The 144,179-nt window shown below is 40.3% G+C and overlaps 1 protein-coding gene across 1 annotated transcript; it reads left to right on the top strand.

Moving 5' to 3' along the window:
* Positions 1 to 757: 757 nt before the first annotated feature.
* On the top strand, positions 758 to 95,787 carry FAT4 (FAT atypical cadherin 4). Its single transcript, XM_086611973.1, has 17 exons — positions 758 to 1,030; positions 25,849 to 25,980; positions 30,662 to 30,923; positions 33,186 to 33,536; positions 37,837 to 38,759; positions 39,672 to 39,846; positions 56,905 to 57,085; positions 61,383 to 61,633; positions 64,420 to 68,769; positions 74,809 to 74,913; positions 76,602 to 76,909; positions 80,674 to 80,759; positions 82,181 to 82,360; positions 83,247 to 83,371; positions 84,517 to 84,734; positions 89,456 to 89,717; positions 93,911 to 95,787. Exons 1-17 carry the CDS (start codon positions 758 to 760, stop codon positions 95,785 to 95,787), a joined length of 10,059 nt encoding a protein of 3,352 aa, XP_086468099.1.
* The last annotated feature ends 48,392 nt before the right edge of the window (positions 95,788 to 144,179 follow it).

A 144,179-nucleotide genomic window follows, 5' to 3' on the forward strand; every position in this document is an offset into this window, starting at 1 on the left:
GTAAAGTATTAATTTGGGAGATTTGTATTTTAGTGAATATTTTATCATGGATGTAACTGAAGCTTGAAATCCTAATGTCCTTTACAAGTGGTATGCTAAAATAGGTGAACACTGTTCTCTGAACTTTACAAATGATAATCTGTCTGCCAGGGACAGATTTCATTAGGAAGGTGATGGAGGTAATTAGAATGAAAGACAGACTTACAGAAATGGGAGACGTTTGTTACTAAGAGCCCTATAAAAATATTTCCTTCTGTAAACACAGCTGCTGTATGAAATGTTATTTTAAAATATATTGTAAGTGTCATATAAATGTCTAATTGACAGCTGAGATATTGCAGAATGTAATCTGTGTGTATAGGTCAGGAAAAGAAAGTGATAATTCAATGACGAGATGGTTTTTGACACAGTATTCACAAATTCAGACTTTATGTATGCTTCTCGTTTACAGATTTAGATAATATGTACCTTTTTGTTTTTATGAGACTTAAATCTTCCAGGACATTCCTCCTCCCTATAGCACTGATTTCAGCTTCATCAAAAGCCTATTTAAAAACCTGTGTTAGTTGTTTATGGAGGGGAGTGGAACAATGTATTTCCCTGGCATAAAAGCCTTCAGTTGACCATGTGTAGGTGGCAGCATTTACCTACTGTCCTTGCTTCTTAAATGACTTCAGGTGATGGCAATGATTAGTGCTCAGAGCTGGAATAAACAGTCTTTAAAAAAACTATAAGGATAAAAACTAATTTTGTCCCAATGACCGAAATAAATGAGGTGAACGAGTGGGTGAGACGCGCGTATGCACCGCTGACGGCCAGAATGGCAGCAGTCTCGCCACGGCGATGGAGTTTTGCTACAGGGAAAAAGTTAAAAGTACTGTCTGCCTTTGAGGGTTTGCCTGTTTGGGCTCAAAAAGGGCAATGCAGAGTGCTGGTGGGTCCTGAAGAGAAGCTCTGCCTTGGGACCGTGCCTCTTGGCTGTCATGCCTGTGGCGGCGGCTTACCTTTGCCAGAAACAGCAGTGTTGTTGGTTCGGGTCTCGGCTGTGTCTCTGTGGGTTTTCACTGTGGAAAATCTATATGGGTGCTCTCCCAACTGTTTTCACCTATTTGAGGTTTGACTTTTTTATTAAATGGCTTATTTGAGTAATGTGAGTAATATAGAAATTCTTAGACACATCTCTGTAGGATTTTTGTTACTCATTTAAAAGCTGTTTAAGTAATTGTGTGCAGAAGGATTAGACTCCCCCCCAAAAAATCTTGCCATGAAGTCCAGCTTTTGGACAAGTTAGTTACACTTTTTGGAAAAGTAACCACCATGTGGCACAGAATTGCAAGCACCACACAAGGCAGCCCTCTTCATTTTGCGATGCTGGGAAGACTTTTAAAGGAAAAGTTTTTTTTCAAATTTTGTTGCTGTTTGCTTTTGTCTTAGTTTATCCCTCATCTCTGTAATGTGCTTTATAATCTGTTAAACTACTCTTACTATTCCTCCCATCACCTTGCACTGAGCAATCTGTTGCAGGTAGCTCTCGGGCAGCAGCTCGTGTGCTTCTGAACAGGCTACTAGCTGGTATGTGCGTGATGCTGCCATGGTTGTAGGGACATAGTTTATTCCAGTGCACTGTAGGCTCAGCCTTAGCCTAGAATAATGCTTAGGTCAAATGAGGAAGCAACATTCAGTGTGTGCTAGCGAGGATCACAATTCAGTATTCCACCTTCTTCTGTAAACCCCAATGAGGAACATGCAGTACAGGCTGCCTCTGCCGCAAGGAGTTTGCAGTATAAATAAAATCATCAGAGGAGAGTGCACTGGGGAAGGCAAAAAGGAAATACCTAAGATCGAAGAAAAAAAGAAAAACGCTTTAAATTATTATTGTTGACTCATATTTCTGGCTATTATATAAAATACAAAATGAGATTAGAACTGAAACAATACCTGGAAATGCCACGGTGTCCAAAAGAAGGAGAAATCTCACTGTACAAGGTTTTAGTATTATAAGATTTTTGTAAGAGTCCATGACTTTGCAAGTTCTGTTGCCATAAGGATTGGCAGTGAAGCATAGTACAGTAATAAAAGGGCAAGGCATGGAGCCAAATACTTCTGTTTGTAATTGTGGTGGTGATGTGCAAAGCAGCAGGAAGAGCAAATCAAATGCAGATGTTTTTTGTACGAAGTCTTGATTTCTGTTGGTGATAGTGCTCAAGGTGGTGTTGACACCGAAATACCCCTGAATAAAGGCTTGTGTTACACAGTCTTTAGAAAAGATGTAGAGAAGTATCCTGCATGTCATGGATGGTGCCGTGCTGCAGCCTGAAGCTTCGTTTTGGTCACTCTCTCAGTTTTCTCACTGAGGTCTCTACCAGGTTGGTATTGTCAGCTTCTGGTAGTAACTGTTCAATCATTTCCTGAGCCGTTCCAGTATCATAGGAGAGAGGGTTGGGAGGAACCCAGGTGTTTTCCAGTGCAGCGAGGCAGGACCTGGTGTGCCTTCGTTGTTCTGGGCAGAGGCTTCTCCTGCTCCTTCCTAGACTCTCCTCCCTTCCAGCACTGCAGCGTTTCCTCCTGTTGCTGACCTCAGTTGCTTTTATTACTGTTTAAGTCCACTGTTTTTTAGACATGCAAGACAACTCATTCTCATTCTCTTCATGTTCTAAGGCTAGTTGCATATAATTTCTCCCAGTCTTCTGGGAAATTACATTTCCCTCTTTTTAAAAAAATAAAATAAAATAAAAAAACCAAAACCTGTATCCTGTAAGTGCAAGAGTGTTTTCCAACAGAGTCATCTGAGAGGATTGCTTGTTCTAAAGCACTGCCCTTTGAATCCATTGGATTCTAAGGCTGTATCTGGTAGCAAATGCTTTTTTGCTTGTGCATCAGCCCTGTGAAAGTTCTCTTGGTCACTGGAGTGTCTGGCGCTTGGCAAGTGTCACCTGGCCCCGTGCCAAGTGAGACACCCAACTTCTGTTGCTCTGGTGCATAAGTTGTACAGAGAAGATGATTTTTATGCCTGCAGGAAAAAAACACATCAATTGAAATTTAGTCACGTTTTAGAGAAACAAGATGGTATCATAACCATTGTACATAGTCACACAATTCAGAGGGACATGTGGTAAGAGTAAAATAAAGCTTTTCAGTTGGCCTTATTTTGTTACATGGTTGCTGTTTTCTGCTTTGTAGCAGCAGATGACTAACATAATGGACCCTTTCTGGCACAGTTATTGAAGTCAATAGGATTTACACCAGTGGGAATTTCAATGTAATTTAATTATGATTTCAATACCAGGAAATAGGCTCAAGTTTGGAAAAAAAAAAAAAGGTGCTGCTCTGTTTCTGTGTAGTCTGATGGTATTATTTGTCAAACTGATTATTGAATTTTTGATGTTGGAGTTACTCTTCATAAGATGCACATGTAGATGTAGCAAAAAATCAGAGGAGCTGAGTTGTCTTTGTACATAAATTGCAAATTTGATAAGCTACTATGATATAAAGTGTGTTACAGAAAACTTCATTAGGAATACCAGTGAGGTCAATGACTGTACAGTATAAAAATTAGTGCAGAATTTGATATGTTTTCTGTGGTGATTTTATTAGTTCAGCAGTGTATTTGTAATGTTGTAGCTGTGTGTTAAATTAGAGAGTTACAAATACTGGAAATCATGGTTTGCAGCACGCTTTCAAAATCTGCAAAGTATGAAGGTATTAAAAGAACACTATATCTGAGCCTAAGAACTAGAAGATTAGAGTTCATCAAGCTCTTACTGAAACATAGTAGATAAATATAATTCTGAAGCTACTTGCATATTCTTAATGATCTTTTATGCAAACTAAGTTACGATAATATGCTTCATAAGCTGCTTTCTAACGCTATTCTGATGTTTGTGATGTTTTACTAGGGACTGCTAGAAATGTAGGAAAATACTGTTGTCTAACATTAATGGAAAAAGAACGTCTTCATATGTGTCAAACTACTTTAGATAATTATCTGTCAGTAGAAAATTGACTTTAGGATTCCTATTTGCATTTCTACTGTTCATAAAGTACATATTCATCAGCCTGAACAATAAGAAATAAGGAGTTGTGGCAGCAGGTATGAATTTAGCAGAGGCACCAACAGGACTTTCACGCCCTGGGTGTGAGGTTCGTATCTCCTGGGTGTTGGGATGACCAGGCTGCCTGGGACCCTGAAACACTGCCCAAAGGGATGTCGGAGCAGTTGGGTTCCTCTGGCAAGTTCAGTGGTCGCATCTGCTTGGTCACGCTCCACCGTGAGCCCCGGCATGCTGTGCCGTGCCGTAGGCTCACAGAGTCCCGTTGGGAAGCGTGTTCTGCTTCGGAAGGCTTTTCTTTGCAGGATTTCTTTGTTGGTTTGTTTTTCTCTGAGGGCTAAGATGGGAAAAGTTTTAAAACTGCCATAGGGTGTAATTATCGTAGGCCTCAATTGTGGCTTTGCTGCTGCTCTACATGAAAGGTATCGCTGTCTGAATGCGGCAGATCATGGGGAAATGAAAGGGGTTTTCTTTGCCTGGTTGCCTCCATCTCTGGGTCAGACCTACTTTGCAGCTGGGCTTTGGTGGGCAGGATGGAGTCGGGAGGGGAAAAGCAGCCCTGCGGCTCAGCCACCGGCACCAGGAGGCAGTTTGGAGCTGCCCTCCCATCCAAGTGTAGTGTCGGTATCAAGCCCAGAGAAATAACGCTTTTGTGACTCCCTGCACCAGGATGAGGTTCAAGGCCAGGCTGGATGAGGCTTTGAGCAACCTGATCTAGGGAAAGGTGTCCCTGCCCATGGCAGGGGGGCTGGAACTAGATGATCTTTAAAGTCCTTTCCAACCCAACCCAAACCATTCTATGATGACAGAGCGGATCTGCAACACAGTCTTCTGCCATACGCTGCCCAGGGTAGTCACAGAGGTGCGGTGGCATCACTTCAGTACATAGAGAAAAGCTTTTTGGAAACCTCCTGCCTGCTGTGATCTGAAATGATTGCACAAAATCAGCAAGACAAATGTCACTACTAGTTATAAAGAAGGGCAGGAGAAATAACATTGGCTAAAAGTAACTGGACAAAATTCATACTGAAAAAAATCTTAAACCTGCTTTACACCCATCTTTAACAATGTTCAAAGAGACAATTTTAGACAGGAAGAAAGTTAATTTCATTAGATGTTCAACTAAATACAGACAGTCATTGTTTATTGAGAATTCGTACAAGCTATTATAATCATTAGTAATCGTAAGGCTTGGCAAAGCACATACTCCCCCTTATTTTACAACACCTGCTGAAACACATGAGTAGACAGTAAATTGCTTAAAGTATAACTCGTTAAAGAAAAGCACATTGCAAGTATTTGTTGGTTTTAATTCACCTCGTGAAAGCAAACTGTTTTTAAACATTGTTTTCTTGTTTGCCTTTATATAATGTCATATTCCATATGGCTCTACTAGTTTCAGTTGCCATGTACTCTTTGCTGTCTGTAAGTGTGACCATTTCGGTGATGACTAGCTAGGAAGGTAGATTTTTTTTTTTCTCCTCCACTTTTCCACATTTATCCAGCGGTTATTTAACAGACTTTGAGACTTACTACAAATAGGTAAATGCAAATTGTTTAGTTGCATTGTTTGCAATGTTTGCAATATTGTTTGCACAAAATCGGGTTCTTTGGGGGAGGTTTTTTTTGGGTTTTTTTCCCCAGTTGCATCATAGGCATATGCTGTTTTCCAGGTTTTGGTCATCTTTAGAGAAATGCAAGGCAAATTTTCCTTGAAATTGAGAGAGTGGAAAAGGCAGTGTTTAGCCCTACTCTGCATAGTGTTTATTACCTTATTTAACTGACTATGACCAGATATGTTCCTACATGATTTGATTTCCAAGTTCTGCATTTATTCTTCTTTCAAAGTTAGCTACAGCAGCTAAATTCTTTTTTCTAATAATGTTAGATGCAAGTGTGCCAGTTAGAGGGGTATTATGCAGCTTTTTTTTTTTTCCCAAAAATATTTTGTTCTCGGGGAGTTGTCTTTACAAAGTGGAGGAGAAAGTTAGTTTCCTTCTCTGGGAAACAAATGCAAAAATATCTGTATTTCTCAACTTATGAACCGTACAAGATTGTCTATTTACTAAAGAGCTCTTGAGGATGAAGGTGTTCTGTAAGGCTCCAGTCCAGATTGAACTTGCTGCCTAACACTTATTTTCTTCTGAAGAGCATTTTTTTTAATAGGCAGGGAAGTGGTCCTCCAAGGCTAAGAAGGGTTTTCTCAGATCAAAGACCTTGATGAAACATAGGACTTCCCCCCTGGCGTTTAGTGTTCTACTTGTCTGATTCCAGCCCTGAGTCTCCAGGGGCCCATGGGCTCTGGAATGACAGCTGTTAAATCAGGAGCTGAGCAAGGCAGGCAGCTGAGGAGCACAGACTCAAACGAGGGAGGTTGGCTATGCTGACCACAGGGTGCAGGAAGCTGGCACATCCTATCAAATATAAACTTACCCTGCATGTTGAAGCTGAGGAGAGAGCTGTCCTTGGAGATGGGAGAGGTGGTAAAACATTTCCCTTTTGCTGATAATGTAAAAAGAGGATAATTGGAATCATAGAATGGTTTGGGTTAGAAGGGACCTTAAATATCATCTTGTTCCAACTCCCCTTCCATGGGCAGGGACACCTTCCCCTAGATCACGTTGCTCAAAGCCTCATCCAGTCCGGCCTTGAACGCCTCCAGGGAGGGGGCATGCGTACCTTCTCTGGGCAACAAATTAATTATTTAAATTTTTAATTAACTAATTAATAGGCCAGATTTAATTCCCAGGGGCTGTAACAGAGCTGAGCTTTATAGGAAACAAAGTTGTGTGACTTAACTGTAACTTTTCAAGTTAGCACATTCTTTCCTTACTGTGAGAACTTTTTTCCACGGATTCATTGTTTTGAAATGAATATCCATGACTGTTTTCTAGTAAATAGGAAGTTTTTGCTGAATAAAGTTATTCAACTTTTCAGCCCCCTCTTGACTCTTCTGAACATGAGCACCAAGTTGTGTGCTTGCTTGCCTGTCGCAGCCCAGACCTCGATTTGGATGTTCTTTATTTTTCTGTGCATGTTTCTGTGGGGTGTTATTAACAAGTTTGGAGTTTTACTGTGGCCTAAAGAACGTGAGTTAGCAAACATGATTAAAATGGTGGTGGATTCATTTGCTCAGTGAAGTCCTCTCTGTTGCATTAAAGGGGTAACGGACTCTAAAATACAAATACCACAGCTAGAAGGAAGGCATAGATTTTCTGTAGTGTTTATTAACATGAGGCAGACTGTAGGTTCTGGCGGTCTAGACGGGAGAACTGTAATGTTTCTTCTGGCCTTTCTCATTAATTTTGTCAGATTTGAAGGGTTTGCATTTCTGCACAAAGAGGTTTCAATTAACCTTTTTAACTTTCCTATACCATAGGCTCATTTTAATTCATTCAGCCATGTTTACCAAGTACATCAGTCTGTGCAACACTTGCAAAGAACAGCATTAACCTTGCTGTAGTCTCTCAGGATTTATTTTGGGGTAACTGAAAACAGAATGTGAATCCAGTCTTCAATTAGCATTGCTACAAATATTTCCCCTTCATTTATTTTTACTGTTGTTGTTTTAACCTGAATTACTGTAATCATAACATGTAACTTTCTCCCTGAAGCATAGAGCAAATACTTGCAGCATTCGGCATACCATCTCATGTTGGGGAATTACCATGGCCTGGCTGGAGAGTGTATGTCAATTACTGGGCTTCAAGAAGTAAGAAAGCTGCTGTGTGTTGTTTGGTGATGCCTATGTAAGAAATATGTTTCAAAAAATGCACAGGTAATAGTTATCAGGAAGATGTTTTGAATATACCAGCAATCTATAATTCATCATTTTAAGAAATATCTTCTTTTGAGACAAAATATCAGATGTCAGCAAATGGCACACAGCAGGGTGTGTGTCAGTGATTCATAAAGCATAAAGGAAAGGTAAAGATGCCTGTAAAAAGGCATTTAAATACTGTATTGAAAACTCAATGAATAAGCAGATGGAAACCACAAAGCAAGAAAATGTATCTGAAGAAATTTATAAATAAATAATGTATCTGAGAAATTTATATTATCCGTAATATTTGTAAGTCAGGATGGTAACATAAATCCATTTTTAATGTTAAATGCACCATACTTGGCAGGTACTCGAAGACAACCTGAAGTATTTGTTTCTGTTGCTAAAAATAATTGCCTGGCTATTTTTAATTACTGAATCATAAAGTCTTATTTTAATGGGTTTCTGGTCATTTGCACAGTTAGCCCGTCCGATAGCTAATGAAGAGAGGCAGAGGACCAGGCTACATATCATACGGTTTGGGTTGTAAGGGACCTTAAAGATCATCTCGTTCCAACCCCCCTGCCATGAGCAGGGACACCTTCCACTAGATCAGGTTACTCAAAGCCTCATCCAAGCTGGCCTTGAACACTTCCAGGGATGGGGCATCCACAGCTTCTCTGGAAAACCTGTTCCAGTGCCTCACCACCCTCAGAGGGAAGAATTTCTTTCTTAGATCTAACCTAAATCTCCCCTCTTTCAGTTTAAAGCCATTGCCCCTTGTTGTATCACCACACACCCTTGTAAGAAGTCCCTCTCCAGCTTTCTTGTAGCCCCTTTAGGTACTGGAAGGCTGCCAGAAGGTCTCCCTGGAGCCTTCTGTTCTCTGGGCTGAATAACCCCAACTCTCTAAGCCTGTCTTCATAGGAGAAGTGTTCCAGCCCTCAGATCATCTTCGTGGCCCCCCTCTGGTCCTGCTCCAACAGCTCCATGTCCTTCTTATGTTGGGAGCACCAGAGCTGAACGCAGCACTGCAGGGGGTTCTCATGAGAGCAGAGCAGAGGGGCAGAATCCCCTCCCTCAATCTGCTGGCCACACTGCTTTGGATGCAGCCCAGGATACGGTTGGTTTTCTGGCCTGCCAGCGCACATTGCTGGTTCATGTCGAACCTCTAATCAACTAACACCTCCAAGTCCTTCTCCTTTTATAGTATGTAGTATTAGCACATTATGAAATAATTGCTAGATACATCTGGATTTATTCCACCATAGCTTGACATAAAAATGAAACGTATTTTAATTTGATGCCATGTTGAACATGGTATTGTCCTTTAGGCTTTGAATTTGATGGAAATTTATCTGTGAAGGAGGCAAATTCAACACTGGCTATATAACCCTTAGAATTTCATATGGCATTTTGCTAGATAGTAGTCTTTTTACTTCTAGTCTACTGTTTTCAAGGCTCTTAGTATTATTGTTGTCTCTAATTCAGGATTTATGATTTTAAAGGCCAGTTAAATATCCAAGAATAAATGAAAGGCAACAGATGTGCTACTTTCTTTACTCTTTGAGGAGTTTAATAATTTCATTCTAATATTTCAGGCTTTAATTCATCTAGTTTTGACAGCTGGGCTTGCAATATAGGTCATGTTAGAGAGTGGTGATGGTAAGTCACTAAACACTGAATTTACAAGGATTTTTCAAAAATGCTGATGATCTCCCACATTTCTTTTTTGTTCCATAACACAGTGGTAACACGTAGCAGTAATGATGTCTATGTTTAATCGTTGCCACAAAGCAGATTGATTCAGATCATTCAGAGCCAGATGGAGGTACAGGTTTAAGCTATTGTGATATCAGTTAAGGTGCTGGATATTGTTCAGAAAAGCACGAGTAAGTTTGCTAGTGCATTAACTGAGGCAGTTCTGTGAGTTCTCCCTTTGACTTGCTTCTTCAAAAGGCTCTTGTCCACACAAAAACTGAGTAAATTGTGAAAAAATGCTGCAAAACATTTAGTATATTCTGAACTTGTGCATGCCTGTATGATATGTATTTACTTAATAAATGGCATAAAAGTGTAATAGTGTACGTAAACTGAGATTTTTTTTTTTCTATAAATAGAAAAGCTTTGCAAACTTCCATCTGCACAATTTTTTATATATTTGGGGAATGAGGAGAAGTGCAGCTAAATTATTTCACTGTTATGGTCATCACTGTAGCAATAGACAGTGAATAAACTTTGACTGTGTGCTAGTACCTTTCCATGGTAATTTTACAAATCTAAAGTTACTGTATGATTAATTTCTCGTCTTTCTGCTGCTTGCAAACTGTGGACTTTGAAATTGCGGTATGTCTTTTTTGGACGATGTACCTTAGGATTCCAAAATAAGAATACTGTTTATCTTACCATCCCTTGCTGTATTTTCTATATTAATATATCTTCTGCTTCTCTGTACTGACGTTTGGTCACAGAAATCATCGAAGGAATGAGTGCATTATACACAGGCTTTTGGGTCCTTTTTGGGGTCTGAGAGAGAGACAGAGATTTCTTGCAAGAGGTTTCCTTCCTCTCTTTGTTGTTAGTGTCTGCACAGCTTTTGGATAATGTCACATTCTGATTGTGAAAATGAGGAATGATGAGGGCTTACACCAGCAGCCAGATCTACTGTGAACTGCACTTTACCAATTGTATCACCTTATTTCTCTGGCCCTTATTTTTTTTTCCACCTGCAAGACAAATACAGCAATCGCTTTACTACTGCAAAGATGCCTTTAATCGTGTTCGAGAAGTCTGCTGAAAGTTTGTAGTAGGCAGCTATTGATAAATGAAAAAAAAAAAGATTATATTAATTTCTCACAAATGCTAGTAGTGCTTTTCAAACAGTATTTTTCTAGTTAGGTATTTGTATTTTCAGCTATAGAATATTTTTAAACAGAGCATCCACATCTCTACTTCCTAGGCAATTACTTGTAGTAAAAGGAAGAAATCCCTATAAAACACACTTTGGTGTCTTTGAGGCATAGTGCTTTCCCAGTTGCCCTATCACCAGCTGTTCATTATGAAGTTACAGTGGTAATTATTTTGTTGTCACCATTAACACTGTGAGCGAGCAAAGGCTTTTGAGTTGTTGCCATTGTTTTAATTATTCAGAACTCTGGCTGCCTTGTCTTCTTTCTTTCCACTGCTTGATTACTTTCTGAGAAGCTTTAAGGATTACTACATTTGTACCTAGAAAATAATTTCTTATGTAAAAGTTTTGCTCTGGCAATCTTCTGCGTTATGTTGAGGAAAAAAATAAACTGTGTCGTACTCTGTGGAAGGATAATACCAGGCTGAGATTTAGAATTTTAGGTGGCAATGGTTGAAACAGTACAAAAAGGGAGAGAAAACGCAGCATTGTTTTCTAGACCTCTCCATGATGCCCAGGTTTGTTGCTGTAATTTTCTTATTAAGAGTCAATATATGACTTTATTTGGTTTAATATATGAATTTTTGCCTGTCCTCTGTTTTGTTCTCCTGTCCTTTAATATAATATCATTTCACTGCAAACCATTCCAGTTTTTGTCCTCAAAATACTTTTTTTCTTGATTGTTTGTAAAACTATTGAAATGCTTCAATTGTGAACATATGATGAATGATCATCCTCTAATCTGTTCCACATGGATAGTAGACCAGTTTGTACATCCAATGCATGAACCTCTTGATTCAGTTAAAACCAGCAAGACTAATGCTGTTGCAGTTTAACCTACAAGATCACTTAGAAAAATGATATGTTTCTTAAAAAAATCACATACCACACCATAAAGACATGACGTATATTATCACGTAGGAATGGAGAATCAAAACAAAGGATAAACGCAAAGAAATTGAGCTTAGGTTCAATCTTCCAAAGAAAGAATTATATCTTTTAGTTATATATTTAAGGATGCTTGAACTCTGTGACGAATTTCTGAATCTTTTATGGTTACATTCTGGGTTTTTTTGTGTTTGTTTTATGTTGTCTCCCCCCCCCCCTCCCCCCCAAGTATGTTCCTCAAAAGGGAACTGGTGATTCTCAGCAATGCTAAAATTCTTCCCATACATTTTTAAAAATGCAGAGGCTTGTAATAATGACCAGTCGTGGTGAACCTTCTAAAGATCAAAGATTTGGCATGATCAGGATAAGAACTGAAAAACCCAAGTGCTCTAATGCAATGGATAGTTGAGTCACTTTAGTCAGGACATCAGACGGCGACCTGAGCAAGAAAAGGCTCTTTGGTTTCACTGTGCTGGAAATACCATGAGAACTGTTCTCTTGTGGTATTTCTGCTTCCTGCCACACTAAAATTAAAATATGTAGAAATGCCAGTATATTTCTTTCTTCTTTTTTTTTCCTCCCTTTAAAGTTTCACTAAGATTATCAAAACTCAAAGTTAGTTTTGACTTGATTGAAGAGAGGCTTTGGTTTGGTCATTCTTGGTCTGGAGTAGTCCAACTGTCCTTTCTAACAGCTGTGTCTGTAGTATAATTGTCAACTGCTGGTGATATTTCTGACCCAGTAATCAGGGCTTGCTTAGGACTATCTGCAATAAAACCACGTTCTTATGTCCTTTGGCAGCAGGTGGCTGTGAAGTGTCTCCAGGTCAGTCATGGAGTGTCCCATAGGAGGGCTGCAGGACAGTGTGTACCATCAGGTGTTAACCTCTGTCCTCTCCTCCCAGGCAGCCTAGAAGTGTACTACCCTAAAGCTAGAAAAAAATAAAAGCGTATCAGTCAACCCTTTGAGAAAGGAATCAACCACAGAAACTGTTGAATAAGTTCACTCTTCTCATCTGTCTATGGTCTCTCTTTGCTCTTCCCTTAAGGTGTCATCTTTGAACATGTTAGTCAATGAGAGATTGACTGTGGTGCAAAGTCATTGGTATTGAGAGAGAGAGCTGTAACATAGCACTTGGACATTGATATGGGGGGTTCTAGTTATTGACTGTAGTGGCCAGAGAGTGTAACTTCATAGGTTGATGTAGGTTCTACATATGAGGAAAGATGTAGCAGATCTTTAGGAGCCAGTAAAAGTCACATTTCTGAATTTATGCTCAAATAAAACACTTCATATAGGGAAGACAACTGTAAGAATCCCACGTAAGCACACTGTTCCAGGTATTCCAGCTATTTCTGTGAGTGCCTGTTGTCCTTCACTGTATTTTTCTTCAGTGCACAAGGTCATATATATATTTACAGAAGTGATGAAACGATAAGTTTGAGAGATACCTTTTAATTATTCTTTAATACTTGATTTTCTAAATTCTTATGTGTCAATATAAAGTTCAACAACTGAGTAATAAAATTAAAAAAAAAAAAGTGTGGGAAACTAAAATTGTTGTTGGCTGATGACATGAAAAATTTTGTAAGCAGAGTTTCAGCCCCCTTCCACATTCCTAGGCCAAAAAAAAAATGTGTTATTCAGCTATTAAGAACACTTCTGGAGATAAAAGTTTCTAGTTACATGTAAATTTGAATCTATGCAGTTTGATAAAGATCCAATATAGTTGTCTTTATTCAGCTTCAAGAAGAGTCGTACTGCAAAATCTCGTTGCTAGAAGCAGCAGTTTTTTAAGGAAAGATAATGTAGACCAGTTGAATGTTGTTGGGCAGAAAAATGAAGTTTGGAAGCATGTGGGACTTTCTTCTTTGTCCAAGTGTATGAGTTGGTCTAATACTCGCTGTGGCAGTCTACTTTTAGCAAGAAGGACTTTAATTGATGATTGAAATCTCACCTGACCTATGTTTGTTTGACCAGACTTGCGATGGCTTTTGCAGCCATGCAGAAGAGAGGAAGGGCAGGGGAGCATGAATCTGCAGCGTATAGCCAGGTGGTGTGGGTTCACTGACACTAAGCAACCTCATCTTGACAAACCTCTTCCTGATCCTCTGAGTACCCAGAAACTTGTCCTGCTGGCAGAGGAGACCACACCACCATAGCTTTGATGGTCAACTGGGTCTGCTGAGGGCAGCCACAATGAGAAGGTCCATCTGTGGCCACATAAAAAAGTCTTTCTGGCCGCAAGTGGCCCATGGCCATGGAGGAGGACCCCATCCTTCCTGACACTGCAGGAGCAGATGTGAAGCTGCTGCAGAAGACTGCACTCTGCAAATAAGCAGTACAGTGAGAAAAGCATTTCCCTGAAATCTGTAGGAGGATGCGAAAATATTTGGAGTTTCTAGCCCTGCAGGTCCCTGCTAGCAGCCTGTTGATGCTGTGGGGGAAAAGCTTTTAGGCATTTCTAGAAAATGACCCTGTTCTTCTAAATGTGAAACTGGAAAGTAACGCTTTGGCCTTGTGAGTTTTATTTGCTAAAACCCATTTAGACTCTATATATAGAGTTTCTTCTTGGAAAGGTGCTGTTCTAAAACCCTCTTAACACTGCAAAACATCAGTCGGCATTCAGTCCTGTATCTTCAATTCCCTTCCACTCACAGAAAAAAAAAACAAAACCACAAAACCTGTGGGTTTCTTCAGTGACTATAGCAATGTTTTTCTACCACAGCTCTGGGTAAAGTGCTTTTCTGCTGTTTGGGCAGCCTTCAGTGATGGAGTGCATTTATCCTATTGTCCTGATGATTGACTGTGTCTTAAATGTCACACCTGTAAGTTTAATTAGGTGATTTATTTAATTTAGAGGTGTGACATTCCCATCCTTGAACTGCTAGTGCTTACTTGTTCTGTCTTTTTCCTTCTTTTTTTTTTCTGGCACGGGCAGAAATGTTCTTACCAATTTAATGAATTTCTTATTACATGGCAGTAGACCTCATTTAATTAAATGCAAAGTTATAAACTAAATGGTTCCCAAATGTATAATGTTTTGAGTATTTCACAAAAAAAACCCAAAACACCAAAACTCAAACCAAAAGGAAAAACCTCACTAGCAAGTGTTTGCCAAGTGTTTGTGTTGATTTGACAGGTATTTGGAATAGGTTTTGTAACTAGAGGTACTGCTAGATACAGAAGAATTAATGTCTTTATGAGAAAAACACCCCTTTTATCTGGGGAAATGACATAGGACCACATGTGTGTGCATGTCCCAGCATCCATGGGCAGGCAGCGAAAGGACAGGTGGAGGAGTTTTTCTGGTCCCTGCAGTGGCCAAGCAGTGCTGCTGGCCCAGCGCTCAAGGGAGGAATGGAGCCCCACTGCTCCCCCTGTCCTCCTCGCCACGCACAGTGACCCGACAGCAGTGCAAGAAGCAATTGCACCTCTTGATGTGTGCTGTAGTAAACTGGTCTTTCTGTTACATGTAGCGGTCACTGAGGTGCACACCCTCATGGTGTTCCCTGGGTCAGCGCATTTTCACGTTGAGATTACAAGTTGGGCCATGTCTGCACTCAAGGTCTCCTGGACTAGCTGAATGTATTGCTGCCTGGGCTATAACTTGTCCTGCAAACCTCCCTGAGATGTTCCAGAGCAGACTGGAGTATTGATGCTCTCCAGTTGTGGAAAGAGTTGCAGTTCATGTCAGCTTCTCCAGGGAAGGTGTACCCGTACTCATCTTCCCCATTTGCCTAGACTGCACCATCGGGACCGGCTTGGTGGGAGAGGAGACATAAAACAGCTTTGCCATGTCCCTCTCCCTGTGCCTGCTCTGAGCAGGTAGGCTGGGATGACAACCTGGCCTTCGTTATATCCATATATACATACACGTGTGCCATATGCCTTTAGAGTAGCTCATGGTCCTTAACACCAGCCCAACTGCACATTTGTCCCACTGAGTTGAACTGGGAGAGGTCTTAGTATGTTAGTTGGTCCTATTGAAATGGAGTTCAACATAACTTATTTGAATGATCAATCTCTTGTTTTAAACTGTTTGAGTATTGACTGAGCTACACATGCTACTCATTTACCAGTGCTGACAAAATAACCTGTATTTCATTATGGTTTTGGTGGTGAAGGGGGGGGAAAAAACATGACTGCTTGTGGCATTTCTTATCATTTTTATTCCTTGTACCACTTCGATGTTTACCTCTCATTTATTATGAAGAGGGATTATTTCAGGCTTCCATGTATATGATTACACATTTTGATGTGTGTTTTAAAATCAGCGTGCTGTTGCTTTCTTAAATTAGCCAAGGTTTGAGTCGTGCATTCCTTAACTCAGTCTTAATTCCCTCTGTTGAATGTGAGACCGTGCCTCTTTTTAGAGAGCAGTAAATGATGTCACACTTTAACAATTGCTTAAAAATACTGATTTCAGGAGGAGCAGGAATGGCGACATGGCTTGCTTTGCCTTTAAAAACTCATTTGCGTGTTTTTTTTTTTTTTTCTCTGTTTTTTCAAACATTGGAGTCAGCCCCCAAAGCCCAGCTTGTCGTTATTGCACCCCATCCGCAGCAGGCCTTTGCGGCTGTTATGGGACCAGTAGTGGAGGTACCAGTGTCCTGTCCTGGCTGGTCGCCTTCTTGCTGGGTCAGTGAAAGTAGTTGCCTTTGCCAGAGGAATGCTGTCAGTCCGTGTAATGCATCTGAGCAATAAATAATTGGTAATTGAAACATCACTTGACTTGTTTGCTTTACTTGCATGTGAATATCCGACCCTTCCTTTCCCTGTGCCCCAGAGCGCGTAACGCAACATCGTGACAAATCTTTGCTTGGAGTGACCTCACAGGATATCTGAACATGTGAATGACTTGGGTGAAGTGGAAGAGGTCGGTCTGGGGAGCACAGAGAGCATCTTTACTTCTGGCTTTGGACCAGCACCCAGGTCCCGTGTGTATTTAATTACTGGCTGTGTCAGGATACGGCTTGCATCCCCTTCTGTGATGTATGGCATGCATGCGAGGAGTAAGTGCTGCAAGGAGCAGTTCCTGAAGTTAATTTCTATACAGTGCTCTGGTGTTTATTCTTCTGTTTCCATGGGCATGTTGAGAGTCACAATTTATTAGCCATGTGTGTTTACTCACGGGCTGATAACGCCATTTCCCATGTCGCTGGTTTTAATGAATGTTCTGCCCAGGTACTGATGGAGCTCTAGCACGAATGAATAAATCATACTGCATGTCTGCTGAAAGTGGTATTTGCAGCTCTCACATTAACGAGCCATTTCTTTTCAGTGGCGGTATCATCTGGACTTTACCGAAAAGTTAGATATAACCACAGTAAGGTAACGCGTTTCCAGACAATGCCTTACTGTCTGCACAGGCTGGACACAGAGACCTTGCATACCTACTTAGAATCAAGATTAAATTACCAACCTTTTTGGCATTTTTATGTAAAATGATCTTTATTATGGTCTTGTCATAGCTAAAGCATGAGTCACTTGCAAGCCATAATAGATTTTGGCTATGCTGCATGATGAAGTGTTCTGGATGCAGTGAGACATTTAATCAAGACTCCAGGCAGTGCAACTCCCAGTGGTCACCTTAACAAAAAACAAAACAAACAAACAAACAAAAAAACCCCAAAAAAACAACTGACCAAAAAAAAGGGGAGAGAAAGAAGAAATAAACTATGGCACCTTTTCTTTGCAGCACTAACATGAGTGTTAGAAACGACACAAGAAAGTGGCATCTTTTTAATTTTAAATAATGATGAAAGCAGATTTGCACCTGATTTAGACTAGACATAAGGAAGAAATTTTTTACAATGAGGATGTGGCAGATGCCCCGTCTCTGGAAACATTCAAGGTCAGGTTGACGGGGCTCTGAGCAACCTGATCCTGTTGAACATGTCCCTGCTCATTGCAGGGTGTTGGACTAGATGACCTTTAAAGTTCCCTTCCAACTCAAATCATTCTATGATTCTATGATTTTTCTGATAGTGTCAGTTAAATCACTGAGTTTTTGAAAACATTCTGATCTCCCAGTATTTTTTAGAAAATATCGCTACTTTATAAAAGCAAGTTGGTTGCAAAACACCGAATCAGTGTACTAAACTGTACTTTACAATAATGATTTTAACTCCAGAAAAGTTACGTGGTGTTAAAATACTGGAATTAGAACCCAAAGATTAAAATTACCTGGGAAATTCCGGCATTACATATAAGTCTTATTAATCATGTTTTCATGCATGTTTATTTCATGGAGAAAAAAAAACACGTTGACAAAATGCTTTGAGCCTTAAGTTTCCAAACAATTTCAAGGCTGGTAATCAGTAGTTATTCCTGGTTTTGTGAGGGGAAAAAGGAATATTGCTATAATCCCTATTCCAGAGGGGCTTGAACTGTTGTCTTTTGGTGGGTTGATATTTGGTCTACATTAGGGTGATTGGAGTGGACAGTCGTGTTGCCCAAGACAGCTTTGACATCCTCTCATTAAGTTACTCTTGAGCTCAGAAATCGAAATTAAGTCTGGTGCCCTGGTCTGCTCCCATGGAGAGATCCTAAGTGTCTAAGGTCTAAGTGTATGGCTGACGCAACCATTGCCTAAGCACTTGTCACTGTCACCTAAAGTGATGGACTTTGCCTGAAATATGCTAGAAGGAGCTTAGATTACATTCACTGCACTGATTCATTTCAAATGTATTACTCTGAAACTCAAAGGTCAAGTGACTGCTGCTGTCCCTGGACATTCAAACTTGTCTTCTTTTTTCCAAACAGTGCTTTTTTAGTATGTTTTTGGTTTGTGGGTTTTTTTTTTTCACATTTTTTCCCCAGCTGCAATCTTCCCACTGTTAATAGTGGGATTCTTAACAACTTTGTATTTCTGTTTAACAGGTTTGCTGGCCTGCAGCACAATAGACTAATGCGATTTTTATTGTACTAGCATGCACTGGGATTGTTTGCCTCCTGGAAAATGGGATATTCAGATGCCTCATTCAGCCTCTGTCTAAGCAAAAGCAATTGCCTTGTCCCAAGACATTTGCTTTATAAATGGGCTTTCCATCTTGTTGTGGAAATTGTAAATATGCATGGTCTGTAGTTTGGGTTTTCCACCTTCCTCAGCTCTGCTGTTATTGGTTATTCAAGTAATTTTAAAGCCTAAGTGTTTATTTTTCACCCCCACACTCACTGTTTCCCAGTATTTTAGTTAGAACAAGATGGAAAACTGGTTCAGGATAGCCTATGGGTTTTTATCATTATTAGAAACATTATTTTAGAGATTTTTCTAGGCATATCAGGATATATATATATTTTTTAAAAAAGTATTTTTCATCTTTTCTTTTTGGAAATGCATTTTTCCTTGCTTGTACTCTGATACTTAACCTTCCTATTCCCTTGGCTTCTCAGTTTGGAGGAAGCATGCACGCACTGGTCCTGCAAATACTTAGTGTAACCATAACTTCACTGATGTGAGTAGCCAATATGATTACTCACATCAATAAAAAAGGAATCTACACTTACAGGTGTGTTTTTCAAGATTAGCGAAGCATTGTTTGCTGGATGAACAAAAAGGTGAAAGCGATGGAGGCAGGAGAAAAATGACTAGTGTTGGCCAGGTTCTTGAGTTAGTTACAGGGATGTGATAAATTAATAGTTGAATTTTTCTCTTTTATCATCATGAATAATATTATTTAGAATATTTGCTAAAGGATGGGGAATAGAATTTTTTCACTTTTATTCTTTTCAAATTGATAATGCACTGCCTCAGACTCCAGCAAAGAGTAGCTCCTTAATTTTTTTTAATATGAAGGATCATATAATGGCTTAAGCATAAACAAAAGTCTTCAGGGCCACGTGTGCTAATGCTGCCTGTAGATTATTAGATGGTATCTCTTGGGAGAGGCAGTGAACATCACGGCAGCAAGCAAAGGGAAGAAAAATGACTCAACAACGTATAAATTGAAAGAAAAGCTGTTGCCTTTCCACTCTGTTTGATCTTTAATCAAATAACCGTAGTGTTTGAAGAAGTATCGAACACGTGAGACATCTGGAAGTTCCTTTCTTCTTAGATCGCGTTCTGTCTATAGATCTCTGATCGAGCGCGTGACATGGCTAGGGTGGCTGCAAGCAAGAATTACTGCGTGCGTTTTGGGACTCCCAGTGCAACTTGCTGCTGCCACATGAGCTCATTTGGGTTTCCTGTGGCATCTTTTTTTCCCCTCATTTTTGTTCGATAGATGGAAGAACTTTAGAAAAGTATTCTGTCCATAAACCCTCCTCACCTTGAAATAAAAGAAAAATAAATGTTAATAAGTGTAATAAAACAGAGGGATAGGTTCTGGCCAAATGAGCCCATTGGTTTATAGAAGGTGTTACGATGGGATAGAATTTGGCACTGTGCCTTCCAGTGCAATGTTTCATTTTACATACCTTTGTAGCTCATAAACCCAGTAAGTTTGGTCACTAAAATAATTTCTTGTTCCAGAATAAAACTCTTATGTTAAGCTTTTGATGTTGAGCATGGAATTTGTCTAGCCTGTTCAGTAATAATTGTCTGGGGTGCTAGTATTTTTGAAGTGGATTGGTTCTTTTGCTCTAAGAAATGAAATTTCATCTTTTAGTAACTGTTTCTAAATTCAACAAAGTGTTTTGAATAAGTATCAGAATAGATTATTAAAATGTAAACTCATATTCGTTTTAGTTAACCAAAAAATAATCTTTTTTTTTCTTGGTGTCCATAATAGAGTTTGTTCTTGCCCCCTAGAATAAATTGTTTTCAGAACCGTGCACTAAGAATGAAACTATTGAAGAGTTTATACTGCAGCATCACTCTTCGTAAAGTCTCTTTCACATAGACTCCTCATAAATGCCAGCAGTTAATTCAAAGAGGGCATTTTCTGCCTTCTTCAAAGTAAAGACAACATTTTGAAGCGACAGCGAATTTCCAGTGCCTTTTTGTGTTCAAGTTTATGGCCTAAATGCTTAAATAGATACTGTATGCTTTATGAAGTGAGATCCTGGTATGATTCGTCATACCTGTTAAGACCTGAGATTTGTCTGAATGGAGAAAAGAACTTTTATTTTTCTTACAGCTACTTTTAATGTAAATCGAGGCAAAACTGCCACAATCTGTTCTGAATTTGTTTATAGAGAAAAAAACCACAAGAGACTAATGTGAGCAGCAAATAAGAATCTTAATAAGATCAAGGTAATGAATATGACCTCTGCTTTGAAAATGTCCACAACAGCAGGCTGCAGCAATCAAATTGCCGCAGATGAGGATGGGTTGACCAGCCGTAACGGTGGCAGGGGCATGGTGTTATGGTGAGAACGTTACTAAGCCTGCAGAATGAGAAATTTAATTTGGACACAGGGAAATTGGTGGTATTGCTTGACTCACTACTTTTGCTGATCTCTGTGGTTTGTTGTATGTCTGTATTTTTTGCATCTTAGTTTAATATAGGTTGAATTATCATAAAACATACACACAAATAAACAAAAACCCACCCAAAGATAGTTGGCATAGAAATTGATATGTAAAATTATTGTGTTTATTTTACAAAGCATAATAAATCATCAGCATGTATTTTTCTGCAGAATAAACTGTGAGGGAAAGCTTTAATTTTCTGTCTTTTTTCTAGATGCATTAAATGTGTGAGGGAAAAGTGTTATACTCAATTTTGTACAAAAGTAGAGTAACTTTGTGGAGATTTACATGCACACACACCTGGACAGAACAAAGTTTTCTGATTTTTTTCGTTTTCCCTTGAACAAATTAAGCAAGGCAACATTTTTAATCTATTTATCAGTTTTTCATCACAGTCTTAACAGATTTAGAAGTGTCTGTGACTATTTATGTTCCTATGGCTTATGCAGAAATTCAAGGCTGTTTTTGATCAGAGACTGGCCATAGTGCAGTACTTTGAGAGGTCCAAGGAACACTCTCTGGTGCCTGGTTTGTGTGTCTGGCTTGCATCCTAGAGTAATGTTGACCGATGGATTTGAGACCAGGCAAGAATATTGCCCATGTTGGATAGATTTGGAGAAAGGGGATGGTGGTTATCACTTTCCATGTAGCCTGAGCGTGTTGCTTCCTACAGTCATACAGATGTTGTCACCTAATGGTTCCTTCCTGTTCCATGGACCAAGATTTGGACAAATCCCTTAAGCTCCTTTTTTTTCTTCCTGTGACCTATTTCAGGTTTTGAGGCCTTTGGTTTCCTAGATATGTGTTCTTGTACTTGCTGTTGTCGCTGGTGGGTGTTTTGCCGTCGGTGCAAGCTGAGAGCACAGCACGTTCTGTAGACCCTTCTGAAGATGGTGCCCATGGTAAGGCATCTGGTAATACTGCCATGACCACCTTTTCTTGCCTTCGTGAAGCCTGAGACAGAATCGCACATAATTATTAATTGGTAACGTATGATGTTAATCAAACCGTGTATTTCAAGAATCCAAGTGACACACGTTGATATCTTTATGCAAATGTAATGTAGGATTAGAAAGATAGAGGTGATTGGTTGGGGAGAGATTTAGCTTAAATGTTTGATTAAAGCTTTGTGGATTTTTTTTTCATCTTTTTTCCCCAGTAAAGATATGATGAGACATTGATGTCTTCCAGTGCCCCATGGCAATGAAAGACATTCTGGTTGTCCTGTGAGCGTCTGCTTGGGGTCGGAACTTCTGAAATAATTTCAAAGTGAAATTAGTTTTTGAACTCCTGAATAGGAGACTGGACATTCAATTTACACCTGAACTCATTCATGCTTTCTTAAATGAGGCCTTTGGCATAAAACTTAATGGACTCTTGTTTTGGGGAAAATGTGAAGATGTTTCTGAAGTCCTTCTCAGAGATGTATTATTTGAGTGAAATTTCTGCAAACGAACACATCCCAGGATCTTATTCCTTAGGTTTGCAATACTGTCTGTGACCTGAAGTAGTAAGTTATAGCGGAAGTAAAAAATTAGCTTTACACAGGGATGCTGCCTTGAGTAACCTGGTCTAGTGGAAGATGTCCCTGCCCGTGGCAGTGGGGGTGGAACTAGGTGACCTTTAAGGTCCCTTCCAACCCGAACTATTCTATGCATATGATTCTATGCTAATTAGACTTAGCCAACAGTGACTTATGAAGCAATACACATTATCTAAGCCCTATGGATAAATAGTAAATCATTGTGTAAATGCTCTTTTAAAATGTTGTGGTTTCTTTCTAAAAATTTCTCTTCCTTATTTGAGAATTTCTTATTTTTCCACTATCTAAAGCACGTCTTCAGTAGAGAATACAGTGTCTTTGTTTACTCGTGAGCTAATTTTTCAGGATAAAATTACTTCCCCTGTTGTTCTTTTTTTTGGTTCTCCAGAATCTGACTTTATAATTAATTTATTTTGTCTCACAACTCTTAGTCATCTGTACTCTTGAATTCTGACTATTTTACATTATGCTAGCTGTAGGCAATGCGCAGCTTCTAACCCAAACCCCCAGAAGTTGTCATATATTTTTCATATGATTTATACAAAGGGCAGTCTCTCATCATGAATATGGGTTCTGGTGGTGAAATGTCACCTGCAGCTGAAACATTAGCTGTGCATGACATATGTGGTATGAATAAATAAATTGCAGAGCTGTGCAGCTGCTTTACCTTGAAACTGTATCTGAGGAAATGCTGTACTTTGAGCAGAAGAGCGTATGTAATTTGCTGTGCCAGTTGATGGAGCAGGACCCGTTTGGCAAGGATAGCTGGCAAAATCCTTCGTCTGTCATTTCTACTGGAGCTCTCCTGTTTCTGTGATTAAATGTCACCTAGATGCAGCAGTCATCATGAAAGCCAACATGAGCTGTTTTATTCTCTAAAAGTTTGGGTCTGGTTAATTAGTTGTCGAATTGTTGCTTGTGGTGCTCCGGTCCGCATTTGTTGTGCTTCTGTTGTCAGGGATTTAAATTTAATAATAAAACTTTCTGGATTAATCTGTCTCAGGTCATGAAGTGAATGGCCAAAAGAATTAAATAAATAATGGCCTTCTGTAAAAGCCCGTGTAAGGCCTGTAGGACCAATGTTTTGTCTTCACAGCAGATATATCTGTAATATTAATGCAATATTTCCTCTGTTTTTGAAGACACTTCAACTCTCTTTAATGCTGTGGAAAAGTTCTGGCAGGCTGACAGTAACAGTAACCTACTGTGGGCATAAATACTAAATACAAACTGAAAAAAAAAAAAACCCAACGAAAAGGAATAATTAAAAGAAAAAACCTCACTTACTTGACATGACAGAGGATGGCTTAGATCCCCAGGTGGAAGGTGTTTCCGTGTGTGGTGGCATATATACAGACCAGAGACCAACATAGCCATAATGTGTTCACAGTGGTCTAGATCTTTCCACTCGCTGAAGAAATCTTGTTGGAGGAGAAATGCTTGTTAGGGAAACAGCTAAGCCCCTTCTCTGCATTAGAAACATCCTCTGAGGCAGAAGAGATGGGTGTGTTAGGATCAAATAGACTCTCAGAGTATTTACATGTCTGCAGCAATTTATATTTTCTGGGTCTTTGATGAAGGACAGTAGCACAACACACCAAATCTGTTCCATCATGAAGTCTAGCGCCAGTGGACATGTTAGGCTTTCTAAAACACTTGCCTTTGGGAGCATCTTTCAGGGTGTGGTCTCAGGAGATCCACAGAGGACCGATGACCCTAGGGTGAAGCCACTGCGAGGTCGGGGAAAGATGCAGCGAGCCCAGGTGATGCAGTTCTGTGGAGACAGCCAAGCCTCTGTCACTAAAACACTTATCTTTGGGATCCTCCTGGTGATCGAGTGAGAATGGCTTGGCAGTTGCTGATCTGTATGAAAACAGAACGAGAAAAGAAAATATTATGACAGGTGACTAGAAATAGCAGAAATCGTAGACTTCAGATCACCAGATACATCTGCGGTCATTGTATCCAGAGCAGCCTAACCCCTATGTTTTCAACTAACTGCAGGGAGATCCCTTGTGGATAATGGCATGGCAGGTACTGTACTATAAATAATATTTTGTCTGTCAATCTAAGTATCTTAGAATAGAATCGTAGAATAGTTTGAGTTGGAAGGGACCTTAAAGATCATGTAGTTCCAACCCTCTTGCCATGGGCAGGGACACCTTCCACTAGACCAGGTGGCCCAAAGCCTCATTCAACCTGGCCTTGAACACTTCCAGGGATGAGGCATCCACAACTACTCTGGGCAACCTGTTCCAGTGCTTCTTTTTTGTCCATACCTTCACCTCCCTTCCTGTTCATCAACCCTATCTACCTTTCTTTATTCCTTGATGAGCAATAAGGACAAACTTCCTTCAGCTACACAGTTGTCTCGATAGTGGGTCTTCAGAGTTTGGTGGCCATTTAATATTTTGGGTGCAAAATAAGTCTTTTTTTTTTTTCCATGATAAATTTTAAACAACTCTGTTTCTTTGTCTCTTTCTTTCTTTTTTTTGAATATTACATGCTATACCCGGTGACAAGGGAAAACTGAAGCTCTGCAGCTTTTTGAATTAGTATCAGCAGGGCAGCAATCTTGCCTATGAAAAACTAGAAATAAAGAGCACACAGCAGCCTTTGAGGAACTATTACTACTTGGAAAAGTATACAAATATCACACATGAAAAGAACATTTGTTTAGGTGTGCATAGGCAAGAAGAGTAGATGCTAGTGGGTGCTTCTAAAGTAATGTTCATATTTGTAATTAAAGGAGAGCTTTGAGAGAGAGAAAAACAGATTATTTTAAAAAAAAAATATAAAGTGCAAGGGTGTTTTTTCCTCCCTCAGAACGGAGAGTTGCCAATATATAAACATTTCAGAGAGAATTTTACACCACCTCATCTTTATGTCAGGCAGCATTTAATGGTTGAACGATCTCCTGCCCTGGGACTTGGCAGCTATCCTCCAGGGGCCGACTTTGAGGATTACAGTGACAGTCTATCAGTGGATCTTTTCCAATATAAACTAGACTAGGACCATTTAAAATCAGTTGCTATCAACAAGTCAAATTAACTTTATTTATGTTAGAGGCTTTCCTATGAGTATTTTATAACAATGTGGAATTTTAATATCCGGAGGGGCTTTTCCTGTTGTTGGTGTGATTTGAGAATGTTCTAATTCATGTGATTAAGAACAATTTACCTGATTTCTTTCAAAGTTATGTGATTTGTAATATTCAGGTCCAATCAGCGTCTAACTCACAGTGCTCACACAACTTTTCCCAATTCCTGCTTTTTACAGGTGGAAATAACACTTCAGGATATCAATGACAACCCACCGGTATTCCCCACAGATATGCTTGATCTGACCGTAGAAGAGAATATAGGAGATGGATCTAAAATATTGCAGCTGACAGCCATGGATGCTGATGAGGTAGGAGCATGGTTTTGTATTTGAATATATGTACTAAAAATGTTCTGGAAATACGTGGTTTTTACCTGTTTTCTTCATAAGAGCTTGGCCTCGGGACTCATTGCGGGCATGCTTTAAACTGCGTTTGGCCCATTCACAAAGCTGTGTTCAGTATCATGGAGTCACCCAGAAGCAAACACACGCAAGCGAGTGAGACAAAGAAGGTTGCTCATTGGTTTGTATGTAATGGGTTAATATTTTCCTAACATGTCTTAATGAGCAGTTCCACTAATGGCAAAAAATACACCACGTTTTGTTTTTAGATGGTCTTGTTGTTATCAGTCTCATCATACACCATACCTGATGACTTGGTGAAGGTGCTGGACTGCCCAGCTTGCGAACCAGATGTATTGACATTCAGTTTAAGACCACAGCGTGAGATCTAAGCGAACTTTGAAGCAGGGATGTTGTAGCTGAGCCCAATTTCAAGGTGTGCGATAAAATTCATGTGAGACGAGCCTTGGAGAACCAGAAAACTTTTGATAATGCCTGCTCACCCTTTGACTAGCACTACTTAATATTATCCTTTCCTAAAGGTTTTGTTTCACCAAAGGAGGGAAAAAGAAATAATGCTAAAATATGTGGTTTGTACATAAAATAGTTTGCAAAATCATTTTGCCCACTTAGATTCATTACTGTGAGGATGCTGCAACTAAAGAGTTATTAAGAAACTAGCAAAAGCCTTCAAGCAACAGTTGGCCAGTCTGACTTAGTGAGAGATATTACAGTGTTGTTGTATGTGTCAGGCAAATATATCCACATATAATTTGATGTATTCATTTCTTTTGGCAAATAAGTTATGAGAATGTTAATCATGTTGTTTCATTCACTTGAACAGATTCTTTCCACTAGGGAAAGGCCTAAAATGTCAATATGAGCATGTAAAGAAGTTTGTGTTGTCATTAAAATATACAGTTACACTTGACAACAATGAGCAATTCTTGCATTCAAATAATAAGGTAATTCAACTCCCTCGAGAGAATTTTATTTCTGGCTTTTTTAGGTTAGCTTAGTTAGTTGTCCTGTGATTGTTAATTGATGTACTTAATCTTACTACTACATGAGGAACCACTGGGATACCCTCAGGAGGGATATGAATGTGATTATGAAGTTTTTGCTCTTGATTTTCTGGTAGCAACCTGACATATGGACGAAAAATAGGATTTTGGAAAGGTGCATATCTGTAAAAAGAAATCATAGCTGTTTGTCTTTAATTTAGGAAAAAATGAATTTTGAACCACCACACTCTGCTGTGATACAGCAAACAGATATCTGAGACTAGCAATGTATTGTGCTTCAGCCTCCTTTTGACCATTCCTAAACTGCATCTAATACGTTATCTGTTCTGAAGCCCTCCATCCAGTGGAAACTGATTTGTTACTTTAGACAGAAATTAGACAATCTTTTTATGAAATGGGATGATTTCAGTTTCCCTGAAACTCAAACCGTTTACGAAGAGTCCAACGTTTTTTTTAGTAATGTGCAGTTTGGGGTCAACATACTTGCCTTTCCTTTCCCCTCCTCATCCCTCTTTGAAGTTGAGGGGGCAGTGAAAGATCCTAATTTTTCATATATTATTCCTGTGACTTTATGCTCTTCTGACTTCTTTCTTTGCACATGCAACCCATATATGCAGCTGAGTAAAATGGTGTGCTGCCTTTCCTACATGCACCGGTGCTTTTAGAATTGAAGTTGTAGCTTCAAAGCATGACAGAACCCTTAAAACTCGTGACTGAGTTGTGTACAAGAACCCCTTTTACAAATATTTTAAAATAGTGGTATAAAGGCAGCAAATTTCAAACCCTTCTTTGTTATAATAAGGACATTGCAGAGACCTGAGAAAAGATGTGAAGACATTCTCTAGGTGGTAAGTGGTACCAAAGCCTTTAACAATTACAACTTCTAGCACTTTGCAACTTTTTAAAGTCAGTTGTCGATGGGAAATTTCTGTACAGTTTTTTAATAGGTTTTACATACTTGTATTTTATCTTGCTTCTCACCTAACTCATATAAAGTTTCTAATTTGATTAAACCAGTATCACACGTGGCTGTGGTTTTAGCTGTGCTCTATTAGGACTTGGAGTGCTGGTTGATGAGAAGCTCAGCATGAGCCGGCAATGTGCGCTGGCAGCTCAGAAACCCAACCATATCCTGGGCTGCATACAAAGCAGTGTGGCCAGCAGGTCGAGGGAGGGGATTCTGCCCCTCTTCTTTGCTCTTGTGAGACCCCACCTGAAGTACTACATTCAGCTCTGGGGTCCCCAACATAAGAAGGACATGGAGCTGCTGGAGTGGATCCAGAGGAGGCCATAAAGATGAGCCGAGGGCTGGAGCACCTCTGCTATGAAGACAGGCTGAGAGAGTTGGGGCTGTTCAGCCTGGAGAAGAGAAGGCTCTGGGGTGATCTTATAGCAGCCTTCCAGTACTTAAAGGGGGCCTACAGGAAAGCTGGAGAGGGACTTTTTACAAGGGCGTGTAGTGATAGGACAAGGAGAAATTAAACTGAAAGAGAGGAGATTTCGATTCGATGTAAGGAAGAAGTTTTTTACAATGAGGGCAGTGAGGCACTGGAACAGGTTTCCCACAGAAGTTGTGGCTGCCCCATACCTGGAGGTGTTCAAGGCCAGGTTGGATGAGGTTTTGAGCAACCTGGTGTAGTGGAGGGGTGTCTCTGCCCATGGCAGGGGGGTTGGAACTAGATGATCTTTGAGATCCCTTCCAACCATACCATTCCATGATTCTATTAGGACACCGACTAGTCAAACAAGTGGTGAAGGATGTGATCACCTCTGAAATCTTCAGTTCTCATCAGATGTTTTTGCTGATCTGCGCAATCGCGGGAAGGTGCGTTATGCCCCCCAGGTACACCTGAGCGCACAGGCGCTGTGTACACGGGAGCACTGCAGGCTGCTCTTCAGGGCTGGCTGCCTGTAGAAGCTTGTTTTCTTTCTAAATGTCATTTTATCAGTTAGGTCAGTCCAACTCTTTGAAACAGCAGTCCAGAGAAAAAGTTTGGCACGAGGCGCTCTCATACGGTCAGGTAACAAACGCTCGTGTCTCATCTCGCAAATACGAGCGGGGGTTTGTCTGTTAATTCGCTTTTTTAGGCAAGAGTGTTTGAAGCAGCTGCGGAATTTCTTTCTCCCTGACCTCTTTGACCTGTTGCTCACTGCAGAAGTGCCACCTGTGTGCTAGCGGCAGGCTTTAGCTGTGAAACCCAAGCTCTGGCCTGGCACCAAGGGAGGGCACGGAAAATATCTGCGCACCCACTGGAACGCATTGCCGGGCAGAGCATGTGGAGTATGGGTATGTGTCTGCCATGTTGGAGGTTACTCAACCTTCAACGCTCTTAAACCTGCTTTGGAAAAAGAAAGATGCGGCCTCAGGATCTTAAGTCTCGTTCTATTTTCCCTTAAAGACCAATGTCAGTCTGCTAAGAAGCAAAATTAATAACTGAGTACTGGCTTTTGAGGGGACACATCACCCAAGCTGGTACTGGGCGCTCCAGCCAGCTGCTTATAGCCCTTGGACCATCCTCTGGCTGCAGCCTCACACCACACAACGCATCCCCAGGAGCTGGATGAAAAGAAAGCTCAGGCAGCATCCCTTTTTCTAGGAAACCTCAATAGTCATGAGAGCTAAGATCTGTAAGGCGGATTGATTTTCTTGCTGATAATCAGTGATACAGACTGGAGGCAGGGGACTTCTCTCAGTGCTTGTGATAGGACAGGGCTGAGGCAAAATGCACTGTGTCAATGGTTTTTGAATGGAATTTTCCATATGTTTTCCTAAGTTTTAATTTCAACCTTCCGGGGGTGGGAGGAGGGGGGCGGGAGGGGACGGTGGTAATTTTTCTATGTAAAATTATTTTCCTTTATTTTCCTTTTAACAAAAATGCTCAAAGTTCATATGAATCCTTTTTTCCAAGGACAAATGAGATACTTTGACCCAAAAGCAAATGCTTTTGACTTTCAGCACAACCCAAGAGATCAAAACTGTGATTTTAATGACACATGATTTGTCATTTTGGGGCTGTTTACTACAGGGATAAATGTATTTCCATGCAGAAACTGGCCTTGGAGGGGCTGCTGCAGGCACAGCTCCTGTGAGTTTCTCCTGACGGGGAGCTGCAGCTCTTGCTGTGCTGGTGGACCCATCCCTGGTCCTCCCTTCTTGCATCCCTCCCTCTCCTCCTCCCTCCATCCCACCTCCAGAGAGCAAGAAAGGCAGAGCTGATCCCACTGGCAGGGATTTAATTTAACCTTTGAACATAAAGCAAGAAGAATAAACACGGATCCCTGTTAAGAGGGAAAATGTTACACTGCTCAGTGATGCTGGCTTGAAATTAAAACAGGTATCAGAGCTTTATGGTATTGACTGGATGCAATCCTTTTATGAAAAGCAGAGGAAAAAGTATCTGGGTAATCTCATCATTGCACATCTCATAAATAAAAACTGTGTGCGTATGCGTCTTTACGGGGGGACTGAAGCAGGGACTGGGCAGGAAGGCTGTTTATTAAAGGAAACCATTCTGAAAAATACTCGCCAAGTGCAGTTACTGGAACGATTCTTGTCTTACTGAAAATTATGATGTGGTTTTCCTGGCAAATAACTTGATTTGACCACTTCTGTTTTTACTTAGGGAGCCAATGCCCTCGTCACATACACTATTATCAGCGGTGCGGATGATAGCTTCCACATTGACCCCGAGTCAGGAGACCTGATAGCCACCAAGCGCCTGGACCGGGAACGCCGCTCCAAGTACTCCTTGCTGGTTCGGGCTGATGACGGCCTGCAGTCCTCAGATATGAGAATCAACATCACTGTTAGCGATGTGAATGACCATATCCCCAAATTCTCCAAGCCAGTGTATTCCTTCGACATCCCAGAAGATGCCACGCCAGGTAAAGAGGAAATGGCCCTAAAGTAGACTGAATTTTTTCATTTTGTCAACCCAAAGGGACTCGAGGGAGGAGGAGGTAGCAAACCCATCTGACTTGGCTAGGAGACAGAAGATGCTGAAGGCATCTGTTGGATGGGGTGGAGAGATGGAGGGAATCGCATCATGCTGGAAGTCTGCTTGCTAGGAAATCTCTATCGCTAGTGGGATCAAAGTTCTTTTCAAGGGGAACTAGAGAAATAGTCGCCACTCAAATAAATCCTAGGTGCAGAATAGGAATTATGCCTGTATCCCAATGGGAGCCTCTGAGTGCAACTACTTAAACCATAGCGAACAGGAAAGGAGGAGGAGGAACAACTTACAAGATACAAACAGTATAACCTAACATGAAAAATACGTCATAACGGTGCCAGTATTGAGTTAGTGAGCCATCCTCAGTGAATATGACTCACAGTACTTAATTCACAAAATGGGTGACCATTGAGCAGCTGGCAATACACTGATTCCTTAATAATATTTCCTACTGCGCTCAGTTGCTAACCCTAACATCATATTTCCTTGGTGTTATCTTTCACTCCTGTTTTTGACAAGGTTTATGTAGAAAATCTGATCTTTAGATAATTAATTCTGGTTTCTAAATATAATCACCAACCTCTTAAGTTGTCGTCTTCTTTTAAAGCTTGCTTCAAATGCGAGAGCGTTTTGATGTTTCAAACTTAGGTCATAAGCTAGAAACTATTTAGACAAAAAAAAAAAAGTTTTAAAAAGCTGTGCTGTATTATATGTCTCCAGATGAGAATTAATATTTCTTGCAATAAATAGTTTCTAGTATTTTATACAGAGTGGTAGTATAAAAGCAGTATCTGCTGGTATTGGTGACTGAAGCATCTTAGAGGCTTATTCTAAAACATGAATAAACAAAGGAGATGTAAATGACATGGTGATAGCTTTCAAGCTTTTACTAGTGGCTTTGACTTAAAAGCGTAGGAGGCTCAGCTTGGGATGACCAAGACTACCTGCATGCCTCCAACTTTTGCACTCTGTCCCACAGCCACAGTCCCAAAATTCAATGGTGTTTTACATTAAAGGACTATAGTGCAATCAACTGCACCTCAGGAATCTGATCTGGAAGTAATTGAGACATCTGCATAGCACGAGGTGGCTTGGTTGCCGATCCTCAGCTATGCTCTTCTCTCTTGTCACTCAGAGTGCCGAGGCTCGATCTGTTTTAGCAGGAATAAGCTGGGAAACCGAACGTAATTCTCTCTACCTTAAGATGAAATTTCTCTCTTTAATCATTGATGGGGTTTACATTTGTGCCTTTATACCCGGCTCAGCAGCGATGATGTCCTATCCAGCCTTGGGACAGCCCTCCTCACCAGTAAACATACAATCACTGACATTAAAGCATGAGGTAGTCTAACGAATGTAAAAGATGCCAGCGTATTCAACTGGGTTAAAGGCAGCTGTAGCTCTGTTCTTCGTTCTGATGATGAGCAGGTTTATTGCTGCTCAAAAATAGTTAGTGGTGCTGGAACACGTGTGATTCATCTGATTCCATGGAAAAGAAATTAAATTATTTACTTTCTTGGAAATGAGCTGATCTTAATTATAATTAGTGTTTGAAATACTAAAAAGCGACACTTAATTTCCAAAGTTTAGCAAGATAGGTCAGTTGTGCGAATGCAGCTATGCAGAAATGAAAACAATGGCACAAATTCACAAGGAGTTGAATTTCAGAAAACAGTGAAGAACAGACCCCTATAAGGTTTCTCATTTTCTAACCGCAATTACCCTGCAAAGGCACTTTTTCAAAAAGCAGAGCTGGGATATTTGGTATGTACTGACATTTCAGTTTCTGCATTTAGAAAGAAATATCTAGAAGGTTTCAGAACTCGTGTTTGTCTGTGGGGAGGAGAAGGTCCTTTGGGTCGTAGAAAGAAAATACCTAGCAGGAGAAAAGGTATTTTTGCCCCAGTTGATATCGAATCTGGACATGTTCCCATTTACAGATAAAAACAAATATTCCTGGCCATTTCTTGGGGTTTTTTTTAGTAACCCTTTAAAATAAACATCATACCGAGTACCTTTCCTTTCAGCTTTGAAAAACCTTTCGTAGTAGTTAGTCATACAGTATTGAGGCTTGAGTTTCTACTGGTGAATACCTCTTATTCTGTAGAGCTGCTTGATGCTGAGCTGGCTCTGACCGCGCCGGTGAGCTGCCTTTCGCGAGTGACTGATTGTGCTGCCCCATTGTGCTGTGCAGGTTCCTTAGTGGCAGCCATTCTAGCCACTGATGACGACTCCGGTATCAACGGAGAAATCACCTACACCGTAAGTGAAGATGACGAAGAGAGTATCTTCTTCCTGAACCCCGTTACCGGAGTCTTCAACCTGACTCGCGCCCTGGACTACGAAGCGCAGCAGTACTACATTCTCACCGTCCGGGCGGAAGATGGAGGAGGTCAATTTACTGCCATCAGAGTGTACTTCAATATACTGGACATCAACGACAACCCACCAGTGTTCAGCACGACCTCATACAGCACATCTTTGATGGAGAACGTGTCTCCAGGATCTGCTATTCTGAACTTCAGCGTCACTGACGCGGATGATGGTAGGCATTTCCTCATATTTTGTATCTCTGATGATAAATACCTATTTCACCTTAGCAATGTATTAGAAGACTTAGTAGAAAGGGCAAATTAGGGCTATCCTTAGGATGCCATCATATGCTTAAATTCACTGCATGCCATGTAAATAGAAGTTATTTTTCTCATACTTCACATTATATTTAAGCGGGTGGTTTCTTCCTTATTTTGGTTTGCCACCCGGACCTCCCCCCCCCACTTCAAACCATAACAATTAGAAATACTGCTTTTAACTACTGTTGTGGAAATGAGTTGCAGAGCTGTATTTTACCTAGAGCATGTTACAGCAGTTGAACACCGTGATTTCTCCTCTGCTGCTTAGGCTGCATATTCAAATTAGACCTGAGAGTTCTTTCAGATTATTTTTTTTTTCTTAAAATTTATAATATATTCTAAATAAGGTTCTGGCAATATGAGATGTCATCTACAATCCTCTTAAATGTACTGTAGCTTTTAAGTGTATCATGAAGAGAATTGATGTGGTCTACAGGGTATTGATAGCGGAGGTTAAAAATTGATTAAAAGAGATCATGGGAAAATTTCTCATTAAAATAAGCTTTAATCTTGGGATTGTTAATGGCATCTAGAATGTGTTAAAGTGTAAAAGATAAAATCTTTATAGCTTGCTTAACCATTTTTCCATACAGTTTATGTTCAAGCAAGAATAATCACAGAATTTGGACATAAAATACATAAAAATCATTCCATAGCATACTCTTAAATGTTCGTGGGCATTAGTCAGTGTGACTTAAGACAAAAATATTTGTAACACTCATAGTGACTTTACAGTTGCAGTTTATTTTTGTAAACATGTTAAACAACCTTGTCTCCTCTCAACTTGACACTGGCTTAGCAAAGTCCATAGAAATATCTTTCTCGGAAACGTGTGCTTCAAGCGCCAAGCACCTACACGCTTTGAGGAATCTGAGTTTACGCACAGAAAATGACTGAGCGGTTCAAGATTATTCAGTAAAACAGTTTTTCCTCAGGAAATGCTGAGTTGTTGAACTCAAACATTTTTGTGGGAACATAAATTTTGTGCTGATGGATAGAACTTTCCATGGTAAAAATTGTGCAACTGGTTTTGAGATCACAGTGAGAAAGTGAGCGAGAAGAGATTCCGTAAGATAAGCCAACAAGGCAGAAATTATAACTTGGTGATATGGAATGTTCTTGCATGGATCTCTCTCTCACCACTCTTGTTAAAGCTTTTACTTTATGTAAATTAACTATAAATTGGAGGAGGAACTTGTGCTTGCATCATGCATATCCAGAGAAGGAATTGTTCCTTCAGACCTGTAGATAAATGGGTTTGTGTCTAATTTAGCTCCTCTTTTATTTCTTATTTTCCTGTTAGGAGTATAATGCTTGGCTTCAAATCCTTTTGGAAGTTAATTTCACTTAACCGTTACGGGTCTGTTTGTCTTTTCTCTTGCACCCCATACATTAATTTCCATCTGCACGCCGCAGACGTGAACTATATCATAGCACTGACGTGTCATTTTACATTCATGGTGCACTCGATTATCAAGGCAGCAAATGAGTATTTGAGAAGCAATGCAATGAAAAATCAGATATTTTGCCTTTTATATTTTCTGGCACGCTTACTTTTCTAACAGGCTGGATTTAAAATTAATAGGGCAGGAATTTCATTCCAAGAGCGTGCCAGGTTGAGCTCCCCCATAGGACTGTAACTTCAGCAAATGTTATGATCTATTGGTGTTTCTGTTTCAACCCTGTACTTGTTATCCCATGTCATCTTATATTTGTCTAGAGTACAGAAATAGCTAGTACCATACTCCGCTGCATGTGGCTCACAGATAATGCACACAAATATCATTTCATTGATTATTTGTGTTATATGATCCCATAGTCTGAAGGAGCTCTGAAAAGACGTTGTTTTATAACAGGATATGCCTGTTGTTTTAGGATAAATGCTGATAAAAGACAAAAGCATGATGATAGTGAAACTGATCCCATTTTCATTTTCTCGTTCAACACACCCCTTGGGAAACAGTAGCTGTTTTATCTCAGCTTGGACAGTTTCATATACAGATACTTAGTAAATATCAGCTACAGCTCTTGCTCATTTACAGCGCAGTAAAGAACTCAGTTTCCTTAAACATACTCATTTTGAGATTCAGATTTTAATTTTTTCCACATCAAATTAATAGGAAAAATCTTAGGGGAAAAGCACACAATTGTCTATTTGTTAAAAAGTACTGCAAGATATTCCTCCAGGCGAAAAAAAAACAGCAGGATTTCTCAGTTAGACTCTACAGGTATTTACAAAATGGGAGAGGGAAGTAGGATTTTTTTTTTTTTAATCTCATTAGTAAATAAATAAAAATAGAAACAAGACCCTTAAAGGAGCGTCATTGTGAAATTGGTGACTCTATGTCTGAGCTCTCAGAGTTTTATCAGATTAACCCTCAGACTAAATAAACCCAAAGCTCAGCAAAGAGGATGCCCCTGCGATCTCCTGAAGAAAAGCCCAGCTCCAAACCTGGGGAGAGGGGATGGATGAGGCGCACAGTGCCAGCTTGGCATGCTGTGTTTAAAAAAGAATAGTTCATTAAGTGGCAGTCCTGGCTCCGCTGATAGTTAGGCAACTCTCCTTCTGCTTCACAGTTTAATCTATGTAAGCATTAGCAGCATTGAAACCTAGGAGAATACAGGACAAGGAATGTAAAGGTACGTGGAGGTGAGATAAAGAAGAACAAGCAGTAAATTTTATGTGGGGGGGGGGGGGACTAAAAGAGTATTTTTAAAGTAATTTTCTTCTGTAATATCTAATTCCTACCCATCTCCAAAGTCAATTGACAAAAATCTTGAATTGCCAGAAAGTACTTAATTGAAATCGGAAGACTTTAATCCATGTAATTAGTCATTTGAAAATACAGCTGAACAAAAAATAGACTAGCATTAAAATTTCACAGTGCTTCACTTGATCAAAGTAATGTAGAAACACTAATATCTGGCATATAAATGTATTAATTTCTTTAATTGCATTAAAATATTTTGTCTTTCATGTTTGATTCTATTTGTTTTATAATTAAGTTCCTACAAGAGAAGGAGAGAGAGGGGAAGATGCCAATTAGAGTAGCCGCTGCGGGAAAGACAAGTAAGACTAGGTTCCCAAGTCTGAGCGTAATCAACAGCAGAGATTAATAAATCTAATGCGGGAATAATTTTATTATCAAAGCAATTCAGTGAGAGGGAAAAGAGCTTCTGAGTAAAAATGACAAAATGCATAGCAAAGTAATCAGCTACTTAAGCAGACAGCTTGGTTTCTTTGCATGAAGAAGTGAGTTTGAGGGGTAAATCAATAGTGAATGGTCTGTTAATCTACTAGTCCTAAATCATAGTCTCTGTGACCCCAAAAAAAGAAAACTAAATTTTCAAAATCAATTCAAATAAGAGTAAGATAGATTGATGGATATGAATGAGAGAAGACTTGTTTCAATTAGGTGTTCCCAAAAAGTAGTTGTTTAAACTGAACTGTGAAGTAGAAGCGTTAACATACATTTGTTTCCTGTATGACATATTTAAAGTCATTTCACAGCCTTGTCAAGATTCAGAATGCATTTCCTTTACCAGAATTATAAATCCTTCCCTTGACCATAATTGCTAGTTATGTTTCGATCATAAGATGAGGGCTGTTCATCTGATATTTCGGAATACCATGCCATATATGGGAAGCATACCTCTCCCCACTATTCACTCTTGGCTTGCTCCAGCTAGGCTTGGGAGTTTCTGCTTGTGGCTTTATTTTTAGTTGTGTGGAAGAAATACTGAAATAAGTACATTAGTAATAATTTTGCTTAGTCGAACTGGGGAGAACGGAGGAAAACAGCTGTTCGATGAGCAGAACTATTGAGTCTTGGTTTCTGAAGAAAAAACCTTCAAAACCTTTATCCCTAACCATTGTAGGTGGGGAAGAAATACACGTTGCCACCATGCAGCTCCTACTGAATGAAATGCAGAGATGAGCTCTGCTGGCCATTCCCTCTGCGGCCGCTCCAGTTAACATCCTTCTCTCTTTCTCTCTTCAACTCTTATAAAAAAATAGTTATTTCAAAGGCTTTTGCTCCACTGTGAAACGGCTGAAATTAGCTGATGGATTCAAAGATGGTGAGGAGGAGGCTGAACAGGCAACATGATCGTACAGTCCTCATGTCTGTAGGAAATAAAGCCAGCAACATTTATATCTAGGTTGGTGGGATGAAGTCATGTTCTCTACCTTTCTCTTCTCCACCCCACCAGGCTCCAACTCACAGTTGTCCTTCAGCATCGCATCTGGGGACAGCGCGGGGCACTTCGGTATCGACAACAGCGGGGTGCTGAGCATCAGGCAGCCTTTGGACCGGGAAAGCCAGTCTTTCTACAGCCTTGTCGTGCAAGTCCATGACATGGCCCCTGTCCCGGCCTCCAGATACACGAGCACAGCCCAAGTTTCAATTATTCTGTTGGACGTGAATGACAGCCCTCCAAGCTTTATCTCCCCGAAGCTGACCTATGTCCCGGAAAACACGCCGATAGATACGATCGTGTTCAAAGCGCAGGCGACTGATCCCGACAGTGGTCCCAACAGCTACATTGAATACAGTCTGCTCCGGCCCCTGGGAAACAAGTTCAGCATCGGCACTATTGATGGTGAAGTGAGGCTTACCGGGGAGCTCGACAGAGAAGCCGTGTCCAACTACACCTTGACTGTGGTAGCTGCAGACAAGGGCCAGCCATCCCTTTCTTCATCTACAGAGGTAGTGGTTATAGTCCTGGACATTAATGACAATAACCCGCTTTTTGCCCAAAAGCTTTATAAAGTAGAAGTGGAGGAAAATACTTTGACAGGGACGGATTTAATCCAGGTGTTTGCTACAGATGGAGATGAAGGTACCAACGGGCAGGTGCGCTATGCCATCGTGAGCGGAGATGCCAGTAATGAGTTTCGGATCGATTCTGTGACAGGAGTGATAACAGTTGCCAAGCCTTTGGACAGAGAGAAGCAGCCCTCCTATACATTAACCGTTCAGTCAGCCGACCGTGGGAGCAGCCCGAGGACCGATACCACGACAGTCAGCATTATTCTGAAGGATGTTAATGATTATATTCCCACGTTTGAACTTTCTCCCTACTCTGTGAATGTCCCTGAGAATTTAGAGATGCTCCCAAAAGTTATTCTTCAGGTGAGTACATTCAGCAAATAAATATGTATCTCCTACAATTATTAACATGCTTCAGTATATGGTATTAATGTATAGTGTCTTTCCTCCAAAATTAAAAAGATGCAAGAAAATTGAAAAGTTGCCTCTTGGCTGTAATCTAACATGCAGTGGTTGTTAGCTTGTTTTTCTTCTTGTTTGTTTGGGTGGGTTGGGGATTTTTTTGCTTTTTTTTTTTACCGAAAGTTTATATTACACTTTGGAGGTTTGTTTGTGTTTTCCCTACCTATCTTCTCTCCTACACTGAGACTTTTAAGAGGTTGCTGTATCTCTCGTAGAATGGTTTGGGTTGGAAGTTACCTTAAAGATCATCTAGTTCCAGCCCTCCTGCCATGGTCAAGGATACTTTCCTGTAGATCAGATTGCTCAAAGCCTCATCTAAACTGGCCTTGAACACATCCAGGGATGGGGCAGCCACAGGTTCTCATCTCAGTCTTGACTTTCATGCAACAAATCTCTCAATCTGATCATTGCCAACATGGGATGAGGCTCTCTGCCAGACACTGAAAGAGCACTAAATGGATTCAGCTGGCAGGACATGCAATGCTTGCTTTGATATGGAGCTCAGCCTATACCAGATCATCTGTGGTTTACACTGAGCCCCAATATGGTCTTTACTGTATTTGTGCTTGAGAAAAGTAAGTAATCAACTACTTAGTATTTTCAAACTATGCTCTTAGGTCCATCACCTCTGCGTTAAGTCATTTTTGCAGCTACAGCTAATCTATAGTAGCCCTTAAAGCATTTGAATCAATTCAATCTGTTAATTTGGCTTATTGTCATAGAGAATATTTTCTCTATCCCACTAAAATTTTAAAGACCCTGCACTCGTTGGTTCTTGATATTTCTTCCCACATGTTTGCATTGCTTTTGTAGGTTGTTGCAAGGGACGATGATCAAGGCCTAAACAGCAAGCTTACTTATGTGCTGGTAGCTGGAAACGAAGAAGGAGCCTTTACTCTCTCAGCCAGCGGAGAGCTGCGCTTGGTGCAGAGCCTGGACCGGGAGGCAAAGGAGCAATACGTTCTGCTGATCACAGCTGCTGATGCAGGTAAAGCAAACGGGTGGGCTCTTCTGGTGGAAACTCGTCATCACTTGAATGCGTTGCGTTCTGGATAGAAAAGGTATATCTTAATGATAGTCTGAAACTTTAGTGGATGGAGATTGGTACCCAAGCTTCAGTTTATAACTCTGTGGAGAGAGCTGGGCTTACCTGATGTCAAAGGGAGTTTGGTTTCTGGAAATCAGGATTTCATCCTTATGTCTAGTCCTTGAATGTTAGTAGGAATCACTGCAGGTTTAGGTAGGTCGATTTTTGCCCTGCAGTAGTAAGTGGTCCTACCTAGATCACAGGAGCCTCATGCATGGCAATAAAAAAGCAATGTAAATGGCAATAAAACCCAATACAATGTTGTCATCAGAAATGTGCAGACAGGTCAAATTAATGACCAGAAAACAGCTAGGGACTACTCAGTTAATCTTACTGAAATCTTACCCCTGAAAAGTAATGGCAATTTACATTTCAACATTTTAATTTTCTGCTTTGCTCAGCATCCAGTCATACGTTTGCTCCAGAATCCTAAATATATTGCAAGTTCCCTAGGTTTAAAATAGGACGTGAATTTTTGTTGTGAAGATTAATTACACTTTCATTTGAGGTATCCGAGCACAAAACTTTGGTTTCAGATTTTGGTATGAATATTAGTAACGAAGACATCCTCCTTCATATTCTGGACTGATCTCCAGTCCTCCACAGTCTGATGGATTTAATTTACTGCAGAATTGTTCTTACTTTCTAATAATAAATATAGAAGCAAACCCAGCTTGTTGACAAGTGGATACAATTTTGTTTTCTGCCACGTTGTGTGCAGTATCTTGTGTCAGTGACAATATCTATGGCTTATATTTTCCTATTGCAGCAGTGCTCAGGTATTTCACAGTCTGAGCACAGCTGAAGCTGCAAAACACAGTTTTAGGACTTGACATATCATTTGTCTTGTACTTTGGCTAGAGATACTGTATGCTTTGTATTTTGTACACTGGCTTTCCATTACTCTATAGCTGCAAACTGCTCACTTGTGACTTGGACTTGCTAGGGCTTGAACATCCTAATGTTCCTTCAGAAGCTGAGGCTGGATATGTAAGGGAAAGTAGGTCCTTGATGCCTGTTTGCTCTCCCAGTCCAAGTTGGCAGGTGTCAGTTAGGACTGTATGGAACTTATTAGTTCTACATACAAAATTCCCAAAGTCTGAACTGATAAGAGGAGTTACCAGCCAACAATTATTGTCCTTCTTTGAATAAAGAGAGGAGCAAGAAGTCAGTTGTACACCACGCCTAGCACCGTGTGTAAGCCAGAAGTTCGGCAAGAGCACGATCTTTTCCTAGACTCCTAAAAAAAATACGAAATCCAAGAGATTTGCTCAACCATTGCAGATGAAAATATTTATTTGTGTTGGGAGATGTCTGAGTTTCAGATAATCCACTGGAGACTTTAATACATGAAGTGTTCATGGGACCTTTGCTGTAAGTGACTGACAAGAACAGCAGCATGTTTTATTAGTTCCTGTGTTTAAACAGATAGATATTATGCTTGAAGCTGTTTTGTTTGGCTTTTTTTTTTTTGTTTCCTACGTTCTCATAAAGGCAGCTCATAAGTTATTATTCCTTCCTATCCGTTTTAAAAGATACTAGCAAAAGTGTTCATAAGCAGCTGTTCAGTAGTAACTTTAAGCTAAGTTTAACTGTTTTGCTATGTTTAATTTTACAATCTGGCTAATCTGCAGTTAGTGTGATTTGGTATAGTTTTCAACCAGCCTCGTGATTTACGCTTGATAATGTCTTCTGGTTAGACTGGAGACTTGCTCTAAATTCATGTCATCAAAGAATATATTTAAAACTATGTTAGTCATGATTTATCTAAACTGAAACATCACAGGAAAATGTCCAGCTTCTGTAGAAGTCAGTGCCAAAACTTTACTTGGTTTCGTGGAAGCAGGATGTGGACTGTAGTCATAATAGATACTTAAGTATGTATCATTTAAAGTACTTTAAGAAATTCTAGGAGGCCTCTGTTACATCTGAATTAGTCATACTAAGTTCAAGCGGTCTAGATGGTAAAGAAGACTCTGGCATTAATTGATTGGAGATCTCTTTAAAAGCCCTGTTTGTCACAATAATGTGCAACAAACAGACCAAGTTACAGACTCCAGGATTTCTGTCGAGCTGTTTCTCAAATTTTATATTACTATAAATTACATTATCGTACATACAATGTACATGTACTTTTGTAGACATTTGGCAGCTGTTAGAAAAATATTAAGTGGGAGGAAGCCTTTCTCAAAGAGTTGCAGCTTATCAGAAGAAGAATGTTATTTCTTTAAAATATACAAAACAGTACAAAAGCTACGATTATGGGTTTGTGATGGATATCCAGGTGGTAACACACTGACCTTTAGTAGTCAGAGCGTGCTTCATTAAATCAGGTAGTTCTGGCTGTACTAAAAATGGCAATGGCACAATCTTGAAATGGCTAAGAAAAGTGTTTCGAGTGTTATGTTCATGATCATCTGCTAGACGTTTATAAAAGAAACTCTCACAGGCATGTCCAGCTCTTTGCCTAGTGTAACTGCTTCTTTGGAGTGTCTTAGTTTGTATTTGTTTGATAATGCTTAAAAAGAAGGATTTCACATAGAGACAATTCAACCAGAAACACACACACAAAACAGGTATTGCTCCGCTGTAGGAAAGCAGCACCTGCCAAAACGTTGAAGAAAGCAGACTTATCTGAAATTATCCACATCCGCATTATCTTTGAAAATAAGTCAAGGGAAAGGAATTATACTTTGCACTTTGAGTTTGGCTTTTTTTAGCTGTAATAAACGGTCTTTCAGATTGTCTTTAGCAGCCCAAGCAACAGTCTTGCCATATATGGTGCATCTTATTTAGGGTTGGTTTTGATTGTTTGGTTTTTTTTGGTTTTTTTTACAGATAAAAATCGTGGTAGGTATCCAGATGCAGTTAACTCTGGAAGTGTCTGAGTAGCACATGAAGGGCAAAATTCTGCCTGTCCAACCTGCTTCCCATTTTTTTTAGGATCTGCATCTCAATTTTTGTAGGCTTCATTGACTGGTTTAAAACATAAACCAGTCAATGAAGACGATATCCTACTCCTATAGAAGTCTATGCTGACTCTTCTCTTTCTTTCAAGGACGCAGACGCAATACCTACTTAGAAGCACCTTTAGACATAAGAAGTGATGGACTCTCAACTCAGTTTTGGCTGTCTTCCAGATCTCCGTATACACATAATCAAGGATTTCTTACTTTCTTATGTTTATTATCACTTCATCAACTGGTGACTGTGGTTCTTATAGTGTTACCCTAGCCTGTGTATGGGGAAGTCGATGGAAAAAGAACGATTTTTAATTTTTCATTATTTTTATCTAGAGGTGTCAGTGCGATGTACTGAAAACGATCTGTGGCCTCAGAAGGGGCAACCACTTTGGTAATGGCTGTTACTTCATCCTCGGTACCTTAGGGGTTTTATACCATGTATTGGCAGCACGTATGCTGAGTCTGTTTGCAGTGGGTGAAGGATTAGGACATCGCGACGCAGCTGCCTGCATAGCATCAAGCTGGCAGGGCTGGATGGGATGCGGTGCCCAGGCTGGATCTGAAATCTCTGTGCTTCATCACACCATGCAGCCACGCTCTTCCAGAGCCCAGATCTCAGCCCTGGGCACACAAGAAGAGTTGTTGAGTTATTAAGAGTTGAGCTGCTTGTCAGCATGCTGGGCAGATCAGACGGGGACCGCTGGCGGGACCACATGCACCAGCGATGGAAATTTGGGCAGTTGTTGAAAAAGTGCTTTCCCAAGCAAGGGCTCCCCTTAGGCCCAGAGAAGTCAGTCATGATATATGCACTGTCCTGGCTCTGGCCCAGCTATTCCTTGGCCTTGCCTTGCTAATCCTCCACCCAGTCCTCAGGGTAGATCTTGAGTCGGCAGTGAGTCTTCCCTCTGCTCTGGGGGAGGGAGAAGGCTGACAAAACGTTTTCTGGTGCTTGGCTCACTGATTTGTGGCTGTTGCAGCCTGCTTCATGCCCAATTTCCACAAGATGGTCTGCACAAATATGCTTGATTTCAACTTTGTTTTATTCTTCCCTGACTTCTGCACTTCCACCTTATTGTAACTTCTGCTAGGTCTTGGATACTAGACTGCTGCTCTAGGCGACGGATATTTACAAAGGCATGCAAAGCATCCATCACTAGGAATGTTCAGCATCTTCCAGAGCTGTACACCTGTAGCTTTGATCGAGAAATAAAACATAATTCAACTCCGAAGTTTACCCATCCCAATTTAGAGCCCCTCTTGCAGCACAAGCTGTAAGACCAGAGTGTGTGAATTATAAATATAACGACAGGCAAAATGATGGACTATGGAATAACATGATAGTGTTTAGATTGCAGATGCTCCCCAAAACGTCTGCTAACATAAATGCCAAGAAACCTACATGTAACTATTTGAATGTGTCTTTATGGGTCTGTTTCTAGCACATAAATCATTTGTTTTGCTCCGCTCTACCCTTTTTTATGGCAAAACGGTTGGGAAAAGAGACTTTTTAAAGTTTTTTTTGCACCCCATCTGGTGGGGACGCAGTGCTGGGTAAACATTCACTTCTGGCACCATGACAAGAACTGATGCAGCCACTTTTATTATCCCTGTCTTTAACTCTTTGAGCAATTTTCTGGAGCAAATGTTAGCATTCCAACAGTCCTCTTCCTTTTATTTATTGGTTGCAAGGATGTCGAGTAGCACATCTGGAAACCTGCTAGCAGCCCAAGACTACTGTTTAAATAAACTGCAACCGCCATCTCTTGATTTGGTTTGGTCAGAATGGCACATTACCACCATAAAATCAAAATCAAAATGTGGTGTTTCTAATTACAAGCTGTGTTCCTGTGGGGTTTTTTAATTATTTTTTAGAAAATAATCTATTTACTGATTTAGATAAATAGTTCTGAAAGAAATGAATCAGTGGACTGATTATTATATTTAGTTAGCTGTTCTTTGTATACGTCCCTGGCCTATGTGAAAAACAACCATATGGTTTTTCTTTAGAAAATGTTGGCCCCCGACTTATGCATTCTTTCCTTCAAGAATGCAGGAGGGCAACCAAGCAGAGAGGTTATAGCCTCCTCAGGAATTCTCTTTTGAGAGAAGCGTTTGGTTCCCTTCAATCCTAAAATCAAATGAGATCTGACGATGCTGTTGCGTTATTTTTCAACACATTTTAAGAAATTTCCCACTTTGGGGTGACAAATAAAGGACAACTGTACTTTTTAGCAATGGTAAAAAAGAGTCTTGAGGGTTAACATTTTGTGAGATTTATGTGACTGGGCTTAAAGACATTTGTGATCATCCTGTTTTCTCAGCATACACTGTATTTCTACTTAACAGGCAGTCTACAGTGTGAAAAGATGTTGTCAGAAAAGAGTAATTTGTATTTTTAAAACAAATTCAGCTATTTTTAAATCTTGTTGCTGTCAAACCAAACAAGCAACTCACAAGTGGCAGTTAGAAATGTCCTGTTTTCCATGCTTTCTGTGCTATGTCTAAATATACACATCATTTCAGGCTTCGGTGAGCTAAATGCAGCTGACATATGCTTACCTTGGTGCTTAGCAGTTTCCATAATGATCGCTCTCTTCTATCGTCTTGTTTTATTCCACAGCTGTTTCAAAATGAATGTTGGTTTCTGTCCCAGCTCCATTTATTTCCTTTTCCTTATGGAAGCTCTTCCTCATGTCAATGCTGTCTACTTAAAGTCTAGTTTTACTGGTTTACTATTTTACTGGTTTTATTATTTTTGCTCTTTTAATACTGGTGCTAAAAGAATCATTTTAGTAGTTTCGCGTGATTTTTTGATTTATTTCTAAATCACACAGTGGGAGAACTGAAATGGCAACAGACTCATCAGTGAGTTTATGGGGTTCATTTTGTCCTACCAGCATCTAAAATTGAGAGAAAAGAGAATTGAGAGTGGCTTTTTGTAGTTGTGGGAAGCTAAGAGCAGGATCTTGCCCTTTCATGAGCCTAGAAACTGTTAGCACTTTTTAATTTTTCTCTAGGAGACAAAAGCTTAAAAAGCTATTTAGGAAGCGAGTTTATGGCAAAGTCAGTCCGATGGGCCCTAGAGAGTCATTGTCAAGGAAGAGAGGGTATCCATGTCTATACGATGTGACACATTTACTCCCTGAAGGAAATGAGGGCTTTAGCCCATCCCTTCAGAGGACTGCCCCACGAGATGTCCAGTCAAGCTCCAGAATACCATTTGAGAGATTTAGTCTTCTATTTGGAGTTAAACCTTCAGTATTAGATCACTATTTTCAAAATAGTTCAGTGAGAGCCTCTGGGCTAAATCCAAGCGTCTGTGTTCTCTGGGGTACGGTGCAGGAGAAACATATATTCAGGTTGGCGAAGGACTCAGGCTGGCCAGCATGAGCTGAAATATCTGTGAAAACAATGAAAGTCAGGTTTTTGCTCAGGTTAAAATCATGGACAGAACTTCAGCTTTGAGACCAACTCAAACTGATGGTGGATTTTATTTGGACAAGGCGATTGGGGTTAGAAATACACGTTAAAGATGTTTGTTCTCTATAGTTCAAATGTACTCGTGGACTTTTAGAAAAGTCAATTTAAGTGCATGCCTCTCCGTTCAAACTTTTCTCACGTGTGTAATTCCCTTTCTGCTCTCTGTTGGGATCGTGGAGAATCCAGCAAGTAATTATTGGGCTTATTTAGGATGGGATAAACTGCTTCTAGCTGAGGTTTGTTGGGTAAGCTGTTCTCCATTTCACTCCATTCAACAAAAGAAAAAGAAGGGAAATTATTTTAAATAACTTAAGATCTTCTAATTTGCTATTATTAATGTATATATAAAATCAATCGATTACTAAACTGTAGCCTTTAGAAGTATTATTCTTTAGAAACAGGTCTTCAGAGATTTTGCATTGACAGAGACAGAGGCAAGAAGGTTCAGAAATCAGGGTGTTGGAAGAGAGCCAGCCATGGCAGAACTGACATGGGAAGGGGGCATCAGGCACAGTGTGAGCATGTTTGTGCTTTGCAATATAAAAACCTGTGGACTATTCACACATGAAAAAAGTTATTCAGGTCCAAGTGGTGTTGAGGAGAACTCCATAGGTTTTACCTCAGTATAAATGCGAATCCCGCAATTGTTTCATTGTTCTGGTTTTTTTTAATAGACAAGAATCCTAATGAAGTTAATGTACTTTTCATCTAGAGTCTAGGAAAGCATAAGATAAGATGTAGTATAGTAACACAGCCAAAAGTTTTAATCTCTCTACAGACATTTTTGGAAGGATAGTTGAAAATATCAAGTTTTATTAGGTAACTAAATCTTTTACCTCTTTGCATCCCTCATAAGTAAAAGAAATTCAGACTATTGGTGGAAACGTCATTATTTATTAAAAATTTTTGGTTAGTTGTAAATGTTGGTGAGAATTGCTATTGTCTCTTTCAAGAAACAGTTTTATGCCACCCAAAAAGACTGAGTATAGATGATGGTCTGTCTTATTCTATCAAGTTACTTCAGCAGGTAACAACTATGAGATAAACAGGAATATCCTGAAATTCAGTGTTGTTTCTCATCATCCAGTTTCTTACAAGAACCTTGTAAAAATAACAAAGGAAAAAATAGAAATTAAGAGCTACAAATACCAGCTTCGCCAGGAATGTGTGTACCATGAACTGTCAAAGCTGATTCCTGCTTCTTCATAAAGGGTTAATCTAATAAAGAGCAATTAGCATCATCTTTAATGCAAGATTACAGATTTATCTGATTAAAATTTAAAATATTTTTCAGTCATAAATGATAAAAGTATTGACCTATAGTAAGCTGAGATCAACTGTGCTATGTACCAGATGGAAGACATAGTTTAAGGAAGTTCTTACAACTCTCTTTCTAGTAGCTTATCTGCTTGGTAGGGACATTTTTTCTCCTTTATTTCCGTCCATGTCAAGATTGAAATTTCCATCACACAGTTGGGGAAAAAGTCCTTTCTTGCTTTGGTTGAAATACTATTGTTTTCTCAAGTTGTGTGATTGTATCTTGTGTTAATTTGTTGAATGTCACCCCCATGTTCACAAAAGACTCGGGCACTTACCGTAATATGTAGCAAATATGAATGGGGTGCAGTCACTTTAGGGACCTGCTTAAATCAGTGTGAAGTTCATTAAATGAGCCAGTTATTGTCCTGATCCTCAGTCTCATCTCACAGGCATGGTCTTAAGATCTACTTCTCCCCTTAGCCCTGCCACTGTTGCAGTACAGGTTTATCGAATCTATATTGAACAGTTGGTTAGGCACTGTTACCAAGAAACAGTTTATTATGGACATATATAAGGACAGTGATGAAAAAGTGAGAATTCACAATTGAGTAGACGATGGAAAATTTCAAGGAAGACAGAATTGCCAGTTTGTAAATTTTCAGGCTGTTACACTTCCTCTCTTATCTCTTCATTCATCCATCTTGCTGTGATTAGTTTGGAAGTTTTAAATGAAAATTAATTTAAAATTATTGCCCCGCTTACATCACTTTAAATGAAATTCTACTTAAATGTGCTAATGAAATCACTGAATGTAATCTGTTTTACAGAAGAATAAGATAACTAGAGTAGTCATTATGCTATGCAATGTCCCAGCCCTTGAGAAATGTTAAGAATTTTTCCAGTCTTGTGATCTGAAACCATTTTGATCTTAAACCATTTTTTAAATTAAATGTTACACCTTATAAATTGAAAGTCCACTAGCTCATTCTTCAAATACAAAGGTACAATTTCAGGAAGCCTTAATTGCAAGGATAAAACAAGTAAAACATGCACATATGGCCTGAACACTTATCCTGCCGGTTGATCTTCACTGTTTATACAGGGTGTTTTTAAAGCATAATTCAAAATCATGCATTACATGATTTCGCTGTGGGATATCCAGGAGTCACAAGCTGTCAAAAATTGCCTTAGTCAGCAATCCCTGCAGGAGCCAGCTTCTCTATTTTTTCTCTTTACAGCAATAACTTATAACAAGGAGAAGTAATTAGGTGGTTTTAAGAAAATATTTTTTAAAATGTCTCGGCCTTTCTTTCAAATTGCAGTTCCACTTTCTTTAAATCTTGCTTTGGTCACCAGAGGCCTCGGTGGTGTGCATGGTCATTCCTCCTGCCTTCCCAGAAGCGCCTGCAGCATGGGCTCATGGAGATGCACCCTGACCAGCAGTCGTTTGCCAGCTTTTGTTACGAGCGTTATATTCAGCTGTGAAAAAATATCCCTAATTATTCAGTTTCTGAAACGTATTTGGAAGAAGTCAACTTCTTGCTCTGAGATTAAGCGCAGTTCTGCCTAAGAAACCTGTGATACCCGTGTATTTTCTGAGCACCGTCCTCGATGACCTATACCTTTGTTCATAGATTACAAGTGTATGTCAAGGGGTTTCTGGCACATGGGATTAATGCTTGTGCCTTTCCTGGAAGGAGAATGAAACCCGACAGCCACAAGTCACTAACTGCCATCTGCATATGTCAGCAATCCTGTATCCAGCTTACACCGTGGGTGGTGGAGCAGGACTCTTTCAGCCTGTCATAGAATGATAGGATGGTTTGAGTTGGAAGGGACCTTAAAGATCATCTAGTTCCAACCCCCCTGCCATGGGCAGGGACACCTTCTGCTAGATCAGGTTGCTCAGAACCTCATCTAACCTGGCCTTGAACGTTGTCCAGAGATGGGGCATCCACAGCTTCTCTGGGCAACCTGTTCCAGTGCTTCAGCACTTTCCTTCCTACGTTTTGCAATTTGCTAAACAAAAGCAGCAATGGGGAAAAATGCGAAACTGGAGGAACATATTATCTGCCGTTCTTCAGATGTGTGATAAGGTTATGATAATGAATGTGTAAGTGTGTAGAAAGAAATAGTTACATGGAACAGCTCGAAGTTGTGCTAAATACATACTGTACTTTTACTTTATTGCATGTGTTTTGTTCTCAGTCTGTATCTGTGTCCCAGTAGGCCCAGCTCCGTAATGGTGCCACAGCGGGTTTTTTTTTTGTTCTCTCTGGGTAAACAGCTGCGGGTAACTTGTTCTGATGAGCAGATCAGAGGAAGAGGACAGGGACAGGGAAATGTGTATGTACACCAGAGGACTTAAAACTGCCTCTGTGTGTGCATGCAAGTCCCATCCTTTGAACAGCATGTTAAATGTATCGCAATGTGATATTGTCGCTGTTGTGAAACTGCAAAGCTGAGTGAATTCCTAGGATAACAGTCAGTCAGGAATTTTGATAGGAAACTATCCAAATTTAAAAATCATGGGGATAAAACCAAATGAGAGATCCCATTTTGCATCACTATTTGGGACAAGGATTTCTTTTGCACTGTCAAACCATGTGTGAGTGTGTGTGTTTGCACGAGCATCAGCCTAAGCGTGGCTGGAAGTGTCATTGCTTGAACAAGGCTGGAGCCTTGTCTAGTAAATTTTTTTTTTACTTTTCATGGCTTATGTTCTCAAATTTAGGTCTGTTTGCTTCCAGCTTCTTTAGGCTGGTAGATGAGGGACAATATTGAGTTTTCTAATATCTGATGCAGTACAGAAAAATCTTTTTTTTTTCTTCTTAGGTAATCCTTGCACAAGTGCAGATCTATCCCAACAGTTCCCTTGGTTTTTGAAGTACAAGTGCAGTTAAATCAGCTTTGGGAACAACTACTGCTTTGTACCTAACTGTGAGAAAAATTCAGATTTGACACACTCAGAGATTTGGAAAATCTAGGCTCCTGCATGGTCTCATTCCCCAGTCACCTGCTGAAAGGAATGAGAGTAGGACTAGCTTCTCAGCTTTTTATGGTGTTTGTTTATTAACTACATATTTAAGCTTTTGTCTCAAAATATATTGGGTTCATATTTTAGGATTTAGTATGGAAACCTGTAGTGAAAATCTGAGTAAGAGAGAAACAGAACACAATCAACATATCCAGCCAGGATGAATATTTGTGGTGGAATCTTGTAAAAAGAGATACTTATTTTTCTCATTTCGCCTACGCACTTTCTTTTGTGTTCCCAGTAAATCAGATAATTTAAGGTCATCCACGTTTCAAATCAAGCTCCGTGCACACTAGAAATCCAAAGTGTAATGCAAGCTAGTTGTGTTTTAACTTACTCTAGCTCCTTATTTATTTTAAAACTCACCAGTTGCGTGAGGCTCAGCACGCTCTGTCTGCATTTCAATGCATTTAGAAAGATTGGCTGCTTTATTGTGAGAAAAGCCTTGTTTACTTGAGTGAAAAAGTTAATGCTCTGTAATAACACATACAACTTCTAGTCCTGGGACTCGTTCACCGAGTGTTTGACTGGAGACATTAAATCTGTTTTGTTGCAAAGCAACACGTTTCAGTGAAGCAAAAATTCCAGTTCTGTTAAATCGCTTTCCAATTTTCAGGATAATGATGTGTTTAATTTACCACAAAACATGGTAAACTGCCTGCAGTATGAGTTTCAATTAGTCATTTAGATTCATTTTATTTAAGTCTAATCCCTTTTTTTCATTTTAGTGAAATGCATCTGTAGATTTTTTTGCTTAAGTTTATTGTTAGTTTTCTAGCACTTAATTTTTATATTCTAATGCTGGCAAAAACTTTGAGTTCCTGGTTTTTGAAAAAAATGATAGTTTTACTATCTGCTGTGCTAACCATGGCACAGACAGGACCCAGAAGCCATTAAAATTTCACACAATATGTGGATAACATGCTGAACACATTCTCCTATTTCTAATTTTCACTGTGAGCTGTACAGTACCGCACAGCCGAGATAATTTCCAATAGCACCATCTTTTCCTGAGTTTTCTTGAAGAATGTGAATGGCTTTGCAAGTTTCCTTGAATTGTTTACTTTTACTGCTCCAGTCCACGAATTACTCTGATCATTCCTTACTTGTGCTGATGTCCAGCTATGGTGTGCGGAGCTGAATTTATGTGAAGCAGACAGTGCCGTGTGTTTGGGGATTACAGGGAGCCGAGACACCTTACCTTCCCTGTTCCCCAGGACGAGGGTGGATGAAGATAGCAAGTGGTGCTCCCTTCTTCTAAAGGTGCATGAGTAGGCCAAGGTGAAAGTGAAAGCAGTCTTTAGGTGCATCCCTTGTGGATGACTTCATGGCTTGTAAGCATTAGCACAAATTAGGGGAATGAGTGATTTGTGATGAGTTCACCCAGAAACGCATATTGTCCTCTCTTTGCTGGTTATCCTGCATTTGAGAAGTAGTAATTCTCAGGTTAAATGAGATTTCTCCCCACTGTCACCTTCCTGCATTTAGTCTCCTTCCTTCTACTTGTGTTGCTGCACATAGCCGATATTTTTCATCCCCCTTCTCCTGGATGGGGTGATGAAAAAAGTTGAGAGGGCTCGTTATAACTTCTAAGCTGACACATTTCCAATATCATCATATTTTTGTGACAATCAGCTGCAAACACGTGTTGGTGAATGGAGCGGAAGACCAGCTTTGTAGGTCTTTGCCGGTCATGCCTTGCTGAGAGAAGAGAGTTCCTGCTCCCATGCTGTCACCTGCCCACCCCATGGTCCCCCATGGATGTGTCTTCACGTCACCTCCTCAAAAGTCCCATGCAGAGAAGGGAGCCACAGCCCAGGGCTGGCCAAACCCGACGTACCCTCTTGTAACCTCCTCCTGTAACTCGTCCTCCACCGTGGGCCTTATAGGAGCAGACTCCCAAGGTCTGCTCCTTCTCTTCATCCCCAGACACATGTTTACTTGCAGATGTAAGCAAAAAGCTTAAATTTTTGGAAGAACATCCGTGGGAAGCAATTTTCTTCCTGAACTCAGTGTTACTATTTTAACACTATCCCAGGTTAATCTTTATTTCAACAATGACGTGTGGACGTTTGTGCGACTGTCTGCTTAATGTATATGTACAGCTGTCACCTAGAAAATAAACTGTTCGGTTCTTAGAACCAGAATGCAGCACACAGAGATGGGAAATTCAAAATAATAGTAATAATTAATAATATATTAATGTCATCGACTTTTAAATTTTGAAGATTTGGTGTTCACTGATCAGTCAATCTGATCTCTCCCGTTTAGTTCGCATTGCTAACTTTATGTTCTCTGGTTATTAATCATTTGATGGCTCTTACATTACTCCACCTTTCCAGAAAACATTTTTTCAACATGGATATCTTAAGCTTCTGTATTTTGGGATTTGAAAAAAAACCTACTCATAGTATAGCGCTAGAGAAATATTCTAAGTGGGAGGTGGCTGACAAAGAAATAGTTGCTGCTTCTGCTGAAAAATAGTTCAGACTATTATGAAAAATTGGTAGAAATTTTAATGGAAGTTCACTAAGGGAAAAGTGTATGTTTCTTTGTGGCTCTAGCCCTCAGGGCAGTTTGTAGGAGTACTCAGGCTTGTGTGTCTGTGTACAGCAATTTTATATAGGTTGTAACATGTCTGGTTTATTCAAAACAAGTTTAGGGGCATCTTGAGTGTTTGGCTAATATTGCAAAATTTACACAAAGTTTACTGCACTTATTTAGGCAAAATATTAAGTGCTGTTTGAAGAAAGAAGGGATGATGCTTTAGTGTAATAAGAATCACTGACTTGGGGAAGATTTGCTATCGAAGCAAAACTAAGAAATCTGGGAACTCAGCCTGACCATGGAAACTACTTCTCTCACCACAAATATGCCATGTACATTTTATGAAACCTACTTATTACCAGGGGCCAAATTCTGTGATCCTTATGCAAGCACAACTTTCACTGAAAGTTCACTGAGGACGGTAGGATTTGGCCCTGAGCTATTTCTTTTCCATAGAAAATTACTTCATTTGTAATTTCCTCTTCTTATATTTCTCAGTAACTGCAGAAATGTGAGCTAGTCATTTAATTTCAAGTAAATAAAAGCTTTGAGGACTCTCTGTGAAATTGCAACTTTATCTTTCAGTGTAATAGAATAAAGGAACAAATTTGTGGACGTGATATTTTACTTAAAGGAAAAAAAAACCATATTTGGATAACTACGTAGACATGAAACCAATGCAGATACGTGAGTTTTTCCTTTTATAGTAAAATGAGAAAGATTTTGTGTTTTGAACCGAAGAGCAGTGGCTTGGGATGTTGCAAACAGCTGAATTAATACTGGACTTGTGGGATGTTTCTGCAAGCACAACACAGACATAAGCTAGTGCTGAACGAGATCTGGGTTACTTACGTTACCCTAGGTAATTTTATTAGTACAGTGCTCAGCCTTGGCTGGTATATTCACTTCTCTGAGGTTAATATAAATATGTCCATACTGTGCTATGCAGTGCCTTGTAGATGTATCCAATGGGGAAGCAGAACTGGAGAATAACAGTACAGAATATATAGGAGGCTGAGGCAAGGGCTGGGATTTGACCCTTGGAGTGTTTAGTACCCTGCAAATTTGAATTCCTCAGAGAGGAAAGGGTGCTGGTGCTGGTTGGAGTCAAATGGCTGAATCAAAACCTGCTATCAATGTAATTCTGAGCAGGAGAATATCCATAACCCATAAGCAGCCTTTACCTCTGGCATCTCTTTTGACTGTTTCCCTTATGTGACCAAAGATTTAATAGCTATGCAGGAGAAAGAACAAACCCATTGCAGCATTTTGCTGTTAGTGTGTGCCCGTGCGGTGCTTTGCCAACAGGCGTGAACACGTTCTTCCCGTTCTTCTCTCTTCGCCAGTCCTGTGAGCGTCCCCAGCTGGGACAGGGCCAACCTGCAAAGCTGGTCCTATCGCCCCAGCATTGGTTTACCTCTAAAAGGGACAGTTTGGAAGAGCTCCTGCTGCAATTCATTTTTGTGAATAAACTGACAGTGTGAATTTTCCGCCAGTGGCTCTTTGCATTAGCAAATACATTTAAAACAATGAGTTTCAGCTTTTAGCTGTGAGTTAGCTTTCTTTTCCAGACTGAATTGCGTTACTGGTGCTCTTTGAATGTGACTTACCCAAGATTAATTCCTGAATTATGTATGAATTGTTTAATCACCTGTGAAACTTAACAACTTTCAACTTTTCATTTCATTAGCTGCGAGATGAATGTTGATTAAATGTGTTTGGAAGGCCAGAGCTTGATGACACATGCAGCAAACACCGCTGAGGACTCTGTTTCATTTAATGCAGTAATAATAAACACTCCACGGGCAATATTTCAGCAATCAGGAACGCTTTTGCAGTCTTTTCTATCTATAAGCGTTTGGCTAAACGACAAAATTGAGGGGAGGGGGAAAGGGTAAAAAATGAGTCAGACTTCTTGCCTTAATATAACCTTCCTGGCTGAAAGTATATTAATTGGCAAATTAATTACCTCAGACTAGAGCAGAGAAAGACCTCCATTGTGCGTGGACATGGTGTGAAACCTATACTCCTTGACTTGCATGTTCTTTCCTCGGCGTCGTGATCCAGCCCGTCTGATCAGCCAGCTTCAAAGTCAGCCTTGCAAGATTTATAGCACCTTTCGATTGGAAGCTCTTTCGTTCAGTCCATTTGTGCATTAAGCCAAGTTACTTCGAAGTATTTCGCAGCGAAAAGCCTCCTTCCCTTGCAGAAGCTGCTCCTGGTTTCTTTTTATGACGCAGTGTGATGCTACTTCAACCTGCAAGGGTTAACCTGTGGGGAAAATGCATCATTATTTCTTCTTTTATGCAACAGCTTGGTGTCTGTAGCCCTTGCCATGGCCGCATGAGACCCAAGAGCAGAGCCTACCTCCTTACCAACCCCTAAGGTTGAGGTCCAGCAATAACCTCAGGTAGCAGTGACTTGATCGTCTGCTGGGTTGGAAGGACTGGGTCGGTCACACGGGGGCTGCCTGGGTTTCATCAAACAGCAGCTCTGTGTCCTTGTGCTTGTAGCAAGGACTCAAACTGGTCTCTGGCCCAAAGCATTTCCTCATCATCACTTTTTTCCCAGTCCAGCAAATGGTGAATCGTTGTATCTGAGATTGAAGGGGAAAGGCGACACAATCTGGGGTAAAACAGGGCATGGTCGTCATCTGTCTTTTGAGTAAAAGGGGCGATAACTCATGTGTTTTATGCTCCACTATCATTCTTTCCTTCTCCTTTTTCTTATGTATTCAAAGAAAGGAGAAATCTTTCTTTTTTCAGGGACCCTCAGTGAAGAATTTGGTTAGCAGAAGATGTCTTGCTGATTCTTGGCTGAAAATAAGTGTAATAGACTGGCAAAACTAACGTGAACTTGTAAAACTCTTCATTGTCTTTTTTTTTGGATTTGACAAAGGAAAAGCTTAAGCGAATAAATAATGAGAAATTGCACATGAATAAATATGTTATTTCTTACTCGTTTCTGCTCATCAGAGTTAAGTATTAGAATAATGAGCAGGCTGAAAGCCGTAGGTTAAATAAGCTCAGTCCGATTTCCTGTAAGACAATATCCCATCCGAGTGAGCATTCTTTGCTGGTGTAGATGATTGCTTCTACAGAGAAATTGAGTCTGAACAGGGCTGGAGACTGTGCAACCTTCTCACCCGCTCAGAGAAGGTCTCCCCAGGTCAGAGGTGTGACCAGCAGTGGAAAAGCCACGCGGAAAGCTGGGGTTTGCCACGGTTTCCGCTCTATTTGTTCTGCGGATAAATAAATTGAGGTCTGGAGCCTTCACGACTGTCAGTGTGCCACCTTTGAATGTCTTCTCTTAGAGAAATAAGAAAGTCAACCACATGTTCAAATTGGTCCTAATTGTTACAGGAAGGCTTCTGAACTGTTCCAAGACCATCTTTTTCCACTGAGCTTATATTACAAAATAATTCTGGAATTAGATGGAGCAAGAAAAATAACTTTTTTTCTTTTTTTTTCTTTTTTTTTCCTCTTTCACAACTTGTACTTTGTCGAGATGCCTTTCAAACAAATCTGACCCTGTCCTGTCTGTTGAATTAGCTTTCTTACTCTGTGAACTGTGACATGCTGAAGCGCTAGGCTTTAAATCGGGGATGGCAGACCTCGCGTTAGCATGGTGGTATTTGTAACCTCTAGCATTTTGTATCCCGCTTTCCCGCAGGGTCTCCTGCCCTTACTGGCACTGGAACCATTGCTGTCACGGTGGATGATGTCAATGACAATGTCCCCACGTTCGCTTTTAATGTATATTCTGCCACTGTTCTGGAGGATGCACCTACGGGGACAGATATTTTGCTCGTAAACTCCTCAGATGCTGACGCTTCTACAAATGCTGTTATTAGGTAGGTCGTTTGCTGTTGCTCTGTGTAATAATGCCTCATACCTCGCTTGAAGATTATTCTTCCCCCCAGTGTCCATCACCAAACATGCCATAAAGCTGTAAGACACAAAAGGACAGCTCTATATGTGTAGCTAAATTATTTCAGCAAACCTGGCTTTTTTCTTCATTCTTTATAGGATTTTAGAATTATACTAAGGACTAGAGTTGCAGTGTTATTTTAGTTTTTTACTAAGTGAAAAACAAATGAGTTTAACTGCTTGTTAATAGGCTACGTTTATATTTCTCAGTAAGTATAGAGGTTTATTTTTTATTAAAAAAATAAAATCAAAGAAACCCTGAAACTCCAGACGATATCATAAATGGATTAAGTACTTTGTCTTGCAGTCTTTATATATACATTTCTCTGCATAGAGAAATATGATACAGGCTGTGAAGGATCATCATTCCTGACTGCCATCAGCTTATGTAGCTTTTGGAAAGGCTTTTGCCTTCTATTTGGCATAGCTTTTTGAATTGAGGCCTTGTAACGAAGGATATAGTTAATAGATTTAATACAAATCTTTTAAAATGTATTCCTGAAGAAGCCAGAAACTATTGTTCTTGGAGGCTGACAGACTTCTTACATATGAATCAAAGCAACTTTCAGGAATGGCTTGGTAGGGAAGAGGAAGATGTACTTTTCAAACTTCATTAACAAATTTGCTACAAAAAGTGACTTTGGTTAGAGTTAAATAATAAATATTTTTTTTTTTTGCTTATGTTTATCTGAAACCACTCATCCTAAAAAAAATACAGAATGTATTTTGCCACTCTAGTCATCTTTAAACTTTAATTTTTAAGCTAGGCAATCAGTATCACTTTTTTGCATAAAAACATCCAAACTGATGGATAGTATTAATTTTGTGATGGCATACGTATGTTTGGGGAAGGCTTCATTGTCTTTTGAACCTTAAATGGCTTTTCAAAGCTAACTGTAGTTTAGATGACTGTAGTTTATGCAGGCTTGGATGCATTTATAATAAACTAGCCAAGCCAATATCACCCAACATCTTACGGGAGACACTGAGGACCACTGTACAGTCAACAGAAACCACTACCTGCCTTGCCACTGTGTTCACATCTTTTCATGTAGTAAGCAATTCTGACTGAAAGCCAACATGTTTGTTTTACCCATGTCCTTGAGTAAATTTATGGTCAGTTAATGTCTTCAGTTTCGAATGAAAATTACACGAGGTGAGGCATAAAGTTTATCCCATTCAGAAAACCAGTAAAAACTTAGAATTTGGCAGAGATTTTTGCAGAGCTCAGTTAATGCAACTTAACTGGGCACTGGGCTGAACACTGGCAGTTCCCAGTTTCACAGACAAGAGTAATAAAAATGCTGAGTGGCAGTGACAAGCTGAAGATTATCCACTGAGAACTGATTTATTGCAAATGGAATACAAAGCAGATTCGTGTTAGTTATTAATCGGAGGGACATGTAGATAATCTCATCCCATTTAACTGTTGAGACTGCAAACACCTGTATCTCTGTTTCCAAACTTACAGAACAGGATATAAATGTAACTTTTTTATTTACTTTTGTTACTTCACTTTAGTTCTTTCTTTAAAGTGCAGAATATCACTGTGGTTGCCTTTTTTTTTTCTAAAAAAAAAAAAAAGGAAGTGAAATAACAGATCTATGTTATGGCAAAGCAAGTGTGTGTAAAATACTGTAATATTTTCTTTCCATCTAGCTACAAGCCAAAAATAGAAACTTTATGGTTTGGCATCTTTAAATATTTGAAAAGCATCCAAAAATACGATTCATTAAATTGTGAAACAATGAAGATTTTAATTCTGTTCACTCTGACTCTAAGAAACTATTTCTGGCAAGCTCCTTTAGGAAAAAGAATTCCATACGAAGCATGAATGATTGTAATGATTGAATCTCATAATCAGAAATTATCAGGGTGCTCTCAGATTTCTTAAGTGTGGTTGAATTGCTTTAATATCTTTGTCATTAGTCTCTGTCATTCACTCAGTACCTCATAGTAGAATAGTTGATAAAAACATTTTTTTTCCATTGTAAGTAGCTATTTAAAAATTGTTTTCAGGTTTTGTTTTACACTTTTTAGACTCAGGAGCATACTTTGTTTTTCTTGGACAGAATTTGTCCAGATTCAGCACTTAAAGTAATGCAAATCTTAAAATATGGCTGATATTACAAAACTGGCAAAATCTAGAGGGACCAGAACATGTAAGGTCATCTCATCAGAGGTGTTAAGCACTCAGAACTCCTTTCCACTCTTGTTAGAGCCTGTCTCGAAATCAAATTGTTGGTTTCCAAAGATGGTATGTAAAATGCTCTGATAAAATTTTTGTGTAAAGTCAAACAATGGTCTGTGTCATGCAAGCAGTAGGTAATCTGCTGCAAAACTGTTACATATCCATACGTGCTGACTCTTTTTCTCTCCTATTTCTGGTGGTAACCTGTGAAGTCGTTCAAGGAGGCTGATGAAGTTGTTAATGACAACACATATTTGAGCAGTCTAGTTAAAGACAGTATAGATAAGAGGGGTCAGCACAGACTAGTCAAAAGGCCAGATTTTAAGCACTTAAGTCAAATTCGTTTTATGCTAGTTGTCACCATTAACATTTTGGGGTTTCGTTTGGGTTTTTTTTTGACTTGGGTTAGGACTTTTTTTGTAACTATGCTGCAACACACTTACATTGTCCAGTTGGTTTGCATGCGTTTGTACTCAGATATGACTCAAAAGGTCCTATGGCAAATATAATTTGTTTTTATTCTCTCTTTTTTTTTAAAGAAAAAAAAAAACAACTTAAAAAAAACTTAAAAAAAAAAAAAAAAGGCTTTCCTAGCATCCTTCCAATGCTAAAGCTTGAGCTGTTCTGCATATATGGAAATACGGCAGATAAAGTCCCTGTCTTCTGCAACACATCACACAGGGTTAAAACATTGCAAATCACAGATGAAAATTGCCCGTGCTGCTGGTATTTAGGGAGATTTAAGTGGTGCTTTAGGCTTTGTGCACATTCCTTCCACCCTAGATGCACATTGCTATGACTGGAGAATAATTGCATATGATCATTGTATTATATCATAATTAAGCAATTAAAGTATGCTCGTGGCGTTCTGTAGAGATTAATGACTGCACAGGAGAAGTTGCCACATCTTATTACACAGGCTAGCTATCAATCCTCTAGGTAAAGCTTCTGGCCTGTGTTGTTATTTCTGTCATAACCTGGTCTGATTTTAAAAAGGAGAAGATAGGAATATTACTCTCTTTCATAAAAGCTGCTTTCTTCTGAATCTTAAAGAATTAATTACTTCAGAAAAGCTGCTACCATGCTGTACCAGGCTTCTCTGATGACACAGTGCTAGCCACTGCTGTGTTTATTTTTGTCAGGGTTATAAAACTGAATATGTGAATTATTGATTTTAGCCACATTTTGTTTCCCGTGTTTTGTAGAAAGCCCATTATCTGAATTAATAAAAGATGTAGTATTAAGCTAATTATTGAGTTCTGTACGATTCAATAGCGAAAGGACAAATTTACGGTGCTAGTAAGGCAGAGGTAGCCCGTGCAGCGCTCTGCAGTGAGCACACAATCAGTTCTTATCAAATCATGTTTTTGCACATACACATGGATGCATGCACATACATACCCACCAATCAAGGGTCAAATTCTGATCCCAATTAGCTTCTATTAACGTAGCTTTGTGGTCACTGATTTGCCATAAATTACAATGAATTAACGTTGTGATCTTGAATAGCAAAACTTAGCTCAGTATCAGTAAACAATATGAATGATAAATCCTTGTATTATTTTGTAAAATTGTCATCATTTTAATTCAGAAAATGGTATTTTTTCTGATTATGTTCTTTGGATTCAGTTACAAGGTAATGTCAGTCTTTTGGATTAATACTTAACACGTTAGCCCAGGGAAATCAGTACCAGAGGGTGCCTCCAGTAGGCAGTTTTGAGAGTGTGTCCAACTGTATCTCCAAATGTATGAAGGCTCAGTCTGCTCTTCATTTATTAGAAATCTATCTGTGTTAAACGACTATGCTTGGAAATCCCCAGAAGTATTTATGGCAGGTCTTGAAATGTGGAGGAGGAAAAAAAGTGAAGACAAATGGACAGTCAGAAGAAAATCCGTGTGTTGATACCCATCAGCACTGTGGTCCGAAGAGTATAGAAAATTGTTGTTATCTTAAGGCAGCAGGCTGCTTTATGAAATACTAATCGAGTTTTTCTTCCTTGTTTTTTCTTTTTTTTTTTTCTTTGAAACAGCTATAGGCTTACCGGTGGCAATTCACAATTCACAATCAACCCATCAACAGGACAAATCATCACCAGTGCTCTCCTCGATCGAGAAACGAGGGAGAACTACACTTTGGTGGTGGTGGCGAGTGACGGGGGCTTCCCCAGGACGCTCTCCAGTTCCACCAGCGTGCTCGTCACCGTCACAGATGTGAATGACAACCCGCCCAAATTTCAACACCATCCCTATGTCACCCATGTTCCATCGCCTACCACTTCAGGTAACTGGATCAGTGGAGTGCTTGGGATACTTCAGATTGCACAAACATCTTAACAAATGCAAAACTGTGCCACAAGTAATGTTTCTGAGATGTCGCTCTGCAGCTGTTTTCCAGGTTTTATCTTCGTGTCACATGGGAATGGACAATGGCAAGGCTCAATTACATCACCTGCAATTTAGCAAATTTTTTTAGTTTGCTATTTCCGTCCAAATTCAGTTCTTTTCCTGCAGTTCTGTAAAAAAGCACTCACTTAAACAAGTGATTAAATTATTTTGCCAGGGTTAGGAAGGCAATGGCTTCTTTCTTGCTCTGAAAACCTACTCCTGCATGAAGAGGGATTTTTTTTTCCACCCTGAGCAATTGTTCAAGAGGATTTGGTCAACCAAAAAGGCCGTATCTATGTCAAACATTAATTACGTTGCCTTTCCTTGAATCAAGTAAAATAAAAGTAAAACCAAGCTGTAACCTTCCTTTTGCAGAACCTACATCCAAATTTAAGTGACTTCACTCAATGCAGGAATTTATTTCTGATTTAGTTTATGTTTAAACAAGCCTGATAAATAAATGCATTAGAAATTAGTAAGTCCAAAATACTCATCTTTTCTGTTTGCAGAATTGACATTGCAAAGGGAAAGAAAGGAGGCTGTGTATTTGCGTGAGAATGGAGAGAATTTACTGAAAAATTCTGCTATTCTGAGATTTTTTTCCCAAGATTTAAAATGCACTAATATTGAGACCTCCACTATCTCTAAACAGTAAAAGGATTTTATAATATGACCACGGATTCACCAAACTGCAGTCAGAGTGGCTGGCTGTGGAAGTCGACAACACTATGTTTTCATATGCATACACATACATGGATATGTGATGCCTACAGAGAGGAGTCCAAGACAAATGGTTTACAAAACAAATTTTCCTTTAAAAGAACAACAGAAAAAAAAAGGCTTATTTCCATGTCTTGGCTTCTGTCTTTAAATTTTAAACAATTGCAAATACTTCTCCTTTTTATGGAAGAATGATTTTGTTTACATTGCTTCTCTGTTTCCAGAACAACATTATGAAATTATTTTTTTATTGTGTTGGTGAATCTTTGTGTACTCTGACTAGGGCACAGTGCCTTTGTGTGGTTCTTTTTAGAGCGTTTCTTTAAATGCGTTTACGAGGAGTACACATAGGTTTAGCTGATGTTTTTTGGCAATATCTTTTGGTGCTTTTTATATGTAACCCATTGTATCTAGAAACATATAGAAAACCTAAGCTATGTTTACTCTGTTTTTAACTTGGCAAAAACTTAGGGGTGCCTGCACTTTTTTTTTTGCAACTTCCTCAGTTGATAGTTCACTTTCATTTAAAAGAAAATATCAATATCTTTTCATATTATTTTGAAAGACTGTTGACAGTGATGTTACTAGCAGGCTTGACATCCATTAAAAAAACCAAACAACTTTATTGCAGTCCAATGTACAGCCTGAAGTAGTTTTTAAAAAAAAAAAAAACAAAAACAAACCCTCATAACTTGATCAAGACTTTTGCCTTTATTCCAATCACAGAATATCTAGTGTCCATTTTGAAAGCAAAAACTTAATTTCCTTGTCATTTTAAAATCAAGTTTAAAAGAGGAAACTGGTAATAATAGTAATAATAAATAATATCATTTGCTTAACTGAAGCAAAAATCCTAATTTTTTCCTGTCCCATTTCTCATAAGGGTTTGAATGCTGTTCTTGTCTAAATATTCCTTCCCCTGAAGAACAAATCATTGCACATGACATATAGTGACATGAAGTGTAGTTTTAAGGGGCACTGTCAAAGTCATTCCTGCCTGTAAATGATTTGCCTTCAGAGGTTGAAAACAACATGATTTTTATACAGGAGTTGGGTATTTTCTAAATTTCAGTACCAGTAAAACATCAACAGTGTGTTCTGCAAATTGGTTGGACAGTGTCAAATTTGAAAGACATTAGAAAGTGCATTAGGTCTGTAAACTCCAGAGCAAAAGAGCACCCTGAATTCTCCTTGCAGATAGGCAGATAAAGAGGTTAATGCCAATAGTGCCTGTAGAGTCCACTCATTGGGAAGCATAAATTTGAAAGACCTGAAATATAATATATTCATGTTATTGCTCTAGCATGCAACAGTTTTGTATTTCTATGTGGTTTTACCCCTAACTCAGAGGGCCAGCATGCTTTTAAAAATGCAGTCCTGTTAGTTACTGTCCTCAGAATACTCTTACAAAATCAAAATCAAGAAGCTGTTGGGGACAAAGGAGCAGCATCTGGGGAATAGGAAGAAAAGGGGCTGCAAGTGTGTGTAGGGTAAATGTCCGTGGGTGCTGCCTGTTCACTTACATAACCTTAATAGTCATTGAATTCCAGGAGATTTTTACATGGATAAATAAACAATGAGCAATTAAAAAAAAAAATCAAAATAACATTCAATCTTACTGGATTTATGGTTTTCATAATGTGAATGTTCTAGAAATGGGATGCTAGACTTCCAAAAAGTTGCAGGTCCATTTTCCAGTGCAGATGTATGTGCAATCGCTGACATCTGTTCAAACCCACCTTTTTTGGCCGTGCGCATGTCTTGCGGGTTCACAACCTCACCTGCCCCTTGTTGAACTTATCATCTCATGGAAAAAGCAGTTCATTTTCAGAGCAGTGTAAGGAAGAACATACTGTCCAGGACGAATACTGGGAGGGGGAACCCGCTTGAGTGCTTCTGAGTGAAAAGCCGGCGTTGCGATTGGTGCATCTGAAGATGCCCTAACCTTGTTCTCCCTTTCAGGCTCGTTCGTGTTTGCCGTGACCGTTACTGATGCAGATGCTGGCTCCAACGCCGAGCTCCATTATTCCCTCATGGGGAAAAACTCGGAGAAATTCCACATTGATCCAGCGAGGGGAGCGATCCTGGCTGCGAACCCACTAGTGGGAGAATCTGAAGTCACCATTTCTGTTCACGTGAGGGACGGCGGCCGGTACCCCAAGACGGACTCTACAACCGTCACCGTGAGGTTTGTGAACAGAGCAGAATTTCCTCGCGTTCAGGCAGATCAGGAGACCTTCACATTTCCCGAAAACCAAGCGGTCGGTACGCTTGTCACCACTGTCTCCGGATCTTCAGCCAGAGGAGGCTCCTTGTCTTACTACATCGCCAGTGGTAACCTGGGTAGCACCTTCCTGGTTGACCAGGTGACAGGACAGCTTTCTATCGGGCAGGCTTTGGATTTCGAAGCCATACAGAAATACGTGGTTTGGATTGAGGCCAGAGATACAGGCTTTCCTCCCTTTTCCTCGTATAAGAAACTAGAAATAACAGTGATAGATGTCAATGATAATGCACCGGAGTTTGAACAAGATCCCTTCATTGCAGAAATAGTGGAGAACCTGTCTCCACGGACGATACTGACGGTGGCTGCTGTTGACAGGGACAGCGGTCTAAACGGACAGCTAAATTATGAAATAATTGAGGGCAATACAGAAAATAGTTTCAGTATCAATCGAGCCACTGGTGAGATCAGAAGCGTCAGGCCCTTGGACAGAGAGAAGTTGCCTCGATACACAGTAACCATAAAAGCTTCAGATAAAGGCACTCCGCTCCAGAGCACAACTGTCAAAGTTATCATTAATATTTTAGATGAAAACGACAATGCTCCGAGGTTTTCCCAGATATTCAGTGCTTCCGTGCCTGAAAATGCACCTCTGGGTTTTACGGTAACCCGAGTCACAACATCAGATGAAGACATTGGGGTGAACGCGGTCAGCAGGTACTCCATAAGGGATACGAGTCTCCCATTTACCATAAACCCCAGCACTGGAGACATCACCATCAGCAGACCACTAAACAGGGAGGACACAGACCGCTACAGAATCAGGGTTTCTGCACATGACTCTGGGTGGACGGTGAGCACAGATGTCACTATATTTGTCACAGATGTCAACGACAACGCCCCACGATTTACAAAGCCATCCTATTACCTGGAGTGTCCCGAGCTTCCTGGGACTGGGTTGAAAGTCACCCAGGTTTCAGCCACCGATCCCGATGAAGGGTCCAACGGCCAAGTCTTCTACTTTATAAAATCCCAGTCCGAGTTCTTCCGAATTAATGCAACGACGGGGGAAATTTTCAATAAGCAGTATTTAAGGTACCAAAACTCCAGTGGATCAAGCAACGTCAACATTAATAGGCACAGCTTCATCGTTACTTCTTCAGACCGAGGCAGTCCTCCATTAATGAGCGAGACAACGGTCACCATTAACATAGTAGACAGCAATGACAACGCACCGCTGTTCCTCGCTCGTAAATATTTTACTCCCGTTACTAAGAATGTAAGGATTGGCACAAACTTAATTAAAGTTACTGCAGTGGATGACAAAGACTTTGGCTTGAATTCTGAAGTGGAGTACTTTATCTCTGATGAAGACAAAACTAATAAATTCAGACTGGACAGGAGTACAGGCTGGATTTCTGTGTCGTCTTCACTAATGGCTGATTTGAACAAAAACTTTCTGTTTAAAGTGAAAGCAAAGGATAAAGGCAATCCTCCACTCTCATCTGAAGTAGCAGTTGAAATAGTAGTAACAGAGGAAAACTACCATACACCTGAATTTTCTCAAAGCCGTATGAGCGTTACTATCCCGGAGAGCCACTCTGTTGGAACAGTGGTCAGAACGGTTTCAGCCCGAGACAGAGATGCTGCTATGAACGGATTAATCAGATACAATATTTCCTCTGGAAATGAGGCTGGCGTCTTTGCTATTAATACAACCACCGGTACACTGACACTGGCAAAACCACTTGATTTTGAGTTTTGCCAAAAGCATGAGCTAGTTGTTACTGCCACAGATGGAGGATGGGTGTCCAGAACAGGCTACTGCAGTGTCACTGTTAATGTCATTGATGTAAATGATAATTCTCCAGCGTTCAGCCCTGAGGACTACTTTCCCAACGTGTTAGAAAATGCCCCCAGTGGGACAACTGTTATTCGTTTAAATGCCACTGATGCTGACTCTGGACCTAATGCTGTGATTGCATATGCTATTCAGTCCTCAGATAGTGACCTCTTTGTCATTGACCCCAATACAGGAACGATCACCACCCAGGGATTTTTAGATTATGAAACAAAGCAAAGTTACCATTTAACAGTAAAGGCTTTTAATGTTCCAGATGAAGAGAGGTGCAGCTTTGCTAGTGTCAACATCCAGTTAGAAGGGACAAATGAATATGTGCCCCGTTTTGTGTCCAAGCTTTATTATTTTGAGGTTTCTGAGGCAGCCTCCAAAGGTACTGTTGTAGGTGAAGTTTTTGCAAGTGATCGTGATATGGGAACTGATGGAGAAGTCCACTACCTTATCTTTGGCAACAGCAGAAAGAAGGGCTTCCAGATAGATGAGAAAAGTGGCCAGATCTACGTTTCAGGACCTCTCGACAGAGAAAAAGAGGAACGCATCTCTTTGAAAGTCCTTGCAAAAAATTTTGGGAGCATTCGTGGTGCAGATATAGATGAAGTAACTGTTAATATCACTATACTGGATGCCAACGATCCTCCCGTTTTTACCTTAGGAACCTACAATATACAAATCAGCGAGGGTGTTCCTCCCGGCACCCATGTCACATTCGTGAGTGCCTTTGATTCAGATTCTGTCCCTAGCTGGAGCAGGTTTTCCTATTTCATTGGGTCTGGCAACGACAACAGCGCATTTTCCATCAATCCACAGACAGGACAGGTGACGGTCACTGCAGAGCTGGATCGAGAAACGTTGCCTGTGTACAACCTATCCGTGCTGGCCATCGATTCGGGAACACCATCTGCTACGGGAAGTGCCTCTTTATTGGTGACTTTGGAAGATATCAACGACAATGGCCCTACCTTGTCCACCAGCCAAGGAGAAGTCATGGAGAATAACCGTGCGGGAACTCTTGTGATGACACTTCAGTCATCAGATCCTGATCTCCCTCCGAACCAAGGTCCCTTTACGTATTACTTACTCAGCACTGGCCCTGCAACCAGCTACTTCAGCCTTAGCACCTCTGGCGTGCTGACGACGACGAGAGAGATCGACAGGGAGCAAATCAGTGATTTCTACTTGTCGGTGATTACAAGAGACTCTGGTGTTCCTCAGATGTCTTCCACAGGAACTGTGCAGATCAAGGTAATAGACCAAAACGACAACCCGTCTCAGCCCAGAACGGTAGAAATCTTTGTTCACTATTATGGCAACCTCTTCCCAGGTGGAATTTTGGGCAGCGTAAAGCCGCAGGATCCAGATGTGCTAGACAGCTTCCAGTGCTCCCTCACCTCAGGAGTCACCAGCCTCTTCAGCATTCCTGGGGGTACCTGTGAGCTGCACTCGCAGGCGAGGTCCACGGATGGCACATTTGACCTGGCCATCCTCAGCAACGATGGATTGCACAGTGCTGTCACCAGCAGCGTGCGGATTTTCTTTGCAGGTTTCAGCAATGCCACCATTGACAACAGCATCCTCCTCTGCCTGAGCACCCACAGTGTCCGGGATTTCCTGACGAATCACTATCTCCACTTCTTACGCATCGCCAGCTCCCAGCTGACGGGGCTGGGCACTGCCATCCAGCTCTACGGTCTCTACGAGGAGAGCAACCACACCTTCCTGATGGCGGCCGTCAAACGCGGCAACAACCAGTACGTGAATCCCAGCGGTGTGGCCACCTTCTTTGAGAGCATCAAAGATGTCCTCTTCCGCCAGAGCGGGGTGCGGATCGAGGCTGTGGACCACGACTGGTGCCTGCAGAGTCCCTGCCAAAACGGAGGGAGCTGCCTGAGGAGGCTGGCGGTGAGCCCAGCTCTGAAGAGCCATGAGAGCGTCCCCGTCATCATCGTGGCCAACGAGCCCCTCCGGCCCTTCGTGTGCAGGTGCATGCCAGGGTACGATGGGAGTCTGTGCGAGACTGACATCGATGAATGCCTCCCTTCCCCCTGCCACAACGACGGGACTTGCCATAACTTGGTGGGGGGCTTCTCGTGCAGTTGCCCAGAGGGCTTCACCGGCATGGCCTGCGAGAGGGATGTCAATGAGTGCCTTTCCAACCCATGCAAAAACGGTGCTGCCTGCCAGAACTTCCCAGGAAGCTTCAACTGTGTTTGCAAAACTGGGTATACAGGTACGCTTTTATTTCTCTATATCATACAATCCAGAAGAAATGGAAAGAGGGCAGAAATGTGCCTTTTTAGTACAAGATTGTCTGAACATGAGCATCCCCAATAGGTGAAGATGTCATGCAAAATGAGGTATCTGTAGTTATGAAAGCTGAGAAGACCAGGTGCCCGCAGTATTATTTTATTTAGCTCTGTCCTCAGGCAAATCTCGCTTACCTGATTTGCGTTAGAACAGAACGATTTTTTACAAGAGCTATTTTAATTTCTTAAATCTGTAGAAACCATTTCCAATGCTTAAGTATGATTTTTTTCTGTTCTTGTTATTGTTATGCATATTGTGGTAGCATTTCAAGTCTGCTAGGAGTGTGCCAAGCAAGAAAATCGGCCTCTGCCCCAAATTGCTTACAGTCGTACAAGACGGAAAACAGATGAAGGATATGGGAAGAACAGAATTTAGACAAAATGATCAAGCATGTCTGTTCCATATTTTTTCCCTCTGACATTTATTTTTTTCCTTAGCAACAGAAATGTCTGCAGCATTCCTACCTCTTAGGAGTATTTTTCTCCTCTAATATTTATTACATATTCAAACATAGCCATGTTTTCTCCCTAGAAAAGCAGGCTGATGTTTGCTTTTGTTACAAGTATGATATTTAAGGAAGATCTGAACAATTTTAACCATTGCTTATGGCCTCTTTTTACAGACATCGTTAAAAAAATCTAACCAGAGATTAGGTAAGGCTTTCATTACCTTTTCTAAGGAGTGTTTCTGTATCTCAGATGCCCCAGGGCAGCCCAGCCATGCTCATTATGGTGTGGGGATTGGGACTTGCCACCACAGCCTCCAAAATTCATTGGTACCCAGTGGAGTGATCAGCGGGTTGATTGTTCATTTGTTTGTTTTTTTTTTCTTAAACCAGATTAGTACAGGAGATGTGATACGCTTTATTGCAAAGGAGAAGGTTAATCAATTTCAAAATAAAGGTTTAACTATTTCATTTAAAGCACAGCCACAGCAGTGGATACATATTCAGTGTGAAAGATCTGTTCGTATAAAGGATACTGATGTGATCTTCTGTGTGAACTTCACAAATGTACTACTGAGCCTCAGGTCAGAAGCAATTATTGTTAATTGACAAGCAGTTCTAATTAAGTTACCAATCCAGGGTTTTATTTCATGTTGTATTAGTATGTCAAATTATTTTGCCAGGAGCATGGCAAAATAATTCTAGGGCACTTATCCCCTGTAACTCTTTAGGTCATTAGCACTAGATAGAGATTACATGGGCATATGTTTGCTGTTGCAACAAAGCAAAACACTTCATTAACTCCAGCAGCATACTGTAGTATATGCCTCTAGCCTATAATATGAAACATTAAAGAAATGTCCAGCTAATTTTGCCTGGTATTAAAGCTCATATCTTAATGTCCAACCCTTAGGTCAGCTAAAAATAAACCTCTACATGTGACAAGCTCGAAAAAATAATATTTTAACTAAGAAAATGTGATGAGAGACTGTTGGAGTTTGAAGTGTTGGATTTCTTTCATGCTATGAATTAAATGTGGCATCTGATACGAGCTTTCTTAAACTCCTTGTCAACACAAATAACTTTAAAATAGACTATCAGTGAGGCAGACGTTTCTATTTGGAAGTCAGATCTTTTTAAATGGGTTAGCCATTGCAGAATCAAGAATTATTTAAGTGTCTGGAGATTAATTGATCAAGACAGAAAACAAATGGCACCAAAGTATATAATTAAAAAATAAAAATATCTTTGGAGTTGAATATCAGCAGAACTTAGGAGATAGGATCACAATTAGTATTCAGTGTATTTAGACGTAGACGTTTTATGTCTGCAAAAGCATATTTGAAATTCTGAAAATTTAATATTCAATAAGTTCTGCAAACAAATGTCAGAATACAGATTGTTTGAGAATGCTTGACCTGGAGACTATTATGTCATTATTATCTTGCCAACAGAAAGAGAACACAGCTGCTTGGGCGTTTAATCCTGATTCATAGATGATTAAAGATAGCCATAGTGAATGTAGAAATAAAGCCTGAAACTATTTCTTTATGAATATAAACCTTGAGTGCCTCAGAAAAAAAAAAAAAAAAAGACAATCAAAGTAGCGGGGTTCTAATTTGGTTTACCATATACATAGCTCTGCTGCTTCTCTTGGAATGAAAATACAGTCTCATAATTGAATTTGCATGCTCGGTAAAAAAAAATAATATTTACAGGGTACTGCATACAAGTAGAAATTAGTATTTTCTGAAACAGACTCTCTGTTCACCATAAATTAGAGTACATGAGCTGTAGACCTTTATAATGGCCTACCTGAAAACTGAGAGTCTTACTTTTCCTTGATTTATTATGTTTTGTCAGCTGCGTTACACTTCATCATGCTACAAAGGTAATGTAGTTCCTTTCACTGAATAAGATTATAAAGACTGATTGCCTCAGAGCAACATCGTTAGGGTTTAAACAATCTGTTGTAATTACATCTCTTAATGATGATCAGGTTTTGTTTTTAAAATAATCACTTTCTGGAGGGAATATACTTTGTGATTTACAGTAGTTGCCTGCCCTTCCTTTGAACCCTTCGTTTCCTGTTTTCCAGGACTCATTAAGATGAAGGAATGTAGGTTTGTGAAATAGTTTCAGACGCAAGATTAAAATATTTGAACTACCACTTTAAAAGATGGACATCGAGAACCACAAAAACTAAAACTCTCAAATCAGCTGAAATCTAACCCCACAGCATTCAGCTGCTATCTGTTCCTGTTACATTTTTCAATTAAAAAAAAAAATTCTTAGAAAGTTAGATTTTTGCATAAGCCTCTGCATGTGATATCATCAGCTTGAGGTGATGAATGATAAATGCTGAATGCTGTCTGTTATCAATTATCCAGCATTATCCTCGTTTTCATGGTCTTCAGAAAAAGATCTTTCTGACACAAAAATGAATATCCCAAATCTTTCAATATTTCAGCTGAGAGAAGATCTATAAACTCAAGTAACTGCAACATTCACCTGAGCTGGAGTGCTACTGGGGTGGCTCTGATTTGGAGTCTCCCAGGTTTCCAAAACATTGGCTGAGACGTTTCCTTCCCCTCGTTGCATTTGGTACCCTGAAACACAAACATACACGATTAGCCTAATTCTTTATGCTATCCAAATAAAATTATTGCTTAAATAAAATAATAGCTTGAACCATGGACACCTTTCCTTAGAGGAAAAATAAGGAATGCACGAGAGTTTCTGTCTCAGAGGAATCTAAGGAGAAACTGACCAAAGATCTGAAGGCTAGCAGGAGATTTGGATTAATTGATGAAATTCAGGATTCTGCAGAAAAGAGGGAATGAGACCTTGTAGCAGTGACTGTCTTCAGAAGAAGCTGATGTAAAGTAATTGTTAGGTAAGATTGCCTGAGGGATACACATAAGAGAAGAAATTCAGGAAAGTTGGAATCTTTTAGAAGAAAGAAAGAGTATAACTAAAAATTGTCTTAAAGCAGTAAAAAAAAAAAAGAGGGATGCCTTTAAGAGTTTTAGGTGGTCATACCAGATTTTTTTTTTTAATTGAAAATTAGTTATATACTAAATAAAAATAAGTTTCTGTTCTTCTGGTAGTTCAATGACATTATACTGTTTACCTTCTTATTTATTTATTTACCATTTTCTGGTTTATAACTCATAATCAGTTTACCAGCTTTTTCTAATGATCTTTCTTTATCCAAGTAATTTATTTCAAATCCTTATACAAAAAAACCATAGTGATAAACTGTGGTAATACTCCAAAGTTATACTTTTGTCCTGCCAATATCTGGCTGAAGGACTTTCGCTTTTTAGGATGAGCGCCCTTAATACGCATTTAAAGAGGAAAAATAAGCTTCATGGACATCTTTTGTTGGATTGTTATTCCAAATGTAAGCAGATACATTTTTCCCAGGTCTTTAGCATTTCAGTGAATGGCAAAGAATAGCTGAAATTTCTTCTTCATTTTAAATAAATATTAGTTTTAATAGCTCTGATGAATCGTTAAATCAGAGTATTCATCTTCTCCTGTGTCAAAACAGTTGGAATAAATGCAAACGCACTTTTATTAGTTTCATGTATTATTCAAACAATTGTTAAATATGAAGATGATGTTATTTGTTGCTTAAAACATGTACAGCTAAAATAAACATCCATATTCTGATGCTGACTCAGCAGATATGCCCACTTTAATGTTAACTGAGAAAAAGAGGAGTATTTAGTCAGATTGAATTGCAAAAAACTTTAGTAAGCCTTATTAGCTACGCTTGATTTTAGTGAAAACTAAGAAACATCATTGAGCTATTTCAGGCATCTCTGCCTCACCCTTGCTACGTGTTCTCCTCGGTAAGTCAAAGATCTGTACTATATACCATAATTTTAAAGTAAACAGCAAAATGTAACATAAAAAGTTAGCTCATCCTTCAGTCATGCCCAATAGAGAATAAAATATATATAAATACCCTCAAAGCATAATTAGATTTGGACACTGGAAATGTTTCCTGGATTTCTGGTGAATCTTTAAGTTACGTATTAACCCCAGGAATCCTCCTGCGCTCCGTTTCCATCCTGCTTGCAGTTGCACATGGAGGGCTGCTGCTCACGCGGGACAACTGCCTGCAGACTTCTTTAGATTAAACAGAAAAGCAGAGGGCGAAAAAAGTGGTTTTCTTAATTAGGTGACTGAAGTTATGTAATTCTGAAAAAGCTAGCAGAGTTAATAGAGAGCACAGTCCAATTTTCTACAGTTTTAGGGACCAGCAGTCCCCAAGGACTGCATATTGTGCATTGCTGTCATGCAAGATGGAAGAATTATAAGATATATGTGACATACAAGAATGGACACCCTCTATGCAAGTTCATGTTGTACTTTTAGCTTCAATGTATATTATATTTCTACGGTGTGAGGAATTAAATAATTCATTATCAGTGCATTAAGAAGCATTAAGGTGGTCTGAGCCTTTGCAATGTGTATATAGCTTGACCTAGATGAAGTTCAAGGAGAGGTCTGGAAGAGCATGGCTGATTTGGCCGGTTTTTATAGGGAAACATGAGGGGCAAACGTGACGGTACTTTCAGGTTTTGGCTGAGCAGGCAGCGAAGGCTGGCACTGCTGGCAGAAGGAAGGCAGGTACCAAGAGTGGTATATAGTAGAAGTGTTGCTAAACTGATAAAAGTTAAGCCACGAAAAACTTAGAAGTGAAGACCAATACCTTTGTAGTTAATGTTTCCATACAAAGTTAATTTTAGTTTTGTACAAAGAATCCCCTTGTCAGCGTGCGGCATCTGCTAAAATCTTCACTTTTTCTCTTGATTCCCTTCCTCGTTGAAATGAATTATGTGATTTCAGTTTATTCTCTGGTGAATAATATTTACCACGTGTCAATGTCTGCTTAGAAAAGGGCTGTATCCAGGGTAACTTGTTTTAGCTCCAGAGAACTGTGGTGCCTCCGGCTCAGGAAGGAGGTTGTAATTGATGAGGAAATATAAGAAAAATCATATAATGTACAATAACAGCCTGTGTTCAGCATGCCGCGTTCATATGGAGTCCAATAAGGGCTGTCTGTATCTGCTTCACACTAATGAGTACATCGCATTCAATAGGGGTAAAAAAAAAAAAGAACTTTTTTTTTTAGTTCAGCACCTGCTTTTATTTCATGATCTTTCTTTAATAGACACAAGTTAATAAAAAAAAAAATGATAAAAAAAAACCCAACACTTGAACCTACCTATCTATATGAGATTATTACAATGTGAGACACCTGAAAAGTAAAGTGAATGTCTGTGGGCCATGCAATATGCCCGTGTCAGGGCTGGGAGCAGCCCAGCATCGTGTCTGTGTTTCCTTTCTCCATCCCACAGCCGCAGCTGGTCTCCCTGGCACCCTCCCTCCGGACCATGCGTTCAGCATTGGTTCGTAAGCTCGTTAAGTAAATACCAGCCTGACTTTTCCTATTGACCTGAATACTCTGACCTGGAAATTGCTTTTATTCGCTAATCGCAGGGAAAACGTGCGACTCCGCTGTCAATTACTGCGAGTGCAACCCCTGTTTCAATGGTGGATCCTGCCAAAGTGGGATGGAGGGATACTACTGCCACTGCCCCTTCGGTGAGTACACTTCTCCTTCTCGCTGCTCCATCTTCCCTTTCCCCATTAATATTTCTCAAATCCCTATTTATTTTTTTACCTGTCTAAAACTGATGGGGGTGTGTATATGGATCCCAGCCCATGGGTAGGTGTTGGTCATCTCCTGGCCCCATCCTCCTGGAACGAGATGGAAGCGCATGGCAGCATGGGGAGGGTCACTGTGGCTGCTGGCGGGGAATACACTGAGAGCTCAGCACAATGCTTGCACTCCCGCCTAATAACAGCCACTTTTAGGGGAGATAAAGAGTAAGACCACTGTAAATAACATCAATATTCTCACATCCTCTGTGCTTGCGAAGCACAAGGAAGTCGTCATAACATTAAGCTAGAAAAAGGGACTTTGGGATGATGTTGAGTGGAGACAGTTTGGTTTTCTAAGGAGAAATTAGCATAATTTGCAAAATATCTGTAAAGCAAGAATTAGAGAGCACCCACGTTTTTCTGCAAGTGGGAAGCACAACATTAGGTATTGGCACTTCTATATTTGTAGATTTTATTAGGGGAACCTGACTGAATGGAAACAGCTTTATTAGCCCACACCAGTACTTGCCCCTTCCATTTATTATATATTAATAAAGTTCTGCGTTTCAAAACCAGAGTGCAATTCCCAGAATCAGAGAAGCATATAGTACTGCCAAAATAGTTTAATAATTATTAGAATTTAATTATCCCAAATTTGGATTGTGGAATGAACCCAATAAGGACATAAAATACCACAGATATTTCAAGGTATCATGATATAATTGCAGCAAGATTGGTTCTAAATGCAGATTAATCCAGAATTGTCATTTTTCATATACAAAAGCATGAAAGTAAATGCAACGGATTAATCAAAAAACAGATAAACCTGAGAAATCATCTGCAATGTTTTAAGGCTGCTGAAAACCCTCACACAGAAGTATGGTTCTCAGTATGCCTTTGTAACTACCTCTGATTACAGTTTCCTACTAACATGTGGAATAAGTTCTTTATTCTGTTTTATTTCCTTTTTTTACGTTTCCTCAGAGTTTATTCATTTCCTCTACAGTCATAGTCCATTGTAAATGTAACTGATATTCATAAATTAAGTTTTTTCCGTATTGTCCCTGCAGTAAAAAACATCAAGGGAAATTATGTGACAGAGGTCTGAAAAGAAATATGTGGAATGCACCCAAATATTCAGATCAATAAAAACACGAGAAGGCATAATGTTTTAATCACACATATAAGTATAAAAAATGAACCACTGATTGAGAAACAGTTCAGATAACAGCTATCAAGAGAAAAATAAGCTGAAGTTGCAAATTTATTTTCATAACTGGAGTAACAAACACCTGATGATGATTAACAACCATATTTGTCATAGCTGTCAAACTTGCTTTTTTTTTTAATTTTCTAAAGAAACCACAGAGCTCAATGAAATGTACTTTGTTTTTCAATAGATTTCACTGTCACTTGTAACTCAGTTTTTAAGTTTAAATCTATACACTTCAACACCCACCTGTGGGTAACAGGATTCTTCTGTTGCATATTTTTAATCATACATTAGATGTTTCTTCAAGAGCTTGTGTATCACAGCCATGTCTAGAGCACATCAGTACTTTGTTTCTGAGAGAATGCACAGTGAGGGGAAAAAACTCTGATACCGGATTTTACTTTTCGTTTTGCAGGTGTTTTTGGGAATCATTGTGAACTGAACAGCTATGGATTTGAAGAGTTGTCGTATATGGAGTTTCCCAGCATGGATCCAAACAATAACTACATCTATATAAAGTTTGCCACTATAAAAACTAATGCTTTAATGTTGTATAACTACGATAACCAGACTGGAGAGCGGGCAGAATTTCTGGCTCTGGAAATAGTAGAAGAGAGGCTGAGATTCTCCTACAATCTTGGCAGTGGCACATACAAGCTCACCACAACTAAGAAGGTGTCTGATGGACAATTTCACACAGTTATTGCCCGGAGGGCTGGAATGGTAAGAAATGCAAAAATGAGAATTTATGACAAGTTTCAGCCATGTCACTTTGGCTTCCACATGAACTCAGAGAAATGTAAAATTAGTAATGTTGCATTTGCTAGCAGAACCTCCAACTTGGGAAGAAACCTCCCTTGTTTTTGTCTTACTCCAACTGACTCAAAGACTTATAATGGTTTGTTTAGTATGATGATGATAAAGAATAATTATAAAAAACACGTGCAACGCCCTGTACTCTAAATGTGAAAAATGAGACCCAGGAATAATTAATGAAATAAATTACTACACATGAGACTAATTAACTGATGCCGAAGACAAGGATGATTATCAGGGAAGGCTAATTAACCATAGTAACTACAAAAAGCCTCAAAATAATTTTTCTTCACATTTGGAAAATAGAAGCAGACAAACTTAAAATTCCAGGTGTCCCTGACCTCCCTGAAATAGTTCAGGGATTTTACCAGTCTCATCAGACTCTCATTTTTCCTCTGTCGCACACATGTAAAGAGTTCAAAGGTGCTACATTGAGAGGGTTTTTTTGGGGAAGGAGGGAAGTTACTTTTCTTTTTGTCCCCCACAAAGCATCTGAGGTGAGAAATTCTGCCAAAAACTGAACTGGGACAACTGATTGCCATGTGCCTGGTACTCTGACCCCTCTCTTGCCTTTGTTTTTTCTCCAGTAAATGTTTTCTATTCCTCTTCTCTCATTTTTTAATAGTATTTCCAAAGCAGAACATAAACCAAATGCTCTTTGAGCTCAAGCCAAACTTTTTTACTCTGCAGTGTTTGAGTTAGAAATGAAACCAAATCTATTTGCCATCCATAATCAGTAACTATTGCCCAGCAGCTCCCTTCCCAGGCAGAAATGACCAGCATACGTAGAATCCCATATTCTTCTCATGTTTGAAATTAGAGTCATATAAGAATAATATACGATTGAGGCTCCACATTTTGTTTTATATATTTCAAGCCAGAAGTGATGTAGGGAATAAAAGAATAAAGTGTTCTATCCAGCGTAGCTCCCCCCTGAGTCCTTGTAGAGATTTCCAATCACAAACTGCTGCCGAGATACAGCCCTTTTGTATTTTCAAGCTGCTCTGTTCTAGAACACCCTGTTGAAGAGCTTCAGGTCCTGGATGAGATGTCCATAGGCACAAATGTCCTGAGAGCAGCAGAGGGAATGTGTTACCTTATGTTCTGGGGTTCTTTGTAGGACCAGGGTTGTCTCCTGACCTTCCTAAATGGTGCTTTTTTTCTTCTCTTAGAGAGCCTTGAGCCTGAAACTGCATTTCAGTTGCATAATGCAAGACCCGATTTCTCCGTTTATTGAAGGGAGAGTGGTTTAATCTTCAGCTGGATTTGAAAATCCAATTTGTGCATGTTTGTACGAGTTATATATCCAAATAAGATAAAGGATAATTGTGAAGTTGAGTTGTGACTTTGTTTTAACATGCCTTAATCTGCATCACAGTTTCCAAATGGTAAAGCCTAAAGGTGCACCTAAATTCTGAAAGGCATCAGGTTCCTATTTTAGCAACTACATTAATGTGATATTTCTATCAATAGAAAGTAGATTTAAATGACTAAGTCTAGGAGCACACATTAAAAATTGCAACAAATAAATGAAATACACTTAAGAAAAAAACAGAGCAGGAAAATGTTTTGCTTGTAGATAAGCCAAAGGGCTGGATATAGAAGAGGAGATAACACAAAAAGGACTAGTTACAGAAAATTTCAGTTATGAATGCTTCAGACTAAAAGCAAACATTTAAGACAACCTATACCTTTGTATGATTTTTATTTTTTTTATATGTTTAAACCTTCTCAGTAATGTCAGCTGTTTACAAACACAGTATGTGAAAAGAATCGCCTTTGTCTTAGGTATTTCTGCTGTAGGAAAAATGTCTCCCAGGTGTCCAAAACTGTATAAAATAGTCCCCCTTTAGGATTCCAAATCTGTCATTTCCTACAGCACAGTGGGATTTTATCGGAAACTGGTAAAATCATTAAGTTGTCAGTCCTGAGCTATTGCAGAGTGACAGGATAGAAAGTCTCATAATGCGGCACAGTAACCGTAGAGTAATGCTTAAGTAACAAGCAGGAACATTTGACTAACATTAGAAAATAAATTGTAGGAAATCTGGTCCAAGTAAAATATGTTCTCAAATATCTAGCCCTTCAGCTGGGGTTGTAGCTTGGCTTTCCCAGCACATAGCGATGTAAGTTAGGGAGATTATGCTGATTGAGCTAAGAACAAAAAACTCATTTCATTTTTTGTTGTTGATATTCTGAAGGAAAATATGTATGTGTGCGATGGCACGCAGACCAGCCAGCTTATTATTCTTTCTATGAATTGTTTCATTTATACAGGGCTAATAATCTGCTTTGGAGCTGCAGACTGATGTTTCTCAGGAGAAGGAGTTTGCTCATTATGTAGGGAAAGAAATTTGAGATAGGCTTTCATTAAAAATAGCGAACAATTTAGGCATATGGTAGGGCATAATTTAGGGCCAAGAGCTATGAATTTATTTGGTCAATACAACGCGTCAACTTACAGTATGTGTTTGGAAATAGCGTGGACCATCTACGGGGATTTCAACAGGACATTGTCAGTGAACATAGTTGCAGGCAGGAGAAAAAGCCACTGCAGAGTAGTGACGTACTGATGGCTATTGCTGTTTGCTTGGCTCCAGTAGAGTAGTCTAAATCAAAATATAAACCAAGGCATTTTAAAAAGTGACGTTTGAGTTAAATTTGCTATAAAGCTGTACCACACATCTAGTTGAAACACAAGAAGCTGATATGTGCGATTTAGAGATTATGTTTATTTTTCTGAAAATTTGTTTTAAGGAATAACTAACCTTCAGGGTTTTTCTTGCAGCGCATCTGTTATTAATAAATCTCTATGGGGAGAATACTTTGCTAAATAAGGAATAAAATAAAAGCTCCTTTTGAAATCAGCAGAAATTATTTCATGATTTTAGTGACGGCTTTGGTTAGATTTTTAGAGATTACAAATAAAAGTGCCATGACTCGCTTTAGTGTAGCGACTGAGATGGGTAAGGAGGCAACCCTGTTATCTGGGGCTTGATGGCTTGGAGATAATAATAAAGAGGAAGACTGCTCTAAGTGCTGGTGATGCCTCGTACTTCTGAACGTCGCCTTGGTCCCACCATAGGTATCCACATGTTTCATCATTATCAATGTGGGGCAAGCATCCCTCATGACATATCAGCCTAAGGGTTACCTTAATCAGGCCCACTTGGTAACTCCTTGAGTATTATTGAGTGGTTGGTCATTATTTTTAATTAGAAATTTCAGTGTTTGTACTCCCAACTTTTGCAATGTGCCTTTTATCGAGTTCAAGCACTGTGTTTAATGTCACAGTCAAGTCCCTGAAGGAATGCCATTTGCGTTTGGAGGGAGCAACTCTCTGTTCAGATCAAGAGTAGGATGCAATATGAGCCAAAATAGCTGCAGTTTGAAGAAGTAAAGCAAACAAACATGAAAGAAACTCTACTTAAATCAGTGTTAAACTGATTCTCTGTATGAAGCAGTCAATTAGTTCATTCTCTGTTACCATCCACATCTTGGTGTTCACTATGTTCATGCAGAATGTAGTTGATCAGTGACTCTGAAGCACCCTGTGATCCTGAGTGATGTAGTAATATGCAAGTGCTCCATTCTAGCCAAGTCCTTGATATAATATATTTCATGCGGCTGGGGACTACAACCTTGTAATACTGCATGCGTGACTTTTACAGGCGGCATCACTGACGGTGGATTCTTGCTCTGAGGATCAGGAGCCAGGCTACTGCACTGTTAGCAATGTTGCTGTTTCTACTGACTGGTAAATAATTCATTTTGTGGGTTTTTTGGTTGTTGGTTTGTTTGTTGTTGGGGTTTTTTTTTTTGAGTAAAATGAAAAGAAATCACCCTCTAAATCCAGAGAAATTTGGAGTAATGATTACATGCCCTTAGCCCAGCCTCAAGCAAGGGATAGATACCTCAGCAGCACTCCTTCAGAGGCATGCAAAGGCAAGGCTCCCAAATGTCGTTTTCTCCCATCTTTGCAGAAGCAAGTTAAATTTTCTGTGTCTACTGCTGCTTGCTAACTCAGGCTACATTTCTACATGGAGTTTATTCATGACAAGGAGTTTATTCAGAAGGCACCAATTCTCGACTCCCTCTCTGTCCCCAGGCACAGGTGACACACAAGCAATGTATGGTCATGGCTAACCTGCACTGTGGTGTAAGTGGAGACAAGACTTATTGCCTAATGAGATTTCACATCGTAATCTAGAGTTAGCAAATCAGAATATCAGATGCTCATAATGGCTGGTAACTTGTAAATCTTAGACAGTAAACCACCAACTGACTCTTAAATATACAGCACTAATCTTTGACAGTTTGAAGTTCTACAATATTTAGTGCTACAAACCTTTAGCAAAGCCTCCTCCACTTTTACATTTTGAATTATATCTATCTTACCAAAACCATGCTTGGGCTCAAAATGCTATTACTCTAGTAGCACCTATGTTTCACTCCAGTGTTCAGTTCTGGGCTTTGATTTGGGGTCTTGTGTTTGTTTATTTGTTTAAACTGCACCTCTCATTTCTTATAAAGGTGTAAGGATTACTGCTTTCTTTAAAAAAAAATAAATATTAAGAGTAATTACTTTGACATTGTTTTCAGTAATTTCCAGGTGTCATCATTTACAGTTTTTGTTTCTTAAACATTGGCCAGTACAGAGAACAAACCTTATTTCTTGAATTTACCATAACTCACTCAGAAGCATTTCTGTTGCATCTTTAGATCCTCTTTGGAGATAACAATAACTTTAATCCAAATCACTTTGGCTCATTTCTTACAACAATCACAATCATATTTCTTGTCACACATGATTTCCCCAGTAGCAAAGGTGTTATATCTCTGTAAAATAATGAATCCGTCTTCCAACTATTTAAATATCATCTACAATTGAAGCGATAATTGAGTAAAAAACCTTATTCATTATGATTTCAAGCACGCTGCTCAGTCAAGTGAATAGAAATTTTGACATGCAATAACTGAGTGTGAATTTAGAGCCATACCCATTATAGCTGTTCATTCAAGCACTACTGATCTCTCTGTCTCCCCTTCTAAATGTAAAATACGAATTTTGGAAGAGGAATTTTAGTCACAGACCACAGCTGATGGTTATAGTTCATGTGTTGTCATTGCTATCTTAATGTCTGATACAGATACATTATTTTTCTGACTCTTTTATAGGACTCTTGATGTACAACCAAATCGAGTTACTGTTGGTGGCATCAGGTCTATAGAGCCCATCCTTCAAAGGAGAGGACAGGTGGAAAGCCATGATTTTGTGGGCTGTATAATGGAGTTTGCAGTCAACGGACGTCCCCTGGAGCCCAGCCAGGCTTTGGCAGCTCAAGGAATCTTAGATCAGTACGTCTGCTATATATGGTATCGAATGGACCGCATTTACATTAAAGAAAGCAGTCATGAGAGTCAGATGCTGTTCCATTCAGACACCTTCAGATATTTCTTGTAAAAAAAAATGACTGTAGAGTTTATTGTAAAGTGTGAAAAATGTAAGAAGGAAGTGAATTTGGATGAAAGGTTCATGAAAGATTACAGAGGCTTCAAAAAAGCAACATCATTACATTTCTATTGCCATTTATTATTAATGTTGCTTTGCGGGCTGAAATAGAGTAGCCCTGTTATTGTGTTTCTTTATCAATTCCACCTGAGTTTGACTGTTTGCTCACCCTCTACTCCCTCTTATTTCTTTTTAATCCACAGTGTCTGTTCTATCACTTTGCCTCTCAGGTATCAGTGAATTTCCCTCGTATCCTCCGAGTGGTCTTTCAGAAATGATGGACTATCTGATTCTCTTTGTTTTTCCCATCTCAGTATCAGAAGTCACAGTTGTAGCAATAACGTCAGTCTTTCACCCAAATTTGCTAGCTCACCCTTTCTCTGTCAAGCCCCGAGTTTGCGCTGTTTGTTGTGGTATGAAGTTGCTGGAGCTCTGCAGTGTAAAAAGCATCTAAAAGAGTTTCTTATTCTCTTGTGTAACAGATAATAGCCATTTCACTGTCTCTGAATTCCTTTCTCTTTCCTAAGACTATTATAAGACTATTATAACTTGATACTGGAAATGGATATTGTTTGGAAACATGAGCTGTCTATGAAGAAGAGCCTCTCCATTTTGCAGTCTCTGGCAAGAAGAAAGGGAGTATCATTCAAACACAGGACTCTTCCCAGCATGAGTGTTCTGCTTTTTTATGTGCTTGTGTTCTTCAGCATCTACTTTCCTGACTCATTCCAGGTGTCCCAGACTGGAAGGCGCTTGCACAACTAGCCCCTGCCAACATGGTGGCACCTGTGTTGATCGCTGGTCGTGGCAGCAGTGTCACTGCAAAGATGGACTGACGGGAAAGCACTGTGAAAAATGTATGGAGCAGGTTTTACTGTTTTTCTCTTTAATGTGCACCTAACTATGGTTTAACCAAATTCCATTAGGAGTTTCTTTTCAGGGGCATGGGGTAATGAATCTTATAAAATAACAAAAACAAGCAGCATGCTTGCCTCTTAAATAATTTTGAAGGAAAGGTTCACAATGGACTATTGTCCTTTCATGAGCTAAAAATAGCAACAAGTTATATATATATATGTAATGTTTTCTGGTCTGTATATCACGTTTCAGGTAACTTGCACTCATTTAAAACTACTGCTTCCCAATAATGTATAATCAGTAACTAAAATAAAGCTATCCCAAAGGAGGGATTTGTCCTCTGTGAGGAGGTAAGAGAGTAAGGGAAAACCCTTCCCTTCCCTTCACATAAACATTGTGTGCATGTGCTTATGGCTTCTCTGAACTGTAGGCCTTTTTATCAAATGACCGTCAGATTATAGGAAAGAAAATATGGTTAATGTAAATAAAAGCAAGCCATTTGCACTCTGGGGTTGTTAACTCACGTATGGATAGCTCTCTAAATCAATATGGGATTGTCTAGGAGACCAAAGTGATTTACTTCCATGTTGTTGTAGTATAATGGCTGGGCTTTGTTTTCTTACATGTCCCATTATTGTTTAGCTGATTTATATGCTTTTATTGCACTGGTTTACAAAAGAATTTAGCCATAATTTTAACAGCATTTGGTAGTCAGTGCTCTGCCATTTTTTATTCTTTTTTTTTTACGCCGTAACAAATAGTCATTATCTCTGCCCTGAAGAGCTCAGAGTTCAATATATCATGAAACCCTGCTTGCAGTAATGGAAACAGTAACATCCCTGGGAAGGAATTACGGTTCCAAGAGCCAAATTTTTTTTCCCTACTCCCTCACTTGTTCCCTAGCAAATTTTAATTTACTGTTGACTAATAGCAGCGGTAAATTACCAGCACACTCCCACTCTCAAACACACATTCTGGTTGAAGCCAAAGAATAGAAGGGCTGAGATTGCCCTTCACTCCTGCTGTCCCCCCTGACCAGCTCTGAACTTGATCCCTGCTCTGAAAGAAAATGGTCATGATTAGGCAGATGATCACTATAGCTGTAATGAGCTGCATACTCAGTACTTCCCCGTCCTTGTCCCAGATATTACTGCCGACACTGCCTTATCGCTAGAAGGCAAAGGACGACTCGACTACCACATGAGCCCAAACAAGAAGCGAGAATACATGATGAGACACGGCACTCGAGGCGCCGGCCTGGGACCCCTGAACGTGGACCGCTTGGAAGTGAAGTTCAGGACAAGAAGCGAGAACGGCGTTTTAGTTCACGTCCAGGAAAGCAGCAACTTCACTACTGTGAAGGTAAGATTACGGCTAATGCTGAGTTTCAGTTGATTGGACTGCCTTATGCATGGTGATCAAAATCACGTTTTTCCATTACTCTTGCTGTTTCCTTTGTAAAATATTAGGTCTTTAACTGAGGCTAGGCACTGCTCCAGTATCATTCGTCTTCTCAGCAATTCCCTTGCTATTTGCCAAGGTATCAGAAGATCTTGATGCTTTTGTATCTAATCAGTTTTGTCTAGACTCCAAATAGTGACTGTTTTAAGGCAGCAAGAACAGTACTTATTGCCATATTTGTTATCATCGTTAAGTTACACTCTACAGAACAAATTGTTTCGTTATTGGCCTTTTATCTTCTGATTTTTCGGGCGTTGAACCCAGACCCTCCTTAAGCTAGCAGACAATTGCCAAAAAGTTTTCATTAATTCCTACTAGCATGGCTCATGCTTCTCAAACTGGGAAGCGAGTGATAACTTGAACTCGTGAGGTTACCCGTAGATTGATGTCAATATCAAATTATTTTGAGATACGTAGCTGAATTAATGCTTCAAATGCCATACAGTTTTGGGTTTTTCCCCAAAGCATTTATTGCTGCAGAAGTTACCTTTCTCAAGAGAAAGCGATGGTTCAGTTCCTGGCTATGACTCAGTCCATTTACTCATAACTCTAAATGAGTACAGCAGTGATGCTGGCAAGCCCCTTTATTGGGTTGGTGTAAGCTCCAAGTTTCCTTGGCTGCTGTAAGGCTTTCCAAGTTTTTTTTCCCTGACTTTTAAAGAAACTCATACAGAAATTCACACTTTCTAAGCTTCAGCCCTGTGGATATTCTCCACCTGCCTGATCAGAGGTACAGAGCTTTCCTGACACACCGGCTGCATTTAGGAAGCAAGTCTGCGTTAATTCCCTGGTGTATGCTTTTACCACATCGTTTGATAGGAAGTTTCTGCCTCAGTCATGTTAGCAGATAAGATCTCATTATTTTAAGCCCTGGAGAGAAAAAAAAAACAAATACTACCTTTTTCTGCTGAGTAGAATTTGCTAGGTCAGCTCTACAAGCATTATTTAAAAAAAAAAAAAGAAAAAGAGAGTTGCCGTTCCTGGCTGAAAGCACAAGTGGTGTGTTTATGCAAACACTCTTATTATTGTTAATATCGGTGAAGTTATACAAGCAAGCAGAGGGCGTCAAGTCCCAGACCCAGCTGTGCAAGGGCAAAGAGCGGAGGTTTGCCTAGTAACAGATGCAGCAGTTTAAGGAAGGAGGGGTAACATCACTGTACCGATTGTTGCCCAAAACTTCCCAGATGATGCTAGTTAATAAAACTGTAGTAATTTAACCACGGTTAGTACAGCATGGCTTCTGCACCACCGCTCATACCCAGAGTAGGTATCACAACGAGCGCTTCCCTCGGCAGTGGCCCAAGATGTCATGAAGCCAACCCACATGTAGGGCTCCCTGGCATCTCAGCCCACTCCTGGTGCAGATGATGAGCTTTAGGGACTTTTACTTGTTTACAACTCTCTTGTAAGCCTTCAAAACAGACAATTTTATGAATTGATTTTTGAGTCTTTTAATATGCTTGTTATCCAAAGGGTAAGCATTGAAAGAAAACCTGCCGTGTGTTTTTTAATATTAAACTGTGCCAGGGAAAAGCTACTAGTCCTGTGGCTACTTCCATGTCTCCACATTTTTCCTCTTGTAGTTAACTGGTTTGGGTGTAGATGGGATTGGGGTAAAAGTAGAGAAAAGGTAATTAATCAAACCCTCTGAGATTGTGAGCAGCTGGTTCACTAAATCATGGATGTAAGCTCAAAAGAACACAAGAGAAGCATTTATGATATAAAGGGTTCCTCAATCCAGGAAAGATATGAAAACTAGCAGATTAAATTAAACAATTTTCAAATTCAGATGGAAAATGCACACCCCCCCCCCCCCCCAAAAAAAAAAAAAAAGAGGGTAGGGGATTTGTTATTAGTGAAGCTCTTTGTCACAGCTTATTTCCTACAAATAATATATGTTGCAACTAATTTAGTTAGAAGTAATGGGATAAATACAGCCGGTTAAAGGTGAAATTGCCTGCCTTGTGTTAGCTGAAAATCCCATTTGAAATCAGATTAAATTAGTTTGACCGTAGCTCTAAGATCTATGAATTGTACGGGTAGAGAACGTGGATTATGTGTTACCTGTATGAGCTAACATATGCATACGTTAGGGTGGTGAGACACTGGAACAAGTTGCCCAGAGAAGTTGTGGATGCCTCATCATGGGAAGTGTTCCAAGTCAGGTTGGATAGGGCTTGGAGCAACCTGATCTAGGGGAAGTTGTCCCTGCCTGTGGCTGGGGCAGCGGACTAGATATCTTTAAAGGTCCCTTCCCACCCAAACCGTTCTGTGATTCTATGCACATATTGAGTTGCAGGAATAAATCAGAACATAACTCCTTTAAATGATATCTCATCCAGTGGGCTATAAATCTGTGAAGGCTAGTGCTCACATTTAAGACAAATAAGAAGCAATTTGTTCAGTAAAGGAGACTCAGAATATTAGTGAAGTTGAATCATCCTTGTAGTTAGGAATGTGTTTGCTTTAGTGGTTCATTCTTTTCATTATATTCTACTTGTCAGTTGCTTTGCCATGTAAATAAAACCCAGAAATGGGTGTTACTCAATACTGTCAGCAGCATTTGTTTCAAATTTAGAAATATGTTGTGCTTCAAGGAACCGAGAAGAGCATTCCTTATTTTTTCCTGGGTGAAGAAGTCATGGACTAGTCTTGTCTCTGGAAATTTTATTTTCCAAATGCCACTAGTATGTTATTTATGAGTGTGTTAGCATTAGTCACATGCAATTTTAAAGGAACAGAAAGAGAGCTAAAGAGTCATACATCAGTATGGAAAATATCAGTTGCTGACAGGTAAATCATTCTAAAATTCTTCTCTAATGTGGAATTAAAAGTTATGATTCTGTACTTAGTCCTCCTGTAAGTTTAAAAGATATTATCTGATACTGTATATTTCCATTGGTTTACATAAAGAAGAAAATACAAGGCAGTATTGTCATGGAGCATAAAAGACAAATTTAAGACTAACAAACCAGTTACAGGTTACAGACATAAATGTGTGTATATATTCTGCCCAGTTAATCATTTTATGAATACTTTTGATTGTGGCAAATGGTATTTATTATGTTACAATCGTCTGTGTGACTGCATTTCCACATGGGGGATTTTCTTTGTGCTGTGGGATAGCTTAGGTGTATGCCACTTGTGTTTGCCAGTAACAAAGGCATCCTATCTCTGAGGAGCAGCTTTATCGAAGAGTCCCTCAATACATTTTCAAATAGCCCAAATTATTGCATGTATAAATAAAGTGCGTGCACACATTAACCATTGTATTTCGTGATCCAAATGGAATACGTGCTAGCTATGTTCGGTTCAGGCTGCTGCCAAGACATGAGCGTGGTCTTACAGCCGTATTAAAGCTGATCTGTATGAACAAAGTCCTCAGCTTGCATCACTAAAGAAGTAAATCCAGAGCATTTAACAGTTTCTGGAAACGAGAGCAGCATTCTTGTAGCCAGTGTGTCACCTCACAGTTCTTCCCAGGTGAACATTATTTTTCCTGGAACAAAGCACACAAGGCTTAGAGAGCTTTCAACAAACCTGGGGCTTCGACCTTTCCTGGACTATGCGGGTGCACGTTCTGCACGCTCATGTTACAGGTCACGGACCGACCGAGCTGCGGCGAGGAACATGGGAGGGAAAACAGTCATCTTATTTAACATGTAGGACCAAACGTGCAGAGTATGGAAGGAAACTTGCAACGGGTTGCAGAGCTGCCCTATATGAGCTGTACTCAAGGCTGTATGCCCTTAGGAGGTCAGCCGATATGCCCGACTCCTGTGCTTTTTTTTTTTTTTAAACTCCTATATCTTAAATGCAGAATTTGCACTGACCTCATTTTGAGATCATTTAATATTGAGCTAAGAGGAGGTTTGAAATCCTGCATCTCGTGATTCAGTAGAATTGCGAGGCGTCATTCCTAGAGGAAAAGCCGATGAATTTTTCATGGAATTTGAGAGTACCTTTTTTTTTTTCCTCACAGCTCACAAGTTGAAAAGCAGTTTGCTCAAGTAAGCACCATTGGAAAATTCTCACAAAATAATACACGTTGCAACTCTTCAGAAAGGTTTCTAAAATACAACTATTTTTCTGGAAAATGCAAATTCACAGCAAATCCATATAGGAAATGGGAATCTTGTTCAAGTCCTGCTGTGCCATATGTATTCCCACTATGTCATAATGAAAGCTAGATGCAAATTTTTTGGGCAAGGACAACATCTGTTTACTCTGCAAAGCATTTTCCACGCTTGCATTGAAGAAAGAGGAAGAATTATTCTTATATTGGTCAAAATGTTTTGCCATGTGCTTGCCCTATCACTGGCCTCTCAATAGGTTTTTCTCTTATGAGATGAGCCAGTGAATGAGTGGATGGCAGTTCTAAGTTTTACACAGATGCAATGATGTACTTAATTGCAGCCAAATTTTTAGTACTAAATAATTATAATGCATTTTTAGTACAAAACAATTTTTCAGGGAAAAAAAATATACCCAAGCTTCCTGTTACAGCCAAAGCCGCGTGTTACTATAGTTGCACTCAATAAATGTTACATTGGTTATGTGTGTATAGGAGTGGTTACGTGTGTATCATTTTAAAATTATGCATTTTGTATTCTTCTGAACAGATAAAAGGTGGGAAAGTGCATTATGTATCCGATGCTGGAATTGCTGGGAAAGTGGAAAGGAATATCCCAGAAGTGTACGCTGCGGATGGCCAGTGGCATTCGGTACTCATTGAGAAGAACAGGTCTGCTACTATCTTGTCAGTCGACAAGACTCATAGCCGAGAAATTCTCCACGCCACGCAGGACTTTGGTGGACTAAACGTTCTTACCATTTCTTTGGGAGGGATCCCATCCAGCCAACCTTTCAAGAGCATTGTTGCAGGTAATTTTCTTTTTTTTTTTTTTTTTTTAAATATAGTGCACATAAGCAGATTTGAGCAGACAAAGGGTCTCTATTTGCTTAAAGGTTGCAGAGTGTACTGTAATTCTTTATTAGTAACTAATATACATCTGTGCTTTGCCAGGAAAACTGCATATTGAATGAGTAAGGATTGCAGACTTTGTTCCTTCAAAGAACGCTGCAGCCTTGTTTCCAAAGCAGGCACTCCATCTGCAGGGCTTTTTTTTTGGTGGAAGGGTTTGCTTACTTGTGTGTCAGTCAGTCATTATAATTTTGTTATGCTAATAGAGAAGAAAGGAGCTATTCTTCACCTGCATCAGAATCTGGAAAATCAAGGCAAATCTTTTACTTGGGCAAAAATGCTGAACGAGAACTTTATCTGTGTAGGGGTTTGGTAAATACTGCAGGATTTAGCCTGTTTTTAATATGATTACAATTATCTTCTGAAACTCCAACTTCTTCCTGCTTTATCCTGCTGTCAAATGAAGAATAGGATTTATTTCTGAGCAACAGAAACCAAGGACAATGAGGAACCACCCTCTGACCAAAATCTGGCTGTTAAGAAGTGAATCAGTCTCCCTTAAGAGTTAAAGCAACTGTATTAGAGCCTGGCAAAAGAAGTAGATAACATATATTTGATATCATTCCCCTAGTGATAAGTAAAGATGGAAGTGATTTTTTAGCTCCAAACTGTGAGATACTCCAGACAACGCAGACATAGGTTGCACAGAGTTTTTGTATTGAAAAATCTTCCCGACTTCAAGAATTGTGACCAGATAAAGGATCTTTGAGTGGAGTAAATTCACACTTCACATTTGTGTATTGTGGATTTGTATGAAATGCAGGATGAAATCATATGAATGCTATGCTTACCTTTACCATTTTTACATGTCTATTTTATGAGCAGTGTATGCATGGAGAAGTCAGAGGCTTTTAGGAAAGCTGGAACAAAGGAAATTAAGGACGCTAAAATCTCACCACTGCCTGATGCTGTGGCAGACAAATTAGGAATGTCTGGCTTCCATTAGGAATACACAATCCAAAATCTCTTATTCATATGATTTGGTTTTGTTTTAATATTGGATTACATTGTGTACAACATACCAAGGATTTCCAAGGGGGAGGTATAAAACTCTGCATGAACTCAGAGACTCAAAAATATCTGCGGTACTATTAAAGGCAGACAAAAACTTAGGCGGGTGACAATCCCGGGGCTGTGAAGCTGGTATATCCAATAACAATTTCAAACCCGGTTGGACCTGACAAAATCATGATCACTGTTTATCACATCACTGTTGCAAGGGACCACCAAGCATGCGGCAAGGTAATTGTCCATTTTGCTTGAGCTCCTACCTGAACCTAAATCCTCAATTTCCTCTTTATTTGGGAATGTAAAAACAGGAGAAAATGAAAATGTAAGTAACGCTGAAAGAAAATACCTCCCTGTCAGAGTGGAAATAATACAGAAACAGCATGCTTGCAAAATAGAAGGCTCCTTCGTGTCCCTTTTCACAACATGACTTGCATCTCTTGGTGAAGCATATTTGATGTTGATACCCACTTGTATTCATTTCTGACATAGGTGGGGGTTCAAATTTTAGAATAACATACTTCGAAGATTTTAAATCTGTAATATCACCTCATACAGCGTGAGTGTATTTACTATTTCATGACAGAGTAAATATTCATAACATTTATCTCTGTTTATCTACCCATTTTTACAGAGATTTCCACAATTATTCACAAAGTTATCGTTCATAGTGGCTGTTCTTCCATTCCAGCAATATGTTTGCAGAAATGAATCTTTCTCTGACGCTACTAATGCACGGAAAATTTGTTCCAGTTTGTTCTTTTACCCAAGCACCATGCTTCAGAACTGAGCACAGGCACTTTCCTTCTCCTTGTAGATTGTTTTTTGTGATAATAGCTGATAAATTTTGTCTGGAATAATATCTTCCTGTAAACCTGTCACCACGCACGGCATCCCAAGGACAGTCCATCAGAAGTTAAGGAGAAATAAACACGTTTCTTACAGCAACCGCACACATGGACGCTGAGAGCGTGACTTACAAATGCACCTCTGCGTACTGTTTTGTCTCAGCTCCGAGTAGGAGTCAGCATAAAGTTGTGCTATCCTAAAACCTTGCAGAAAGGATTAAGTCTTGGGAACACAGAGAATTATGAGGTTGGCAAAAGGCTGGATTTTTCCTGCGACCTCACGTACAACTGCTGCACAAAGGCTGGGGATAATCCCATCTCGCTGGGCTCTCACAGCACTGAAACTCGGCGGCACCACTGACAGGGTTAGCTCTACAACCAAGCTATGGGAAGTCTGGGAAAAGGCCACTCAAAATTCAGAGACATAAAAGTATTGCCATGATTTTAGGAGACAGTAAGACAGGAGGCTTAGCTCCGAAGCAAATGTTTTCTGCTAGCACAGCCCAGCCAGCTGCGCGCAGGTTTCTCTGTGCAGATGATAAGAAGCTTTAGAAATTTGGGAAAATTAGGAAACAAAAAACGTTTAAGTATGTTGAATGAAGTCGTTAGAAGAAATATTTGTTCAAATTCATTTTAAAGACGTTAAATAGAATTGATGTTTCCCTATGGTAACCGTTTGAATTCTTGGCTTCTTCACTGAACAATGGAGCCTTTCATTTAGCTTCAGTGAAATGAGTCTATAAATCGAAAATTGAGTCAGTTTAACAATATATTTTTAGCAAGTGTAGTGTTTCTGCAAAATCCAACCTTTTGCTCATTGCTTAGTAATTTGGAAAAATAATTTTGCTTTGAGGGGAAACTATATTATAATAAAGATCTGAGAATATAACCTCCAAACTTCCTTCGATGAGTCTATTTGTAAGATAAGCACCGGACAATCACACAAGTATCCATTTGCATTGCAAACTTCAGGTCTAATCTGCTCAGTGAGCAGCAGAGTTGAGCCTATGTGTGAGCAGCTGGTTTTTACCCAAAATGCATTTTTTTCATTTCATTTTATATTATGTTTTTTCCTCAATTTGAGCTTTTTTCCCAGTCCCCAAGCTTGAGGTGGATACTTCCTAATTGGACAGTAGTTCCTTCTCCTGTGCAGCCCATAGAATTCTTAACAGCCAGATCAACATTTCAAATTATGTTTAGGCTTCTACTTACAGTTGCTTGTTTTTTCAGATTTAATGGAAGCAATGGATGTGCAAAATGTCTTACAGGCCTTCTAGAAAGCATGATATGTTCATTTCAGCATCTTAATTGCAGAGTTTGGTACATTTTATTTACTCCCCCAAGAATGTCTTCATTGCTTTGAGATCTTAGTGTTGAAGTTAAAAACCATGGTCTGTTTCTGAATTCTTATTTGGCAGACTTAAAAGAACCCAGATTTTTTGGTATCGTTTATGTAAGTGCCATGCATGTATCTTCAGAGAAATTGCTTAATTAGTTTCTTATCTTTTATCTCCATTTCTATGCACAGCTTAGATGTGAAAATCAGTAGTTTTAAGGTACACTTGTAGAAGTTACATCAGAAGCTCCAGGCATGATCAGCCTTTACTCAATCTTGTTCTGCTTGAAAGTAGATTTCAGTTCTTATCTAATATGAACCCCCCAAAATTATCAAAAGTTTCTGAACAAAATAGTTATTACAATGTGAGACGAAATATTAAAAAGAAGCAACAAAATATTACTTACACCTGAGCCTAAATGATTTAGTGCAGATTGTCAGGTACTGAAACCCCTGTGAGTGGGCCATCCTTCTAGTGAAATAAGTGGTTCCTTAAACGTTACACCATTATGGTTAATATCACACATATTTGTACATTAATCACAAGGCAAGGTAAAAATGGGGAGAAGCAACTGTAAGCTCAGTACACGTAAGATTCACTTGTGAAAATGTGGAGGCTTAGTGTGTGTAACGGCGTCATTTATCCGGCACGCTGCTTTAGAGCACATCATGAAGTAAGGCTGTCACCTCCATTGCAGCATTTGGTTTTCCATTTTGCTGCTTCTGTGTTTGTGTTTCCCCTTGCATTTTGGGGGGCAGGAGGCATGCTGCACATCTGTCATCTGCTGATCAAAAGGTTTCCCCTTTAGCGTTGATATTGATGCTCAGAGTGTCTTTGGCCTCTGTTGACAGCACATACTCAGTCTTCGGGTCCTGATGTGACTGTTGCTTTTCCTCCTAGGCTTTGATGGCTGCATCTCCTACATCAAGTACGGCGGGGAGAGCCTTCCCTTCGCTGGCAAGCACAGCCTCGCCACTCTCTCCAAAACAGACCCCTCAGTGAAGATCGGCTGCCGCGGCCCCAATGTCTGTGCCAGCAGTCCTTGCTGGGGCGAGCTGATGTGCATCAACCAGTGGTACGCCTACCAGTGCGTCCCACCGGGTGCCTGCGCCTCCAGCCCCTGCCAAAACGGGGGCAGCTGCGAGCCTGGCGTGCACGCTGGCTTCACCTGCAGCTGCCCCGAGGCATACGCAGGACGGACATGCGAGGCGGTGGTGGCGTGCCTGGGGGTCTCATGTGCCCCGGGCCACGAGTGTAGAGCTGCGATCAATGGTGGCCACATCTGCCTCCCGTCCCCGCACCCCGCCGAGCTGTCCCTGCCCCTCTGGGCTGTGCCGGCTATCGTGGGCAGCTGTGCGACGGTCCTGGCGCTGATGGTCCTCAGCCTCATCCTCTGCAACCAGTGCCGAGGAAAGAAGTCGAAAGCCCCGAAAGAGGAGAAGAAAACGAAGGAGAAGAAGAAAAAAGGGAGCGAGAATGTGGCGTTTGATGATCCTGACAACATCCCACCCTATGGCGATGACATGACTGTCAGGAAGCAGCCTGAAGGGAACCCAAAACCCGATATCATCGAAAGAGAAAACCCATATCTCATCTATGACGAAACGGACATCCCGCACGCCACGGAGACAATCCCTAGTGCCCCGCTGGCTTCCCCCGAGCCCGAGATCGAACACTACGACATCGACAATGCCAGCAGCATCGCCCCTTCGGATGCCGACATCATCCAGCACTACAAGCAGTTTCGGAGCCACGCACCCAAGTTCTCCATCCAGAGGCACAGCCCGCTGGGCTTCGCGCGGCAGTCCCCCATGCCCCTGGGAGCCAGCAGCTTGACCTACCAGCCCGCCTATGGGCAGGGCTTGAGGACAACGTCTTTAAGCCACTCGGCGTGCCCTACTCCCAATCCCCTGTCTCGGCACAGCCCCGCACCCTTCTCCAAATCCTCGACTTTCTACAGGCACAGCCCGGCCAGAGAGCTGCACCTCGCCATAAGGGAAGGGAGCCCGCTGGAGATGCACAACGATGTTTGCCAGCCTGGCATTTTTAACTACGCCACTCGGCTAGGGAGGAGAAGTAAGAGTCCACAGACCATGGCGAGCCATGGTTCCCGACCGGGAAGCCGTCTGAAGCAGCCCATTGGGCAGATCCCTCTGGAGACTGCTCCTCCGGTGGGGCTGTCCATCGAAGAGGTGGAGAGACTGAACACCCCTCGCCCCAGAAACCCCAGCATCTGCAGTGCAGACCATGGCCGGTCCTCTTCTGAGGAGGACTGCAGAAGACCTCTGTCCCGGACAAGGAACCCGGCCGATGGTATTCCTGCGCCCGAGTCGTCCTCCGACAGCGACTCCCACGAGTCCTTCACCTGCTCGGAGATGGAGTACGACAGAGATAAGCCCATAGCCTACACCTCCAGGATGCCCAAGTTATCCCAGGTCAACGAGTCTGACGCGGATGACGAGGACAACTACGGAGCCAGGCTGAAGCCCCGGCGGTACCCTGGCCGCCGAGGCGAGGGGGGGCCGGTGGGGGCGCAGGCGACTGCCACCAATGCAGGGGAGAGCTCCCTGCCTGGGAAGCTGGGGCAGCAAGCGGGAAGCTTCAACTGGGACAACCTCTTGAACTGGGGCCCAGGTTTTGGGCATTATGTGGATGTTTTCAAAGATTTGGCATCACTTCCTGAAAAAACAGCAGCATCAGCAGCAGCGAGTGAAGATAACAAAGGTGGTACAACGAAGCCTGTTTCCAAGGACGGGGAAGCAGAACAGTATGTATAGGCTTTATCTCCTGGTATTGGCACAATGCAAAGCCATGGGGACTGGTCAAACCATTGTATGGTTGTCGAAAAGCAAAGGTCAGCGTTCAAACCCCGGGCCGGTTTTGTTGGAGGAGACTTTAAAAATAATAACCATGATGCTGCTGAAAGGAACTTAAAACGTTTTTTAATTTAATTATGCTTGGATGAATTTATTTCTCCTGCATGCGTTGTATTTGAAAACAAGATATTCGGCATGCAGCCTTTGAAAAGGGTTTCCTATTTACCGTTGTTTGGTTTGTGATTCTTAAATTAATAATGCTTTGTTCTGAAAATGAACTAATTTTTTTTTTTAATTGTGAAGGATGTGCGTATTGTCTCCAGCTACTAACATGTTTTTACGATGCAAGAGTATTGAGGATTTAATTTTCCTTAAGAAGCACATGGAAGAAGGATGATGAATGAAGGAATTCTGGTAGTAAGGTGTCTCAGAAAACAGTTACCATATTCTGCAGTTGCTCATGTGTAACTTTATGGATTAAATCAGCTTGAATAATTGCTGGCAACAGTGCTGTAAGTCTTATTCCATACAAGAGGTGCTAGAAGCAGCTCAAGCTAGTCAGCACTTTAGGAGTTTTTTTCTTTTCAACTTGTTTATTTGTTTGTTTGGGGTTTTTTTCCTTCCTCCCCCACCTTTTTTGTTTGTTTGTTTGTTTTGACAAAGTTGTGTGAGAGCTTCTGAATCTCTATGAAATATTTGGGGATGCTTAACCCCAGTCCCTGCCCTTCCCGTCAGTGCTCCCAGCGGGAGGGGAGCGATTGCGGTTTCTTAGCCCAGCCAAGGAACCTGGCTCATGGCTCAAGGGGAGCGAGGGAAAAACCCCTCAGTTTCCACATCTCTTGGCCTCTCATCGCGGCTGCGCTGCTGCTGCGGTCTGTGCTTCTCCCCACCTTTCATTTTCCCATTTGTGCTCTGGAAAGGGAGGAAAAACACTTCCTCTTCCTCACCTACCTCACAGGGGGTGTTGTGAGGACTAATTAGTTAACTCGTCTGAAGTGCTTAGACATTATAAAGCACTATAATAAGTATTATCATAATAATTATTAAAGCACTGCCTAGCCTTTGTGACCTTGGAGTGGCATTTTCTGCATTATATGATTTTTCTATGATGGAAACTTTGAAGAATTATTTATTGTATAGAAAATTACTGCACTCTAGCATTTTGGAGTGGATATGAGGGAAAACTACTTGTAGATTCATTAATGTAGCTTACTGTTTGTCCTGAATTCCCTAAAGTTTTAGGTAAAGTAGAACTTCGCAAAGTCCTTACATCTTCATGCAGATCTGATGAACCTATCGTACTGTGTAAAAACTTCAATTTTTTTTTTTTTTTTTTACCTAAGCTGTGTTTTTATATCAATATTTTCCTATGCTGAATAGTTTTCTTACTTTCAGGGAAGGTAAGAAAAATACTTTTTTTACATTTGTTACTTATGTAACATCCATATTTTTCACATTTTGATAAAATTGTAACATACTGTATGCTTTCTACCTGTAAATGCCAATAATAGAATTAAAATATTTATTTAAAATCTTTAGTGTGTGTTATTGGAAGCCTTTCGCCTTTTCTCTCTCTCTAGTTTCCACTCTTTGATCTTCACTTTTATTAGCTTTTTATTCAGTAAATGGGTTTTAATCGGCAAGGTCATGATGTAAAATTACTTATTCTGAATTCATTCACAGTGAAGACCACACTGTTATCACTGTGGAAATTAAATTAATCTCTCTGCAGAGGGGCAGTACAAGCCCAATGCCCTTGAAGTTCCAGTGTGATTGTCCCTTACAAAGGGATGAATTTCACCACGGGTGAGAGAAGCATTCAGCATATCCCTCTTATATTCCGTGAGTGACCTTGATATGATCGGAAGACAGCAGACTTCACCTATCTTGGGAAAATGGAGAAGAGATGGTACTTTGACTTTTTTGAGCTTAAGATAACATCAAAAAGTACCAAATCTATATTCAGATTTTCTAATAACGTATTAAAACTGTATTTTAGTTCATAGGGGTGTATTAGTAGCAACTGGTTTTACATTTGTTAACGGAGCCTTCCACCTCCGCTCAAAGCTGAGGTTTTGCGTTACATTGGTAGTTAGTGTGAGAACAAGAGCTTTCTTTAATAAAGCAGCAGTTGAACAATAAATAACTGCATTCTTGTGTATTTATAAGAGAGTAAATCAAACTTAGGCAACTTCTTGGAGAATGCAGAATGAAAAAGTTAAGACTGCAGGCAAGAGGTGAGTTCTGAGGTTATACTTTGACCTTAGTGGTACTTTGTTTAAAGAACTTAAGAAAAGAATAACAATTTGAGGTTTTTTTGTCTGTTGCTTGTTTGTTTTAGAGTTTTTTGGTCAGTTTGTCTCAGAACTGGCAATGAGGAACCGACTCTTTTTGGCTAAAAATGCTGCCAGCTCCATCTTGCCCTACAGAAGTGAAAAGATAATGAGCCAAAGTAGTCCACGTTTCTACCTGAGTAGTTTCATCTGAAATAACAAGAGATCCACAAATTATTTCAGAGTTTGAGAAGCTGCTGTAATTAAGCATCTGTTAAAAAGCTGTATGTTTAGTTTGAATATTATCCTTTAATACAAACTGTACCACATCCAAGCGGTGATTTTAATAACACATGAAAACTTTCACGAATGAAATCTTTTAAATGTAACACCAAACATATTGAGAACTGCGTTATGCCAGCTAAGCATTCTGAGATTATTAAAAAATTTTGTTAAAGGAAAATAATATGCAGCGTGGACTTACAAAAAATTTATGTCGTAACTTTAAGGCAGTTTATGGTTTATTGAGTTATAGTGCATTCCTCTAAATTTTGCCACTATGACACACAAAAGTACGTTTTACTGATTTGCTTGTTTCCCTGTTTCTGAAAAGCACAGAGATGTTTTTGACACTTAAACATATGATCCATTTCTGCCTCTCTTTGTTTTTTAAATTCTTTCATGATGAGGATCAGAAAAAGGCTCCAAGTGAATTGTGTGAAACACTCATCCAAAGTTATTCGAGTTGTGAGGAGTGAGCTGCATAATTCCTCTCATTCATGATTGGAACTGCACAGTCCTGTTTCAAGATCTGGACATACTATAAGTCACCAATATATGGAAACGAAAACAGTCTGCACTGCTCACTTCAGTGCACAGGAGCCTCCAAACACATTTTGTGTCAGCAATTTGACTTAGTGACCTATCTTTCTGCTAGTAGCTTGCAGAGAGACACTCCAGTTTCTTTCCCATGGGATGAGGAAGGGAACTTGTGCCACTGTCCACCTTCTTCTAGAGGGCTACAGCTGAACTGTCGTTGCTGTCTCAGATGGGGATGTTTTCTCCTGATGACTAATCAGATGAAAATGGTGATACAGCAGATTTACTCAGCATTCTCTTGTATACCTATGAAAAGGAAAACATAACAGAGTTTTGAAATACTGTAATTTCTGGTAGGGGGATAGATTATTAAAAGAAGTGAAATTTAGATTTGTCTGATTCAAGACTTTCCAATATTTTTCATCAAAGTTATGTAATTTAAAACCCACAATATTACTCTAAAGACACACTACATTAAAAAGTAATGTAAAGTCCCACATTCTGGTCAAAACATCCCCCATTGACAAGCGGGCTATGAGTCCACGCTGCAGACTACAACCTGTGTCAAAGAGTATTGGTTAGCAGTCCAAAATCCAACTGCAGCTGTGTTACTCCTGTCTGGAAATAAGGCAGCTTGGGGTGGCAAGGGGGGGCGGGATCTCTCTGATGCCTTCAAAAACAGAAGACAGAGCTAGACACTCCTCAGAGGTGCACGGCAGAAGGACTAGAGCCATCAGTGGTTGTAAGGTAGGTTCCCATTGGATATGATGGAAACTATTCTGGCAATGGGAGCAGTTAGGTACTGGAAGAGATTGCCCAGCAGTGTTGTGGCATCTCTGTCCCTGGAAATATTCAAAACTTGCTTGGACAACATACCATTGAACCTCATCTAACTTCATAGTTGGCCTTGCTTTGAGTGGAGTGTTGGACCACCTGACCTCCAGTGGTCTCTCTCAATCTGAACGATCCTGTGATTCCAGGTATATCCAGCACCCTCCATTTCCCCTTCCTGATATTAAAATGAATGATACGTGCCTAGGGTACCACTCCTCTAGCACAGATACATTTTTGAATATATTTCCATCAGAATCACGAATAAGGAGTGCAAAGAGTGCCTTGAGCTGGTATCAGCAAATTAACCCAGCTTCCCTACAGCAATTTACTGTTTTTCATTTGTTTCTTCTGTGTAACATTGATCGTATTTAATTTTTGCCAGCTAGCTCCTACAGGTGGTAATCTGAAGTGACCCTGAGATGATGTATTGTGTGCTTTTACTGTTCACTTCCTGGGCTGCTTTGAGAGTACTATCTTTTTTATTGCAAATTATATTTCCAAAGCATAAAATCCAAACGATAATATTATCCTTCAGGGTAAGTATTTAATTTTAAAATGTTGCCATGTAAAGGGCACTTTCTTAACTGAAATCTGTAAGACAGTCCTAATTAATGTTTTCTGGTTTGCGTCTTCTTCTGAAATTTGGTAAGGAGAACAAGGAGAAAAAATCAAGAAAAAAGGTTGCTATTTTTTGAAGTAGGACTGAGGGAAGAAGAAAGTGAAAAGGCTGATCTCTCTGCTTTTTCATGCTAGTATTTTTACTGTTCACACTTTTATCCTTTTCCATGTCCATGTATTCATTCAACAGTCTTTCCTCTGCTCTGTGAAGTCAGTGCTTTGTTCATCCCAATGTGCTCACTTTGGTTTTCTATCAGTAGCACTTAATGGGGATGACTGACAGCACGTGTTCAGGTTGTCAGTGAGCATCACAGCCTGTCTTTTTTTAAAATGTGGATGTTTGCACTCAATTGGCCTTTTTATGAACCTCACCTTTCATTCAGCCAAGCTTTACAATAGTTTTTTCCAGCAAACAAATCCAATTGGATTCTTAGTCATTTTTAAAGCCTTTTCTTTTTTCCACTGACTTCCAGGTTTCATCATCCTTCTGTACTGAGATGATCAGCAGCAGATAAAGTGTTTCTAAGTTAGATTTTGTGTTTAAAAGTACCTTTATTTTTGGCCTTCACAAAGTGAATTTTCAACAGAATCACTCTTCAATTTTATGGTTATTTAGGAGCATGTACAAAAAATAAATAAAAAATAGTGTTGTAATAGTAGGAGACGAATTTCTCAACTTCTAAGCATAAGGGGAAGAGTCTACAAAAGCAGTGCCAGAAAGCTTGGCAACCTGCTAAAACAAAACCACAGGGCACTGCAGTTGATTGCATTCTCCATTGGGAAGAAAATACTGACAAGCCTGTCTATTGCTAATGATGAAAACGTTTAACCAGCTAACGATGAGACGCCCTCAGTAGCGACTGCGTAGGAGCCCTCTCGTGTGCGGTACCTGTCGGACCTGGCCACCTTGTAGGCCTCCACTGGGATCCGCTGCTGGCAGCACCCAAGGCCAGAAGCTCTTACAGCATGCTTTGAGTTTTTCAAGAGCCTGAACTGAGGGCAAGTTCAAAAGTAATACTAACTTTTGCCTTAGATCAAAGTGAAGGGCTGGTTTCCAAGGGCCGCTCTGAAGTAATTCCACATGAATGACCATAATCTGTTCCTCTAATTTGCCATTTACTGGTGGGGAAGCAAAAGGCTTTCAGTCTTTAGTTCCAAGAAAATATTTTGTTTGGGGGATGGATGCGATTTTCAGAAGTTTCCACCAACTTGGCTCCAGCTGCTCAAGCCCTTTTTCAGCTCAGAACTTGTAAAGGACTGGTTATGGGAAGACCCTGCATGGTGCCTTGCGCCAGTCAAACAGCAACACGCTCTGCCTGTTCTTCATGGTTGTTACGGATCATACTGTGGTGGCTTGCAGCTCTGCAGCATCCCATATCTTACACAATCTTCCTGCTTCTGTGCTTTCAACGCGGGGCACCATGCAGGAGCTGATTCAAGACCTTCCAATAGGCAAAATGAGGATTCAGCAAGATGTTCCTTTCTCCCTTCCTTTACAACTGGAAAGCACAACTAGCAATGGATAGAGAACGAGTAGAAATGGCTCCTCCTAACCAGGCGTAAACAGGAATGCTAAAGTAAATGCATTTAACTTGAATTTAAATCCTTTTAGAGGGAGCATTTTCAGGGAGCCATCAAACAACATCAGCTAGAAGAAAACAAAGACAAAAGCCTCACATCCGAAAATTTGTTTTGTTCAGGACAAATGAACGGCATACTGATTCAAGCCGAAATCATTACAGTCTTTCTAGACTTCTGCCTGAGCCCCAAGGACAACGTGTGATATTGCAGATAACTCACATGTTGTGTCAACTACTGTGTTAAAATTGTCAAGAGAAGGAAATGAGGTAGCTTAGGTGGAAATCATAAAACGGTAGCAATGGAGGATCAGAAACTTCGGTGTGAAAAGATGTGCCAGGCTGAAAAGGCACAAGTAAAAGAGAAAATGGAGGGAGAAGCACCAGAGCATAGAATACTGTGATGGAATGAAAATTTTTTATTTTTTTCCCAAGGAACTCCACTCTCATCAAACACCCTCATTGCCACAATCAATATACACCGGGGAACAGTTCAGGTGTGATCAGCAACTATTGCGTAGCCTGAAAAAAAACATCAACAGAAACTCTCTTTACAAAGGAGGATGATTTTATGCACATGTGTAAGTTGGTGTGTACACATAGCTACGTGTGTGTAGACATAGACATTCAGGGACACGCTTTCCATATGGCAATTAATACCTTGCAAATTCCCTGGCGAGACTCCATGATTGGGAAACAGATTAGCAACCTCTCTCCCCCAGCAATAAAAAACCAAGCCACTGTTCCATATAATTCTGTGCATTTTCTTAATATACTATGACTCTTTGTGCAGCCCATCAGACAAAGAGTAGGGAAAATAAACAGGTCCTTTGTCTTCCCATTTGTTGGTTTATTTCCCCTGAGTCTTTTAAAAGCCAGTCTGATTTAGTAATTAGTGTTTGTTCTTGCATATCTTGTGCAATTAGCTAAAACAGCAAATTAGGGAATAAGAAATAAACACTAATATAAAACCCAAACATTACTGTAAAAGAACATATACTGGATGAGAAATGGATATTGTTGAGTCATTCAAAAAGCATACTTTGGTGTAATGCTCTAGAATACTTTCAGATATGCATTGTAATTTCCTTTAAAACACAACTCCCTCTTAATAGAAGTCTTTATTAAAACAGTTTGTTAAACCTTGGCAAAGACACTATGTGACAGCATCATTTTATAAGAATTCCTTGTAGAAAGCTAAGTGAGAACTAGAATGACTTGTCCCTCTTAAAATAACTCCTGGTAAGCGTATTAAAAAGTTAAAGGAACAATTTTTTACTTTTTTTTTTTTTTTTTCTTACACCTGTAGAATTCATTGCAAGCATCAAAATAGGCCGGATTTTGTAGAGCTGCATAAGGCCATGTGGCAGAGAATACTGTTTTTGTAATGATGCAGAGATAAGGCTGATACACCTCCCCACTTTGTAGAAGGGGGTTACAATTCACAAGACATGTTATTAGGAAGAAAGTTACTACACCACAGTGCCAGAAGCAGGTTGCTAGTTTTAAGAAAGAGCGATGAGCTCTGATACGGAAAACCTCACCTCAGCCTCAGGACACTTGGACCACGCTTGGGTCCCAAAGGCAGCCTTTGCTTGTGATATTGCCAGGACAGCATTCATAACTGCCTGTGAATTTCTGCCCAAAAATTTAATTACAAGGGAGAAAATGCTTTTGCAATGGGACATTGATTGTCACTTCAGTCTGAGCCCGTCACTGTCGACAAGAAAAAGGATAGGCAAAAGCTCGTCATCTTCTCAGTGTTCCTGTCAGCTTTCTTCTTGTCCGTGTTCTCCTTCAAAAGCTTTTTGGCTGAACAGATGAGGAAATAATAGTTTGGGAGAGCAGGAAAGAAGCATATTTTCTAATGATGACTGCAGAAGCGATGACATTCAACAGCAAGTATTCCTTTTATTTAGGAAACTCAACTTGAATGTCTTCTGAAGGAAGTGAAGGAGGCTACGAGGACAGTCAAAGATGGCTCTTGGCTGTCGCATGCCTCTGTGCTAGAACTGTGCAACTTGAGAACATGTTCCCCTTTCCCAGAGCCAAGACCATGTCAGAACACATAACCATTCCTCCAGTTGTATACTAATTTTCCAGTGTGTGGGCTGGAAAGGGGTCACCCATGCCTGCTGATTAGGTACTGACCCGTCCAGCCCATCATGCAAACAGAGGAGTGCCCTGACATCCCAGGCACTGATATGTCAACAGCTACCGTCTCAGAGAAACCATCATAGGGTTTCATCTGAATGTTCTTCTGGTTTTGAATTAGAATATTTATAGACAACATAGACTGGAAACTAAATTTGGTTTAAGATTTAATCAAAGCTGAGAGCACTTAAAAGTAACAGCATGTAAAATGCAATCCTTTAAAAGCCAAAAATTAATGTATCTAATCTACAGGAGCACCCCAATGGTTCAGCAATTGTATTAGGAAATTGTATAAAATCCTGGCTTCCCAGAAATGCCATAGGAAAGCCAAATAACCTGATTATTTTATCCATATCAAATGCACTTCTATTTAAATTACCCACAGAATCTACAGTGCACTGGCTGCACTAACAGCATCACCAAACTGCTCAAAGCACAGCAAATAGAAAACAGATCCTGATGGAACAGGTCCCAGAGGATGACAATTGTTCCCTGCTTCTCCTGAAGGAGATCGTTCCTGGTGAGTGCCAGTGAAGACGAAAACTCATAGCCTCAGGTTTATTAGGAAATTACTTTTCAGGTAGGACAAGTCATGCACTATGTGTGTTATTTGGGACTTTTCCAATCCTGCTGTTTACGGGATTGATCAATTTTTATTTTTTTTTCCGAAGTAGTTTGCAGCTCAAGTCATGTAAAAGAGGTAAGAAATATTCTCATTACTTCAACATAACTGATTTTTGTGATTGAAGTTTTTAATTGCCATAAGGAGAAATTTATTATGATAATTATAAATATTATGTATTTTATAGTTATATAAAATTATACACACTTTGACTTCTTTTCCTGCTGTTACCAGGGATTCCATTGTTTGTTGTTCTGTACCCTGTTTGGTTTTCTCAATATTGGTTTTATTCACCTGTTCTTAGCATTAAAACCTAGGGCAGTTGTTTTATTAAGCTGACGCTGTGGATAACAACACATGTGAAACCTTCCGATACCACTCAGCAGTTTGTGGTGAAGGGGGCTTTTTTCCATTGATTTGAGGACACTTACTGAGTAATTGCATCTGACAAGGTTCTGAAGCTTTGTCAAAGTTTCCTTTGCCTTCTGATTTTGATTGCTTCTGTTTCGACTTTAAGATGTCCCTGGATGTTTGTCACGGGAAATGAACTTGGCTGTTTGTTTTGTTTTAAGTGACATTCAATACTCTGAAGGAAGAAGTGGAGTATGACAAGTCCATAATTGTGTCGATTTTTCTTTTTCCATCCGTGAAATAGCTAGACATGTACGCATCTGACTGTTCTGCTCCTGTAGTACACTCTGTCCTGGATTTTTAATAGGACTCCTCTGTAGCTAGTTTAGGAGTCTAGGATCGGGGAGGGGTTTACACTTATAGATGAACCTTATGGCTTTTGTAGAGCACTGAGAGTTTTTAATCTGGCAAATGTCAGTGACCAGCTGTAGTATAACAACTAAGAGAACCTTCTCTGATTTGTCTCATCAGCCTTGCTCTGCCCTTTGGCAGGAGACGCTTTGTGAAAAACAGAGCTGCAGAGTCTGCAATGCCTGAAAAACGAAGGTAATAAGGTAAACAACTGTAGAGTTCATACACAACAAGCAAAAGGTAATGAAGCTAAAATCTGCCCTTGATAAATGTTTTAAATAAGATCAAATAGCGTAGATCCCTGGGTTTAACTCTCTCATACTGTTTTTTGCTCTGAAGGGTTGATAGGGTGCAAAACTGGCCCCTCTTTGCTTAAAATAAGGACACTTTCCTGAGTTATAGGAGCCAAAGTGCTGACTTCGTGGTTGGTTAAAAAGAACAGCACAGGTCCCCAAACACCTGTGAGTAGATTTCTGTCCCCTTGGTGACATGCGTGTGGGTGAACTGGCCAGCCTGGGTGAGGTGCATTAGCCGAATGAGATGCTCGTCCTAGAGGTACGTAGGGGCTGGCGTCCTTCCCACGCGCTGAGATACCGGCTGCACAAAGCGTTGACTCGGATGTGTAAATGACCCATGTCAGCACTCGTGGCGGCACAGTTTGTGCACAGCAGGCGTTTCCCTGCTGATGAACCACCGATGTTACCAATGCATTTCTCTTTGCCGCTGTTAGGTCATCTCTGCATCCACTGTTCTCTGGGCCCTGGCAGACCCCAACAGCGTGTGCGGATCTCGGTGGCTGCAGGCTGCTGTATTTCAGAGCTAACACAGTAAGGGTTTGGTTGTATTTTTAAAGGAGTGAGGCAGAAAAGACTTAATCTGGCAACAGGTGTGCTCACAAGTAAGCAGAGAAACACTGTGCCAAGGGAAATCGGCATTTCAAACCCAGGTACTGACACACACGGTAATTCCTGGTTTGGACAAGATGCTCCAGGTCCTTAAAAAGGTAGCTGACTTACAAACATCAGTGGTCCATACATGTTATCGTTTTTCTCTGAGTGGCAAGGGGTTATATGGATGAAGAACTTGTTTTGGTTCTACACTGGTGCGTGTCTGTCAGCTACCATGGCATGACAGTACCCCTGAGGGCATAAAAAAACAGGTTTGAAGCAAACAAGGCTGCCATCTGTGAACCTCTTTACTAGCTAAAAAAAGATTTTCTTCTCTAATAGTAATTATTTATTAGACTTCTCCTACATCTTTAACTTAAAAATATAACATGCGAAACATCAAGGGATGAGGCAAACCATGTTTTAAGCAAACAGAGCCTCAGCTCTGGGTCCGATGTCCGGCTTGTGCGGCATTTGCTGTCTGATGATGCTTCCACAGCTCCTCTGAATTGCCTCCTTAATTGTGTAAGTATAAGGAAGAGATTAATCCTCCCCCTCCGCCCCCAGCCCTGCTCTGTATTTTATACACCTACAGCTGCAGGACATCTGCTGAGGCAGAAGATTCTACATAAATAAGATGTTAATGTAAAAAAATGTTATTTACATTACCTAAAATGAGAACTGTTAGGGAAATGTCCAAGAGACTGTGTATCTTTCCTGTGACGGCTGGATGGAGGTTCCTAAACAAAAAGCAGCAGGCAACCTAATGTTTGCAAGGGGTCCTTTACATTTCTGTAAACTTTGAGAGCTCTTGTGGAAAAAAAATCTTTTAAGGTTCCTTTTCTACAGCTCTTTATGGTCTTAATTGCTCTGTTATACTTTCCTTTCTTGTTCTAGTGGGTTCTTTCCCCTACTTATTGAGGGTTTAATAATGATTGGGAGGGTCACACCCAGCTTCCAGATGACCTTCCCTCCCAGACAAAACCCACATGCAGGAGAGAAATCTTTATCCACCTTCGAAAAGCACAAGGGTTCAGCTTCCAGCATGAGCCTTTTCTTTTGCTTTTCATTCTTCTAGACCCAGCTTGATGCCAAGATAGTCAACCGTCACACAGATCTGTTTTTTGTTTAATCTTTTTTACATGATCCCGGGTAGAGCCTCGTTATGATCAGCACTGCGCTGTACATGTGGGGGTTTGGGCCATACAACCCCGTTTGCAGAAGATGCAGGTTACCCGAACAAAGATTTTAACAAGGTTAGGCGGGTCCCACTGCCAGTGAAAGGATCTTCACTAGCTTCCCAGCTACAGGACCACGAAAGGCAACAGCTTCTGAGTTTTCACAGCCAGCACTGAGCCGCGAGGCTGAGCAAGGCGAGCAGCTCCGTGTCGCCGCAGCTGCACCAAAGAGGCCGTACCACTCTTCTGCTGCAGAAAACCATAACAAAGTGACCTCGGCTTTTGGTGTCCCTTTTCCTTGGTTATACTGATCTCACATCTAGACATGGGCGGCGTGCACGGAGTTGCCCAGGGGTTACGACTGTTTTTGTTACAGAGAAAGCCGTCTCTAAGTTTGCCAGACTTCAGCATTGATCCGGCAAGCGCAGTCAGCAGGGAAAAACATGCCATGTCAGCAGTATAATATGAACAAATAAAACCATCAAATTATTTGTGGTTGGATGTTTGTTTCATGACTCTCTTGTCACTCAGCCACCCTTCTCTTCCTCGTGTTTTTTTCTTTCCTGCTAAACCACTTTGACACATTTTCCACCCTATACATCACCGAAGATTGCTGCCCTGGGAGCGGCTGTGGTAGGATGCATTCCTTCCTCTTTATTTCTGATTTCTGACATTTATAGCAAGGGAACGGTCCTTTGGAGTGCCACCGGCTGCTCCTGGGGCTCAGGGATCACCTCGCTGCTCCCCGGCATCTCTCCTGCTGGGGATGTAAACTAACTGTCCATACCTACTTGCTCACTACAGAATTAAAGCAAAAAAAAGATAAGCACAAGCAAAGCTGTGAGGTCTCCTGCTGGTGGGGTAAGATGTGAGGGTCTGCTGGGACCATGCTATGTTGCGAGGATGTTCTGTTGCCCATATAAAGTCTGATTGTTTCCAAATTATGTTGATCCCAAATGTTTATATCTTTAAACATCCATGAGGTATTCAGGTGGTTTAGGTTATTTTCAACAGTTTGAGTCCAGCCACCAATTCTCTACAGCCTCTGCGATGCTTTTGAACCAATGCAGGACTATTTATGTTCTCACCCCACTTGGAACCGATTTAAATGACCACATCTCTGTTTCTCAGCTGGCTTCCCAGAAGCTAATTCATCAGAAGAGAACCAAACCTCGCTTCTGGTATGACCTGGAGTGTTCAGCGCAGCTGGCAGACTGGAACCATCAGGGCTCCTGGTGACCATCAATGCCCAGACCAGCAGTGCCCAGAGCCATATCTGATCTCAAAGCAGCATAAGGGGCACCGGCTTGGTGACCAGAGGCTGGCTTTGTTAGCATGAGAGTCACAACTCAGCAGGGACTTTGCTGCTGATTGTAACCCGAGTGACCAGGGTGGAACAAGAAGAGAAATAAAGGAGAGATGAGGTACGAGATCCCGAGATTATATTCTTGCTTTGAACATTTCCTGCTCTTGGTTTGGCTCCTGGGCTAAGAGCTGCTGCAGGCTACTTCCCTCCTGCCTTGGTAATGGGCTAAGGGCATTACCTTTAGGGGCTCATTCAGCCCTACAATAAAGAGTGAGCCTTCTAAGTAAATGGCAGAAAGCTCATCAGCTCTAAAAGCTGTTTTCTCAGCAGCTTTGGATCTGATAGCAGACAACCTATACTTTTGACAGGATTGTCGGCTGTCAAAAGTTAATTAAATGCAATAAACAGCAAATTAATTTCTCAGCAGTGTTTTAGAGTCATTAAGTATTTCAGTACTCATTATTTAGCCAGTGTGCACAGTTATGAGACACCAACTCTCCTGAAATCTAAGTGCATAGCATTAAATTGTGTCACTCTGGAAGGACCTCCAGCATTGGCCTCCTTTCCTTGCAATAGGTGACGGCAAACAAACCGCTTGTCTTCAGATGCTCTCAGGAACATGTTTACAGTAGTTGCTGATTCTACTTTTTGTGTTTCCACCAGCCCTGTGCTGAAAGACACACCATGTTTAGCAAATGTCTCTTTTGGACTCCCAGTCCTGCAGAACAGGCTAATGAATTTCTTCGTGTGCTGTTTCTCATTTGGTGCTATTTCTCCAGCAGCTGTTACAAAAAGAGCTCTGTCAAAGGCTGCACTCCGAGTTTGTACGCGTAAGAAAACACGTGTGTGCAAAATGGACAGAGAACAACTTTTATTTTGTTTTTGTTTTTTTTTTTTTTTTTTAAATCAGTTGCCATTGCTTTTTACCTTAATGAAACTCTGATTTTTGCACCAACCACTCTCTTCAGTCCCAGCTGTACCTGGGTCTGTGTTTCTGGGATGGGGTGCAGTGTCCGGGGGTCGGGCAGTGTGCAGCTCCTCGCAGTGTGCTGCAGCTCTAATCCACATCCCACACCCAGGCTCCTGGCTGCAGAAATCAGAGATGAGTGTGCAGGGTGGTGTTTTAGACCTGAATTTAAGTGCTGAGAGGCCCTCCTTAGGATAAGAGCATCCACAAAGGTTCAAAGGCTGAAACGGAAACATGCGAGAAGTGATACCAGGTTAAGTAGTAGGATGAAGCTCAAAACAGCAAAACTTTTCTTCCTTCAAGTTATGCATAAAAATACTGCAGTAGCCTTCATTAATATGTCTAATGAGTTAGCTTTTTCCTGGGCCAGAGGGATTTGAGGTCAAGAATCAAGAACAAAGAGAAAAATATGCATAAGCTATGTTTTACACCAGAATGCTCTGGTCACCCACTAACCAAAAATGCTGAAATAGCGAAGTAAGTGAATTCGTCTGATGCGCAACCGCATGAAAGACTATCTTAAGGAGCTCCCCACTGCAGACTTGCCACTCTGTTTTTTTCCCTAAGGACACCAGCTGTGGTTTATTCTCTCCTCCCCTACTTCCCCCACTTAAAAAATGTTACATTCTCGCAGAAATCCCCATTCCCAAAGCACAGAGAATCATTAGTTACCAACACTTAAAAACTACCAAATCTTCCTTTTCTGAACCTCATCTCCATAATATATCAGGAGGACGTGCCACCCTTTGCCAGAGCAAATCCCACCCAAAAGAACTCAGGCTATAGTGCCCTATCAAGACACTTTTCTGGTTTCTCCTGGAATAAAGGATTATCCTCCAAATCCCAGATATAAGCAGTGATATGTGGGTAACACTTAAGCCCATTTCCTAGTTCCACAGTCTGCAAAGAACTGGGGTAATTGATCTACATTTTGTTGTTTAGCCTTTCCTGGCTTTAGATGACTTTTTCCACTTGTTTATACTGCACTTCTTTTAGCAGTTTATGTGATCTGTATATGGCTGATCAATTATAGCTAGAAGCTGTAATTCTAGGAAAAACTCCAGAGAAAATGTAGTACTTAGCAAAACGCTGATGTCGGCACACCCAACCAGAAATTTAACCCTTTCTCATCCATAGAAGATCCTCGGAGTGCTCAGCATTGCTTGGCTGGGCTATGAGAAAAAGTTGTGTTGTGTAGAGACTGTTTCTCTTTGTGACCATTTCCCACTCCTCTGCCTGGCTAATTAAAGGCAGGTTTATTTGGCTTCATGGATACTAACAGGGGTTAGAGCTGCATGGGAGTATGTGAATTTCGTGAGAGCTTTGTTGCTTCTAAAGACCTGATAGTACAAGTGTTGGTTTGCCCACTTGTGTTGAGGCACCCAAGGCTTTGGGAAGAAATCTCCTATGTGTTTTGGGAATAATACGAGTCATAATAACATACATTTAGTCTTTTGTGCCATGGAGTACAATTATATGCTGCTCTGGCGTGCAGGTTCAATGCTGTTAACCACAAAATGTTCCACGTTGTTCACGTTTTTGATGATTTTAGCTGGAAGAGCTGTTAGATTAGGCTAATGAAACCTCTGCCTTGCTTGAAGGGATCATTCTTTAAATGGCAGATAGAAAGGAGTCATCAAAAAAGCAGGTTTGATTGCATGCTCTGAAGTGCAGAAAGAAAAAGGGCCCATGCTGGGCTCTTCTTTTGCAGCCTAGCGTGAGCTGCTGTGATGGACCTCAGCTCTCGAGCAAGCCCAGGATCCACCTGCTCTCAAAACAATGATTTTAGCCTATCAATTTTACTCTTGTTAAAGCCAATCTCAGGTCTCCAATTTACTCAGATGAGATATCAGAGCGCACGACTACAAGGAGGTAATGATTGCTATCATTAAAGCTGTCAAAGTAGCCCCACGTCAGCCCTGTGCTCTGCCCTCATAGCCCCTATATAGCGTTACATAAAGCAGGGCCCTTCTGTGTCTTACCAGTTATATAGTTCCTTGCATAAACTTTTTCTATAAAATTAAAAAGCTAAGCCAGCATCTAGTGATTCCAAAATATGGAGTTATCAAGATTTAATTACTTTTTGTTTGCTTTCATAGTAATGGGAAGCATAGCAGAGGGTTGTCAAAGTGGCTTATTTCTAGAACTGCTGTTGGAAGAGTCTGCTGGCATTTATATCATGACTGAATTTATTGATATAAAGCTAGACTTATGATGGATTCATTGGGAGCAAACGTTTGACCTTGCAACAGCAAAAAAACAGCAATATTATTCTTGCTATCTGTGCATTGTCTTTACAAGGGTACTCTTCTTCATGTTGCTGGGTGGTACTGTTTTTGGAGGGGAAGGGTTGTTTCTAATACTCAATGATAAGATGACCCTGAAAAGATAAATAAGCTTGCTGGGAGGGGAGGTGGAAGGAGGAAACACGGCTGCTCTCAGTAAACCATTGTGTTTCCAAAGTTTTACTCTTTCAACAGCCTGGCTCTGGAGTCATGACTCTGTATGTTTATTATTGTATTATTGTATATATTGACAGTCTGACCAGTAAAACTCCACTACCATCATTCCACAAAACGCTGGTGAGAGGAAACAATAATGAACCATCCAAAACAGTACTTGCCGAAGCTATTTTCGTCAGTCAAGGATGTAGCAAACTACAGTAAGTTTGTTCATATGGCCCTTTTTCTTTCCCTTTTTCCCCTCTGTTTTGTGACTTTCTCCTTTCCTGACAGCTTATTTTTTTTCACCCGTGTATGTTGGCGTCACACCAGGCCACGGAATATTTGGTGGCATTTTTCAGGAGGGAGAGAGAAAATTGAGCTAAAACCTCATCCCAAATTCCCCAGCAGGCTTGATAACGGTCTGAGCTGGTGGCAGTGATGGGAACAGAAACTTGAGAGCAACTGCTTTCAAATTCCCAGTACTAGATTATAGCCAGGCCACCTCTGAGACTGCATAAATTAGCTGCCTCAATTTAATCATCTACAACAGCTTCAACACACTTTCTGTACAGCCTGTCAGCCTTCAGAAAGGTGAGGCAAAACCCCTGTTTGGTTCTGGGTCGATGCTGCATCACTCAGCTGGAAACCTTTCCTCTACCTCTCCTTCCTCACAGCTTTGTAGACTAGCAGACTTCTTAATTTTTTTCCCATCCTTTTGTTTTCCTTCTTGACTAATTACAATCAGATTCTGGGCTAGTCAGAGCACCGAGCCAGTCAAAGCGCCCAGCGTTTCTATGGTCTTGAAATGCAAACATGGGTGAAAATATCCTTTTCGGAGAGACAAAGTGGTAACAGCACTGAGTGAAGGGAACAACCTAACACCTCTCCAGCCTTCCATGCTTTGGAAAAGATGTTTGCAGGTTTTCTCCTGAGGTTGAACTCTCTGAATGGCATGAGGTGGCATTGACTGCTAGACGTTCCCCAGCCGATAGCATCGATTGCTTGGCATCCCCTTGCTGAGCAGCATCGGGGTGTCGCGGGCAGGGGTGGTGGAGCTGGGCCTGCAGAGACCTGCTTGGGCTCCCAGCCACCGAGAGACAGAGAGCAGCAGTAGTGGTTGGTGAAATCCACCTCGGGCTTGTAGCCTCATAAGGAAAAGAATGCCTTGCTAGAAGGCAGTAATTGGCAGAAAATAAGGGAGAGGGAGAACTAGCCTGAGTCTCCCTTCTCATTAGTTTTGAATTAGTGGAACTCCACTGGCTTCACGGGAGTTATTTCTGATTTACGCTGAGATAACTGAGATCAGAATCAGATGCAAAAACCCCTTTGTGTTTACAATGGTGTGACAGTCCTGCACAAATAGCCCTCTGCTCTGCTCTCGTGAGACCTCACCTGCAATACTGCGTTCAGCTCTGGGGTCCCCAACATAAGAAGGACATGGAGCTGTTGAATCGGGTCCAGAGGAGGCCATGAAGAAGATGAGAGGGCTGGAGCACCTCTCCTGTGAAGGCAGGCTGAGAGAGTTGGGGTTGTTCAGCCTGGAGAAGAGAAAGCTCTGGGATGATCTTATAGCAGCCTTCCAGTACCTAAAGGGGATCTACAAGAAGGCTGGAGAGGGGCTTTTCACAAGGGCATGGAGTGATAAGACAAGGAGAAATGGCTTTAAACTGAAAGAGAGGAGATTTAGATTAAATATTAGGAAGAAATTATTCACTGTGAGGGTGGTGAAGCACTGGAACAGATGGCTCAGAGAAGTTGTGGCTGCCCCATGCCTGGAAGTGTTCAAGGCCAGGTTAGATGAGGCTTTGAGCAATCTGATCCAGGGGAAGGTGTCCCTGCCCATGGCAGAGGGGTTGGAACTTTAAGTTCCCTTCCAACCCAAATCATTCTATGATTCTGTGATAATGCTGTATTGCGCTGGGCTGCCAAGAGGCCACGACCTGGCAAAGCACCATCCAGCACCCTGATTCCCTACCCACAAAAGAGAAGCAAAGCACAACGACATTTCGTCACCAGCCTCCCATCATGCAAAACTCCACGGGTGTGCTGAGTATCACCATCAAGCATATAACACCCTTTTCACAGAGGTAAGGAAAATCCATTAGCAGAATCAATCTGTGCTTTAAGAGGTGACCTCTCCACAAGCAAAAATGCTCATTCAGTTAAATACAGTTTGCTGATAAATAGTTGATGATGGTGCTGAAGGCCAGCATTGCTATGATTGTTTATACCGTGTTATAGTGTATCTGCTATGGACAAACTGCACTGCTGGTCCTTCAAGCCTTATTTCTCAAAATTGAATGTTCACTCAGCAGCCAAGCTTGTTTTCGTAATTAATAACATTTAAAGTGACAGAGGCTTAGTTTCTCCCTACAGCTTTTCTTGCGATACTATTTACACTGCAGAGATTCATTGACTCCTTTCAGTCAGTACTAGTTACACATAACCTGACATTACCGAGGTTTGCTGCTCCTTGATTGTTTTTTTTTTTGTTTTTCCTGCTGTTTCGGTTACACTGATTGCGTTTTAATCGGATAGGAAATCAGCAGAGTCTGGAGGAGGAAGAAGAACTGAAACCTGAGAAAGTCAATGCGTTACAGCCAGCCAGACACGCTTAGTGTACTCCGTGGTGGCTCTGAAATCTGTCTGCTCTCTGCTGACAGCCTAATTTTCGTGGTGTGGGCTTTGCTCAGGTTTACATTTGCACTCCTGTAGTTTTAAGTAGCTGGGGCTGCAGACAAGTGCTGAGGTAACCAGGAGCAGAATCTGATTTGCAAATTAAACTTATCAGTGAAACCAAAATAATGACTCCATAGTGGAGGCGTTAACATCATTCAGAAGCCTTTAGTGTGCTATGGGTAAAATCTGGGCTGGTTTGCCTCTGTTCTCGTTCAATATTGTCAGAAGAAATGTGCCAATTTGAAGGAAATAAGAAGTGACATATTTTTTAAAAAACAGAATACCCAAAGTTGTTCTTTCATTTTGAAAATTTGCTTCCACTAAATAGGTGGACATATTATAAAAACAAATAACTGTACATTTACCTATCTGTATATACATTCCGCACAGGCATGGTCTTGCTTCTTGACCATTTGCCATGGTTGAAGGTTTCAGCAAGACAGCATTACCGAAATACAGTGAGAAAAGCTGTGTTTCAGCAAGACCCAAAGCTGTTGGGCCTTTCCAAGCAGAATAAGGTCTTAAAAGTACCAGAAATCCTTCATGGAAGTGTGCTCCCAAACTTACCTTTTAAGGAAGTTTATGGTGATTCAGATAAGACTGGAAAGAATTCCCTGACTTTCAAGCACTTACCCCTTTCTATAAACAAACTTAACACCTAAACTTTTGAGAAATTACTGAAGGGTTTAGCCACCACGCACTGCACTACACCCAGACGCAGTGCTGGTGTGTTCTGCAGTTAAGGGCTGGTGAAGGCAGTGGGGGAAATTAAGATGTGCTGCAGTGATTTCACGACTCGAACCGTAGTTATTCATTTTGGTGTATCCCCTTGTATTTCTACCACAGTCTCTAACCACAGGGCTGTGATTCAGCCGGGGAAAATAGAGGGTTTCTTTGCAGCGACATTTTGGGTAGCCTTAAAGCTGTCTTCCCCCAGCCTCGGCTGCATGAGCTCATCCACAGCCTGCCTCGGCATTTACCATACAGCTGTTCACCGTATGTGTCCTGACTCTCCAGCGAATCCTTTATTTCACTTAATCCAGCTTCTCTTTCTTGATTCGTCTTTGCTGACCAAAATTAGATATGTGAAACATAATATAACGATGTTATATCCTGGTAAGAATGAAAAAGGCAGGAAACCAGAGCTAGAGTTTGATCTGACTGTTCCTGGTGGAGGAGCTCTGGTTTTGGGGGGTTACAGATGGACTGGGACACTAGAGCCTTATGTCTTTGATACATTCCATACCTTCATTGCTACCTTTCCAGGCTTGGGCAGAAATCTGCTTAAAAAACTTAAAGTTTTTAATGAGCTGATGAGCATGAGGTTGATGATGGTTCTTAAAATTGATACTCAACTTCAGTTCAGACTGAGAATCCTTACTGACTACTTTGGGAAGGGAGGGAGGGAAGGCTGTAATTAATCAGTCTGAAGGCAGTGACACATTTCATCAGGGCCATACTTACTAAGACGTATCACAAATCAAGCCTCAGCTTTGCAGTGCTGTTCCTACAGCCCAGGCAGGTGACTGGGAACTTGACCAACTTCAGCTCCAAAGGCAAAGCACTGAGTGACATCTTCATCTGTCCACTGGGTTCAAATGATCGTTTTCTGCAATGCCTCCAGAATTACATCCTCCCACACAGAGTGGCTTGTGTGGCAAGTTTGAGACCATACTCAAACTATGTATTGTAAAGGATGGTGCATATGTATGAGGATGAAACCTTTTAACCCTGTGGAAAGTCCTTGCTTTAGAGCACCTATTCTGCAATAGCATCAAAAAGGTTGTATAAGGTGGTGTTTGGTGGTCATGTCACAAATTCATTGAAAAGTGATTTGTTAGGAAGGCAGATGGAATTCCTGCTAAGAGTGTCAAATACACCTTCAGAGAAGAGCTCTTCTGAGAGGAAAAAAAAAATCTCAAATGGAGATTTCAGAGTTTTTTCAAAGGATGGCCCAACTCATTAACACCCATTCAGCTACTGATGCTTTAATGTTCTGCAGAAGGAGCTTTAAAGCAAGCAGGCAAAGAGAGAGAAAGAAGGATAGAAGAAGAGACAAAACCTGTCAACAGTCCAACCCTTCCTAATGCTTATGCAATGTTTATGGTTCTAATTGCCTTTCTTGCTTCCAAGCCAGCTCATCAGCTTCTTCTTTTGAGGTTTTGCAAAAATCGGTGTAAAACAATTTGCTGTAAATCCCAAGCCTAACAAAAATAAGCCGTTATTGTTTAGCACTTAATTGTGGGTCATCACTTCAATTCTAAACAGAAAAAAATGACTGTAACCTGTAGGGGAAAACAAAAGCACGTCCTACATCAAATTTAGTAAGAGTCACTAAAATACATTGGTAGATCTGGGAACATATTTTTCTGGTAATTAAAAGTCAGTTTAGCAATCGTTGGATGAAAGTCTCTGTGCTTGTCAGCTTCAAAACAGATTGAGATCACGCTGAAGATTACTTACTGTTAAGGAAACTCAGATTAGCTGTGTCTTTCTGGCCTGGAAGACAAGACACTGTGGTAATACAGACAGAAAGATGCTTCCCTCATGGGAGATATTCAGTAACTAACTAATTCATAACATAAGAATATGTTAATAAAATTTTGATATCCAATGCCTGATTCCAGAAACTGAGTTGCCACTGGGTGTTTTTAGCACCTGGCAATCCGAAAAAGTAGGTGGCAAATTCTTTCCTGCCATGACTCTAGCAAGCCTATTGATTTCAGGAAAGCCAGGCTGGCTTACGCTACATGTATGTATGCTGTATGGGACCTCCTCAAGATATGAGATAGGCTATCACAAGGCTGATGTACTCTTACCCTTTTTTGAGCACGTCCAGCTCCATTTTATAAGCAGTTTGGGTTTTTTACCACTGTTGTTTCTTTACAGTGAACAAATTTAATGTGAAAATTGCTGGAAGACATTAAATACGGACCTGCACACGACTACTCTGACAGACACTTCAGTAACAGCATAGTCATATGCTGCTATTGCTTAAACATTACTTGTTCTTTTTTGTTCTCTGGTTTAATTCTTGTTTCCCCCTAACGGTCAAATAACATCGGTCTAATTAAAATCAGGCAAATTTTTTGTGTTATGTGTAATAGGTAATATAAAGGACATATGTAATGATTTAACTGAACATCTAAGTCTTGGATAAAGAAAAGTTTTCATCTGGCATTAACTTCTCAGTAGACGGAGACCAGTGACTGTTGCCAGTCCTGTCGGAGCTCTTTGATAGATGCTGCATTTCTGCAGGAATTATTCAAGACCAGCAAACTCAAGATTTTTTCTCTTCTTTTTTATTTTGGTAGCTTTTATTTGCATGGGAAAATTATCCCCAATGATAACAGAAAAAGATAAAACAACAGCAAATTTTTGTCATACTTCTGTGAAAGTGTCCCAATCTAATCTCCATTTGGTTATGGTAGTTGGATTGGTGTGAAACATTAGCAAATTGGGTCTCTGGCCTCATGAAACCAAGCACAAATATTTAACCTGGCAAAGGATTTTTCAGTAATGATCCCCCAAAAGTCTAAGAGAAAGTAGGCCTTGAAATACTTTCAAACCGATAAGAAAACTCATGTGCCAGGCTTCAGCCACTGTTCAGGCATAGCAAAATGGAATTCTCTCCAGCCAGGGATATCAACTCAGAAACAGAGATGTGAGTGTTGTAGTCCCTTATGAATGCGGAGAAAGAGCCCACCTAAATTCCTACTTTTCCTCTTCAGAATTTGAGAGGTGAAAAGTAAATGCAGGTGATTTTCAAGAGCTCTGGCTGTGTCCCGTGTACTCAAGATTTAAAACGGTGTGGTAGAGGAGATGGCTAAGTCAGTCAGTGGCCATTCACTGGAGGAAGGGGTAAAGGGAGACCTATTTTACTGCTGAAAAAAATTATACTGATATTTCTATTCCCTCCAAGGTTTATGACTCCGTAAATTGCATCATAAAACTATAAATCCTTTCCCCTTTTTTTCCAAATTTATCTATCAGTGGTGTTTTTCCTATTCTGTTCTTAAATAGCTATTTACTGCTATATCTATTTTTCTTGGCTTATTAAACAGAATCATCTACAAAACACAATGACAGCACTTAAAAACTTAGAAAATACGCAAACACAAACACACTCTTGTTTGTCTTGGCAGTTTATAACAACTATGTGAAACTCATTCTCAGAAGTTGTTACTGATATAAAGGTTCTGACAGGAACTGAGAAAGTTCAGGCATTTATGTAAACTCACATCTGCATTATGCAGGATTAAAAAATAGTGTAGGATTAAAAAGAGAAAAAGAGTAGAAATCTTCATGCTTTGTGGCATAAGCCACCGTTATTTCACAGAGCTTTCCCTGGCGATCTCTTTTTCTGTTTGTATTTTCTTTTTGAGACCTCTCCCACTGGCTATTATCTGAGAGAAAGGCTAAGTGGATCACTACTCTGAATTAGTATGGAAATTTCTATGCTTAGATTGAGATGTTTCTCCCACTCTCTGCTCTCCTGACTTGGGTAAGAGTGGGAGAGCCTTCATCAGGAACCAGCACTAGCAGAAGTTCCCAGAGTTCAGTCTCATTCACTGCAATTCCTAAGGCACTCTTTTTTATATTAGTAATTGAAAAACACCAGTTTAGTAACTATTTAGGGGGAAAAATGAATTCCTTAGATTCTCTTTTTTTAGGGGGGTGTCCTTTAAAAATAGACAGCTAAGCTATTAAAAAAAAAAAATCACTGCTATGAAATAAAACCCTTAACTTTCCTTAATTGGTATAATTTGCATAGACAGTATTTGGCACTCCCAAAGAGACTTAATTGTGATTTTCTTTGATTGCGTGTTTTCTTCTCGCCTAAGACTGTGGTCTGCACATGAACATGATTCTCAGTCATCTCCCGTTCCTGCTCCACTAGCTGGGGAGGAATGCAGCACTGACCCCTCAACAAAAAGCCCTCCGACAGCTCTGGCAGAGAGTGACCACAGCCTCTCTGCAGTTCTCACTCCAGCCAACCCTCACCGCAACCAGGGCCTGCAGTCAAGCGCATCTCTAACTTGGTCTCCTCAGATTCCCAGCAGCTTTGGGTACAATTAGTGCCACAGCCTGAAGCAGAGCCCTCAAGCCAACACTGATATTCATGAATGAGTCTCCTCCTCTCCAGTTCCTCATCCACTTGTCCTGGAGCACTTGTACCAGCCCAGTAAAGGAGGCAGGTGGGTGAAAACAACTTGTAAGGACTTTGCTGTGAACTGCATGAGTGCTGCAACAGCTTCAGGCTAAACACATACCAAAGCAGCAGAGAAATACAGTTACCGAGAACCCAGTTCTGTAAAGGCAAACATAGAATCATCTCCCTTTATTAAAAAATAATGACTTTTAGCCCACCCTTAATACAGTTTCAAAAGTTTCATTTGACTTGCAGGGACTGTAAATTGCATGAGTTTGTCTTTGGCCAAGACTCCAGTGCTTAATTCCCGATATACCTGAGATGATGCTCCCGAGCATGACCAGTTACTGTAGCCCTGATAAGACATGCTGATTTTTTCTTATGGCCAGTCAGGAATTGCTGTTTCAGCACCCCTCTCCTTATGTCCTCACCCTGTGACTCCCCCTACTCTCCCCCCACCCCTCCCGGTCACTAATTGCACCTTAATCAAATTTTTGTTTCTTTTTATCTGGACTAATTGCACCCTCATTGGATTGGAGTGAGAAGCTGAGTGGCCAAGCAGCTCAGTAGTGAGAGCATTTTCCCAGAAGGGAGGGAATTAGTGAATCCAAGGCCTGCTCCAAGGAATTTTGAATACTAAAATCAATCAATCAATCACTGGAGTAAGGGATCGAACCCAGATCTGCCTTCCAGGTTTAACACTGGCTTTATACAGATGCACCCTATCCTCTGGTTGCATAATTAATTCCATGTAAGTGGAAGGACATTTTTCTATCCCAGATTCCAGTGGCTCAGTGTGAAAGCACTGCTGTCAGATAAACTCTTAGTGCTCAGCTTGGAGGGCTTTGGGAAGAGTATTGCGACGTGCAGTTTGTGGTGGCCAGTGACGTACACATTTAGCTGAATCCTGAAAATCTGTCATCAATCGCAGCATCTCTGCTGTCTGTGAAGGACCAGATTTGAAGGGTTGGGTGGGGACTTCCAGTCCTGCATTTCTAAAATGACGAGGTCTAGGGAAGAAGACAGGCTGAAAGAGTTGGGGTTCCAACCTTCCAGTACCCAAAGGGGACCTACAAGAAAGATGGAGAGGGACTTTTTACAAGGGCATGTAGCGATAGGACAAGGGCTAATGGATTTAAACTGAAAGAGGGGAGATTTAGATTAGATATAAGGATGAAATTCTTCCCTCTGAGGGTGGTGAGGCACTGGAACAGGTTTCCCAGAGAAGTTGTGGATGCCCCATCCCTGGAAGTGTTCAAGACCAGGTCACATGAGGCTTTGGGCAACCTGGTCTAGGGGAAGGTGTCCCTGGCCATGGCAAGGGAGTTGGAACTAGATGAATTTTAAGGTCCCTTCCAACCCAAACCATTCTATGATTCTATGAAATTTATCTAGGTGTTTCATATGCTAGAATGGAGCTTCTCGGTTAATGGGAGAAAGGGAAAGTGGATGTAGCTACCTTATTTTTCTGAAAGAAGTACCCACTTTGGCCTTATTCACCCCTCTAAGAGCTAGCCCAAGCTTAAGAATTGTAATAGAATGGAAATATCTTTGCACCTTAATGAATAAAGGATTTTGAGTCCTGGGCAGATGTCGGGATGCTCAAGTGTTGGTATGTGGCATGGCTAAATTTAAAACCTATCTGTGCAGACAGACACAAATCCTTCTGCCAACACTTCCATTCAGCTGGACCCTGCCACCTCCTGCCCAGACGATCTAGTGTTGTCTTGGTGCCATGGTGTGCCTGAGCTGATGTCAGGGAAGGAAACGTCATCCCAGGCGCTGCACTCACATCTGGCTCGTAACATCGGTACCAGCCACACAGAGCCAGTTTTGAGCTCAGCCAGGGCAAAGTTGGACTTGTGTGCATGAAGGCAGCACCTCTCAGTGTCGGGGCTCTCCCTATACTCTGTTTGGGCATAGTCTGGTGCCGGGGCCTCCTGGGAGTCCTGAGGGAGGTGTAGCCTTAGCTGGTTAGCTGATTTTCAATCACAAGACTTTGCAAGGTCTACATATGGTGAGGAGATATTGACCTGCCAAAGGAGCACAGTTGTGCAAGCACCAGGCACGGAACTTCTGAGAATGGAGTTCTGTGGTTGGCAGCGACGAGGTTCCTCACTTCTCATGCAGGATTTTTTTCAAAACATCTACAAAAGAGGTATCAGAGCAAGGTAGATGCAACATGCAACTGAAGGCAGTTTCATTGTTTTGTGGTCTTGCTGCTAAGGAGAGAGGCATAAACACTGAAAAGTACTTGCTTCCACCTTCTGTCTTCCCTTTTTGTGCTCTCTGGGTATTCATGGCTTATCTAAGGAAGTGGTGGGTCAAACTCCTTCAGAAGCAGGATTTGGCAGGAGCAGGGTTAAAAAATGAGCCCTTCCCAGGGAAATTCCCTTTTTCAACAATTGTCTGTTGCAGAGAGAGGAGCCACCTGCAGCCCATCAGCATGGGAGGTGTTGATGAAGACCAGTGGCTCTTCCCAGCAGGGTGAGAAAGTCACATCCTCATGGAGATGATAAAGGAGGACCTTGGAAGGAGGATGCTTGTGCTTTGGTTTCTTCGAGGAATGAAGTGGTGATATTATTACTACTATAATATCTTTTGCTTTTTGCCACATGAGGTATTTTCTTGAACTCCAGTATTTTTTTCCTTCTCATTTCTTTCTTCTTCTTCAGAATTCCTCTCTGTTCCTTGTAAGAAATTAATAGAAAAGGATTTTTGCCTCTGTAATTTGGACAAGGAGATGTCTGAAAAGGGGTTGCAGTCTATAAGCTTGCACAGTGCTTGTTAAGCTAAGCTTGTTTTTAATCTTATTTACTAATGTTGATGTGTCTTTATCAGTCCAAACCAAAAAGCTGGTAAGACACTGCTTTTAAATCACTAGGTTGGAGGTTTACAAGCATATATCTTGCTCTGTGTTTCCTTCTGACAGCTGTAAATAACAGATAACCTCCTACTTCAAATTCAACTAAGATTTTAAAAATCATGCAGGTTTTGTGTCTGACTCTGCATATTGCAGTTCGTCTCATATCTTTAGACTAAGTCTAATGACTGACTTGGGCTACAACGAAGCATTTCAATTCTCTGGAAATTTAGCTGTCATTCAGAGTTCTAGGTGGGGGCCATGCCTGTCTAACCCTCCTGTATGAACCAATTTTAGCAGCTGAACTATTCCTATTTGATCCCAGCCCCATTTCTCCCTGCAGAGCGAGGAGGGGGAAAGGGCTGTGTGTTTGTGACCCATGGGCAGATTCTCTTGTGTTTCTGCAAGTCTCGTGGGGTGAGTTAGACACATCAGTCACTTGGTTCAAAGTCAGCACCTTGAAGCATGTCTGAGGAACAAGGTTGTGGAGGCAGAAAAGTGCAAGGCTTGCTTCTTTGGCTACTGTTGTAGCAGTAGTACCGGCTGTATCTAATCTGCTGTTGAGGGCTGTTATAGTTGCCAGGACTGTTATTCCCTAGTTGGGAGAGAGCTAAATCATCTAAATGCTCTTTGGGTAGACAAAGCAGTCAAAAACTAAACCCAAGAAAATGTTTGGCTGCCTTTCCTATTGCAAATAGCTTTGCCAGTCTAAGATAGAGGACTTCTCTAGAGGAAGGAAACTAAACATCAACTGATTCTGATTAGTTTCTGAAAAGATTTAAGAACTCTGTTTATACATGGGCTGGTGGTGATATCATTTTGTCTGATGTCTGGGAAGAATGAAGACTCCTTTAATTTGCTTATTCAGATGTTAAGGTCTGAGAGGTGAATAGAGAAGGCACCGTGCTGCCTTAACAGTCAGAAAATTCATGAAGAAAGCACAAGGCCGCATAGTCCAGATTCAACAAGAACAGCTGACTTCAAAAGAGGGCAGAAACCTTATTTGTGGTTTGCTTTTTAGGTATGAGCCTTCGTGCAAACTTGAGTAACGTGCATGCTAGGCAGAGCAAGGGAGCAGGAAGCCATGCTCTGGCTTGCCTGGCGTGCTGCTCCCTATCTGCCTCCCTCCCACTCCTAATCCTAGAATGATTTGGGTTGGAAGGGACCTTAAAGATCATCTAGTGCCAACTCCCCTGCCATGGGCAGGGACACCCTCCACTAGTAGGATGTTACAGAAGGGGGTTGAAAACCAGCCCTTTCCAGTGGGAAAGCTGTTCTTCCCCCATAGGCAGTGGCTGAGCTGGCAGAGCAGCTTGCTCAGGAGCAGGAGGGTCCTCAGGGCAAATGATGTGTGTGCCTCCTACCCAGAACTGCCTCCAGCTCTCCTGGGGAGAGCGGCAGCCGAGTTGAGTGGATACAGGGATTGCAGAAATAGTAATGTCATTTCTTAGAGTAAGTATAAAAATCTGGGAGAATCTTAAGGTTCATATTCATAGAGTATGAGCTAAAGTATGTGCTTTACTCAGGAGAGTGGAGGCATATACAAGAAGGGCTGCAGGAGGTGAGGCTTAGCCCAAGGTGAGGTTCTGATTAGCTCGGTACCAGATCAGAGCCTTGGCACTACTTGCTTTCCTGAGCTGAGAGCCAGGGATGCTGACCAGCTGACTGCTCGATGCTACGGGGCACAGGACCACGCTGAAAGTGCTGGGAGGTGGTGGTCGCAGCGTGGGTGGGAGAAAACCCAGGAGATCTATGGAGGAATGAGAATTTATAGATACAGTAGACTACAAAATAGAGTCTGGTGAGTTTTTTTTTTAATTGACTTGCTAGAGTAATTTAGTTCTTACAGAAGCAGGGGCAAATTAGATGGCTCTGGCTTGCTCAGAAGGCAGAGTTCATGTTTCAACACTCAAAGTATCAAACCAATATGAAATCCTAGCCAATATTGATGTAAGAAATCACTGATCAATAGAAACCAGAGAAGTTCAAAAAGTGTTAATTAAGAGTGCTTAGTACCATCTCCTTTGAATGCAAATAGATGTTGTCCCAGGCAACCTGCGGAAGTCTAGGCTAGGTTGGGATTAAAGCTGAAGGTGCTCCTCCTACAAACCTAGTCCCAAAGAATATGATTTCTACTGTGGTGTACAAGGGGAAACATTTTTTCCCTCACAATTGGTGTGAGAAGCTGATTGTTATTCTGCAAAGTAGAATCTATTTTGGTTTTCTAAGTCTTCAGGTTTGCTTGGTGTCTTTGTATTACACAAGTTATCTTTCAAAACTGTAGCATGAAAGCTGGGATGGAAATGCAAATCACTGTTCTGGGGACTCATAACGGTACAAAACACTATGCCTGTCTGAAATATCTCCTTTATTACATGACCATGTAATTCTCTTTCATGTAGCATTTTGTTCAGCAGCTCTTCTTTATGAATTTTAGGTAAGCAATAATGTGAAGAGAATATAATAACCAATCAGATTCAGAAAATGCAGTGTCAGTATTTAGGAAATTTGAGACATAAGGATTGGATTTGGAGGAGAAAAAGGTGATTGAAGGAAGCCTAAGGCCTGAATGCTTTTAAAATGCTGGCTCGATGTCTACTGCACTCTTAATTAAATCCTGATCTCTTCTAGCCTTATGCATATGGTTAAGTGTCACTGAAGCCAAGGGATTAAGACTTTGTTCAGCACGACTTCTAGCATTGCTTAAATTGCTGCCTGAGTTGCTTAAATTACATGTTATTAGTAAGGATCTGAAGAATTACATATTTCAATAGTTTCATTGTTTTACAGTGTTCTTCAGTGTCATGATGAAATGTGTATCCTCTGGGGGGAAAAAACACCTTACTCAAATTGACACCTTCCATTCCAGTGGAGTGTAGATATGGGAGGGAGTAAATGAAGAATGAGAATGTTTCTCCATTTTTATTCTCTTTTTTTTTGTTATTACAGAGTCAAGAACGCACCGAGCCCTTAAAGCAGAAGTCCAGTCCTAGCCTGCAGATAGTAAACAGCCAACAAATGGAAATTAGCAATACCACAAATTCATTGATGTTTTAAAAGTCTGCAATAATAATTGGGATTGATGTGACTTTGAAATGGATAATGATTCATGTAGAGTAACGACATTTTAAGACTACAATTACTGTAGAGTTTAGTTTAGCCTTTATTTTGCTTCTCTCCCTCATTCAGTGCTTTTGCACCATTATTTAGCCTGTTTGTTGAAAATGATTCCTGTGGTTTTAAGTCAGATACATGTGTTTTTAATGTAATGGGAAGATAAGACTACCTTTTGTCAACCAAGTCAGAGGCTGTGGTCAAATCACAACTTTGCAGTACAAAAATGAGTCCCTTGTTATTCTGGATGTATGGAATCCTTTTATTATTATTACTTTATGTCCTGGTTCAAGTTAGTATAAGGACACCTACCTTTTCTTTCTTCCAACCTCCTCCTGGAGGAAAACATGGCTGTTGGTATTTTTCGTCTTCCTGGGGTCTTAGATAGGCTTCAGAGAATGCAGAGAAAGAAAGATTCAGGGATCAAACAAAAAAAAGTCATTATACGAATGAAGAAGCCTTCTGCTTTTCTCAAGCAGAGCTAGCACTCTGAAGACGATACTGTTTTGTCTAAATTATGTCTGCTATTTTACTGAGCATGTTTGCACGCTACATGCTCCTGCTCAGTGTTGCAAATATTTAAGCTGTATGTGCAATAAATGCACAACAAAATCATGACCAATTTGAAGGAAATATGCTTGACTGACTTGAAGTGCAATAACATCTTTCAGTGGTTCCCATGCAAGTAAGATTTCTGTGGTTTTTTTTACTTTGAGTCTGCGTGTGTTTTTGCTTTGTGTTTACTTATTTGGATCAAACAGTCCTATGCATTGACATGAAAAACATTAAAGTCTCAGCATCAGTGGTACACAGGGCAAATACATTGCTCTGGGATTTGGATGTTATTTGATCTCGCTGGCAAGCTGGGTGAGCATGGACAATTCCCATCATTTTGTCCAGTCTCCTTCAATGCTGTCTGTTTTTTCTCTCTTGGATGCTATTTCTTCAGGTATTCTTGCTGTCAGTGTGAGCTGGTTAGCACTTTCAAGGTCTCTATAATATAAATAATATTCATACCTGTCCCAAAGCCTTGTAGACTTCATTGGATACCTATACAGCTGCGAAGTTTGTTGCTCTAATAACAAGCTATTGGCTCCTTACCTCATGAAAGTATATATTCACCATGATCTTTAAATTTAAAATATTTTACCAGACAACTCTTTCAAGACTGATTTTTTTTTTTCTTAAAATGGTGTATTGGGAAAACAATGTTTTATAACCCTAGTGCATAATTTCCAAAACAGTATATTCATAGGACAAATGCCAATAAGCTAGAATGTTACACAAACAGGAATGCTATAAATTACATGTGGACTATTTACATAAAAACTTCGTTTTGAGAATTTACACAATAATTCATTTTTAAGTATTTTACAGCATATTCAGTAGAAAAGAGAAAGGTAACAGAGTTAAACCCTTACTTTTTATAACTCAGAAGTCTAGAAAGGAAGATTTATTGGATGGTCAGTCAAATTTTGCATGGTCATGAACAATAAACCCTGAAGTTACTACAGCTGTAGTTATTTGACAGAAAAAAAACCCAAACATTCAGCTACCATAAACCAGTAACACTAATTGTCTAGTTGTCACTGTAAACAGGCATTTATGCATTAAACCACAGTGATTAGAGGAAGCAATTTTGTAGGGCATCAGCTCTCTGACCAAGTACCTTTCATCACGGTGGGCATTTTGACAGGGTAGTCAGTTCTACCAGTTTCCTTTCCATCAGCTAAAGTGAAAATTTTAATGCGATTTATTATCATTTTCTTAGCTTTTCATAGTTTTAAATGAAAAAAAGTTAGTCTCATGAACAGAAGGCCAAGGGCTGAAGTTTAGAATCTGAGTTTTCCTGATGAATGAAGAATGTGTCTTGTATTCAGTTGTTAGTGCTTAATATGTCGTTCTGCAGAAAATATATTAATGTTTATTACAGCTGAAATATAAAACCACCTTTATATAAAAAAAATAGAGATGATATTAGTTTATCGTCTGTTGTGTTTTCTCTCCCCTGACGTAGTGGGTTTAAGCAGGTTATAATAAAACAAGTAGCGTTGTGATCTACTTAAACCTGCTATGTCAGGGGGGAGAAAAGAACAAAGATTCTTATTGCAATGTTTCCATTTATGATGAGAACTTCAAAACTTGTGATGATCTGACAACTTACAAAACTCATTTTTCTTCAACTGAGTGGCCACAACAACCCAACAAAATGTGAATCTAAATGCTTCAGTCAGATATGCTGCTTGAATATTTTGAAACAGAGGGAAATGCAATCTTCTTTCCTTCTTTTACAATACAGTCTCCATCTATTCACTCTGTCTTTCTTTTAACCTCAAAACCCGAAAAACTTAATATTCTACCATTTCCCAGCAATCATGGTGTTAAGTAATCTGAAATACTGCCTCCATCTTAATACCCACAAAAACTATCTTTAGCAGCTGACTCTCCTAAGTGAGTTGTATTTTCTTGGACACTGCTCCTATTCAACACAGTTTTCACAGATTTGACAAGAAATGTAGAAATTATTTTTAAGAGAACTCTCTATATTGAGGCCAAATCTAGTCTATAATTTAACAAAAACCTTTCTGGAATCTCCCCTCTTATATAGAAACAGGTGGTTGCTGCATTCCTCAGCTCTAGAGTTTTTAGCCTGATTTTAGGCTTCCATTGTCTTCATGGTGACCAGCTTATACATTCAATCGCATTCAGTAATTTCTGGTTTTGTAACTTGAAAAAAATGTGCTTCAGGGCAACATCCCAATTCAGTTTGTTTCTTTGGAGATAGCACTGCAATACTTCTGAGCAGCACTTCAAATAAATTAGGATTAAATGAATTCTAATATTCAGAAGGATTTCTTTCATTTGGCCCTTTAAAAGGAGAGTTCTCTTTGTTCTTTTCTTCATTTCTTCTGTCAACTTTGTCAGAATTAAATGCACAAATATAGTAACACCAGTGAATATGCACCTGCATAAAGCTAGCATTTTGTGCAACAGGCTAGGGTTTTTTTTGTGTCTATGTATATATAAAAATGTATGCATGCAGTGAAAGTGAAATTAACAACTTGCTTTAAACAAATGACTGACTAAAAATTGTTGTTTGTGTGTTTATACACATCTATTTTGCTCCTGCAAGTGTTTGGTTTTATGTATGTCAAACTGACTGGGACACTCACAAGAGCTGTGAGCTGACTCCTGAAGGGATGCATAGAAAGGAAAGGCCAATTGAATGCAAAGATACACTTTTTGTCATGTTAGACAGAGTCTAGTGATCCCTCATCACATTTTTCTTCCAAAATTAATCCTGGTTTTGGCCATTGTTTTGTAGCATGCCGTTTTGATTTAAATCACAAAGTGCTTGAGCTGTTGGATATGACTATAATATTTTTTACCTTAGTTTCTCAGGTTTTATATTTTATCTCAGTAATAAGCACCTACATTTTGTTACAAGTGATGAGACTGACTATAAATCATCACAATTGCTTTTGCTTCTTTAGTAGATGAGTAGACTTCTGTTTCTTCCACATAGCTCAAGTGCAGGGATAGGATGAGGGAGAAACGAGTTTACTTGAGTCTCAGATAGAAATACAAAGGCATCATCTTCAGGATAACATTTAGTCAGGGTTAATCCAAATTTAAATTTAAGTCTGGCTTTGGCCAGCACTTCAGTGCGGTTTTAAGTACAGCAGTCATAAATAAAATTCCAGACAATAAATCACATCGAGCGACATCTCTCTTAGTTTGTTCCCTGGAGTTCATTGTCCCAGCTCTGATGAAGTAAAACCTCTTTGTGATAGTTTGATGTGTGGGGGGTGTTCTGGTGGCAGGGGAGGGGATTTGCTCCCTGTGCCACCAGGTCTGAGTCCCATGCATCCCCAAGACCCTTTCCCGTCCCTTTGTCTCAACTTAAATAGGGCAATTCGCAGAGGCGCCGATTTGGCTCAACCCCCCGAGGGGGATGGGACTCAGATCTGGTGGCACAGGGAGCAAATCCCCTCCCCTGCCACCAGAACACCCCCCTACCCCCCCCCCCCCCCCCCCCCCCCCCCCCATCAAACTATCACACTCTTCTAACAGACTAGTACGTTTCTTTTAAAGTGGCAAGCGTACCTCAGTAGAGCTGTATTTGATTAGATCCCTGCTGGCACACCTTTCTGCGCCATGTCTGAACCCTGGCTGGGGTGAAACCTTACGGTATTGGAAGCCTCAAAGGAGCTCTGTCCAAAGAGGCCCTCTATGAGGTATGAGAACATCTATGTTTGATTTACCATATTTCTGGATTTTCTTTTTGTTCTGATATATCTGTTATTTGTCCAGGACTTTTTCAATGTTATACGACTGTGTCAGTCAGTCTAATAAAAGATATTGTTTCTTTTTACTAATGATTCCTCTCCCGTGCCCTTAGACTCTTACAGCTGCAACAATACTGCTGCTATTAAAATCTTTGCATTAATCTCTTTTGCTGTTGTTACTTGTTTTTCTATGAAAGGAATTAGAGTTTAATCTGGTAAACGTCTTTTTCTTCAGGAAAGTAGTAACTCTGTGGATACGTAGTAACTTAATTGTTATCATTTTATGCAGATTTAACACTTTTTTTTAACCTTTTTAGGAAAGGCTAATGAATTTCATACTAATTTCTGCAAGCAAAAGGAGCTCTTCTTTTAGAAATGATAATGAAAAAACACTCTAGCATAGATGCAGTTTAAATGATTTCCTGATCTTTGCATTTTAAGATCCTACAAACCTGATAAATGCGGGTTAAATAATTACCTTATCGTATATAAACCAAAATGCATTCACCCTTAATTTTGAAAGAGGGATTCTCTTGTCTGCAACAAAAAATATCAGTTCAATGGATATTAATACGCTCACAGTTTGGTTCTCCTAGATGAGTATTAGCTGCTGTTGAAATGGCCCTTCCAATAACATCTTACCAAAAATTTACCATGTTTTTATGATGTTCACAGAGTGCCAAGCAGACAAAGACTGACAGATAAATCTCTCAGTTTAATTTCGAAGTAGCAGAGCAAAGGAGGCCAGCTGTAAGCGCCAGATTTTTGGCTGTGGCTTCTCTGGATTCTGAGTCTTTCAGTGTGTTGTCTACAGAGTGAAGGTCCTGTTAAATCCCAGAATATCCAACACTGGTACTTTATCTTCGTTGCCTCCACGTCGCTATCAATATTTTCACACCTTATTGGCATGTAGTTTTTATTTGCAGAGCTTTTTCTGTATTGTAGGTAGCTTTTTATCCTTTTTAGTCTACTCTTATTTTGTTTGCACTTTTTATTTAGAGACTCTAAATGCTGGAATGTCTAAAGGGAACAATAAAAGTATATTCTTTCTCCTCCATCAGATATCTACATAATCATAACTTAGCAAACTGTTAATTTCTTAATATTGCTGTTAGACAATTCAAGTGAACTTGATCGGGATACTCAAGGAGTTAAACCTACGCAGTGTTTATATGTTTGGAGGTTTCTGATTCCAAGGCAAAACTCACCTTAAATAAATAACTTCAAAGCCAAAGGTCTTCTATGGATACTGATCAAAGGTAGTCTGTCTTTGACTTGACCATGTTCTTGTTTTTTTCAGCAGTGCACGTGCAGGAGGGAAGGATGCATAAAGTTAAGGAAAAAAACTAAAATCCCGTTTAATTGAAATTCAGCACCTTCCCAAAATTCTAAGTATCTGTTGGATGAACTACAATTGTGGAGCACTTTATCAACCAGAAAACTCCAAACAAAATATGCTGAGTTAAATGGCAATTTTAACAAATTAACAGGATAATATTTGCATGTGCTTTGATTACTGTGGTTAGGCATTCCGGCATAAAGTTTAACAATTTGACTTATCCTTTCAGCTTCCTTCTCCTGTTTCGTCTTTTGAACCTTACTAATAGCATCCATCTCCAGAAAGAAACTCTGTTTTCTCCCTTCCTATTGGCTATGTACTGTGAAATCAAAGTTTACTGAGTTAAAGTCAGAGGTCCAGGAAAAAGAAGTGAGATGCTCAGAAACCTTTAAAACAAATCAGATTTTAAACTCTATGAAGTTAAAGATTGTAAGAGAGTTTAGTACAGTATCAAGTGCAACAGATATTCTCTCTGCCTCAGATATCCTAAAGCTTATCCTCAAAGGATCTGAAGCAGCAATTTTGCCATAGAAAATCAGAGCTCAGGTTTTCAAAATGTGTCCTGTTGAGCACAGGGGTCACTAGCAGAGCTCCAGATGTTGATGTGTTTTGGGGCAAGAGGGAGCAGTTTAAAGTTAATCTCTGCTTTCGTTAGCAGATCTGCTCTTCCCCTCCTCTGGGTGGCTAAACTCTGAGTTTTGTTTGCCCTGACCTCATGATGGGATGGTTCAGCGTGCTGAAATAATTTTCTACTGCTACAAGGGCATGAAAAACTTGGAGGAATCCAAGCACAAGAGCTGACACTAAGTATACTGAGTGTATGACACCACTATGACAAACAAACTTTGGGTAACGTAAGGTTTCAAAGTACTTTCAAATGCATCGAAGATTTGCCTGAATTCTCTTATGTGACACAGAGATACCGTAAGCAGGCTTTCTGTTTGGCTATGATTTCAGAGTAGCCAGATTTACTCTTTGATGTATTCACTGTCAGACCATAGCTCTCCTGCTAGTAAGACGTCTATTACACTCTTGGATTACCAGCAGAGAGCAGGTTAGATAGCAGGCTTTTTTTCTTGCACAAAAAGAGAAACAGTAAGAATCTGCAAGATGGTCCTTTCTTATCACAGTTTGCAGTGAGGAAAGAATACATCAGCTTGTCAGGCTATTACTTAGCTGTGGTGTGACTGATGATTGAGGACTGTTGCTTCTTGTAAGGCTGTGGAGGCTTCCATGTCTGCAGAAATAACACACAGCAAAAAAAACCAAGTCAGTTGGCTGAAGCGATGGGTATCAAAAAAAATCTTGAATGATTGTCTTGTTTAATAGGAAAAAAAAAATTAAATACAGTTATTATTTTTCCTGTAGGTTTTCAAGACAGTGCTAACGGAGTCTATCAGCCACTAATGTCATACGAACTGTAGTCACAGAGTGATCACACGCAGAAATGATCTTTAGTCAACCAGGATGAACTATAATTCAATAGAGGGGCAAGCTTTGAACTTTTGGTGTTCCATATGAACCTCCCATAATATACATTCTTTAGTGACTTGGTCTTATTTTATGTCAAGCTTTCTCTTTTTAGTTTCCTCCCTCTCCCTTCCTGGCCTTCTCATCAAAACCAGTCATTTAGATACTGTATTTTTCACTTGTGTTATTTGGACCTGTGGAAAAGTATGACTAAATACAGCTTAGGTCTCATCTTTAAAAACATACTGTGAATTCAATATAACATTTCATTTTCTTCTCATACTTGATCAGGCTCTAGTTATACTTTAGACACCTAACTTATTTATGCCTTAATAATGTAACCCCATTTTGGCAAGAAACACCCTGTGGCAACTGTGATCTTGTCCACTGCTCAGTCCAGCCACCGTTCATGATCCTTTCCAGCAAGCTTCTTGTCCGTTTTCCTCAGACACAGAAAGACTATGCCTTTCTACCCACCCAGCACGAGCAGTGGCAGCAGTCAGAGAGCACATGAGAGTCACAGCAATGGAAAGCTGGACATCTCATAGCCCCTTCAGTTCACAGCTTGTAGTTACAGACACTCACTGTAATCTCCTGTGGTGATAAACAGGATTATCTTCGCTGATGGCACTCAACAAAACATTGCTTCTGCCAGCTCAAAGGAGGAAAGAGGTATCCAGGAGGAGCAGCACTGAAGGATGGTCCTTCATAGGACATGCCAAAGTGTCCAGTACAGAGGAAGGTCCCATACAAGAGCCGTGTGTTTCCACTCTTGCTTCTCCCTAACTAGTCTCCAACAATACATCTTGAGAGATGGTGTTCTTCATGGGAATTAAGGCTGTGTCTACACTAACTGGTAAGACTGTGCCTGTTTCCTCAGATATCCGAGCAGGGGTTGTATGTGGTCCAGCTCACATTTAGTGTGGGGTTGGTTGACTGAAAAAGGGCTGCATCAGATCCATTTGGACATAGCCCTGTGTTTCCTGGCATCGCGCACAGCCTCAGAGACAGTTTCATCCCAGCAGATCCTGAAATGCTCTCTGGCTTATGTCCTTGCCCTTCAGTGAGGCGAAGTGCTGGTTGAGAGTCCCATGTTGCTCATGCAACATGTTGCTTTCTCCTCTACCACTCTTTCTCGTGTGGGTTGCTTTATTCGTTTTGTGTGGATGTGGGATGTAACGGCCTCTGTCTAGTACCTTTATCACTTAGACTTTTAATCCCCAAACTGTCCCCTGATGGAATTAATTTGCTAAAAAGAAGATACAGCATTTTATGATTTGAAGATCCTGAGCAATCTAAACATGGCATCATGGCAAATGCATACAACTTGCAAGACTAACAGTATTCAGCTGCAAATTTTATGAATCTATTTAATTAGCATCATTGGAAAAAAATGCTATAAATTCAGTGTGGAGGGCGTGCATCTATACGTATGTTATCATAAGTTTGGGGTTTTTTTTAGCAAGGAAAATATTAAGCTCAGACTGTTATGAACAACCTAATTTGTCTGGGCATGTGATATTCATGAGGAACAGATAAAATAAAAGATTTAATAGTTTCAGTCCTTGACAGTATATTTTGTTCCAGTAACCACATAGAATTTAAGCTGTTTGTATTAAACTTGAACAAAGCTAAACAGAATAAAAGAGACATCATGCTGATTTTCACAGCCAGCCAAAAGAATCTTTTTGGAAACATACAAAAGGATGAAATATTCCTTTCCCCAGCAAACTTTCTTTAGGATGAGTCAGCTCCCATTTGCGGGGTTCCTCTGAGGTTGTTCAGAACAAGAGGGCATCTTTCTTCTTGATCAGTCGAGTGATTACCCGATACTGAATGCCAGATACTTTAAAGCAGAGAGGATTATTTTTATTATTATTATTGTTAGAGTTATTTAGAAGAAATAGTGCAATCTCAGATATGAGTCCAACCATGAACATACAAACTGGCTCTCTTATACCTCCTGCAACCTGAGTTTCCTACAAGTGGCTTTATAAAACTTTTTCTACCGTCTTTTGTGTATTAGATGAAATCCCAAAGTCAATCTTTCTGATGCATCAGTTGTGTTGCATCTTTTGCCAAGTTTTTTAATCAGACTCAGCACAAGTTATCTGCTAGTGAAACAGAGTGAAAATTTGTGAAGGTATTGGCATCACTAAACCGTAAATTAGAGGGTGTATTAGGGCTTATGGTCCTGCAGTATAGAGGAAGAAAATGTGAGAGCAATATTCTAGACAATCAGAAGAGAAATAATAGTTGAGCAATAAGTTCATGCTGTCTTGAACCACCTTTACTTTGATAGCTGGATGTGGCCAACCACACAGGAAGGAAAAGTCTGAGCAGCTCTTTTTCTCACTTGCTTTGTCTGACTTCCTTGGCTCTGCTATATGTATAACAAAATTAACATTTCATGCAGAAAGGAATGGAGGAGAGGTTTTACAGTAACGCTGTGATTGACCTACCATGTAAATGATGGATAAAGAGCCAATTCGGTCTCGATCTTCCCTATGCTTCCTATTGGCAACCTACCTATTCTTCCTTGTCAGAGTTGAAAAAGCCTTGAACTGTGGCAGAGATCCAGGTGAAGGATTTCCAGCAAAGAAAGGAAATTAGAGGACAAATAATATTCAGTCAAGTGTTGGTAAAGAAATATTTTGAGAGTTTGCTAAACTCAGCTCCCAAGCACTATTAAAATCATTTGAAATTAATAACTTTTCAGTGCTAGCTGGCAGCTGAAGAGCTTCTATAAAGATGAATTAACTAAGAAACGAGGGAAAAGCTCACATCAGAACATAATGGCATTATAATTTGCACAAGAACATTAGTCAGAGAGGAAATTATTACTAAATGCTACAAAAGAGTCCTATAACAAAGGAATCTTATGGGAGGAAATGTTCAGAGTTTTTTATGGTCTGTTCTCTATTTCAGTGCCTGATGTAACAACTAGCTCTAATGTGCACAGTCAAGGTCATTCAGTGGAACTTGAGCCAGCAGCCATTTGTTCCAACAGTCCCTCTATTTCTTCTCAGGTCTTACTGAATTCCTCAAAGATTTTCTTCCCATTGTTTAACAGAGGCTGTGTGAGGTCTAGGAGTTGTCTCCTATTCTTTTCTTTTTATTGCCTCCTTTAGAATTTCTCATTCTCCATTTTCATTACCCTTACACATTTCGTTTTCTCCCACAGATGCTATATGCGAATTCTCCACATCCCAAGAGGATAAAAGCTGTAGATATAGGTGCAAATATTTTGTATTTATTTTCACTGGTTTATGCATCTTCAAGATGTATTGCTCCTGTTTCAATTTCTCTAGTGTGCTCCAAAATTGGAGTAACTTTCTCTAGCTGGGAAACTTTCTTGAGCCAAGAAAGCTGGCTAGAAGTTGTGATGTATTTTGCCTCCTAATAGTGTGTCTCTACACTTGTGAAGTCTTACAGTGTTTTGTGAGTTGCAATATTTGGAGTGTAGTTTAGGCCGATTCAGAATTACTTGGTTAGAAAGGCTGAACCTTCAGACTGCATTGTCTTGTGCAAAACATGAATCCTTGAGCTTTATAGACATGAATTTCACAAAAATTCCTCTTAGATGTGTCACTGCCACTTATTGGAGGGATCTGAACACACCAGTATGTCATCTTGGAAGCCTGCCACAGATCCTAAAACCAGACTAGTGGTTGTAAATTTAGTCTAGAGTTGGGCTCTTCCTTTGGCAGGACAAAGGGAGTGAGAAGACACTAGAGCGCCGCAGCCAGGAAGAGGGGAACACGGCTCTCAACTACATGGCCAGCAAGGTGATGGCAGTGAGAATTTCTTAGCCGTGGCTATTGGGATCTGGAAAGGACCACTGCAGGCAGGCAGTCTGAATTCACACCCCCTCAGTGTCTGCCTGTGTAGGTGTGCACTAATTTAAAGGAGCAATGTTTCTGAGTGGTTGGAGATGTTTGGTTCAAATGAATTAATCCAAACTCTTTCATAGAATGAACTGCAGTAGAATAACAGTTCACTCAGTAAAATATCTGTTTTCATTACTAGTTGCTATGATTATACACTGCCAGTGTTTTCCTGGTTATTTCCTGATTATAATGTAGCTCTGTTTGAGCTAAATTGAAGTGTGATATTTTCAATGTGGAATTTGGAGTCCTAGCTAGAAAAATGATTACAACTTTTCAGATTTAATCAGATCAATCTAATCCTTAATTCAGAATTTAAAACCAGATAATCCTCTGTTTCATTTTCACTTTCCCTTGGAAATGGCTGTGTAACTAAGGGATTTTTCAAGCCCCTGACATTGCAAACAACTACACGTGGGAAATAGGTAGTTTGTAAAAAGTCTCTCTCTCATTTCCAAAAATGAACTACACCTGTTCTTATTCAAGAAAGTAAGAGCCATTAAATCATGAAATTGCTTATGATAAAACCAAAGAAAGTGTGAGTGAAAATGTAAACACAATGAAGACTCGATGGTGCCAAAATTAAAGCTTATATTACACCAGCTGATAGCTAGCTGGAAGTCAGAAATATGACACATTAAAATAAACCATTTGAGATTAATCTTCAGCTATCTGGCAGAGCATGAATTAAAGCACATTTCAAATAATGTCAACATCACTTTAATTCTCCTTGCCTTACACCCTCTTCCATTCCTCAGCCTTATACGTGTGTTTTCAGTTGAATCACAAGGTGGGGGATGGACTTTCAGCTGCTAGCCAGTGGACTCACTTTCACATGCCCAGACATCTTGGAGGACGGTATTTTGACAGGAAATTCCCCAGGTCATCTGGAAAAGGAGCGGGATTCTCCATCATTCACTGCCCTGCTTTCAGAACAGATCACTGCGAGAGAGAGCTTGGAGTTGTTCAGGTTTGTTATTTATCTCAATTCCTAGAAAAAAGACAGCTGATGTTTGAAATTGGGGGTTGTCTTAAGGCTCTCATTACTGTATATCACCTACAAGAAAACTTTTTGGTTTTGTTGCAAAGAGCTGCATGCCAAGCAAAATTGAATAGTGTTTAGATTTAATATGGGAGCAAGGGCACATCATACAGAAAATAAAAAACATTCCCCTGTTGTGCAAGATATACTTATATGGCTCTGTTCACTTGAAAATCTGTTCTCGTTGATCTTAGTCTGACTCTGCAGGGTTTCCTTGGTCAAGGAGGCTAAAATTGATTCAAGGCCCAAAGCTCTTCAGCTCAGTGTTGACAAAACCTAGAATCCAACGTCCTTGTGTCAACACGCTCTGACTTTCTTGGATCTTCAAACCACATTTTGCTCTATGACCAAAAATGGAAGGTGGATCACAATGAGAAACATATGGCTGAGAATGGAATTTCAAACTGGAGGAGAAGAAAGGAGGAGGACGGAGATTGAGAGGAAAAGAGCAGAGGAAAGTAGAAAATGTAAAGAGAAATTAGATTTAGACTCCTTTATTAGGAAGAAGAAAAACAATACTCTCAACTCTTCTGGTGACCTTACATGGGAACCTCATAGAGCTTTGTTTTTATGACTTTGCCCTCTTGCATTTATTCACTGTTATTTTTGTAACATGCTAGATGTTATAGGGGGTAAGATGGAAAGCTACAAATTTTGAATTATTTACCTGCTTTCCATGGTATTCCAAAAGGGTGTGCAATATGTTTGAGTATAAAGGCAGGAACAGCTTTTTAAATTAAGAAGTTTGGCTATGGCTCTCTAGTTCAGGGCTATTCACAGAAATGTCTGAAACAAAAACTCATCCAATTAGTTCATAATTAGAACTGACTGAAGGGCAATAACAGTTCTGCTATGTGGCAACTTGTGAGGTCCAGAAATTTGGTTTTGCTCAAACATGGCTTCATCTACTGGGAATTTAAAAATGTCCACTTTTCATTCTAACATAGAACAAAGTTTGGAGCTTTTTGTTTGTTTTTGCAAAATACCCATGTATTTTTACAGGGACGGGAAACAGACTTTCATCAAACTGTACTTTATAAGGCTTAGTGACAAGAAAGGACAATGCATGGGCAGTATCTCTTACAGAGTCTGCCTATACATGCAAGGTGCCCCCAGCTGTCCCTTTAGACAGTGTTGGCCCTCACTGGTGGTTCTTCAGATGTGTCCCACCAAACCCACTGCCCTTTGGCCTTGGTGAAGCTCCTTATCATGACCAAGATGTCCTGCCAAAAGGACATGAGATGCTGAACACAGTCAAGCATAAGTCAGGTTGGGGAAGAAGAAAGCATTTGAGCTGCAAGCCACCTACACTGTAAGGATCATAGGGTCTGCTGATCACCCTCAGGAGCTAGGAAACCAGACGGCGATGAAGTGACTATGGCTGAGGGCAAAGGTAGGATGGCTGCAGGGAGCCAACTTTGTGGTCACACCAGTGAATTTCCATGAGGTCCTGGTGACCATGGACTGACTGGTGCCTGCTTCTGGGAGGCTGAGAGCAGGCTGGTGTTGCAGTGATGTTGGAGACACAATGAGGTGGAGGGTAAAGAGACTTTTCTCAGTGGAGGGCTTGAAGGAGCTGCCTGGCTTCTGTAGAAACAGGTTTCAGCTGGGACTGCTGCTGCTGTACGGGAGGCATCTCTTGGGAAGGGGCACTGATTTAAAAAAATGCTCTGTGTTTTTAGCCAGGTTGCAGGTCAGTCATGTCTCAGCATCTAAAACAGCAGAAGGTGCCCTGTGTTTAGACAAATAAATTTACCCTGTGCTATCCGTTGTCTTTAGAGTTATAGATGCTGGTTATTCAGAGCTGAGGAAGATCTCTTTGTATCATATACGGCTTCTCTTATCATGTGTTAAGTAGTCTAATTTTTATAAGGACCATAGAAACCAGGACTTTCCTGGCTGGATTGAGGCATTATGTCTCATGCTGTAGCTTTCCAAACTGTGTCACACAAAGGAAAAGGGAAAAACCATACCAAATAAGAGATGCACATGATTCGTACTGAATTCCCTGTTTCTAAAAATGATGATGCAGTAGAGATGCTACCATCATGTTGCTTCAGACCTAATAACACTTGATAGCCAAAATCATGTTCCTTGTTCTGGTAACATTCCCTGTGAATATCATGGGAATGATGTCTCAGAGGTGCTGTTTTAAACATGGTGGCTGCTGCTGGACCCTGCTTCTAAATTCAACATATGCCAACCTTGCTCTCATCTAAATCGTTAACAAAGTTTGCATTGATTGCACTGAGTGGTAATAATTGGGCTGATTATAAATGATTCTTGGTATGCCAGCTGAGATTTTAGAGGTAGAACAAAAAATCAGGCGGTTACTGACAGGCGCTTCTTTACATGATCTTTACAGTGTAGAGAGATTTGTATACGGATAAAGAACGTGGTTAAACAGTGATGTAAGTGTCAATCTTAGCTAAGATTTCTAATAGGGAACCAGATTATGTCTTTAATGAGTAGCCATACTAGATGCAATAAACACATTTCAGATTTTGATTTATAAAATTAACTTGATATGACATTGGCCAAGGTTATGTGAATGTTAACTGGTTTATATAAATAGATATCTTGGAGCATTCTGAATTTGTTTGCTTTAAAAAAAAATAAAATAACTCATCTGTTTTGGACAGCCTATTAAATACTACACAGTACAGGCTGCTTTAAAAATAGCATAAGCTAAACATTGATGGTTTTTAATAAACCAGACTTAAACACTGAGTAGGTTTAATAAAGCGGATACTTAAGACAAGCATAATGAAAGGTGAAGGTCTGTTTTCTTTTTATTCCATTTCTTAACCTCTACTCTTCAATCCTATGTTTGGTTTGGGGCTTAAAATAAATTATTCTCTTAAATGAAGTAATAAGAGAACTAGAGTGAGGAGCCGACCTGTGCAAAGAAATTTATTGCAGAGAAACTAGCAGGCAGGGAGAAAAAAGTTCCTATATTAACTAGAAAACGGTAAGTGCTAAGACTTTAATAACTTTATTGCAATGAAAATGTTTTTCATAGAGTCAAAACAGATTAGTTTCAAGAAAAAATATTTAGTTCTTCTACTTGAGGCCGAAAGGTGAAAATTTCAGTTAATCTAAATAGATTTATGGCTCTCATCATAGTCTGTTCCCTCTGATGATTTGGCACCTTTTTTCTGTAACCAAACATCTTGAGTCTGTACTCAGCCTGGAAAGAAAAGTGATGGCATGTGCCCTGCCGCCCGTTCACAGCCTCGTGTCTCTCATCTCCCTCTGTTTTTTTACCAGCTTGGATCAAAGATACTGCAATGTACTCACATGTTTCTAAGCGCTGGTTTGGAGGAGGCGCATGTGAATCACTGCTGCTTCTTCACAGTTTGTACAATCCGAGGAGATATTTGACTTAAGATTTCATGATGCAACACCTCATTTTGCACTAGTAAATTTTGCAACTGCTCCTGATTATTTTTTTTTTTTTGCCAGCACTACCAGGCCTCAGTAAATGCAGAGAATTTGACCCAAAGCTTCTGTCCATATTCAAAACAGCCTTGCGCTTTGGATATTTCAAGCAGAATTGTTTCTGAGGAAAAAGAAAAAAAAGCAGTTTCAACATAAAGTGAAATAGAAAGGAATAACTTCCAGTTTTCATTTTACTGATTCCTGAAAGAAATACAAAGAGAGACCTGTGCGTATGAAATCTAGTTTAAACTTCTTTGTGTGTGAACAGTGGGGAAAAGAGTTTATTAGTCATATAGCAATATTAAAGTACGGTTTAAAGAAGCTTTTCTTTGAAGAAAAGGTATTGCAAAGTCATGAAGGCTGTAAACAGTTTTAATTCGACAAATGAAAGAAAAAGAGAAGGTTCTTTGGTTTGTGTACTTGAGCGCAGGTGAGCACTCGCTGATGCTTGTTTATGACCTCTATCAATTTTATCAGGAAGGACCTCGGTACATCGCTGTTTTACAAGTTATAACTTACATCTATTAGATGATAGCACTGTAGTAACATATTACTTTAACAGTATGCTTCTTGTAACTATTTCTGAATTTCTCCAATTCACATTACATCTAAGGAGAAAAATGAAAGTTTTCCTACTGACAACATCCAAATTAAGGCCACTGACATTAATAGAAGGAGTCAATTACAGTGGACTCAGATGACTGTGAGCTGCTGACTGGAGAAGATGCTTAACACATATGTGGTTTTTGCTTTACTGAAGAGAAATTTTAGATTTTCAGTTTCTTTTCTAAGTTTAAGTACGTTGTGCTGCTAAAACAGAGGGATGTCAGTTTAGGTAAGAAAGAGAATAACTCTGAAGACAAAGGTATTAGTGAGGTTAATGAAGAGAGTTACCCAACGCCATTTTCTAATCAACACATTATTTCAGGATTCTCTTTAGCTTTCTCCTACTTAGTCTGTTTTTCAGATAAAACATTTCTGATGAAAACAAATCAGCAAATTCTGTAAGCTTTATGTGACATTCCCTAAATAGGATCTCCTTTATGTGAATTTAAAAGTTATAGATATACATTTAAAAAAAAAAAAGATTCATCCATCCTCATTGGCAAGGGAGCCCATATGACATTTTCAGTTGTTTTTATTTTCCTGAAAGTAGGTATATAACTCCCCTCTTAGATATCCTACACAGGCTTAGGATTCAATGTCTGATGATCTGAGAATAAAGCTTAATCAAGCTTTTTAAAACATATAGGCAACGATTTGAAAAGTGTTCGCTTTCAGTTATAGTAGTGTCAGTACTTCTTTTGACTGAAAGTTACGTTCTTTTTTTTAACTGTGTGTGGAAAGCCATTTTTCTGTGCTCCTACCATCAACAACCTGCTCCAACTCTCTCGACGTTTTAAGAACGAACATGTGTCATCCAGGAGACTGTGTTGTCTTTCCTGAGACGTTTCACCTGTTCACAGTGTTATTCTGAATTCATGAAAATAATTTACAGTTGCTGTTTTCATGAAACAGAGAACCTCATCTTAAGAAAGATAAACACGGCTGTCAGGATGGCTTAGATGAGAGAAGAGATGGCTTTCCTCTTGACAGGCGAGGTGAGCATGGATGGACCAGTCCCAGAAATCCAAGCCCCACTCTGAGCAGTAAACCAGAAACCCACTTTCTTTCTCTTTAGTGCTGTACAGAGAAGAAATAGTAAAAAAACTTTTACATTTTTCCAGTCACGATGTTGATAGGTAACTCTAGGATCCTGGTTACAAGGCAGCAGCAGTTTGAGGAGTTTTGTTTCTTTTTTTTTATTAGCTCGCTGTGACAACAATCTTAATGTGTTAGGGAGTGGGCCTTGTTGGAGAGGGGGACTTTTTGGAACTGTGAAAATGTGAAAGTCCTGTATAATATCACTGTATTGGTTCAGACACCACTTCTGACAAGACTAGCTGTGATAACATGCAGAGATGAAATTCAAGTGACTGTTTATACAAGATAATCTCATCGCAGAACATCAGAAGAATGCGACCCCCTTCCCAGCCATGCACGTCTTCCCGACCTTGTCCAGCAGGAGCTCACGTATAATTTCATGTAAGCCTCGCTCGCTGCTGGCTGGATCAGTTATTTCTGCCACTTCAGCTGCAACTCCTGAATTTGGCATACGGCATGTTAAATGACTCTACTCCTGATCCCAAAGTGGTTAACCATTGAGAAGACTCAGTGCAGAATCATAGATACTCTGAGAAATCAAATGTCATTTATTTGAATTGGGTTCCCAACTTCTCTGCACATGTGGAAAAGCTAAGATGCTTTTGACTGTGTACCCACTGCATTTTTAACTCCTTGCTTACTCTACCTGTAGTACATTCTCACATTCTTCTTGTGGACCATATGAGATGCCATGTCCAGAGTGGTATCAAGCTTGCAAGAACCTGGCCAATGACTTCTGCTGTTGTCGCATATGTGCCAAGTTCAGCATTCATAGCCAAAGCCCCTTCCACCTTGGCAGTCCCTCTTTCAGCTGCTTACTCTGCAATTTCACACTCCGCATGTCAACAGTTGTCCCTGCAAGTACCATGACTGTGCTCAGTGGGCATCTCCAGGAGGAGGTGCTGTACGGGACCTTAGACCCGAGCATGGCA

This window comes from Tauraco erythrolophus, chromosome 5 (genome assembly GCF_009769465.1).
Source record: "Tauraco erythrolophus isolate bTauEry1 chromosome 5, bTauEry1.pri, whole genome shotgun sequence".
NCBI classification, from domain to species: domain Eukaryota; kingdom Metazoa; phylum Chordata; class Aves; order Musophagiformes; family Musophagidae; genus Tauraco; species Tauraco erythrolophus.

Bases quoted from the DNA above. Each gene is read 5' to 3' on its own strand.
- FAT4 (XM_086611973.1), top strand. From the start codon at position 758: ATGACCGAAATAAATGAGGTGAACGAGTGGGTGAGACGCGCGTATGCA. The intron at 74,914-76,601 runs GTGAGTACACTT...TTCGTTTTGCAG, and splicing joins CTACTGCCACTGCCCCTTCG to GTGTTTTTGGGAATCATTGT. The intron at 82,361-83,246 runs GTACGTCTGCTA...GACTCATTCCAG, and splicing joins GCTCAAGGAATCTTAGATCA to GTGTCCCAGACTGGAAGGCG.